Raw genomic sequence first — 144,179 nt, 5'->3', positions numbered from 1 at the left:
GGGGTGATGACTCCCCATCCCCGTGGACCCCTCCCCGAAAGGGGTAAAGAATTATGAGTTTATGAGGTCATCTGGGAAACCAGATGGGATGAGCTCCCAAGTGGGCGGGCACCCAGGGACTGGGAGTGAGATTTTAAAGGCCCCTGGCGGCTTTTACTGGGCAGAGGATTCCTTGGCGGGTAGGAGGCGAAAGGCAGAGGGTCTCAGCCAGTGGAATGTTGTCTAAGCAAAGGGAATATCCTTGTGAAGTGGTTCAAGGGCAGTTGCCAGGGGAGGGGATGTTGATTCAATGAATTGTTTACACCTAACAATCAGTACTTCATTGCTTTTTTTAGTTCATTGTATGGATATTCTATATTTTGTTTACCTATATATAACTTTTATTTTACTGCAATTTGGGAAGAAATAGTTTCAGCCACATCTAACAAGGACTTTACAATGAGATTTTAAAAAAATCTCTAGGTAAATTAGCTTTTAGGACACGGGGCATATATAATATAGCAGTAATAATGATAATTAATGTTAATGTAAATGATATAACAATATTTGACATAATTGAAATTATGTGACATCCAGAGCCACAAATACCATATATGGGTGTTTTTTGTTTTTATTTTTATTTTATCATTATCTTTGGGAAAGTAGAGAAATATACTGATATATATTGCATTTTTTCAAATCATATCTGTATCTACTTTAGAATATGTTAAAGTAGACATATATATATATATATATATATATATATATATATATATTTTTTTTTTTTTTTTTTTTTTATTTATTTTTTTTTTTTAACTTTTATTTTTATTTTTTATTTTTTCCTAGAGCGGTTGGAATCTGGCAGTTGGTAAAGAAGGAATTAAGCAATTCTTTCACTCATAATGCTTTGGGTCTGTAGTAAATTAATTATAATACTTTCTGTCTACAATACACTTGGGGAATTTATGTATATTTACTCTCAGAGCTGACTTCTCCAGAGAATACAAGTCAATTATGGTTGGAACTCTTCCTGTCTCATTAGCTATTTGAATAATAATATATTTGAGTGATGGCCCAGGAGACTAGAATTAGGAAATGCTTGTCTCAGTCCCAAATGATTTTCTTAGTCAGACAATCCTAAGCAGCCATTATTAATTCAAGCCATGCCATACGACTGACTCAGGGATATTCTACTCACCTCCAGAAAAACTGATGGGTATTTAGCTTTCTTTGTTTTTTAATATATAAAGATCCAGTTGTACTAGACATCTGTAGCATAGCAAATTACTTTAACCAAAATGATTTCTAAATCAAGAGATCTAACTGTTGTATCACAATTCAGCAAGCTGGACAAGATGCCTTAATGAGTCAGTTAGGAGTCATCTTTATGGTGCACAGGTTCAGAGCAGATTACTTCTGTCAAATTCTGAACACCCAAAGGAGGAAGCATTCTCCTTTTATATCTTTTTAGGTCCTTGTGTAAGTTATTTTTACAGACAATTTGTAACCTTGAGTACATATCATATCTAACAAACACCTATAACCTTAAGTACATATCATATATATTTATATAGATACCTGGCATGGGAGTATTATCAGTATCAGCCCTTTTTGTTAGATGGCTAGCTTGCAAGGTCAGACAGTTAAGTTTATATTTTCTATTACTTAAGCTAAAAAAAACCCCACAAAGTTATTTTTTAGAATGAGAGACTATATAAAAATAACAGAGTTGACCTACAGAATAAGAGACTATCAAAAAATAACAGAGTGATTCAAACAGCAGTTTCAAACAGCAGTTTTCCAAATGAGGGATTACTATGATTTATAACAAGTATGTCAATTTTGCTTATTTTCCACTTATGAAAAAGCAAAGTATTGAATTCTTAAAGTGGTGAGTTTTTTTAAATGTTTTTAAAATATGTTTTTATTGATTTCTTTTGAATGATAGATAGAAACATCAATGAGAGAGAAACATGAAAGATTGGCTGCCTCCTGCATGCCCCCTATTGGAGATTGAACCTGCAACTGAGGCATGTGCATTGGCTGGTAATGAAACTGGTAATCTTTTGGTTCATGGGTCAATGTTCAACCACTGAGCCATGCTGGCCAGGCTAAAGTGTTGAGTTTCTTAAGATTTTTTAAAATGGCTGTTTCTATGTAACCAAAAATAATACTCAGTGCAAAATTTTGTTGTATTACTCCGGTGGCCAGCATTCTTTTGCTGTAGAGAGTAGAAGATTAAGACCAATCTATGAAAGTCCATAAATGATTATATCTTTGGTCATTAAATAAGTCATTTATGATAAATTATTGTTATTATTATTATTTAAATATATTTTATTGATTTTTAACAGAGAAGAAGGGAGAGAGATAGAGAGCTAGAAACGTCGATGAGAGAGAAACATCGGCCAGCTGCCTCTTGCACAACCCCTACCAGGGATGTGCCCGCAACCAACGTAATGCCCTTGACCGGAATCGAACCTGGGACCTTTCAGTCCACAGACCGACGCTCTACCACTGAGCCAAACTGGCTTCAGCTAAATTATTATTTTGTAAACTGTTTTCCAAATGCTAAAAAAACAAAGAGCAAATTCTAATAAACACTATGTGATTAAAGTAAGAACATGTGAAGGAAAAAAAATAAACAGTTAGCATTTGAACTAATTTTTATAGCACTCTAGAGAAGATCAGATAAAAGGTCAGCACCAGCCCTAGCCGGTTTGGCTCAGTTGATAGAACATCAGCCTGCGGACTGAAGGGTCCCAGTTTCAATTCTGGCCACTTTGTGGGCTTGATCACCAATGGGGGGTGTGCAGGAGGCAGCTGATCAATGATTCTCTCTCATCATTGATGTTTCTATCTCTCTATCCCTCTCCCTTCCTTTCTGAAATCAATAAAGAAAAAAGAAGCACCATTTTTCAATCCTGAAGTATTTCAGAGGACCAGAGAAGAACCAAGCAATGCTTAGAGAGATGGAGTTACACTTTATTATTATTACTACGCACGGGCTGAGAGAAAAAAAAAATGTATTTCAAATTCTGGGCCCCAACATGGAGGAAGTTTCCCTATTTATACATTTTTACCTTCTTTGTCTCCCAAATATGGGTTTTTCTGGTCCCCTTTGCAAGTTCTTAAAGAGTCCTATGTGCTGGGCCTTTGAGACTTCAACCAAAGGCCTGGCCTGGCGCCAGCACTGATAACTTTATCTGGGGAAGGTTTATGGCCTGTCTGGAATGGGAGTAGTCTTATTTTCCTTATTATTTAAGCAAACAAGCATTTATAGAAGCAAAAATAGGAGGGTTAAAATTTCAAACTACAGTTTCTATATAAGATAGATGCTTCAGAAGGAGAAGGTATTTCTTATGTAATTAATGTTTCATTTGGATAATAAATTTAGTTGATATCAAGTTGTTATTACTTATTGTATGACAGCTCATTTCTTATCCTATGAAATGCTGATTCTCACCATATGGAACATTAACCTTTCTCCTTATAAACCTCAGAATTTAAAGATAACATGAATATAATATTTTTAATTCTACCTAACTCCTCTTTTATTAGTAAGTCCTTCCTATCATGTGTCAATGCAAAAATCTTCTCTTATATAGAGAATAATACTGGAAAGGTCTGTACTTTTTACAACGATATTTCTCTCTACCTTTCGTCCACAGAATTCATGCATGCTTGTTGTTATGCACATTTTCTTACATAGTATCTAATATTGACCGTATATTGAATTTTATGACTTGATAGATTGTTGTATGCATGTGAAATGTCATTATAAGTGAGTCAACTACATTGGTGTTTTTGTTGTTAGATAAGGATTACCACAACAGCAGTTACCTGTGGTGACTAATATTGACCAAGAACAACAACAACAACAACAACAAAATAATTTAGCATGCCTTTTGCAAATTTGGTGATCAAGTGAAACCTAGCTTCAATGAACACATCTTATTTTAAGCATAAATGCCCCAAATAAAATGCATGTCAAATGACTTTTTATAACAGATTAGCATCATCCTTCTCAGATGAAATATATTTAACTCACCTTCCTGGTTGCTTATCTTTGAATAATGTTTGTAAACAAATTGGACTTTTTGTAGTTATTAAAGAATGAAGAAATTTTCCTTAAGAAATGTGTTAAGTAGATCCCTATAATAATCATTCCAACATAACAGATAATTCCCTACTCCAATCTGTTCCTTCTCATAATTTGAAAGTAAAGACCTTGGGCAATGTGAATGAATGTTTTCTCATGCTAATAATATCAATATAAGGTTATAACTATTCTCATTAAGGAAAAAAACATGCCATATGTATTATTCCTAAATTTCTGCTCACTTGAGTACTCTGAAAGCCTGCTGCCCATTTTTCAAATTCAATGCCAATTCTCTCTAATTGGACTGTGCAGTTTCTATGGATTGACTATGGCCTTGCAAAATTTGTATGTTGAAATCCTAATCCCTACAGTGACAGTAACTGGAGATAGGGTCTTTAGGAAATCCTAGACATTAAATGAGGTCATAGGATTAGGGCCTTATAAGAAGAGGAAAAAACTGTCTGTGTCTCTCAGTCATGTGAAGACACAAGGACATTGAAAGAACATATCTGCAAGCCAAGAAGAGAGCCTTCACCAGAAACTGAACCCTGCCCGAGCTGACTAATCCTGCACTTTATAATTAGTGTTTTGATAGCAGGTCTGCTGGCACATTGAACAAGCTGATAGTTAGGAATTTTAATTAACTGGACAGTAGCCACAGATAAAAATCAGAACCTTTTCTTACAAGTAGAGGATGGAAAATATATTTTTTTGTAATATCACTGCTGTATTTAACCAAGGCTCTAGAACCCTATGCTTATTGTATGTGAGTCTACTGTGTGTTTATAAGAATCTTGTAACATTTGTAATGGTAGTTACAGGTTCCTGTTTGATAATATATAATTATACTAAAGATATCTCATTATTATTGAGCACTAGGAGACATATGACATTTTATTATTTAGACCTCACAGTGTAAGTTAGATACTGTTACTTTTCCTGTTTTATATATGGTGAAATTGACCATAGGCATGCAAATAATAAGAACCCAGGGATTTTTATTTTTTTTGGATAATCTTAATGCTTCATTAAACCAGGGTACCCGGTACTACACTTTCACCATAGATATACACCTGCCACTTAGAACAAGTGTCTATGGGCCTAGGAACCCTGGGAAATGCTGCAGACATCATGCCAATTTTCTATAGATGATTTTTCAGGCCATTTTCCTCTCATGAACACAGTTTATACTTCAGGCAGAGAAAAATAATTTACTAAGAAGAGAGCTTCCTCAATTACACTTTCCAGTCTTGTATCCTCGATCAGGATTAGGTTGGTTGAATTCTCTGAGAATAACCATAATTTCAGTTTTGAAAATGGCTTTCTCTTATCTCTACTTATAGAAAAAGACTTTTGGAGAAAAAGGAAAGAGAGAGAGAGAGAGAGAGAGAGAGAGAGAGAGAGAGAGAGAGAGAGAGAGTCGTCTGTCTCCTACACCCCAGAAAATATTCAGAATGGAACAAACGTATCTCCTCTTTTTTAACATCTGTATTTCTCACTGGGTCCAGACCCACTGAAAATTTCTGAAAATGTATAAGAACCACTGAATAAATACACCAATGATCCCTGAAAGCCTTCAGGATAACCTCCTGTCTATCTAGCCTCTCCCAGAGCAGCAAATGGAATGGGGGCAAGCAGGGGTGATTCAACTCATGCACCAAGCAAAAAAGGGGAAGAAGGCCAAATGGCTACTCCATACATTAGCATAAAGCAAATATTAAAATGGTAGCAGTTTCCTATGCTTCCTACTATGAATGTTTACTGGGAGGATTCATACCACCTGGTCTCTTATTATTTAGACATCAGTTTCTTACCTGAAGGGAACTATTATCACATTTTCTCCAAGCCTAATGTTTATGTATATCACAGAGCAGGCATTAAACAAACAAATACTAATAAACAAGCTAATCTTGTAAAGAACTAGATGGATGGCATCTAGTAATTTTTTAAGAATAGCATCTGTAGCCGAAACTGGTTTGGCTCAGTGGGTGGAGTGTCATTGGCCTGCAGATTGAAAGGTCCCGGGTTCGGTTCCGGCCAAGGGCATGTACTTTGGTTGCGGGCACATCCCAGTAGGGGATGTGCAGGAGGCAGCTGATGGATGTTTCTCTCCCATCGATGTTTCTGACTCTCTATCCCTCTCTCTTCCTCTCTGTAAAAAAATCAATACAATATATATTTTTTTAAAAGAATAGTATCTGTATCAAGGGAATCATTTTCCTTAGGAAAAATAACCTTTCATTTCTGGGGGTACAGTATAAATAATAAGGACTGTGGAAAGCACTTCTAGAAAGGCTAGGTGATCCATTGTTAGAGCAGTAGATCAAGGAGAGCTGGATGAGGCTTCACCGCTCCCTCACTTGTGGTGTTGACTTTAGCTACATACCTAACACAAAACCATAATTACTGTGACTACCATTAAACATTTCATTAAAATATTAAAATAGGAGAAAATTATGGAAAATAAACTAAATTAACAAATGGAAAGCAAACTTTTAAGGGATCAAAACTGAGGAAAAAAATAAGTACCAATACGGAAGAGTATTTAAAGAATATTGTGATTTCAAAAATGAAAGAATTATAAGTCAGAAAGATAATTTAATTCTATTATAGAGAGATAAAGCCCAGCCTACGTGGCTCAGTGATTGAACATGGACCCATGAACCAAGAGGACACAATTCAATCCCAGGTCAAGGTACAAGCTTGGGTTTTGGGTACAATCCCCAGTAAGGAATGTATAAGTGTATAAGAAGCAGTCAATTAATGATTCTCATCACTGATGTTTTTCTCTTTTTCCCTCTCCCTCTCTGAAAATCAATAAAAAAATTTTTTTAAAAAGAAATAAAGATAAATTTAGATACAATATAAAAGAGAAAATGCTAAATAATTAAAAGAAAATGCTAAAAAATTATAAGATGGAAAAATCTACTTAAAACATCTCATAAAATATTATAAACATATAAATAGGTAAGACTGTAGAGTATAAGAATTAAAAAATAAAATTATTGGGTTTAGATTATAATACAAAAAGCATGACCATAAGCATATTCAAGAAAAAACTAAAATTAAAAAGTTAATAATTAGAAAACTACATGAAAATATCAAAATACAATAAAAGCATTTGAAATGTCATAAATCATGACAATAAAAGAACTAAAAACATATCAGTATATTTATCTGGATTCTATCAAGAAGTGCCAGGCCCTGATGATCTTCTGGTATAGATCCAAGACCATAGTGTGAGTTTAGTATGACAATAAAAAAATTCTTCATAGCAGAAATTAATAATTCTGTGTAAGGAAAAACAGGTCTATACCCATGTGAATCTACTTATCTGTGTTTGAAAGATTGGCAAGCATGAAGTGTTTCTGCTAGGTGGAAGGAAAAACATGTTCCATTTTATTGTAAGCTGAAAGTGCATATAAATGATTATCATGTCAAGATAAACTATCTCAGTTTGGGCTTATTTCTTTTTGAATCTGTTTTGGAACCCAAGAATAATCTGCAAGAACCAGGATAATAAACTGTGAATTAGATAGCTGAACACTTTTATTAAGATCTGGCCTTTTAAAGTCTGCTTGGTTTTGATACTGGTTGATGTCCTTTTTTGGAGAAAGAAAAAATAGACCTGCTCAGTAATTTTTGAATTCCATATTTAGCCTCTTGTTTGGAGTTTAGTAGTGAAGAAGTATGTGGCAAACAGCCTTGAGATGGTAGGGCAATGAGTCCATGTGAGCTGTTAATACTTACATTAGTCTGTCCATAGTTAAGAGAGTAGAAACCAGAGCGACCCCAAGAGGATCAGTGGGGTGACTCACAGGGAAAGAGCTCTGGGCTATAGTGAAGGGCACAGAATAAGAGGTTTGAAACTTGAGATGCATAGATCTGTGAACTAGTAATTTGTAAACTAGTAGATTACAATGCCTGATTTATACTTTCTTTGTCCCCTTAAGGAGGACCAATCCCTGGAGAAACATTAGTGAGGACAGAGTCTGGCTTTGTCACTAGCCCAGGCAGCTTAGGATATTGTTCTCTTTCTGGGTCTTGGGCTCAGGGTCTTCTTACTCTCCAAAGCCTCCTGACATACCAAGAACCCATACATGACCATCTTCTCTGCTCCTTTTAAAGCACTAGGTGGTAAGCCTTTCTCTCCACTCAGACTGGCCTTCCTACCCTGAATCAGAAGTCAGATCTAAAAGGAAAGCAATTGAATTATACTGATAACAGAAGAATGAATAGCTGACAATCCACACCCTCTTCCCAGTTATTTGAGAAAAATTTATATTTTTATAATACAACATTTTAACCTTAATAAGTATTCAATTGATGAAAATTCAGTCACCATAAGAAAGTGAAAAAAGGCAAGAAAATATCAGAGATTGTGAGCAAGTTTGGTGGGAAGAGGGTATATTTAATGATTTGTAAGGCACACAATGTAATTTATCTACTTTATCTCCAAATCCTATTCTTGAAATGTTGGTATTTGCTAATTAATGCATATTAATTACATATTTCCTGTGATTTTATCAACTTTTGCCTATATTAATTAATCTAATGTTTTAGGTCCAAAATTTCCTTGATGAAACTTTTGGTGTCTGTGAGCAATACAAATTATGAATATAATGCTTGTCATGCTCCAGTTTTTCTCCAGGCCATTTCTACTCAGTAGAATGAGGCTTTGTTTGTTTGTTTTGTTTTGTTTTTTGGAGAACAAGTTTTATTTTGTTAGGAGGATAGCTATATAGAAGTGAAATGACCTCTGTAGATAAAACAAAAATAAACAGAAATATCAGCATAGTCTGAGAGAGGTATTTTCATATCTCTTCAATAGACCACAGATTATGATGTATAAATATTTAATACACATATTTATCCCTAGTCTTTTTTTTATTATTTTGGACATCTCTCATGAAATTATGGAGGAATGATAAAAATGCAGTAAAACTGGACTATTTGCTTTGCATGATTTCTGCTGGCATTTCTTATTCTCCAAGTTTCTCTTGTTTTGCTGGATGTAAAGGCACAGTCTAGACTCTCAGGTCCAAATGGACACGACGTTGGGAAGTTGCCACATCTGAATTAAAGTGCATCTGGAGGAAAATGCCACAAAGAGAAAATGTGTGACTGCACTAGCAGGTGCAGAAGTGGTCTGAAGAGGATCCTGAAAGCAAAAGAGCTCTTGGTTCAAAGCAAACAGTTCACATGTTCCATATGGTGCCTGCATCAGAGCTAATAAAGAATAGGAACCACCATTTCCTATAGATGTGGGCTTGCATCCTAATTCTGGTCCTTATTTAAATGTGAATTTAGATTAGTAAATTCTAGCTCTCAATGGCTTGATTTCCGAATGTGTAAAAATAGGGTTAAATGTGTTTACTCTGTTTATTTTACACTAGAGGCCTGGTGCATGAAAATTCATGCACTGGATGGGAGGTCCCTCAGCCCAGCCTGCCCCCTCTCACAGTCTGGGAGCCCTCAGGGGCAGGAGGCAACCCAGCGATCAGGGGAAGGTGATGCCCCATAACACCTCTGCTGCTGCCACTGGCAGCAGCGCATGCCTGAGCCGGCTCTGGGTGGCTGGGCAGCCACCATCTGAGGCTTTCTTTGTACCTCAGGCTGGCCCTGGGCAGCTTGGGAGTTGAGGGGACTAAGGTACTCCAGAGGCAGGCACATGGTTGCTGCCCTGGTGGGGCTGACTAGACTGGGTGCCACTATCTTGTGGCTGTGGGCAATGCTATCTTTGAGGGCAGGGCAATCAATTAGCATATTCCCTTCTTATTGGCTGTGGGCACCACCATTTTTACAACGGCGTGAGGGTCAATTAGCATATTCCCTCTTTATAGATAGGATAGTGTTTGGAAAAATCTAATAGGATAAAAGATAAGAAACTTCTCTATGCTATTAATTTTTTTAGCCCAAGGTTGTTTTTCTCAAAAAAACAAGTATCAATAGTAATACTATTATATTTAAATTGATAAGCATTTATGCTTGCAACTTCAGTTACATAACTGCTCATCAAGCATGCAATCCTATATAATAAAAGGCTAATATGCTAAGTGTCTGGTCTGCTGTTCAACCAGTCAAAGCTTAATATGCTAATGATATGCTAAAGTGCTCAACTGCTCGCTATGATGTGCACTAACCACTGTGGGGAAGACGCTCTGACAGTAGGTTAGCTTGCTTCTGGGTTCTGGATGATCAGGACTGAGCAAGACAGGCCAGACAGGCTTTGGAGCCTTCCTGCACCCCTTCTGGGCCCCGATCGTGTATTGGTGGGGTCCCTTGGCCTGCTCTGCACCCTCTGACATTCCGGGATCCCTTAGGGGATGTCAGAGAGCTGTTTTGTCCCAATCCTGCAGGCCAGGCCAAGGAATCCCTCTGGTACACTAATTCATGCACTGGGCCTCTAGTCTATAATAATAAAATATGTAATTAGACTGGACATTCTTCTGAATGACCTTTAGGATGAAGCCAGAACTGCGAGGAAAGCCTGGGTCTTGGCTATCAGAGGGAAGATGGTGCCAGCAGCGAGGGGAAGGAAGGCATACTCTTGCATAAATTTCATGCATCAGGCCTTTAGTAATACATATAAAAATATTTATTTTTGTATTACTGCAATAGATAAATTATATTTTGTTGCATTGGTGTGCTGGATTCCTATATAACCATTCAATTAATGAGCAACTTCACTGTGTATTCAACAGATCACACACTCTGAAAAAAAGTAGTTTCAGTTTCCTGTCATTCATTGTAGGAGTAAAAAACTGGTGAAACAAAGGTCATATGTGGCATTAGTATAAAAATAAAAAATAAAACTGACATTGCTTCCTTTGAGGACATGCTTCCTATGGAATAACTGACATCAACAACTAAAAATAAATCTGTCCTTGGTATCATCTTTTCTTAAACGAATTGATATATAACCTTGTTAGAAGACGTATGAAGACTCTGTTATATGCACATAGCCACAGTCATCCAAAATGGAAAATTTGTAGATAAGGAAACTCTAGGTTATAGGCTTTGATTGTCACTGCAGATTTTAAAAAGATGTATGTACTGTTTTTACATTAAATATATTTAAAAAATCTGGTATTCTGTTAGTTTCTTTAGTATGTGTTTTTTTTTGTTTGTTTGTTATTTTTTTTAGAAAAAAGTAAATTAGGGTAGAATTCTCTAAGTTTTCCAGGTCCAAAGACTGTCTGGTTAACTAGCTAAGATATATATATTTATATAAAATACAGGAAAAAGTAAACCAGGAGGTCAAAGTTCAATTCCCAGTCAGAGCACATGCTTGGGTTGCTTGATCCTCAGTTGGAGGCATGCAGAAGACAGCTGACCAATGATTCTCTCTCATCATTGATGTTTCTTTCTCTTCCTCTTCCTTCCTCTCTGAAGTCAATAAAAAATATATTAAAAAACAAACAAGAAGAAGTGTTCATATGCAGCTATGTTTTATCTAATCATTTCAGTGCTATAAATTCAAAAATACAAATGAAGTCAGTTCAAACATCTTGAAAAGATGGAGTGTAAGTAATGCTCTCCATTAGCTTCCTTAATCCCAAGCTCTAAGGACCTTTTCTTAAAAGATTTTTTAAAAGATTAAAAAAACAAGTAAGTAAAGTGTACAATTAAAAAAACAAGTAAATAAACTGTACAATTCCATATTTTTAGTGTACTCACATGATTGTATAACCATTACCACAATCTAATGAGCGCATTTCTTTCTCTCTCTCTCTCTTTTGTTAATCCTCACCCAGAGATATTTTTCCATTGATCTTTTTTTTTTTTAAGGAAACATATGTACTACTATTTGTAATACTTTAAACAATAAAAAAAAATTTAAAAGATTAGAGGGAGGGAGGGAGAGAGAGAGAGAGAGAAAGAGAGAGAGAGAGAGAGAGAGAGAGAGGGAGAGAGAAACATCAATGTGAGAATTGGTTGCCTCCTGCACTTGCGCTTGACCAGAATAAAACTTTGACCAAAACCTGGGACTCTTTGGTCCTCAAGTTGACACTCTATTCAGTGAGTCAAACTGGCTAGGACATATTACCCTTTCTTTAAAGAAAATATGTGCTTATTAGTAGTCAATAAGCATTTGCACCCTCTCCTACCTTCCAACTCTGGTCAACTCTTAATCAAACATTCTATCTCTATATATTTGCCTAGTCTAAATATTTCATATATAAGGAATCATATAACATGTGGCCAATTTTGATTGGCTTCTTTTTTTTTTCAAGATCCATTTAAAAAAATATATTTTATTGATTTTTTACAGAGAGGAAGAGAGAAGGATAGAGAGTTAGAAACATCGATGAGAGAGAATCATTGATCAACTGCCTCTTGCACACCCCTCACTGGGATGTGCCCACAACCAAGGTACATGCTCTTGACTGAAATTGAACCTGGGACCCTTCAGTCCGCAGGCCCATGCTCTATCCACTGAGCCAAACTGGTTTTGGCTGATTGGCTTCTTTTAATTGCCATAATATTTTTAAGGTTTATCTAATTTGCTTCATGTATCAGTACTTCATTTTTTTTTTTAATGAAAAAGGACTGCATGGTATGGGTATACTACATTTTATTTTTGCATTCCTCAGATGGGCATTTAGATTGATTCCACTTTTTAATTACCATTAGTAATACTACTATGAACATTTATGTCCTGGTTTTGTGTGGATGTGTGTATTCTTCTATCTTGGATATATATAAATAGTGGAATCACTACGCTATAAGGTATGTGTGATGAACTATTGCTGGAATTGGTGACTCTGAGACATATTCACAGAAGGATGGTGAGTGATAATATGATATGAAAATAAAGATAAGATCATTAGCAGTACAGAGAAAATAGGAGAGAGGCAAAATGCTGATTCAAAGGTATGTCCAAGTTTAATCATTTGATGGGAAGTTGAAATTAAAGAAGGAAAGGAGACAGAGCTGTGTTCTGAAACTGAAGAGGAAAACTGTCTCTGCTACAAATAGTTCACGAAGAGCAGTAATAGAGACATGGGTACTAAATACAGCAAAAAGACATCAGACATCATTGACCTTAGAGAGAATAGTTGAAATGAAATCAACTTCACATATTTAAAGTGTGCAACTTGGTTAGTTTTGGAATTTGTATTGTATATACCTGCAACACCATTATACTAATGCAAATAACAAATACTTCCAGATTAAAAAAAAAAAAAAAAGTTTCCTTCTGCCTAAACTGGTTTGGCTCAGTGGATAGAGCGTCGGCCTGCGGACTGAAAGGTCCCAGGTTCGATTCTGGTCAAGGGCATGTACCTTGGTTGCGAGCACATTTCCAGTAGGGGGTGTGCAAGAGGCAGCTGATTGATGTTTTTCTCTCATCGATGTTTCTAGCTCTCTCTATCTCTCTCCCTTCCTCTCTGTAAAAACTCAATAAAATATATAAAAATAAATAAATAAAATAAAAAAGGTTTCCTTTTGCTCCTTTGTGATATTGTGATTTATTATAAGAAATAAACATTTGACCTCTATCCTTATTTCTGACACAAAGCTCCTGAAACATTGGAATTTCCTTAGTTAGGAGAACAATAGAGTTGTCTTTAGTTCTTTCAACCACTCTAGTTTATGTCAGTGAGGCGACTTTTGTAAAGCCCCTAGAAAACCACAGTTTGAGGTTTGATTGCCAAGGAAACTAAAATGGAATTAGAGGGGTGAAATTTTCAGCTCTATCCCTGAACTTCCAGAGGGACTGGTGGTTGAATTAATCACCAACAGTCAATAGTTTAATCAATCATGCCTATGTAATGAATGCCTAAGATCCCAAAAGATGGTGCACATGTGAAGCACTGGAAGAATGACATACTTGGAGAGGGGAACATGAACTCTGTACCCCTTCCCCACTTACCTTGTCCTATGCCTCTCTTCCATATTGCTGTTGCTGAGTAGTATTCTTTTAAAGTAAGCTGGTAATTACTGAGTTCTGTAAACTATTCTAGCAAGTGATAGAATTGGAGGAGAGGGTATTAGGAACTTCTGATTTATAGAAGGTTGGTCAGAAGCACAGGAGCTGGACTTTTGATTGGCTTTGAAAGTAGGGGGAGTCTTGTGGGATTGAGCTTTTAGCATACGGAATCCCATGCTATCTTCAAATAGATACACTCAGAATTGAGTTAAATGACAGGACGCTCTGTGGTCTTCACAGGATCAGATAATTGCTTGGTTTGGCAAACATACAAACCAACAAACAAATACTCGACACTTCTAGTGTCAGAAGTGAAATACTGAGAATAGTGATAGAATAGTGAGCAGACAGAAGAGAGAAGAGTTTTTCTTTATACTCTTGCAATCCATTGGTTATTCCATTTCTGTTCTCAGGCAGGCACTCGACCTGATAATTATAGATTTGTTAATAAAATCTTGAATTCATATCAATAAAATGATGTAACATGTAGATAGTATATGAATGGTCAATAAACACATCTAAAGATGGTCAACATTTTAGTCATTAGAAAAATAAAAACTATAATGAAATATGGGTGCATACTTATTTGATTGGCTCAAATTAAAAAGATTGGCCCTAGCTGGTTTGGCTCAGTGGATAGAACCAGGGTCAATTTTATTTGGGTAAAATTACTTCAGATTTGATCCATTTTGAAGAAGTACATCACAAGTTAAAGCAAAATATGAACTATTTAAGGGATAAACAAAATCACTCTTTTCCTTTTAATACCTTTGCTCTCTTATAGTCTTTCATAATTTGTCAGCCTTTCATAAAGTTCTATTAATTTGGTAACTTTTTACTCTATATTCAGCCATAAGCTCTCTTTGTATTAGTCATACTAAATCAAATGATTGCTCTTCTTGTTATTATGGACAATTCTTGGTTATGGATTTTGGTATGGTCTGTTTGCCTAGATGCTTAACATTGGCTCATGAGTACTATGACTTTTATTTGTTCTTCTTATAAGCAATCCCCCACTCCTCTCTTGTCAATTAGAGCCATAAAAAAAAAAATGAACATAAGCTTCTCTTTAATCTTTCACTTTTCCCTGTATAATGTACCTTGCTTTGTTCCAATAAACAAATTGTATGCTTATTTCTCTTGCTGATAGTATAGTACATATTCAGTGAACCCCACATCTCCCTATACATGACCCAGGCCATGATCACTTACCCCATTTGCATGCATTCTGCATGTTCAGTTTTCACACTTGTTTTCTCCAGATGTTTTATAATTGCTCCCGTTCTCTCACTTACAAAAGAAGATTCTGTAATCTATCGATATAATAGAGGAATATGCAAATTAGCTGGGATGCTGTAACATCACAACTGAACAGCAGGGACCTGATGCTACATGGCACCTGGCCCAGGTGAGGGACCTCATGCTGTGCCCCTTGCCCCAGTCTTGGGCCATGGAACCTTAGGCCGCACCCACTGCCTGATGAGGCTTGACAGGGAACCTCAGGCCATGCAACCTGCCCTGGCCTTGGGCCATAGACCTCATGCCATTTCCCCCGCCCCAGCACTGGGCTGGGGGATCTCAGCCCATGTCCCCCACCTGGCGGGGCTTGACAGGGGACCTGAGAGTGTGCCCTTCACCTAGTGCCAGGCCAGGCGTTCTGAGGCTGAACCCCCTTTTTGGTACCAGGCTGGAGGATCTGAGGCTGCACCCTTCCCCCAGAGGGGCTTAATGGGGGTGGGGCTGGCTGGGTCTGGTTCTCCTGCATTTTTGAAGCACATATGAGTGGTGGGCGGGGCCTTAACTCTAGGTCTTGTGGTGCGCCCCAGACTCTGATAGGAGGGAGATTTTCATATACATCTTACTAATTTTCTTTCATCTCAGACACTTCTATATAAAGGGCAAATAATAATATTAAAATAGTTCCTCTAATTAATTCCCTTTTAATGTGCATAAATTTTGTGCATCAGATCACTACTACTAATTAAAAGCAATCTTCTACTTGGATCAGCTAGACCAACTTATAATAGGCAAAGCCTCCTAGACAAATCATAGGACCAGAATCTTCATCTAAACAGAGAGGGCAGATGATTTGGAAAGGCTCAATGAGAATGCATTTGTTACAAATTACAAAGCATGTTAGTAATTGTGAACATTTTACTAAGAATATAGAGAATTTAAACAGACAGCTCCAAACCCTTTACAACTAGTAGGAAGAGAATTACATTTTGCTTTCTTTTCAATATGGTAAACATTTCAATCTGCTTTAGGCTATTTACTTCTGCTCAAACTTACTATCACAGATTATAGTTTACTGTTCAAAAATATAAATTTTAAGTTTCTAAATATCTATAATCAAGTGTACTGAAAATTAAGAAATTTAAATGTTTCATGTACATTTTATTTCTACCCGAGTTTTCCAGAGAGCAGACTCTGAGAGAAAGGATTCCTTATAGGTGATTTATTTGGAAAGGAATAGAGGTGTTTTTTTTTATAATTTATTTTTTAAAGAAATAACATACTATGTATCTATTTTAGTGCAACGTGATGATGAAATGATAATTCTAAAGTTTAGAGAAATATATCTTACTGATTCAAGCTAATCTGAATTGCTATTTATATGTTAATTTTCTCACCAGAATCTTGTATCATTCTTACTCATTTTTACACATAGTTACTGAATAGAAATTGTGTTTAAAAAATCAACTAAGTAAAATTTACAGATATTATTGGATTTAGTCATTGATTCATGAGTTTAGCAACATCCAACCTAGCAGATAGAATGTACCTCCAAGGAGTAATACAAAATGAAAGACTTTTATAGGTAGATGGGAGCAGAAACAAGGAAATTATACTAAGCAAAAGCAGGCTTATTATTGCAAGGTTACTTTCTTTCAAAGGATGGTGGAGGTTTTTCAGGAGACTCCTGATGGACTAGTTTAAGAAGCTGAAGCCTTAATTGTCTCAGTTTAATAACATAGGGCTTAACATAAGTCACTCTATTTGGAGCCTTTATTTATTTATTTATTTATTTATTTATTTATTTATTTATTTATAATCCTCACCCAAGGACATGCTTTTATTAATTTGAGAGAGAGAGAGAGAGAGAGAGAGAGAGAGAGAGAGAGAGAGGGAAACATCGATGTGAGAGAGAAACATAGAAACACCAATCCGCTGCCTCCTGTGCGTGGCTAGACAGGATCAAACATGCAACGTAGGTATGGTCTCCGACTGGGAATTTAAGCTGAATCACCTGGCCAGTGTTTGTCTCGTTAATATGTCATAAAAGACATCATGCATAAATTTAACTGATCGTTATTGACATCTATACTGATCAGGAAATGTGATAATTTACTTCATATTCACTGTTTCTTTCACGTTTCATGAAAATTCATAACTCTTTCCTTTTAGGTGAGCAAACTATGTTTAAGAAACAATTATTTGCTGAAGTTGTTAACTAAATGGTAGAATTATGGTGGATCTTCTGGAGAATGTGTTCATTTGGGAGAGGGGAAGGTGAGTTAAGAGTATTAGAGACCATTCAACCTGTTGCAAGGAGGGATGGGACCACTGAAAGCTTGGTAGAGGGGTTATGTTAGAGCAAGATTACTAGCTTCGGTGATAGAGAGGCACGTGGTGTATTTAATAGGAAAGAAATGTGAAAGGAGGGTAGAAGGATGAGAAACAAAGTAAAGATCATGGTTTTTATTGGGAAATCTTGTATTTGAGATGTTGATTTACATTTGACATCAGCACTGCCATGCCTGATCTCTCATCTTTATCATCAGTCTTCTAAAAGAAAAAAAAAGGTTTTTTTTTTTTTTTATTATTTTAGAAATCTGTCACCATTAGCCCCTCATCCCTTAATCCATGACTACCTGATTTCCAGCCATATCATTTTGACAAAATGTCATCAGTGACATCACTGTCTCTAAATCCAGTGGATATTTTTCAGATCTCATCTTCATTGACCTTTTTTCATATGTAAAACTATTGATTGCTCTTTTCCAGTTTTTAATAATTCTTCCGTGTTGTGTTATCCTGTACACTCACTGCTCTGAATCACACTCTTTTTCAGTCTCTGCAATCTCCTCTTTACCAACTGTATCACAAGGTCTTTTATTTTATTTTTTTAATTTTACTTCTTTATATCCTTAGAAGACAATCTCATTTGTACCAGAGTTTCTATTACTATTTATTTCTTCATGATTCACAATTATCTATTTCCATTCCAGATTTCTCTGACCTTTGGATCAGAATTTCTACTCACCCACTCAGCTCTATTGGGATATCTCCAAGGCACCTCAAATTTATCATGTTCAAAACTATTCTCCTGTACTTCCTCTTTATCCTTCTAACCTGGTCCTCTGCTACCACTCTCTGTCTCAGTCAGTCACCACCATCCCAGAAATGTCCTCCTCCTACACAGCTGATGATGACTAATTAATCATCCAGGTCTGTTGCTTTGGCTTCCGAACACATTGTCTGTCTGTTTTATTCTCCATTTCGATTTTCCTAGTTCGGGTTATTTTTCTCTCCTTTTGGAACATCTTGAAGTTTCCCACTCATCTATACAAATCTAGACTTCCTTGCTTTAGTCATTTTTTCACACCATAGCCAACATAATCTTTTCAAAATGCAAATCTTAAAAAGCCATCCCATTTTTGAACACTTTAAAAAAAATAAATACAGAAATGAATAACTTGTCTTTTGAGACCCTTCCAAGAAGGTCTGATGTACCTTAAGAGAGTAATCTGATCTTTTCAACCTCACCTCACTCTATTCATCTCCTTCCTCTTAAAGCACCATGGTCTTTTATGTGCACCATGATTTCCCAGGAACTTTGCACATGCACTTCCTGTGCCTTGGAATAATTCCCTTCCTTTCTTCATATTATTACTGTTTCCTTATCCTCAGCTCAAGCTTATTTTTTCAGAAAAAAATCTCTCAGCACCTTTGACTAAAAACTGTTAGTGTGGTACATACTAATATAATAGAATCATTCATTGCTTTCATAAAGTGTACCACATATTATGTAATAAATTTGTACAATGGCTTTCCCCTTTCTAGACTAGAAGTTCCAAAAAGGTAGAATTTGTGCTTATTCTTGCTCACCATTGTAGCCCCCTAATTTGACATAATGCCTATTCTGTAATTAGTGAATATATATTTACTAAGTGAATGATTTAATAAATGCAAGATTGAAAATATTATCTTTCTTATATAATTATTCTTGAGATACTTAGCTTATCTCCTTAACTAGAATAGTCTATTTGGAAAGTAGGTACTGACTTATAAATTCACATTTCCCTCAAATGTGTAAGTTGGCATATAGTAAGTCCTTTGTTAACATTTAAACTGGAAAAAAAAATGTGAAAATTAAGCAATTTAAATCTGTGTTTTGTTTTTGATGTCTTAAGAAATGTTTCCCCTACTGCCTATCATAAGAATCACAAATTCTTGGGTGAGTTTCGAAGCAATAGAATCATAAAAGAAACCTATTAATTTACATGTTTAAATAATCACCCTTGGTGTTAGCAAGGCAAGTTTGAGAAACATCAATGTAATATAATTCATATATTTATATTTATAATAGACATGGTGATAAGGAAAAACTAATGACATAATTCACACATGTCTTAAAAAATATACTCATCTTTCTATTCTTCCTACCTTCCTACCTTCCTCCCTTTCTTCCATCTATCTCTCTTTATAAAAACCTAAATGACCAAAAGACTGGGGACAGATGCTCGATGTACAGGATCCAGCTCCTTCCTGTCTGGATTGGGCCTGTGGGAATCAGGCTGAAACTGGCTACCTGACATCCTCCATCAGGTCCTGGATTGCAAGAGGGTGCAGGCCAGGCCGAAGGACCTCCCCACTGGTGCATGAATTCATGCACAGGGACTCTAGTATGTTTATATTGATCTAGTTCAAAATAAAAATCAAGTTTATTTTCAATAGACTTACAAATCTTGCCTTCTTTTTACAAAATAGGCTTTGAATTTTATCTAACCAATTTTTTGCTAAGGGTAGAAATATGTTTGTCTTCCTAAGTGATAAAGAAATTGTTACTGACCCTGACCACCATGGCTGGAGCATAGTTCTGATGCACCAGGGTCCTGGGTTGGCTCCCTGGTCTTGGCACAAACAGGAATCAACCAATGAGTGCATGGATAGGTGGAACAACAAAGACTCTCTCTCTCTCTCTCTCTCTCTCTCTCTCTCTCTCTCTCTCAAAGCAATAAATAAAAACGTAAAAACACGGAAGTTGTTGCTTATGTCTCAAAGTCAGAAGTACACTGGTTAAAGATTGTATACTGATAGTGTGGCTGTATCTAGTAATGTGTTGGCATCCTAATCCACAATGGTGCAATTACATCTCATACATTTAACTGAGTACTCTTTTGGGAAATCTCAACCTAAATGCTAACATTTTTCTACGTTCCGCTGTGTGGGTTAAATTGTCTGGAGAATAGCTAGGCTGAGAAAGCCTGTTGTGATTATTACAACAGTACTTCAGTGAAAAGTTAGGGTGTCAAGGAAGAGTTGTACCCAGATGAATGACCTCATAAGGATTTTACACAAAGGAGCAAGTGGTTCATAGGGAAAGAGAGAGAGGATCTTGTCTTTGGTTAAGCGTTTTAAAGTGACAATAAATCAGATTAGTGACATTCTAATGGTTCCTCTTTTGGAATAATTAAGATTTCTGCTTGAGTAGAATTTGGGTTTAAGTATTATAATTTAATAACTTAAACGCAGCTGTTCAATTCACTTCAGAGAGTCAGGATAAAAGTCAAGTCCCTGGAGTCTTGACCTTTATCAAGGGCCCCTCCTTATCCAGGGACTTAAAAAAAATTATTAGCCAGGACCGGTTTGACTCAGTGGATAGAGCATCGGCTTGGGGACTGAAGGGCCCCGGGTTCGATTCTGGTCAAGGGCATGTACCTTGGTTGTGGGCATATTTCCAGTGGGGGGTGTGTAAGAGGCAGCTGATCGATGACTCTCTCTCATTGATGTTTCTGACTATCTCTCTTCCTTCCTCTCTGTACAAAAATCAATAAAAATATATTTTAAAAATTAATAATTTTCTTATTAAAGAAAATTGCTGCACAATCAGTATCTAAATTTCATAAAAAAAAGCAGTACTAACTCCTGGCACAAAATCATTAGCCACAAGATAACCTCCTTAGGCCCAGGACATTGCTTCCTCTCCAGAGACCTGAACTCTGTCAATCACCAAAGCAGCCCTTTATTGTGCTAAAGTGTGTAACCCATGTGTGTGGTCGAAAGGACAAATAGTCCCTATTTCATTGAACTTTGTTTTTGGCCTCATCACCTAATACTGAACTGAAAACCAGGAAGCAAGTAGAAAAGGCATTTGCCAAATAATAATAATAATAAATAAAATAAAAGAAAGAAAAAAAATCACAAAGTCTATGCAATAATGATATTGTTGTTAACGTATTATCTAAGATCTCCCAAGCCATATTCCCCAAATCACTAGCAGCAAAAATAAGGGTTTCTAAAAAGAAATTCTTATACTGTCTCCCCTTCTCAAGAAATATAACATTAAAGAAACATTTAGCTTTATATAACCTGTGTAAAAAAATTAACAAAACTGATCTCATAATTCTTAGCTTTGCTCAGTCAGTCTAAGGTGGAAATTGTTCTATTAATCTGAAAGTATCTTGGTGACAGAGCCTCATATTAAACTTTGATTCCACAGTAACTTTCAAAGAGCCTATTTATAGTACTAGATCTTTGTTGAGCAATTGAGTGAATAAATGAATGGGTTGGTGGCTAGATAAACATATATGAAAGGATTAACAAATAAATGAATAAAAATGATTTTTAGCCCTCACACAATGAATATAATTATTAATCATATGTATAGTAAAGGCGAAATAAGGGTTGCTAAAATCAAATACTACCAATAGACATAATCCTCTAAAATCAACTTTTTTAATCCACGTTTTTACCTTTTAGAGGACGTCTTTTAAATCTCTTCTTTTACCTCCACCTTTCTTAAATCCCTTCTTCCTACCCAGTTGTCTTCTGTTATAAAGGAACCCTTTTTTTTATTTCTATATACAACATTGCAATTGCAAATTAATTTTCTGCGCCCTCCATTAATAAGCAATAATCTCTAATATGTACCAGGCACTCTTTTAAGCATTCCATACACATTATCTAATTTATCCCTCGGCTCTGCCCTGTAGCTGGTATTATTGTCCTTATTTTATGTATGTGGAAACTGAGTGAAGGACCTTGTTCAACGCTAGACAGCTAATCAATGAGAGCTGAGAAAGCTCAGATGTTCAATTGAACAATCCTTACTTGACACTGCTCTCTCCTACTTATATTTTTTTCTACTCTAGAGAGGTTTTTATCTTGCTTGTTTTTCTTGAAAGGCATGAGCTCTTTCTCCTGATAACATATTAGCTCCTCACATGTGTGAGTCCCTCTGGCAATGAATAAAATAAAACCCACACTCCTAAATTAAAACTCAGGTAATCGTTGCATTACAACAGAGAACTATTATTCATCATAATGATTATGGCCTATCAAGGAAAGGATAACATGTTGACTATATCCCAGCTCTGATAGATAGGGCCTATAAAAAAGTGGAAGTATTCTTTATGGTTTAAGATACTAGGGCTTAAAAGGAGTAAATCCTCTACTATCTTGAAAACACCCTATTTAATAAGAAATCCCCCATATAGATAGATGAAAAAAATAACTAATGCCCTTTGAATTCTGGATGACAGTTTTATTATATTCAGCTTATATAACTTAAGTATCAGCTATATGTATATATCATTGATGCTTCTTGCCACTCCTGTTGGAATAGCAATAAAATATAGCACTAACATGAGTTACTTGATGAAGTGATTTAAAACTGCAACGTGTTTCCAATACAGCTCTAACATCCTGAGTCAGCTGATGGCTGAAGATTAATGTAAAAATTAGTATGTGGATGTCTGATATGCCAGCCTCCTGGGTTTGGAGCACTTGTAAATTGCTACAGGCTCACATGGCTTTTTGTTGTCATAGCTCATAAAGATTACATAAACAGACATCTGCTAAGCCTCTGCTGGGATGAGGTTTGGAAATTGGCATTTCATGGAGTAAGACTTTATTTAGATTAAAAATGGTAATAGAATTTCTAATTGAAAATATTTTTATCAGCAGGTAAAGATCACAACACATTTTGTAGACTGTTATATGATCATCAGCCAGTCAAATTGTACACATTACCTTTCACCGAGGGAGTTTCATAGATTGCAACCTGGTTGTAATTTGGTCTAGTCATTATTATTCATGAGGAAAATTTAGTCTCTTGAAATCTCTTTAAAAATTGAGACTGATGCTAGTTATATTTTTAGAATTGAAACAAATACCCTGAGAGATAGCACACAGACAGTAGAAATTTATTGAATCTTTCTTAAAAGTTTTTATTCAACTTTTTATTGATGAGGTCCTATGAATTATATGAAAATTATTTACAGATCTCAAGTGATTGGGCTTACATTTGTGAGTTCAGGAAAGGCTAAGTAACTGGAAGGTTTCATTAGTTTTTGAAGCACTTTTTAAACTACATTTAACAAAGGTGTTTTAGATCTTCCTGAAGCATAAGAAGGTGTAGAAGATTGTATTTAGCACCTTGACTCTATGCTTTACAGCAAGAAGAGAAAACTGAGCATGTAGAATCACTAGAACTTGTTGAGCAATTTGAGATGGGCAACATAACAAAAGAACAGTAAAACCCACCATCTGGATTAGAGAAATCATGGGAGACGGCATAGATGTGGTGTATTTAATTTTAATTAAACTCATTAAATCATGAGTTTATTTTTGAAAATGATGAGTTTATTTGTCTATATTTCAAGAGGCAGTTAAGATTTTATATATATATGTATATGTATATATACATACACTATATATGTATACACACACACACACACACACACACACACACATATATATATATATATAATTTGAGATTAGAAGAATGATCTTGCCTAGGAAAAAAAGAAACCATGAAAATACTTAAATTTCTGATAGAGAATAGGTAGAGTTATAAGAAGATGATCTATAGAAGTATTTTTAGTAAAACTAATATTTACAAAATGACCAGAGGAGTTTGGTGAGAAGGAGCCAAAAAGAAAAAAAATCAGGAAAATAATGCATTATGGAAGCCAAGAAAAAAGACACGTTCTAGAAGGAATCGGTAAGTGATCATTGGTTCATTTGTTCATTAATTCACAAATGTTCATTAATTCACAAATGTTCATTAATTTCCTATTTGGCATTTAAGCACAACTGTGGAAAGCCCATATATTAACTCTGCACTAAGGGAGCTTTCAGTAAAGTGAAAAAAAAAAAATCAAACAATAACACATAAATATTTTATTGTAAATTTTAAGTTGGAAAGAGTAGAATTGTTGTAATGAGCTGTAACAGTAGGAAGCAGGTGAACTTCTGTTCTGTGAATTCTGGAACCTCTGTCTCAAGAGGTGATTCAGACGCAAGGTTTGAAGAATAAGGAACTCTTGAGGCAAGCGTTTCAGAGGCAGTTCTGGCAATGAAACACCACCACCGAGGACCTGCTATCTGAGGGATTGGGCCACGTGCCCTGAACACTAGGAATCATCCTAAACTTTATTTTAGCAGGAGAATGATCTCAGCTTCCAGAAGATTTTTAAAAAGTAAAACTAAATAATTACTTTTAAGCTGCCAACCACTGTGCAGAGACAGTGGTCCTAGAGAGAGAGGTAACCTGGAACATTTGCTTCAGGCTGATAATAATTATGATGTCTATGCACTGTTTACTAATTTACTAATCATTTATTAATCATTTTACATATGTGAGATACAAGGGAGAGTGAGTGCCAGATTATTCTTTTAAAAATTATCTTTAGCATTTTTATAATGATGATATAAAAGGTAATTTATACATTCACTTATTTTAAATATATATTTTAAATGTTTTGTAAGTTTACCAAAGTTGTCACCAATTTTATTATTCTTTGGTAAAATTTTTAATACATTAACCAATGAATTACCCCTTGTTGGACGGCAAGGGATGATCTATGTTCCAGGGTGAACAATGAATTGTTGTCCTTGCAAAGCCTGTAGGAGGGGCAGTATTAGATTCTAGGTGCTTCTTCTTAGGAACAAATTACACTTGGTAACCCTCAGACTCAAACTGAAAAGAAAAGGAAATCACAATTTTTAAACAACTCACATATTAATGAAAAATCATTTCCATGTAATTTCTCTTCCTGTGTTGTTTTTCTTTTAGAAACTCCATTAGGGTTCACTTACTTTGGTATCAGTTTTCAAAAGAAACTGCTCGCTCAGAAGCTCAGTCTGCATGGGTCTGGGTCTGTGGTGATTGTTTAGTCCGTATGTAAGAAAAATAGACACTGGGGGGAAAAATGAATTGCTCAATGTCCCATGGTGAACCTGTTGATGAGACAAACTTAAGTTCACAGGCACAGCCCAAGATTCTCTACAGTGACCGCCTGTTCTGGGAACATAGTTCAAAAAAACATTTTGCCAGAGATTCACAAAGAATTACCTGATGAGTAACGTGCTATTGGAATCTGTGAGTTTAATGAAGTGTTCTCAGCATGGTGGGTTGAAACCCAAGTGTCCAGATAGTTACAGTGATGTCTTATAGCAAAACTGTGTGACTATTACTTGTTTTTTGATATTTACAAAAGAACAGAATTATCTAAAAGAAAGGAATAAGCATATCTTTGTGGTTTATATGTTTTTATAATAAAATTATCTACTCTTTTTTAAAAAAATAAGAGATAATTATGCTGCCCTGCTATGGGTATTGTTGGGAAGCACACTATATATGTGAATAAAAATGTGAAGTGATTGTTTCTTAAATATAATTGAAACCGAGTAAACATTTGTGGACTCACAATAATGAATAATCTAACTCCAAGGGAAATAAAAAGTTTCTTTTCTGATAAATTATATAACTGTGCTATTGTAAGTATAAACTTATATATCAATATTTTTTGTGTTAAAATAGTCAAATTATCATTGGATAATAGCAGCATGCAACAGTTTTTTCTTTGGCATTTTGCATGGGGTCCTTATTATTCTAAATTTCCTTATGCTAACTTAAAGTACAATCATTTTCTCCAATGTAAGGTTTTTATTGTTAAAATGGAAACAACATTATAATGGCATTTAATTGACCATTTTTCATTTTCAGAAAAGAAGACTCACAACAATGTACATTGAAAAAACAATTTCCAATCACATTCAGAATGTGCTAAGTTTTGTTTAAATTTGACCAATTTAGAAAATAGAATGTCTTTTAAATAAAATAATCTCTTTGTTTTGCTTGTGTTTCATATATTAGTTTTCATCTGAAAGGTGTAGCAATAAGAGGGCCATCACTGTCCTTGTGAAGTAAATGGACATTTTTTATTTTCCTTTTCCGGTCATGTGACTCCATTTCATAACTAGTGTGACCAGTGTGATTTAAAATAAAAATCATCCTATTACTAATGAAAAGTGAGTTGGCAGCTCTGTGCTGGTAATAGTCAAATGTCACAGAGCACTCATTTTCCTCTTGATTCTATAATTGTGAAAAAGTTTTAATAAAGAAAATAATGGAACAGCAGAGTAAAATTTTACTTTGATTTACTGAAAAGGTACACAATAATAAGCAGCCAATTCATTACTATTCACAAAACATAGCAGTTAGGCATCAAATAATTTTTCTTCTACCTCTGGAAGCTAATCAAGATTTCAGGCACAATACAGGTGATTGAAAAAAAAAACAAAAAACACACCCACATTTAACAAAATTAATGATAAATTTGATTTAAGCAACAGCTTGAAAATGTAAAAAAAAAAAAAGAGTTTGAGAATAGACTAGATATTGTCATAACATTAAACAAACTTGAAGATGTTTCAATAGCTTTGTCAATCACAAGTTTGACTAAAATAGTGTATATTATGATTATCAGAAGATTATCATTTACTACTGAACTAGAAGCACAACATAAACTATGGTTCTTAATAGGATTTTAATTATATGTTTCATTAAAGTTATTGGTAATCCAAGTTTATTACATTTGCACCATTTGAGTAGAAAAACACATGATGTAAGTGTGCCCCCCTGTGGCTGCACACTAGTTTGTAAGACTGTCAGAAAGGACCTACGTGGATGGAACGAGAGCCTCAACTGGCCTTTTCTCTAGTGAGCACTTACTCCATCCCACGCAGACGGCTGACGCTCCTATTTTTAAAGTTAATCAAAGGTAAAAGATTCATTGTTTTTCTTATAGTTCTTACCAATATTTTATTTTTAGTAGCCATATATTTTAATCAACATATCCAGCTCTGATCCTGAGGTGGTGTAACATTTAGTAAAAACACATAAATCAGCACAAAACACCTTTCCTCACATACATACCGTTAGCTTAGAAGTCAAGCCTACATGATTCTCAGTGAGTACCTTAAAATACATTTTGTGACTAAATAGGATAATGGGTCAAGTAACATAATTGTAGTAGGCATGTTCATGACCTGAAAAAGGAGTTTACCCCTTTGTGTCATGTATGTAAAAATTGGTATATTTTATAAATGTTGTCAATCAACAAAATATTGCATATCTGTAACATGTATTATAGATTCCACAGATTTTTAAAGCCCTTTTCCATAAAGCATGCTGTAGAGTTGCCAATAATTTTGTTTTGACACCAAAATATTACTTACTTAATACTCTTTTTTTTTTTTTTTTCCCCATGTCTCTCTCTAGTCACTAGTCCCATGTTGCAAAGACTTTATTGACCTTTTCATGGTCCTGGAAAGCCTCTGCCAGGGCTAGTTGTGAATGACCCCGCTAGTTACAGGCCTGCACCAGATCCCTGAGGAAGTGCATGTGACTACCCCTGGGCAAACCTTAGACACACATGAGCTGGGAGTGTTATAAATCTAAGCAGGATTCAGGAACAGTGTGAGTCAGGCAGAGAAACCTCAACTAGCACAAAAGGGAAATGTCAGTATAATCAGATTTGAAGTTTAAAATGAAAACAACTAAGACTGCTTCTTTGAGACACTATAAATGCAAAAATAAATAAATAATAAAAATTAAATAAATCCACACCTAACTGTACAGTTAAACATTGAATTTTTCAATTGAAATAGGTGTTTCAGTTCTAAGCAACTTGAACATTTCTAGTCTCAGTTTGAGTTTCTTCCAGCTAAAACATAGCTTCCTTTATTTTCTTTTTTTTTTTAAATTTGGCCCCAAATGCTACACCAACCATTTTTAATTAAAATGTTAATGTAAAATAAAAAAAAATAGACTCAAATTTAAGGTTTCAATCATTAAAGAAATAATATAAAATATAACATCTATTTTATATTTCCTCTATCAAACATTTCTCTGTTTAATTAAAATTATTTCTTAGCATAGTAAATGTTTTTGATTTGGGAGAATTTATTTTAGTTGGGATTGGAATAAATTTATGTTGTTTATATTTGTTTTAATAACCCAAACTTATCTCTAATTATAGATTGGTCATTTAGCATATTTTTTAAAGTTCTCAGATTACAATATTTCATAGTAAATATTGATGCCTGCCAGTTTTTTGCACAGATTGAAATTAGTTTTGCATTTTTAAAAGACTAATTGAACCATTTTATACCCATCCCTTTCTACCTGTATTACCTAACAAAGGAATCCTAATGGTAAGCCGATGTCAAAAATCTAAACAGCAATAATAGTAACATTTCAAAAAGTATATTAATCTTTTCTGGAAAATTCTTCTCACCCTCATGGAAACAGTTTAAAGTAGACTAGAAGGAAAAAAGACAAAGGACCATGGAAGAAATGGTAGCATTTGTAATCTTAATTTATAATCTTGTAGCATTGAATATCTCCTAGCAAAGAGTTGGGCTGTTGTCATATAGATGTTTTTCAGTGAGACAATTTTATTGAGTGCCTGAATTAAATATATTTTCATGCTTTTGTTGTTGTTCTTGGTATCTTTTTTTAAAATATATTTTATTGATATTTTACAGAGAGGAAGAGAGAGGGATAGAGAGTTAGAAACATCGATGAGAGAGAATCATCGATCAGCTGCCCCCTGCACACCCCCTACTGGGGATGTGCCTGCAACCAAGGTCCATGCTCTTGACTGGAATCGAACCCGGGACCTTTCAGTGCACAGGCCATCACTCTATCCATTGAGCCAAACCGGCCTCGGCTGTTCTTGGTATCTTAAGCTCTTTGAAAATGTATATTCTGCAAAGAAATTTAAAAATAGTTTTTCTTAAACAAATTTATTTATACTTGCTTTTGTGGTTTTGAAGATAAACCCAGGAACACTTTAGTAAAGGTTTCTTACTGAATAGTGATCATCCTTATGATTTTGGAAAAGAAATATATTACAGAACAATGAAGCAGCAGCTACAGCAAACAGAGCTACAGGTTGGCATATTGCTTGATTTATGTTTTCTTTATCTCATCTACACTTGTAAACACCTAATTAGCTATTTTTTCAGAGTACTAAATCATGCATTGACCTACTATTCTGATCTATATCCGCTTCTTTTACAAGTTTTGAGAGTAAACAATATTGAGACATGCTTGGAAAAGTATACTACAATAGTATGTTGTAAATGATACACACATTAAAAAAGAAAAGGCATTTTTTTTTTGTCTGTAAATAATATGATTTAGATTACAGGGCATCAAATTAACTTTTAAAAAGGAGGTTTTGACTACTAGTATACCATGTGATATTTAGCATGAATCAAATGGTACTAAGAGAGAAGCTCAGTGTTTCTCTTCTAAAAAAAAAAAAAATCTCCTAATTACTTGCTCTTTCTTTCTACTTATTTAAAAAATAACATATTCTAATTATAAGACACTGAATTAGTTTTCTCTCTTGCAGTCTAAGAATTAGCCCCAAACCATTAATTATAATAATGTTCCTTGCTGTTCTGGAATAAAATGGGGAAAATAAGTGTTCCATTGAGAACTCTTGTTAACAGCCTTATTCTGTGTACTTAACCATACATTGCCCCCTGTTTTCAATCAGCAGAGATAAATTATTGAAATCTTCAATTCTACAGGTAAATTAAGCATTAATACTATTTCCTAAGAAAAAAAAAGGAAACAGGTAAAATTGCGTGCTTTTTTTTCTTCTTTTTTTTCTGAATAGGAGTAATGGACCAGTAAAATACCACATGTATCACCTTTGAATAGTCTCTAAAGTACAGGCACATTTACATTATCAACCAAAATGAATGCCTCCCAAAATGTGGCCAATGGAAATAATATGGATTACCTTGCATTTTTAATTGTTCTCTGATCAAAAATAAGCCAAAATGCAGAACTTAACTTCTAAGCAAACTCAATGTCAGTGATATGGAATTTCCGTTATGTACCAGTTTTCAAACCTGAAGACATCAAATACGCCTCATCCTCAATGTCCCACAGAAGTAAAAAATGACCCAGAAACAGGTGACAATAAATTCAAACTTAGCATGAAAACCTTTTGCTTTATAATGCTACTTACATTTCTGGAGATGTTAATATCTATTAAAACAACACATCACACAGCACCTTTCCTTTTACATCTTGAAAAACATACATAAGCAAGAATGGAATGGGGTGGGGGGAAGTTTGATTAGAAAAGTCCACAATCTTTCAGATTCTCTTTGATTATTATATCTGTAACTGCATCGAACACGAACTTGACATTTTGGGTATCTGTAGCACAGGTCATGTGGGAATAAATTTCCTTGTCTTCTTTTCTTAAATTCAGGTCTAGAAACTGGTTCTTGATGTAGTTCCCTGCATCTTCAAATGTATTTGGCCCTTGTTAAAAAAGAAATTAAAGTAAACATTAATTGCATAAGAAATAAAATTATAAATAATATTAGTAAGTTTTAAGATTTTACTTTGTGTGCTTCTATTTGATGTACTCTGTACTAAAAAGTCAATATTGGCAACAGTCAGTTATCTGGGATTTATGTAATGCCTACTTTGTGCTGGGAATTATACTTGACCACGGAGGGCTTCAAGTGGCTAATATTTAACCTTTATCTCAATAGAGAAGAAATACGAATATATTTACACAATCAAGTAAGTGAGTAATGAAATATATATATATATATATATATATATATATATATATATATATATATGCCAAAGTCTGTGTGTGTATGTGCATTTGGTTTCATATGAACAAAATGAAGAAAAGAATAAAAGTTATAAAGAAATCTGCTGAGTGATGTGGTAGTTGAACTGGACCTTAAGGAATAGCTAAAAGAGAACAGAAAAATTATATGAGCGAGAACCAAGAGTGAGAGTGAGAATGGCCTGTATCACTAGACTTCAGGGTTGGGTTGAGAAGTGAATGTGCATTTTGGAGGATCTGGTTTGATAAAAATGAAAGATTTTTGTAGAGGGATTGTAGCATGTCAAGTAGTTTAGGTGGTATGGGCCAGATAATGAACTATGTTGCAACTAAGCAGGGTAGCTAAAAAGAGAAATGTAAGATAGAAAACTATTCTTAACTGATTTTTAAAAAAATATATTTTATTAATTTTTACAGAGAGTAAGACAGAGGGATAGAGAGTTAGAAACATCGATGAGAGAGAATCATTGATCAGCTGCCTCTTGCACACCCCCCACTGGGGATGTGCCCGCAACCAAGGTACATGCCCCTGCCCAGAATTGAACCTGGGACCTTTCAGTCCGCAGGCCAACGTTCTATCCACTGAGCCAAATCGGTCCCGGCTTGACTGATGTTTTAGTAAAGTTAAATAAAGAGCCAATGAAGGCTGTGCTTAAGGAAGTTAGACTAGTAGCAGGATACACAATAGATCAATTGGGGAAGGCAGAAATAAAATAAGAAGGCTAACAAATACAGGACACCTAAAAATGATCAACTGATGGCTTTAGCAGACTGTGCTGAGTGGGGACATAACACAGGATAGAATAATAGCATAAAGATTCTCCAAGAAGGTAAGATTTTATTATTACCAGGAGAAAAATTCCACAAGGGACGATCCTTAAAACAACGTAACAGCTAAGATTCCAAAACACCAACAACACCAAATGCTGGCAAAGATGTGGAGCCACAGGAACTCTTATTTATGGCTGATGGGGACGCAGAAATGGTCCAGCCACTTGTGAAGGCAATTTGTTAATTTCTCACAAAGTTAAAGGTAGTCTTAGCATACAATCCAGAAATTGTGCTCCGAGGTATTTGCACAATAACTCATGTACACACAAAAACCAGCACATGGGTGTTTTATAGCAGCTTTATCCATAATGCCCCAAACTGGAAGTAACCAAGATATCCTTCAATAGGTGAAAGGATACAGAGAGAGGTTTGTTTATAGAATGAAATATTATTCCACAATAAAAACAAGTGGGCTATCAATCCATGAAAAGATATGGAGGACATTGAAGTGCATATTGCATTTAATATTGAAAAGCGAAAGGCATTAGAAAATGCCACATACTGTTTAATTCCAGCTATATGACATTCTGGAAAGGTCAAGACTATAGGAAGTGAAAATAACAGTGGTTTCCAAGGGTTGGAGAGTGGGGAGAAGTATGAACGTGGAGCACAGAGATTTGTAAGGCGGTGAAAGTATTCTGTAAAATACAATCATGGTGGACACATGAGAGGCATTTGGTAAAACCCATAGACCTGTACACAAATACTTACACAATGCAAACTGCTGACTTTATTTGTTTGTTTGTTTGTTTATTATTTTTATATTTTATTGATTTTTTTAAAGAGTTAGGGAGAGAACTAGAGAATTATAAACATCCATGAGAGAGAAACATCAATCAGCTGCCTCCTGAACACCCCCTACTGGGGATGTGCCCGCAACCAACGTGCATGCTCTTGACCAGAATCGAACCTGGGACCCTTCAGTCCACAGGCAGGCCCTCTATCCACTGAGCCAAACCAGTTAGACCGAAACTGCTGATTTTAGTTAATAATGTACCAATATCTGTTCATCAACTGTAACAAGACTGCAGCAATGTAAGAGGTTAATAATAGGGAAAACTGTGGGAGCTGACCAGAGAGTATATGGGAACTCTGTATTTTCTCTTCTAAACTAAAAACTGGTCTAAGAAGTACACTCTAGTACTTAAAAGAAAGCATTGTTGTAAGTCTATTATTTAATTTGTAATATTTAAATCCTAGACTGTTTTGCTTAGTGGATAGAGCATTGACCTGCAGATTGAAGGGTCCCTTGTTAGATCCTGGTCAAGGGCACATGCCCAGGTTGCAAGCTTGATCCCCAGTGTGGGGCATGCAGAAGGCAGCTGATCAATGATTCTCTCTCATCATTGATGTTTCTATCTCTCCCTCTCCTTTCCTCTCTGAAGTCAATTAAAATTTAAAAATATATAATATTCAATATAGAATCATGATATTTAATCATATGATAAATGTGTGAACATATAATTAATATTTATAAATTCAGAAGAAAGATACAAGCACTAATTATAAACTAATACATATAGTCATTTTGACAAAAGGCCGTAGTCCTAGTAACATCTGGGTGACTCATGTATCAAATAGTGAAATTGCTTGTATTTGTGTATAAATCATAAATATTTTTATCTTACCCAATTTCACTGACAACAGAGCATATAACAGCAAAAAAAAAAGTTTCCAAAGGGAAAATAACCCTTCTAGAGAACCTGACATTTATAAATACTGGTTAATAGGACCAGCACTAAACCTCTTAAGTTCTAGGACAATTAGAAAAAGAAAGGGTGCCACTATTCTCAAATTCATTCATGCTATCCTTTGGGAAATTTAATTCATACTTTGAGAAGGTACTGACATCTAATACAGCATCCCAAGGTTTCATTAGGAAATATATGAAAAATTCCAATCTGAAATAAGATTTACATTCCTATTACAATGTTTAATGTTTGCAACATCACTTGATACATTATTATGGAGTACCAACACCAGTCTATTGAACCATCTCCTATTTATTTACTAGAGCTTTGCTTTAATGCAAAGTAGGGACATTTTCTCTTATAAAATTCTTTCCAGTTTGGATCACACACACGACTCAAAATGTACTACAAGCCTCAACCTCATAAATATTGCATGTCAAGATCCAGATAAGGAAATACGTATCTACATAAATTTTTACTACTCTGTAATTATATGGAAATTATCTTACCAGTGTACTCTGGAAAGCAGATACTAAGATGCACTTTGGTGACTTTTTCTTGAAAGAGATCTTTTTTATTGAGAAACAGGACAATGGAGGTGGTGGCAAAGTACTTGTGATTACAGATGCTGTTGAACAGGTGAAGGCTTTCGTGCATTCTGTTCTGTTTGGTTTAAAAGATGAGAATGTGTAGAATCATTATTTGCAAAATGTTAATCTTGGATCTAGAAATAACACCTTTGGAGGGCCTTGACTGTGTTGGAAAATGTGGTGGTAATATTGCAAACTGAAAATGATTGTTTTTCACCCTGGCCTTATATTCCTTTTAGACTTACCACTTCTTCATCTTCCACTAGGACCATGTCATAGGCACTGAGTGCTGCACAGAATATAATGCATGTAACTCCTTCGAAGCAGTGAATCCACTTCTTCCTCTCAGATCTCTGTCCACCAACATCGAACATTCTTAAAAAAAATAATAATAGAATAACAAAACTTGCAAATAGCCTCCAAAATTCTCAATATCTTTTATAATTTTAAAAGGATACTTTCATATCTCTAGAAGGTAGTCTTTTGATTTTTATTCATTATAAAATACATCTTATTTGGCCAATTTTCAGCTCAAGGAGCAAAGAAGAGATTCCATCATTTTCTTTTTTTACTTCATGCAAACTATAGTAAAATAAATTACACGATGACTTTGAGCATGTGGGAAATTTAAGGTAGCTTAGAGTTTTATTAAGAAATTGATTAGCCTTAGGAGATTTTGATCAAAGTTTATACATATATTCTTAAATTAATATAATTCACAAGAAGATTGGAAACTAACATAGTTCTGGTAATATAATTCCTGGACTGTTTTCTTAGCTCTTTCTACATTCATTTATTCAAATGATTATTGAACCTGATCATGACTGGAATAATTACTATTGTTAAAATGCCCATGCTATAGAGTTAATGCAATCCATATTAAAATCTCATTGGTATTTTTCAAAGAAATAGAACAAACAATCCTAACATCTGTATAGAACCACAAAAGATCTGAATAGCCAAAGCAATTTAGAGGAAGAAGAACCAAGTTGGAGGCATCAAATTCCTTGAGTTCAAACTATATTGCAAAGCTATCTTAATTAAAACAATATGATATTGGCATAGAAAGGCGCATAGACACAATGAAACAGAATAGAGAGCCCTGAAATAAATCCATGCACTAGACATTGTGCTAAGACCTACTGTTGCAAAAATGAAAAAATATCCTCACTATCTTCAAAGCGGAAAACAAATACATTGTTACACTGTTTTAAAATAAAATTCTAATCTACAAGGTAAAGTGTGAGCCTAGAGGGAGATTTATTTCAGCCTGAAGGGTCAATAAACTTACTCAGAGGAGGTATAGTTGAATATTTGGTTCTCCTTCTGTTTTTGTATTTTGTTACAAGGCAACAATGTGGACATGGCAATTCAATACAGAAACTATATTTTTAATGCCCCACATCCCCTTACCATCCATTTAGAACACTTAAAAAATGCAGATTCTAATTCAACCACTTCTCTCCTACTCATTTCCTCTTGGATAAACCACCAACATTTCTGACCAGGGCCAGAGGTCTATTTTTCCGTGGCATCTTTTCCCCTTTAGCATCAAACACAAACTAGCTTAATGAGCACTAAGATCACAGTTATTTTGGTTCTTGCTTGCCTATCCAAGCTTAGTTCCTCTTTTTAATGCAGTTCAATCACAAGGTTATTCTTTCAGTTCCGTTAATATAAACCTAAATTTTGCTATTTCAGGATTTCTGTTGTCTCTTTCCATGTGTCATGATTCCCCTTTTCCTTGTGTAACCCTTCTTTCTCAGCAGGTCTCATTGTTAATGTCTCCTCCATCCCTCACTGACTTTCTATCACACCACTCTCTTAGTTTCCTTTATAGTAATTGTCACAATCAGTCGTTAACTGGTTCGCTTATTTATATGTTTTGCATATTTAGTATATGTTATCTGCCCTAATAGAATAGTGGCTGCTTGAGGGTAGGGACCTTATCTATCGTAGTGATGGCTATATCCCCAGTGCAAGGCACTATCCCTCATACACAATAGACATGCAATAAAAATTTGCTAAATAAATGAGTATATTTCATGTTACTGGCACGAAGGGGTTATATTAATGTAAAGTGCATGTGTAAGGAATGAGAGAACATGGGGTGTTGTGAACATCATTAAGTTTAGATCGACTTTCTTTGACTAGAGGTCCCAGAGTAGGACATATTATCTGGGTAAGTCTCAAACCCTCATCAAGTGAAACTGCCATTACCTTTACTGTGAAGTCTGACATTCCTCCTCTGGTCAGACGGTTCTCTGTGGTGCCAAACAGTTCCCTGGGCATATTCTCCACCTTTCAGGTGTTTTGTTTCATTTTACTAATGGAGATAGACAGTCTGGGTTCCAGGTGTTTCACATATTCTCCATTTAACCATATGTAAATACTAGAGGCCCATTGCATGATATTCGTGCAAAAATAGGCCTTTCTTCCTCTGGCTTCACTCCCAGCCACCCGGGAGCCAGCAAGTCCCAGCTCCCTGGCCGCACAAGAGCCAGCATGTCCTCTCTTCTGTGCAGAGCTCGGCTCCGGTAGTTCCCTCCGCCCCCCCCCCCCTTCCCCTTATAGCAAGCATCATGCCCCTCCCAGCCCACCCTGCACCTGCATATGCAATTTAACCTCCATCTTTGCTGGGTTAATTTGCATGCTCACTCTGATTGCCTGTGGGCATAGCAGAGTGATGGTTAATTTGCATGTTTCTCTTTTATTAGGTAAGATATGGTGGATCATTTGTTGGCAAAGAAATATGATTTGTCGTTGGACAAAAATGCATTAACTTGTAAAGTTGAGGATGGACTGACTGTACATCACTAGGTTTAAACTTATGATGGGCTTTGTCAAAGTAAAACCACTCCTTGTAGTCCCACCCACTCAATTTTAACATGGAAGAACCTCCATAATTCTTGTTTCTTTTTTTTGCTCTAATCCTCTCTCAGGGTTTGCTTCCAGGGTGGGTATCTATAAGGAAAAACTAATGAATCACAGAGCCAGGACAAAAGTCACTGGATGAATGGGATATTTGTACTGAGTGCCAAATATTCAAATTTCACAGTAAGAATGATGGTGCCATAGGAGCCAATTTCCAAAATAGATTGATTAAGTTTTCCCTATTAAACAGGGCTGGGGTTAGTCCTATTAGCATTTGTTTTGGACCTCTTTTATCTTCTTTTATGGACAATGACCCCATCTCCATCTATTTTGATTGGTTCTTTATTTAATCACATTTATAATTTTGATCAGATATATTCAAATTTTACAAATCTGAGAATATTCTTAATGTAACTTTATATAACTGCTCAGATTCCTTGCATGCTTACCAAATATTTTACCTCTGAGAGGATAATCTTGTTTCTCTCATGTTGATAGATTTTTAAATTAAAAATAATTTACAGAGAGTCCCTAGTAATGAAAACATTATAGAACTGAAATGTTCATTAGGAAATCATACCAATAGCTGGAGTTTTGCTTTCATATAGATTCTTCAGGATGTAATGTTAGCTCTAAGAAAGCTTACATTATACTTTTCTGCTGTTGTCATAATTTATTTTTCATACATCCCTTTTCACTTTAGGGGTTTCTCTAAATTTTAATTTGAGGCTTATTTTAGAGCTATAAAGCATAACATCCTATTAATACAATATGGAGATTCCCAAAGTAGAGCATTTGTTTATTATACATTTCACTGAAGAAGTAATTTTATACATGTGTGTGTTTATATTCCATCATGACCATGCTGTGAAAAACAAAAATAAACACAAAGAACACATATACTTGCTGATGAATATTTGGTTTGGGCTAATCTATCTGGGCAATTAATCTGATGAATGGACATGTGATACAGCTTGAATACCCTTTATTTCCTAAGCAGTTAGGGTAACCAGAGTGCCATAATAACAGTGATTGGAACTTGCAGTTCTCATTTTGGATTAAGGATTTTGCTCTTATTTTTGGTTATACGTATTTTCTTATTAAGTAAGGTACTTAAGTTAGAATTTTTAAAAAACTTTTTAAATGCCTAAAATGTATGTAAATTGACTGGTCAGGCTTTTAACTCATAGCTGAACATCAATAATTTGTTAAATTGCCCATAGCATTAATATAAGCCAAGTCACCAGAGTTTTATAGCTTAATATTAAGCAGTTGACTAAACAGTTGAGTTTATAGTCTATTATAAATTTTTGAGTTTTATGGGTTTATGGTAAACAATTGGTTAAATATTTACCACACAAGATTATTCATACTTCCTATCAGAATAGATTATTATTAATCTGCCCTTTGCAGTGCTTGCAAAACCATTATACAACATAGGATAGCTAAAAATAAATAATGCTACCGCAGCTAATTTATTTGTTAAATTTTTTTTACTCATCTTATAAGTAAAATGAGAAAAATTATAATTATTGACATCTATTTATTTGATCTCAGAAAAATAAGATCTAATCTGAGTATGACTTTATTTAAATATGTACTTGAATTATTATTTTAAATTATTAAATTATGAGGTTTATTCAGTATACTTGGTTTTAACACAATTGACATAACCTCTTAAGATGGCCACATGACAGGTGGATCCGTCTCATCACTACGGAGCCACGGGAAAATGGCCTAATCCAGCCTTTGTCCTGTGCCATGTTCTAAAACTCAGAACATAATTACAGACATAAAGTAGATGCACAGAGATCATTCTAAAATCCTTAATTGTTTGGGGTTAAAAAAACAAAATCAAAAGGACTTACAACCATGAGGGACCCAGGGTCTCTAAACTCCCAAATTGTTAGTACCGCTATATACATACTTTTTGCCAAGTCTATGTGCATATTTGAAACTTAAAATGCCCACTATATAATTCTCTAATTTTTGAATGATATAATTTATACATTCATTAAAATAAATTCTATCACCATAATAAATCACACATTAATAACTTATTATTCTGTAACTTATTATTTTGGTAATATTAACTATAAACATAACTTAATCAAATAGATAGTATACATGAGTTATTGCTCTATGAGACCTAGTAGAGAATAACAAAGCTAAGTTGAAATACAGCTGCTGGGTAGGCACCAGACTCACTCCTGAGATTAGATGAGTCTAACTTCCCAGAAATTAACATAGTGCGCATGACTCCAAATTCAGGAAAATTATAATTTATTTTATATGAGATCCATTTGAATGTTGAAAATAATTATATTGAATTTAGAAAATCTCAAGCTTTATGTTGTAATATTTTCTGACCTCTTTTCATTGACTTCTGCATGATTTTGTGTTCGGTCAATTGTTTCTTAATCATGAAAAGTGGCTTCTCTTTAATTGTGAATAAATTCTGATAAATCAGTAAATTCTTTGTCCTGAGGAATTATTTTACAAAGATAGAAGGTCTTGTATTTGCATTGCATTTTTCATTTACATAGTACTTTAACATCTGTACAGGTAATTAATTTTATCAGTTTGACAATTGGCATTCTGATTTGATAAGAATTCTAGGTAATTTCCACTAAATTAGGTGATACATGAAAATGATATAGTACATTGGCAGAGGTAATTTTCCATTTTGAAGTTCCTAGTTAAAATTCCTGAATAATTTAATATGTAAATTAAGTATTTGGTTTTTAAATAGTGATATGATGATTTATACTATGTGAATACAAATCAATGCTAATGCACTATATTTTAATACCTGGGTGCTTTCTGAAATAAATTGGAATGTACATTGTTTTTATATTTCCTATTTTGAAATACTACAAAATTTTACACTACAAATGCCTGTGTGCTTTTAGATAATTTTATTCAGCACTACAGAAAAAGAAAAAAAGATGACTTAATTGTGAGAATTTATTAAGGGATTAATATTGCTGTGACTCAACTTATATTTAATTGATTTTAAAGAATTCCCTAAATTCCAGCTGGTGTGGCTCAGTGGCTGAGCATCGACCTAAGAACCAGGAGATCACAGTTTGATTCCTGGTCAAGACACACGCCCAGGTTTCAGGCTTGATCCCCAGTGGGGGTTGTGCAGGAGACAGCCAATTCTCTCTCATCATGGCTGTTCCTACCTTTCTCTCCCTCCCTCTCTGAAATCAATAAAAAATATATTTTAAAAAAGAGTTCTATAAAAAGCATAACTCTGTTCTTTAATATTTTATAGTAAAATTTAAATATTTAAAAATTTTGTAGAGAATTTTTTTTGCATTTTCTTCCTCATATAAGATGCTTTTAATAACTTGCCCTCTTAAGTCAATGAGAAAGAAAAAAAACCATTAAGAGCTGAAAAGTGGTTTTAGTGGATGGCAAAGAGGTAGTAGTTGCATAGTGTAGAAATTGCTGTCCTATATAATAAAAGCCTAATATGCAAATTTCCCCCTCAGACGGTTGTTCAATTATGAGTTTGACCAGGAGTTCGACTGCTCACTATGAAGTGTGATGACCATCAGGGGGTGGTGTGGAACATGGTGGGTGTTGGTGACATGGTGCTGGCAGCAGCTCAAACCTTAATGGGCCTGACAAGAGCAAGACTACAGCAGATGGTGGAGCAGGTGAGTGGGCGCAAGGCCAGGGCAGGTGTGAGTGAGGGCCTTATTGCTCTGCCATTCACCCCACAGATGGTGACCTGTGGCAGCAGCAGGGTGCAGGGCTGCCACCTGACTCCCGGGCACTGAGGGCAAGGGCCCTGTCCCTGGTTTGATTGCCCCACAGGCAAGATGGTAGAGCCGGTGAGGGGGTAGAGCCAGGCCAAGATAGGGTGCCATTCAGGACTGCAGGCTGGGGGCACAAGCTGGGGTCTGATCTCTGCAGGCCACCCTGAGGAGCCCCACTCATGCACAAATTCGTGCACCCAGTCTCTAGTGTCAAAATAAGTGCGAACAGGGCTTCATAATTCAATTCATAACAGCTTACGTTTTGGCATTGATATTGTAATAAAGAATTAGCAAAATGTTTCTCATTCCTCCACTAGGGCCAGCAGTGTACGAAAGTAGAAAAGGAGGACCCATACCTATAGGAGTTAATATGATGTGTACAAAATTAACTTCTGAACTACAACAGGGCAAAAAAACAAGCATGTACTAATGAAGGTCTAGAGGTCTAAACGGAAGGAAAAAAATATATTTAAAACACTGTTATTTTTAAAATGCAAATGCATTCTACTCAGAATATTTGCTTTATACATTTATGAATATTTATATTTAGATCTGAGTAAAATAGATGTTCCGGGAAATGAACATGACTTCTGAGGTTTCAGGAGTTCATTGGCAATCATCATGTGCCCTGGTTTTAGAAGCACAGGCTCGAGGAGTCCCATAGGGGCCTGCCAGCTCAAAGATATCTCCCCAACAGGCTGCTGATTTTATTCTCCTTCCCCTCTTCTCTCTGAAGGGACTCATGAATGACCAACAATACTAGCAGAAGCACATACATTATAGAAAAAGAATAGTTTTCATATCAATTTACCCATAGCCCATCACTGATATGTAGTGTAAAAGTGCAGTCTTTGAAATGAGAAATTTGTGCGTGCTAATCACATTTCTAGTACTTCTATAAATGATCTTGGGGAAATCTTTCACCTAGTTCTAGCTTTCATTTTATATATATATTCTTTATTAGACTCAATTATTCATATATATATTTATGGATTTCAGAGAGGAAGGGGGAGGGAGAGAGATATATATAAACATCAATGATGAGAGAGAATCATTGATCGGCTGCCTCCTGCTTGCCCCTTACTGGGGTATCGAGCCTATAACCGGAAATCAAACTGTGACCTACTGGTTCTCAGGTCAATGCTCAACCCCTTAGCCATGTTGGGCTTAGCTTCCATTCCTTGGTTCTTGATTCTATGTAAGGATTGCAATGCCCAGCTGGTTATATGACAGTGAGGGTGTAAAGATAATGTACATAGAAGGTTTGAACTATCGTAGTACATGTATTCATCTAGCAGGAATTGACTGTGTGCCCGCTTTTTGCTAGCCACACTGATAATTACAGAAGATAGAGCTGTAAACAGACATGGCCCTTGGCCTCCTGGAGCTCAGAGTGTATGAGGCAGAAACAGAAACAGAAAGAGCAAACTGAATAAGAAACAGTTTCATATATTGGTTTTTCGAAAGAGAAAAATGTAGTTTAATATATCAATGATATGATACCGGCTTACATTGGTGTAGCTAGTAAGTACTGTTTCTTTGCAATTCTTCCCAACTCTACATGAGTGACAACATGTTGGTCGGTTGAAACTGGACATTGTCGGTTATTTACACCAAGGAAATAATCAAGAGTCACAAATAAGCCTTAACCCTCTCCCTGCCCACAAGAACTTGTTCTTATATATTTACCAGCACACTGCTGAGTATAGTAGTGACAGGGATATGCAAGGATGATTAATAGATAGGATAGTCAAGGCTCCCTGAGGAGATAGCACTTGATTTGAGGACTTAAGAAGGACCTGGCCCTTACAGACATCCAAAGCCAGAACATTTTAGGCAAAGAGAACAGCAAGTACAGAGGCTCTTTGCCTTGAATATTTAAGGAAGGAACACTATTTATAAAAAAAAAAAAAAAAAAAAAAAAAAAAAAAAAAAGATTATTTATGTGGTGCCTACCTATTTCTGAGAATATACTAAAGACCAGCATTTCTGAGAATGGCCAGGACTGTGAACTTCAAGGTGTTTGATATCTGACATTCATTTTTCAAAACTAACCTAAGAACCAGACAATCTAGGATCTGTGAAATGCGATCAGCTTATATAAGACATGCTAACATCACGTGGTAACTTTCCACTGGGACTTTACAGTGAACTCATTAGACAAGTAAAGAAAACGGGCCTTCGTTCCTCAACAACCGCTGTTCTTTCATGGAGAACCTGGGGATGGAAGGACTAGATCCAAAGCTTACACCTCCCTCTGTGTTTCAGTGAGACTTTTGGAGGGGAGAAAGGAGAGTAAGACAGAAAAGGTAATGTGCCAGGAATGCTTTGAGAGACTTGGGGCAGGCAGAGGGGACAGAGCAATTGGAGTTGAGCTCCCAAAGGAAAACCCCAGAAACTAGACCAAAGATCAGAAGCCTGGACAAAGAGGCTGCCAAAGAGGAGATGCTCCGCAGTGCTGACAGGACTGCCGATAAGCTCTGCTTACCACCTGACCAACAGGGGCTGTGTCCCAGCCTTTGCAGTCCTTTCCCCTGGTTCGCTCTGCCACTCACCTTTCAGAAAACTAACGACTTGTGGGCCTGAGATTTAGGGATACATTTTGAAGAGCTTTCTTCTACACTGACTTGTAAATTATCCTGTAATAACTATTGTAATTAGATAGTCTGTATTACCAATTTTAATACTTAAAATGCCTTAAAACATTTCCCCACTAAAATGGATTTCCCCCCACAATTTGATACAAATAATTAATGGCACTTTTTTTCTTTCTACTTTTCAAAAATACTTTCATTACTGCATGCATGAATGACTTTATTGATTATACTTTACTGACTTTTTTTCATTACTAAAGGATACATGCAGAACCTGGTTTTAATGTTTAGTATTCCACCTTACCCACGATTGGTAGGGAGAGGTGCTCAAGTGTCAAGGGACACTTTCTACCACTACACTATGGATTTTTATTTCTTCCTATAATAGAAGGGTTTTCCTCCGGGAGCTCAAGTCCAATCGCAATAGAATTTCTAAGGTGGTCTTGATAATGCGACGACAACGAAACTAATGGGATCATTTTCATAACCAAACCGTACTTATAAAGTAGGCCTTGCTATTCCAGTCAACAGCATCATATTCAAATAATTCTCTTCTCAATTATTTGCATTTTAAATTAAGGAAGTAAATTAAGGAAATAAGAGCATTTCAAGCAAATGGGATGCTTGGAAGGCAAAGGAAATAGGACCCATAGCACCTGTTGCTTAAATGGTATTTAAATATGTTTTCTTTTTTTCTTTTCTTTTTGTAAGTGGGATATCAGTTTCAAAGATGAGGAAGAAAGTCTAGCTCCCACCTGTTAGTGGAAGAATGGATGGAGCTCAGGATGAGGGTCCCCGTGCGAGGCTATGGGCAGGCAGGCAAGAACAGCGGTAAAGAAATAAAAGAGGCCTCGTGAGCATTCCCAAGGAGTCACTGCACTTGAACATGAACTAGAGCTTTTTCTCTGCACAGAAATATTGAGGATGACATATTTTTTTATGAATAGTGAAAAAATATATTTGCTTATACCTGAAATGCAGGTCTTTAAAGGAGAACTGAGTTTCAATGATTCCCGTTGTTTTCACGCGAGAATGTAGAACATCTTGTTCATTTGGAACGTATCCAGGAGCCGTTATTCTGTCCAAATCATTAAGGTAGCTGACAAAAACAAACAAACAAAATAGCTAGTATATGTCTTTAATTTTGTAAAGGATTTTTGTTGTTGTTATTATTGTTGTTCAGAGTCCATTGAAATTATAAAAATCCAGATTGGTGATTTTCAAACTCTGCTCCTCAGAATGATAAGAGCTTGGTGGCAGGGAGGTTGCGTTACCCTGAGTGTGGTATACAGCTGACCTGCAGGGGTAGGGACACTTTTAAAACCAGATAGATAAATGTCGCCTTTGCTTGTATTTTATAAGGTGTATGTGATATGCTTGCCGGTGTGTAGATAGACATTTAAGGGGTAAGTTTTCTTTATTAGACTTACCTCCTGCAAAAATGTTACCTTGTAATTATGATCACTGGACTAGTCTCAAGATGTGGTTGTTTGCATTTAGGCACTGAGTTTTAAGAGGGATTGGTTTTAATATCATGATTTGAAAGTTGTTGTGTTGTTTTCCGTGGAATTTTCTAGCTTAGGATTCTGAACAAATTTCATTAAGTTCCATGACTATATCCACTTAGTCCAATGACAGGAGAAATGTTTGACTTTCTTGCTTGTTCACAGTGGAACTCATTCATGAAATTGCCAAGCCACCCATGAGCCTGAAGCACTCCTGGGGACAAGAAACTGAACCTACACACTGTACCCACTTCTACTTCCTCTACTCTTCCATCCCTGCATCAGTGAGCCACACTCTCTGGAGGCTACATTTGGAAGCTCTGCTATTACCAGGATGATTCTATTCTCTTTCTGCTCACAGTATCTAGGAGTGAAGGGAAGAAGTCTGACCAAGCTCAGAGCTCTGTAAAACGAGTCTGCTGGATTAGATGAAAGAAACTACTCTTAGCTTCATCCTTGAAACCAGATCCTAAACCAAAGTGTTTTATTGCTTTAAACACAGTTGAAAAATCACTGTTCTAGATTTTTGATACAAAGGTTTCAGTAGCTTAACAATATGGCTTTTTCTGAAAAAAAAAAAAAATGTTAGAGGTAGCAATAGACAAGTAAGGTTTTTATGACTAAATTGTACAGTATAATGAACCAATGTAGCTTAATAGAAAGATCATGATAGATTTTCATTCATTCAGTTAAAATTTGAGAGGTAGGATGCACTTGAATATTAGTCATTTTAAAGTTGAAATTTCCTAAGTTGAAGAACTATTTATGTCTTAGCACTAGCACAAGGCCTTAAAAAAGCAAAGCTATTTGTCATTGGTTAAAAAAATAAATCCAAATGGTAAGAATTCCTTCATTTTTATAGCAGTGTAGTGCCATTTGCAGCAGCATGGGAGTGTTAGGCAGGGGAAGAAACAATTAACCAAAGGACTTGTATGCATGCATACAAGCACATCCAGTGGACACAAGACACTGGGGGGTGGGGTTGGTTGGTTGAGGGCATGCGACAGGGGGTAGGAGAGGCTGGGGGAAGGTCAATAGGGGGGAAAGGAGTTATATGTACTACTATGTGTAATACTTTAAACAATAAAAAAGTAATTGTCAAAAAATAATAATAAAAAATAAATTCAACAGCAATATAGATCATATATTCTTGAAGGATCTTTCTCCTTTTAAGCTGAAATAAACTTAGAATAGGCAAAAATTTTGGCCAAGGACAAATAGACAATCACAATCCAGGAACGTATATGTGTTATAATGTGAAAATATATCACTCCATTTTATTCTAACAGAGTTTATCTTTTAAAAAAATGAGAAAAAATTAAGATATAAGTATGTCAGAAGAGCCGGGACCGGTTTGGCTCAGTGGATAGAGCGTCGGCCTGCGGACTGAAAGGTCCCGGGTTCGATTCCGGGCAAGGGCATGTACCTTGGTTGTGGGCACATCCCCAGTGGGGAGTGTGCAAGAGGCAGCTGATCGATGATTCTCTCTCATCAATGTTTCTAATTCTCTATCCCTCTCTCTTTCTCTCTGTAAAAAATCAATAAAATATATTTAAAAAAATAAATATGTCAGAAGAAAGTATTGGAATATTTTCCTAGCTTACCTATTTTTTATTCTGTGAATCAAGTTTTTTTGTGCATTTTTTATGGGCAAAGTCTGCATTGGTGGTAGGTATATTATTAGTCAATTGGTTGATGCAGAAGCAAAAACAAAAACATACCTGCCATGATAGATATTTATTTTAATAATAGGCAAATGAATGTTTTGGTAAAGTCACATTTTAATGTACTTTTATTTGTATATATAAATAATTTCAAGCAAAGTAGAAACATTAACAGGGTGACAGATTTGCATTTAAAATGTTTGTTTCTATAAACAAATATAGGATTTGGGTGCTTCAAGCCTGTAGACTAAAACTTAAACCAAACCACAGGCCTAAATATATATCTAAGTTTTTAAAAAATATCTAATTTTTTTTTTATCATGTAAAAATACCATTTTTTTTTTCTGGTCAAGACTATGTTAAATCTTAAAATGTATGCGATTTCAATAACACAATAGACAGTCTTGGTGAGTAAATAATAAGATATTAATGAAAATATTTCCCTTGTTTGCCCAGGTCATGATGCTTTTCCTTCAGTGTTCTGGTAGTGATGGTGGGGAAGTGCTATGTTGCCAACAAACAGTATTCTTTCCCTTACACTGCTAGCACTTGTCTCTGTTAGCTTCATCTTGAAGGGTATCTTTGTTTGAGAGGATAACAAACATTTCTCTTTCACACACAAAAAAAGACAGAAAGAGTAAGGAAAGAAAGGAAGGAAAGAAAGGAGGGTGGATAGGGGAAGAAAAAGATGGAGGGGAGGACGAAGAAAAGAGAGGAGGAAAGGAAATAAAAGAGAAGAAAGAAGAGGAAGAGAGAGGAAGAGAAAGAGACCATTGCTTTATATAATGCATCTGAAATAGACATGAATATGGTCCTGATTTGATATTATATTAACGAGTTTTGAAAAATGGAATGTCATTCAGTATTTTAGGAAAATCTGTTAATTTTTGGAAGAAAACCATAGCCATTCAGCTATTTTTTTTTTTTAGCAAGTTTTTACTTAATCATTCTTTAAAGCAATGTTTCCCAAACTTTTGACATATGTGTACCCTTTCTATAATTTTCGTAATGCTGAGTACCCCTCGTACTCATGAGAACGTAGAATTAGGTGCAGCTAAGCACAGTGCAGTGCATATCCCCACAAAACTCCGGTGCAACGCGTACCCCCACCAAACTCTTCCCGTATCCCTGGGGATAAGCGTACCACACTTTGGGATACACTGCTTTAAAAGATCCCAAAGAAGAAAAATGTTAATATTTCATTTGTCTTGATTTTATCTAAAATTATTTTTAGACATGGGGTGTATTATGTAGGTGGAATCATCTTTCCTGCTGTTATTCTACTGCAATTAGATATTATGTACATGTGTTTAACTTGAATAGATACATTGCTCTTAATATGAATCCATATTGTGATAGTCTCAGTATAAACCACATTTTATGTGTCAAAATAAAGAAAACAATTAGAAAATACAATAAAATGTAATTTTGTCTGCCCATTTTGTCTATAATATGTACATTCCTTTTGCTATTCAAGAGCAAAGAACTTGGTAAACATATGATAATATAATTGTAAATACATTTTAAGGGAAATTATGTTAAACAGTAATATGTATCTAAAACTAATAACAGATTTCAATCATTTATTTATTTAACTAACTTTTTCTTCCTCCCTTTTTTGAACTTTGCTAGCCAATTTTAACGAAAATATTCCATATTTCAGTTTCTTATTAATTTTGACTGCTTTTTATCAATGATTCATATAGAAAAGCCAAATATTTTTCTATACTACTGACAACCCTCTTAGTATTAAAATGTGGTTATGTACTGAGACACTTATAAAAGCAGTTATTTAAGCTTATATAATCATAGGATGATGTTCATTCTCTACTTCATCGGTGAGACAAGAGTTGGTAAAGGTCAATGTATCCATTGGGTTTGGGATTTAAAATTAATATAAATGAATAATCACAGGAGACTGTTATCTTTTCCTAGAATTTATATTTCTCTCTCCATAATCCTTCTGCCCAACATGATTAAAAATCTGTAGATCATGCAAGTTTTATTGTCCTGTACTCAAATAATCTTTCATTTGTTTCTCTTTCACATTACTGTTGTTGTTTTTCCTTACTCTTGGCATGTTGTGTTTGGGGGTCACCAAAAAGACTCTATTTATATCTTTTATACATTAATATGCATGGACAGAAATATAAAATATGTAATGAAACTATATTTACATACATGCACACACATACCTATAGCCATGTGACCTTGGGATAAGATAAAAACCAGTTACTAAAATGGAAACCTAAAGTCATTTTCATAATCCTATATAATAAAAGCCTAATAGGCTAAGTATCTGATCAACCAGGTGACCAACCAATCAAAGTGTAATATGCTAATGATATGCTAAGGCCTCTCAACCTCTCACTATGACATGCACTGACCACCAGTGGGCAGACACTCCAACCAGTAGGTTAGCTTGCTGCTGGGGTTTGGCTGATCAGGACTGAGTGAGATGGGCTGGAGGTGCCCTGGAGCCCTCCCACAGTCCCTTCCCATTGACCAACCTCCTGGTTCCTTCCCTGGCCCTGATTGTGCACTGGTGGGGTCCGTTGGCCTGGCCTGCACCCGCTCACAATCTGTGGCCCCTTTGTGAATGTCAGAGAGCTGGTTTCAGTCCAATCCCGAAAACCAGGCCAAGGGAGCCCACTGGTGCATGAATTCGTGCATCGGGCTTCTAGTGTCACAACTTCCTTTCTTAGAGCTGATAATTGCAAACTGGGTGATAGCTGTGAAAATTATATGTAGTCTTTCTTGAGACTCAAAATAGAATTCCATAATGTATAAGTGTTGTGAATATCAATACACTAGTTTTTCTAGAACTCTTTGAACCAGAGCATGTGTCACTAATCAGATTACTTCAGACCATGACTTCAATAACATGAATAGAGAAAAAATGAATAGCCCAAACTTTAGTGTGCATGTCACCATGCTGTGTTTATGTTAATTATGATGCAAAATAATTAATTCTTTTTACTTTGAATAAAAAAAAGTTTATCTACTATCTATTTATTTATTAATAAATTAGTAGCCATTTATCTTTTTTAAATATGCATATACATTTATATATTTATTGATTTCAGAGAGAAAGGGAGAAGGATAGAAAGATAGAAACATAAATGATTAGAGAGAACCATCGATGGGCTGCATGTGCCCCTTATTGGAATTGAACCAGGGACTTTTCAGTCCAAAGGCCAATGCTCTATTCACTGAGCCAAACCAGCTTGGGCACAAGGATTTTATTTTTATTTTTAACCTTACATAACAGCAGTAGTCCAGTTATAGAGTAGTTCTAGGGTAGGTCAGAGATTAAATGCTTTCTTAAGGAATTGAGCTTTCCCCCCCCTAAACTTCTGCTTGCTATTATCAGCTAATAATCTTGGTAGCTGCAAATGCTACAAGAATAATAAGGCATGTGACTTGACCTGGAATCCAACAGTGACCTCCTGGTTCATAGCTCAACATTCAACCACTGAGCCACACCAGCTGGTCTGGAGAACATAGTTAAAACACAAAGATCTTCTCAGGAAAATAATTTCAAAATTAGTTATTTAAAAGTAGAGGCCTGGTTCAAGACATTTGTGCACTGAAGGGGGCGTGCAAGAAGGGGACTCAGCCTGGCTTGTGCCTGCTCGCAGTCCGGGACCCCTTAGGAGATGTCCTATTTGCTATCAATCATTAAGTTTTGATTATGATGTGAAAAGGGATAACAATTGCTTGGTATAAGTCCATTGACTTGGTATAAGGGCCCAGGGTCAGGCCTAAGCCAGAGGTCAGACATCCCTCTAGCAGTCCAGGATCCCTCACTCCTAACTGCCCGCCTGCTCACTGTTCCTTACCGCTCGGTTTGCTGTCCCTTAGCTCTGCGCTCGTCAGCTGTGAGTCTGGCTTCTGGCTGAGCAAGTGCACTGACCACCAGGGGGCAACTACTGCATTGAGCATCTGTCCCCTGGTGGTCAGTGTGAGTCATAGCGACCTGTCATTCTGCTTTTCATTTGATTTGCATATTAGGGTTTTATTATATAGGATGCTTCCCTGGTTATATTTTTTTTACATTTCATTTATATTATTTTGATCTTTTTTATTTATCTTGAATTACTTTTTATTTTAGTATAATAAAATGAAAAACCATTTATTTTTCTTATTTGTGAGTATGAGTAAGGAGTATACAGTTATAATTCTTAATTGTAAATATTTCCACTACAATTCCTGTCAAAATGTATTCACTTACTAAGCTGCTGAATCGTTGAGCTGATACTCAGCTGACCTTTCAAAGCAGGCCTGAATCCCTGGATCTCTCCACAGCCGCTTTATTACCTCCGCCAGGTCCTGCGTCATTCCCCCATCTTCCAGGGTATTGGCCATCGCATAGAGTTGTTTTTGGTCTTCCTATGGCAATGTTTTTATGAAAAGAATAAAAATTTGTCATTATTTAAAATCACATATTCTTTTTTTTAAATAGAACATTTAAACTGGATGATTTTATATGATTTCCTTAGGTAATAATTCCATTGAACATGTAAACAATATATCTAAAGTACCTTATGATCACTGGATAATACCCAAAAGAGTTCTCTATTGCAAAAATTAATAGATTTAAATATTATCATTAAAAAGACAGGCTATTTTGATATATATTTTGCTATAAATCATTAAGTTTTGATTATGATGTAAAAAGGGATAACAATTGCTTGGTATAAGTTCATTGAGCTCTCAGATGGTCAAATGCTCATAAAAGGGTAATGGATTGAATCTAAATTGGCACATAGTGTTCATTTGATAATGGCCACATTTCCCCCTAGGAAATAAAATATCAAATAAGAATTAGAGAAATTGAAAATAAAACTTAATATTCTAAAATCATACTTAAAAATTGATATACAATATTATTTGCCACCATGTGCCTCTTTGTAATAATATTACTAATGGTAAACAATTTAATATACTCAATATTTTGAACATCCAATGTAGTGTTGTTAATTGTATGCCTTTGGGGGCAAATTAATAGGGCAAAGTTAAGACAATAAAAAAAAGGAAAAGAGAAAGAAAAATAGAAAAGCAACTAAGTAACTGTTCTAAACTTAAGAAACCAGTAACCAAAAAACTCACATAAATTTTTGGTTAAGACTCTTTTTCTCTTTGAATGGCAATTTGTGTGATAATGTGCAAAGGCTATGTAAGAATATATAACTTGGCATAAATAAAGAAACAAACAAAAAGAAAAGATAAAGCCATGGGAAATCAGAACCCTGAGTTGTATACATAAGTAAAGTGCTTAGCAATTAATCTGTTGAGTACACAGTTTAAGTCAGGTGTGGAAAATGCATTAATCCTAAAATCAAATACGAATGATTGTGATTGAAAAGGCTATCATTTATGCTAGTTTAAATAAAAATCTGAGTGTGCAGTGCCTGACGATGGTGATGCTTGATACTTGAGAACATAGGTCCTCCTGAGAAGTTGTGCCAGTTGCTTAGTGCTGCTTAAATTAATCTATTTTTCTTCCCATTCAATGCACATTTTGAATAAATTGCATTTCTTTTAAATTTTAGTAAGCATAATGGCAGCATTGTACAGAATCTATTATCTTCATTCATCATGAGTGTCAGATCATTAAGACTTTTAACCAAAAGATTTCAGGTGCTGGCATCACCTTTTTGCAAACACTGAGCCATAGTAAGCACACAATATCTCTCTACAAGAAACCCTAATAGGCAAACAGACCAAATGGGGAAACAACCGAACCACTGGTCCCTATGTTGTGTGCTTACCACCAGGGGGAGTGCACAGAACATGACAAGCATTGGCCGTGGCAAGATGGTGGAGCAGGTGAATGGAGGCACCAGACCAAGGTGGAGTGCCAGTCGCTGTCATCAGGGCGAGCCTCTGGTGGTTACTGAAAATTCTTTGTTTACGAAGGCCATGGTCCCACCCAACACTTGCACTTGCTGCCAGTGCTGGGTGCTGGCTCCAATAGCTCAGTGCCGTCAGTGGGTGCGAGTGGCAGCTGCCGGCCCCAATTGTCCCTGAGGGCTTCTCCACCTCCTCCTGCTCCTGAAGGGTCATCGGGGCTACAGCTGCCACTTGCACCTGCTGCTGGCGCCGGCCCCATTCACTTCATGCAGTCAGCGGGTGAGATAGGTGCCACCATCAGCACGTGGGGGCAGAGGCAGTGGGACTGGGGCTGCCAGCAGACAGGGGACTGGGGGCCATGGCAGGAGGGGCTGGATGAGGGTGTGGGGGATGGGCAAAGACCCGCCCCTGTGCCCACCACAGCCTCACGCGACCCATAGTTCCTTTCAAAGCGTAAGAATTCATGCACTGGGCCACTAGTATTTAAATAAGTAGCAATAGGCAAGGTTGTGATTTCCAACTTCAGTGATGCTAACATAAGAAATATTACACATGAAAATTAAAACAGTGAATTATTCTCAAATGAATACAGAAAGAACACCTATTTCAGGAATTATTACAGCTTAGAAGAAGGAAAGTAATCATTACAAGTGTTTCTACAAAATACCTTGCATAGGAAGAAATACCCTAATCGAATCCAGGGGAAGTGGGTTTTGTTCTAAGCTCCAGCAATTGAAGGGAAGCCAACCCTTTGTGAAACTTCTTTTTTTTTTTTTTTTTTTTACATCTTTAAGTAAGAGGGTTAGTTCAGGTTGTCTTTTAAGGGCAGTTCAACATCCTAGGCTTGTAGGAAAAAGACAGTGAGAGTGAAAACTCAACTTCCCTTGAAAAACAGTGTGGTCACTACATCTCAGGATGATAAAAAGAGGAAGGATATTTGAAGTTCAGTTCTTGCAAGTTTCCCTTTTACATGAAGGAGAAAAACTGTAACCTAGAGAAGTAGGGGACTTACTGGAGGTGGGTTGTGGGGTAAGCTGAAAAGGAAGGAGCGCCTCCAGACAGAACTCCTGACACTGCTTTACAAAGTATTTCCCCCAAGGACATTTCCATGCTAACTGTCAGGAAGAGGCAGAGCTATATTTTTTAAAATTAGTAGTATGAGGTTCCTCAGAAAACAAAAAAATAGAACTACCATGTGATTCAGGAGGCTCTCTACTGGGTAGCTATCAAGAAGAAAACAAAAACACTAATTCAAAAAGACATATGCATCCTTACGTTCACTGCAGCATTATTCACAATAGTCAAGATATGGAAATGACACGAGTGTCCAGAAATAGAAAAATGAATAAAACAGTTGTTTTTTTTTTATGCACACACACACATATATATATAAACACATACATCTGCACACATATGTACAATGGAATATTACTCAGTCATAAAAAATGAAACCTTACCATTTGCAACAATATGGATGAACTTAGAGTAAAATAAGCCAGAGAAAGATAAATTGGTTATGATTTCACTCTATTTGGGGAGAAGTACTAGGGTGAGAGGGAATAAGAAGTACAAACTTCTAGCTACAATCACCAGGATGCAATGTACAGCACAGGGAATATCATCTATATTATCAAATTAACTTTGTACAGTGACAGATAGTTACTGGATAAATTGCAGTGATCACGTACGTCATAAGATACATAAATGTTGAAAAAATTATGCCGTACACCTGAAACACGTGTAATAGTGTATGTCAGTTATGCCTTAAGAAAAATAGGAAAAAAAGATAATAGCATTAAATATTTTTATTTTCATCCCAATGGCTTCCAATGGTTATTTACACGATCTAAAAGTACTGGTCAAATGGGGAAAAGCATAAATGTCACTTTTTTCCTTTGTACTTACTATACTGTTCTTCTCTGTTTTTATTATCACATATCAAGGTATCTAAGAATTACTTTGGGAACAATTCAATTGACATCGGATGCAACCAGCTGCTCCCCCGGAGGGGATAGGGAAATGGGTGAGTTCTTCCTAAGAATTGTACACAGTTACTCCCTCTTTTGGGTGTGGCTGACTATTGTTCTTTAGATACTACGTGCTTAGTTTGTCAACTAAAATGGCTTTATATGCTTACGCACAACCTGTTTTAAAACAAGTTGATTTTAAATGTACTTTAACAGTAAATAATTACATTACAAAATAGAAAATAAAAGAATGAAACTACTTAGTTGCTATCTTTAATAACAAATCTGACTCCTTGAGTATATTTAATATAGAAACATTTTAACCACATAATTTTGAATTCTTTTTAAAAATAACGTTATTAAATAATCGGTTCCATGCGTCTTTGTAATGATCATTGAACAATAATAATTGCAGTGTTTTTATTACAAATAAAGTCTCCATGAAATGACTCCCAATGAAACTAAGAAAATAAATACAGATATCTTACAGTTTGATTTTGTGGAATAAACTCTTTTGTGTTTAGCAAATAAAAACAGTATTTTTCTCTAATATAGTTTATTATTGGATATTAGGTTTTACTTTTAGGTATATCTAATGTTGAATAAAATTATAAAAGAAAAATTGCATTTAAAAGAAAATAGAAAATCTTACATTAAACAGAATTAATGTTTTCAAAATTCACATTTCATATTCTTAAACTTTTGGTATAATTATGATAGTATTATAAGTTTATTAAGTCCTACTGTTTTATTGCTCATGCTCCATTGTAGGATATGAAACTGTGAGTATTATCATACTTACTGCACTTCTGGCATTTTCATAATCAATCCCGAGAGTGGTCATGGCTTTCACGATAGCTAGGATAGATTGCAATGTATTACTGTAAACTACTGCTTTGAACTCCATGCATTCTTGCTCACTGTAACCGTTCTTATGGATGATCCTATAATTTAAGCATGAAAAGCTTTTGTGAGTCAAACAATTGATTTTTTTAAATACTAAAACACAATAATAATTTGATTAAATAAGATTAAAGTATATATTTATTGAAAAAGGAAGAATTTTGTCCATACATATTTTTAAAAAAATTTTTAAATTTTTAACAATTTTTTAAAATTTTTATTATCATTTGGGTTTAATATAATATTTTCTTTCTGAATTGCTAATGCTAAGCATAAAGACAACTTAGGATTTGCTCTAGATAAAGCACTACTAAAAATGGGAAAATCATGAACATTTTATTTAGAAAGCTTATTTTTTTTCAAAAGAAAAAACTTCCAGATCCTCAGGACAAAGTTGCATAAGTAGTGTTGACACATGATATCAAGAGGAAAAGAAATAATTTAGTATAAAATTTATGTCTTTTCCTCTCACTTAAGACATGCTAAAAAATAGGAGTACGTGCTTTCTATTTATAGCAATAACAAAGGCATCTATTTTTTTAATGTAGGTAATTCCTGGCTTTTAAATTCCTGCAGCATTACATGTGTATGCGTGCCACTGAGTACTCAAAGCTGCAATGCCCAGACATTTAATTTGGCTGAACTCTTCTTTTCCTTCCACTAATTCAATCAGAACTCAAAAATATTACAATAGTTTTAGAAATAGATTAAAATAGATTTACCTATTAAAAGCTAACATTTTTGCATATGCTAATTTCTTTATTGCATCTTTATTATATAAAATGTTCTTGTTTCTTTCAGCTGTTTGTGTTGTTTTTTTTTTCTTCCTTATTATTTGGAAAATGCTTTGTGCTCATTAGGCATTATTTTGGATGTCATGATATTAAAGATTTGTGCTGTGTCCTTTTACCTAGAGATTTTAGCATAGGGGGAAAAAGAACACAATCTTTCACAAGATATTAAAATCTTCAAATGGGTTCTGCAGTAAAAGGAGTAGAGACAGTTCCTACATCTATTTCTACTTTTAATATCTTATTGCCAATAATTGCTGTATTTGTAATGTAAATATGGCCATGTTTATCTTGACATATTAAACAATTAAAGCAAATCGAGTAGTCAATTAAAGGCTATAGAAAATGTGGTAAAATATTTTTATGGATATTTTAGGAATAAGTTTACTAAAGAAATTCCAGTTCTTAGTCAAAAATTATTTTAATTATTAAATCAGAATGCCAAATACAAATAGGGGTCATTTAGATTTTCTTCCTGGCACAAGTACTGATCCCTTTCCTTTCTCCATTGAAAAAAGGAAACATCTCTCACAAAGCAAATGACAAAAACAGACCTTAAAAAACCCAGTTGCAGTGGGACTGGAAGTAATTTTTAGGAGCTGCACAAATGTGTTTCTGTGAAGCAGAGCTCTCTTCCTGCAAGTTAATTCCTAGCTCTGGCATTTTCTGTAGCATATTACATTATGCACTGAAGAAAATGAATAAATTAAACAAGTCCCTCTTCTCTCCCTCCCCCCCCAAAAATAGACTAGTCACTACACACATTAATTCAAATTTAACTATATTAAAAATTAACTCCTTAACCACCCTAGCTCCAATGAAGTACTTAATACCTCCAGGTGGCTAGGAGCTACCGTGGTGAAGAGTACAGCTATATAACATCTCTAATACCCTGGAACATTCTAAAATTCTGCAGCACACCAAACAAAAGTTATATTTATATATTTTTGCCAATCTTACAAAAATAGATATAATTTTGATATATTTACAAAGAAGTAATAATAGTAGTAATTACCTACCCTTTTTGCTCCAAAGTGACTTTTTAAAAAAATTAGGTGCTGGCCTGGCCACTGCGGCTCCGTGGTCGGCCATTGGCCTGCACACCAAAGGGTTAAAGGTTTGATTCCTGGTCAAGGGCACATATCAGGATTGCAGGTTCATTTCCCCCTTGGAGCGCCTATGGGAGGCAACCAATCGATGTTTCACATCGATGTCTAAATATCCTTGGGTGAGGATTAACAAGAATAAAAAATAAAATAAAATATAAAAGCAGGCGCCTATTCTTGTACATAAGGATTTCTGGTACCAAGAATTTACCAATCAGATGCTATGTTATTATGTGATATAACAAATATGATGCAGCTCTATGTTTATGGTTCATACAGGGCATTCACACTGGATAACTATTATATTGGCTGTTGTTATTTATTTTTTATTTGACAATCTAAGAGAAAAGAGGTCAGAGCCCCTGACTAAATAGTCAGGTGTTGCATGTTTTAAAAATGCTTGTTACACACCAGTGTGCCATGGCACATCTGTTGAAAATCGCAGATTTAGATTATCAATCACATTTCCCAGAGGTATTTATTTTTAAAATGGTCAAATAGATGGACAGATATTAAATAGTAAACATTTAAAATAATACATACTCACTTCATTTGTTTAACAATAGTGCTTTTTCCAGATTCTCCTGCTCCTGAAAAGAAAGATGAGAGTGTTATCAACTGATATATATACATCAAATTCATATACAGATTAAAACCTGAGACATCACTATCCCACCAGCAAATCCTTAACAGACAGCTCTCCTATGTGAAAAGCAGGATAATTTTTCTTTTAAGTCTTGAAAGGTATTAGGTGTCTACTTTACAGGATAGCAGAGGAAAATGAAACCCACTTACATTGATAGATTCAGATATAGTTTGGTTTCAAGGTAGAATCTATTCTAAAGCAAGAATTACATGTCATTAGGGGGGGAATCCCATTATTATATTTGAACATACTTTAGAAAGATTATATCTCTTGGCTTAAAGAAATGGTCCAATATTTATAGTTTCTAGTTCACTCTCATTCTCCCAGAATATCTCTGCATTTATCCTATTGGATTGAATAATAGCAACAAAAACTACATACAAAAAACTTAGAAATAACTTTTTATTTCCAGAATTATTCAAAGACTATTGTGATTGAAGAAATGGCTCTTGTCTTCATATCATATTTATGTTGCTACACAAGCACTTTTTCTTCTGTTTAAACAAAGGAAACAGAAGAGAAACAGTAAACGAATTAAAAGGCCTACAGAGGAGTTGTATTTTAAACAGTAGAATAAATACAAGGGGACTCAAGAGGACTCCTATAAGGATGTTTAAAATTATCTTATGTAATAAAAGGCCAACGACCATAATGGGATATCGACCAGAACGACCTATCGACCAGTCGCTATGAGGTGCATTGACCTCCTCGAGGTCCCTCCCCCTGCCCACAGGCTCTGATTGCTGGATGGCCAATGGGGAATCATGGAGAACCAGGATGAGTGGCAGCAGGGCGGGACTGGGGATGGGCAAGCAGGCAGAAGGCAGACAATATAAGGATGTCTGACTCATGAAAAGAGACCAAAACTAAATATTACTCGAGAGTGAAAATGATAAGAGAATTTTAAAAATATTATTATAATATAGGGTATAAATAGAATATAACCCAAACTTTTTAGTTTTTATTTTTCTATGAGTCCTAAACATGTGAGGGATAGGGTAGGAAGAGAGGGGCAAATTCAGGAAACTTCTTGAAGTTTAAAAGTTCTAGGTTTTTTTTTTTTTCAAATAATTTATTCCAAGCTACAAAAGCAAACCTGACCTCAATTTAGTTGTTCATTCACCGCAGACTTTGCCTTTTTATGTACCACAATATCCATCAACAAGAGCTGGTAAAATCTGATAGTACAGATTTGCTTACAAAATTTTAGATAGAATCACCAATAAATCTCTGAAATATTGAGGAATACTCATTATTTTATAATGATATGAAATGATATATGTTAGAATGTGCCCTTGGGTTATGACTAACATTTATCAATGGAAATATGATATTAAATATATTGACTCACTGCCTGATCTAAAGAACCAATGAGTAAATTTTTAGTCTTCTTATACTAATTTATCTATCATTTAGAGAGTCAAAATTTGATATATTACTGACAGTTCCAGAAATTGGGCCCAAGGATATTTTTATAGTCTCAATTTGCCTGTTAATTTTGGACAGATTTCAAAATAGCAAACTAAGGCAATTTAAAAATATCCCAGGAAAAATCCAAAAATTAGAAAAACTAATATACATAGAAATATGTTTTTGTTATCATGGCAGTCAACTGCCTTATTTTACCAAGTCTGTTATGATTTTTAAAAAAAGATATTTTGATTGATCTTTAGAGAGAAAGGAAGGAAGAAAGAGAGAGAGAAACATTGGTATGAGAGCTAGACATAGATTGGCTGCCTCTTGCATGCCCCCCACCAGGGATGGAAATTGAACAAAAAAAAATGGATGTTAGAGTCATTCTTCAACAAGTAATAGTTATGCCCTGTTATGAGGCCTCCAAGAAAGAGTACAAACTGAAAAATACTAAGGTCCAAAGACAAACCTTGGTCTTAAATGAAAATGAAATACTACTACTATCTTAAAACTGGTAGGAGTAGATGATACATCAGTACCATGTACCTGGGTAACCATCTAGGCTAGGGGTGTCGAACTCAATCAGAGAAGGGGCCAAAATCTAAAATCCAGCCTAAATCGCGGGCCGAATGGTTTACTGAACAGTCATAAACTGTCATTGTGATGGAAACGCAGCGGAGTGCAGTGATGACAGCACGGTGCGGGCCACATTGCAAGGCCTGGAGGGACGGATTTGGCCCGCGGGCCTTGTGTTTGACACATGTGATCTAGGCTGAGGTGGGGGGGAGGAAGTTCTGGATGACAGTAAAGCTGGGAATGTAGACACAGCTGCCTGATGGAGTAATTTAGTAGAAAAGTAGGAACAAGTAAAATGATTTATTGGCCCACATAAAGTTGAAAACAGCAACTTGTCAGCCAAGAAACTGAAAATGACCTGTCATTTTATACTACAACACTTGGAAATGGAGGGAATTAGGACTTTAGCTGAGAGGGGTGATAGATCAGCCGGTAGGGCTGAAAAGTTATTAAATAGCATCACTGTGGAGAAAATTATTGGAAATAGTGTCATAGAACAATGGTAAATGGAGAGCCTTAGAGGGGGCATGCAGGGTTGAAGTTATGTTGTCAATTAAGGTAAAAGATTAAGGGGACAGAGTATTTCAGAATTTTAGGAAGAACATCGCTAATAAAGGTGACTTTGATTGTAGGATAACATAATACAATCAAAGAACTAATTCACAAAATGTGGAAAAGTATGAGAGAGAATCAATATATATAAAAGCCAAATGACCAGAATGATGGACCAACTGGAATGATCAGAACTACTGGTCACTATTACTTACACTGTGGCAGCCTCTACTCCTGGCGGGCCTGGCACTCAATCAGCCCCCCCCACACACACACCCGATTGGGGGCGGGGCCAGCTGGCCAACCACCTGCAGCCCTCCTCCACTGGGCCATTCCCATCCCCAAACAGCCCCCCCCATTAGGGGTGGGGCTGGCCAACCTCCCACATCCCCTTTTCCCACAGGCCCAACATGATGGGTCCTATTGGGGTGTGCTGGCCGGACCCCACCTGTGCATGAATTTGTTCACCAGACCTCCAGTAGAATATAAAATAATGGTCAGAGAGTGACATGTCCAGATATATTAAAGGGGGGACAATTCTAAATAGCAAATTTATTCTATTTGAATATAAAACATTGAGGCTGGAATTAAATCCATGACTTCTACTTTGTTAGCATTGGGATCTAATAAATAAAATGAATATCATTATACTTTGATGAGTCTCACCCTCAGTTTTATCTTGAATCCTATTTCTCTGGGTTCAAAATCTTTTTGATGTATTTATGAGTCAGTATTTGGAGGAAGCTTAAATAGGAGATGGGTTCTGAATTTAAGTCTAAAATCTTAAATGGAAGCATATTTTATTTTATGTAGAACATGGGGTCTCTACACAAGTAAAGGTTTCACTGCCCTCCTTTTCTCCTAACAGTTTGGAAGGGTATAAAACTTTTGGTTAACTGTTCATATTGTCAAATGATTTAAAAAGTACATATTCTTCAATCAATACTTCGGGGTTTGAATGAAAAAGTAAATATAAAAATGTTCTATAATATTACTATATGAAAAGGTTCTATTAAATTGTAGTTAACATGAGTCATTCCTACAGAGACAGTATTTTTAATCTCATTAGCAAATATCATCATTTGGCTAAAATATGGAATATCTTAATAAATGGTTTACATATTTTATGTGAGAAACTTGTGAGTCAATGTTTAAGCTGTCCTGATTATTAGAGATAAATTAATCTAAAACAAGCAACCAAATACATGCAAAACATTTGCCTAAGTGCTTTTTGCCTATTGGGAAAAAGGGACATTATAGTAAGCTATTAGATGCTGCCATCTGCCATTCTTTCTTTTTTTAAAAAATATTTTTATTGATTTTCAGAGAAGAAGGGAAGGAGGGGGGAGAAATATCAATCATGAGAGAGAAGCATTTACTGGCTGCCTCCCACAAAACCTCCTCCACCCTGGGGATAGAGTTCTCAACCTGAGCATGTGCCCTGACCAGGAATCGAACCGTAATCTCCTGATTCATAGTTCCATGCTCAACCACTGAGCCACACTGACCGAGTCAAAATATACATTTTTTTAGTAAGTGCAACCTTCTGGAAATTTTGAAAATATTGATTAACTTAGCTAATGTAAGCTCATTTAAAGTAGATTCTTAAAAACCTTTAGACTCCATATAGGTTTATGTTTCTAAGAGCCAGAAAGTTGGAAAGATATTTTAAAATAATAAAACTCAGATGCCAGCATTGAAAAAATACAGTGTGGTATTGACAATATAAACACATAAAAAAATAAAGAGGCAAAGGTGTTAGACCTGAAAGGGGGCGGGGGGGAAATCACACTAACAATGTTTGTAGGAATGCTTGGCTTTCCCTCTCACCTTTTCTTTACTTTTTCTCTGTCCATATTACTTTCACTCTTGACCAAAGCCTCTTAGAATACTTTGGAGTTTTGGGGAAAGTATGTTTGCTGGTTTCATTAGAGCTGGCCCCAACATCCTTTAAGTGACCAGCCTGTAGGTGGTTACTTGCCAATGACGTGGACTGGTGTGCAGCCACTGCACCTGTGCGTGAAGGAGAGACTATGTCCTTTCCTTTGAGGAACAAACGCTGGGAGTCCCACAGCTGGCTTCTGAGACACTTGCCACTGGGAGCAAAAGGTCACTTTATAAAAGAGAGACTATTATGCTAAGCAACATGTATCATTCAGTAAAAGCTAAACGCTATGTCATGTCACTCACATGTGGAATATAAAACTGGAACTCATAGTTAGGCAACAGTGTGGTGGTCTCCAGAGGAAGGGGCTGGGAGGGTGGTAAAGGATATAGGGGGCCACATATATGGTTATGGCAGCTGATTTGACTTTGAGTGTGGGCACCCAATGCAGTATACAATTCAAGTATCATCGGAATGTCTACTTGAAACCTATTAACCAATGCCACTCCAATAAGTTCAATAAAGTATGAGGACCTTTGGTGTGGAATTTCACAATTCTGAAATAAAATCCTTTTTTGTGTAACTAGAAGCAGGAGGAACATACAACTATAATTAAATTAAAGCTCTTGTTTTCGTATCCTTTTATAGTTCTTTATTTTTAGTTCAGAAACGTATTTCTCTTCCAGTGATCAGGTGAGTCTTTTAATGTTTAGAAAAATGTGTGGCATGTAGGTTATTTTTTTATCTTTCAATTCATCAAAAAAATGATTGAATTTATAGCTGTGGTAAAATATTGTGCTGAGTTTTAAGGGAATGAAAAGACAGAAGAGACCTAATTCCTTACCTGAATGAATATATAAATATCCTGAAAGGATTTAAATGGAGCATATTTTAGACAATATCACAGTGTGTGTTCAGAAGCCTGAATAATGTTATTAATATAATGTTAAGTACCTTCTCATTACTCTTTAAATAACTTCAGACTAATTGGTTTTAGCAGCACAATTAAATAACATTAACTTGAATATCAAACAATGTATTTCTGTTCAAACAAAATAACATAAACCTTTATAACTTGCAATTAAAGGATTGTTTTCAGTATTAAAAAGCAGGCATTGAGCTATGATAGGAAGCAATAAAATAATAAATGTATATGAGTTTTCTCTTAATTATAATAAATTGTATTATTGACAGAGAAATTGAGTAATCTACTATTTCCTCTCTACTTAATAAAAACGTAATAAAATAGTAAATAAAAATGAGTAAATATATACAAAGTGCACATAAAGTTTATTTGTTTCCACATTTTCATAATAAATATCCCATAAGGTAATACACTTAAAATTAAACTTCAGGAAAGTAAATGCAACACAATTGAAGAAAACATCAGGGGTCCGAAAGCAAAAGGATTTAAAAGATTACCTAATAACAACAACTTTACAGTTCTTGCATCTCGCTCAGCATCTTCCTGAAGCTTTTTCTCCAGTTCTTTTGACCTTTTGGCTGACTCCTTACTCTCTGAACTAATTCCGCTTCCCATCACGTCGGATTATTTGCTCAAACTTTTCCAGATGTAGAGCACAGCTCTGGTTTGAGTGTAGGATGCAAAGGAGTTCTCTGCTAAAGTACCCAACAGACCATTCTCTCAACGCTCAAAGATTCTACTTTGACTAAAGAGATGCTTTCTGAGCTGTCACCTGACCTAAGGGCGTCACCTGATCAAATTAAATGGCTATTTCTGGTTCATCTTTAAAAATCTGTTAATCTTCCTTAGACAATGGCATATGATAATGTAGAAAGTTGTCAAAATCTCTATACTTAAAGATAATATGCAATGAGCATCTCAAACAAAATGTTTTACCCTAATAGGCAATATTTATTACTGTAATTTTAATCTCTGATAACTAAACAACAAGCTTGCATCTTATCTTCAGATATTTGAGTCTCCAAATTCTTCATAATTAATTTAATATTACAATCAGGCTATTTATATTCATTCATCCAAATTTATAGTCTCATTGTGACTAGATGATGACACAACATTATTGAAAATCTCAGCATCTGTTGATTAACTAGAAAACAACTTTAAGAGATGGAAAAGATGTAGTTCTTATAGTTACACATATGATTGTATTGTTACATAGAATTCAACACACAGTGCTCTTAAATTATTGATTTCAGTCTCACAGGATGCATCTCCATAAATTGAGCTTTTACTGCTCCCGAGAAAGTCAATCCATCAACTTTAATTGAGGACCCACTTGGTGTAGACACGGAACTGTGTTCAATTTCGGTAGTGCATTGACTCCTTGGGGCCATTAAGCGACAGCTGTTGTTCTGGAAGGACTTTTATTGATTTGGTATAAAGGGAATAAAAAGCAACGTTCTTTGAAACAGTAGGTAATTTGGTTCTTTCTGGGGGAAAAAAAAAAAGAGTAAATACATCTAAATATGTTCCATGCCTTTCAACCACCACCATCGGTACCAAGTACTTCTTGAAGCTCTGCAAGCTTGGGCACAGAGATTATGTTGTGTAATTTTTTTTTGTTGTTGTTTATTTGAAACATAAAGTTCTTGTTAGATAGTGAATCAATATTTTCCTTAGAAATAGACATGGCTACTTGTGACAGCAAATTATTCAATTTGGGATTTGTGAACGTGCCTAACCAGAAAATGCTAGAATATAGTTAGTCCATTACCATGTCAGTGCTGTTCTTCTTGAGGATCACGTACAAAGTTTGAACAGGTGGGGTTTTGCATATTCATACAAGAAGGAAATAGGCTGCCAAATTAAATACATACCCCTGCTTTGTTTGCTTCTCATAAAAAATATTAAGTTGCAGATACAAAAGCATAATCAAAACTTTATGAATTTTATCCCTACAAGGTCATGTCATGATAATACAGTGCTGTGGAAAGGTAGGTATGCAAGGATTTGTGCAAATGATGTAGCATTGCTTTTACAATGCAAAGGGCCTGCTCCTGAGGAACCAAATTTCCACTGACTAGTTTATTTATACTCACCCATGAATAGCGTTTATTCTGATAGCAACACAAAAGAACACAAACATTGGAATAAATCTCTTTGTTGCCTATTGTTCTTATATCAAGATTAAATACACTTTAGTATCTTGAGTGCACAGATTCTTGGATGTTCCAGAGCAATTATGAATTGTCTAGATAGTTTCTATAATTTTATTTCAAATAAATATACCCCATAGCTTTTTGGTGGGGACATACCCTGGATTTGAAAGGGTATGGGTTTTACTAAGGCTCCTAAGAGAGTGACTGGCTAAAACTGACCAAGTTTTTTTTTAGGAGTAGAAGTGTGTGCTTTTTTTTCCCATCATATAAAATTATGAATTTCCACTTTTTGGTGTATCCTAGAATCATTCATCATTAACATTATGAGATTATGATGTGATTTTTTTCATCAATGACTAAACATTCTTTGCAAAAATATTATATCAAGATGCATTGATATTTAGGGGAGGGGGTTTGGGTGAACCAGAGAGGAAAGGAAGGTTCCCTTCTCAGCCCTTTCCCCTGGGTGCCTGGGACACAGCTTCACTAATACGCTGGAGTTTTTAGTCCATGATGCTTCACTTAGGATTACAGCTTTTTAGACTTAATCAAATGATAAAAGTAAAATAATAAATTTCACTAGAGTGGTGACAATATTCTTATTAACTTGGACGTCCTCCAGATTATTTTGCACAATGTTAAAAAAATGATTTCTTGCTAATGAATTGATAGAGACTTAGGGTCTCCTCTTCTTGTTGTTTTATGCTGAGGTGACAATATGGTTAGGCATTCTTCCCAAGGTTCAATGTCATAATTGGTCTCTTGCAATAACCTAGAAATTTTAGATTGATTAAAAAAATTCAGTGAAGTCCAATGTTAGTCTGAAATAATGTCAATAAATACAATTACAACTGTTAGCTCAACATTCACACTTTTTTATCAGCCTTAAAAATGACACCAGCACATTCCCTTTCTATCTTTAAATCTTGTTGTATACTGAGGAAAAATGGACAGAAGATGACAATAGGAAATAAGATGCTTTTTATTTTATTTATTTATTTTTTAAATATATTTTATTTATTTATTTATTTTTTTTACAGAAAGGAAGAGAGAGGGATAGAGAGCTAGAAACATCGATGAGAGAGAGAGACATCTATCAGCTGCCTCTTGCACACACTACTGGGGATGTGCCCACAACCAAGGTACATGCCCTTGACCGGAATCAAACCTGAGACCTTTCAGTCCGCAGGCCAATGCTCTATCCACTGAGGCAAACCGGTTTTGGCATGAGATGTTTTTTATTCAGGGAAACATATGGCCATAAATTTTATTTTAGAAGATAAGCAACTATCACAGACACTGTCATGTTAGAGTTCCATATATTAACCAGCTAAAACAGATACATTGCTCTGTGTGTTTGCACACTCACACTTGGAAGCACAACCCACACACACCCACAGAAAGCAGGAGACATTATATTGGAACATTGTGATTTTTTTTTTTTAAGAATAATTATTGAAAATGACTTCTAAGAACCTTGTTGGATTTTCTTTTTAAAATCTCAGCATCGCCTGATTTGGAATATCTTCTTTTGGGACCAGGCTGTGCAAGAAAGAAAAATGGATTTAAAGTAAAATACAGAGGAAGAGCCCTCAGCTCTAAAGGTCACTGAAAACCCACAAGCCTGGTGGCATGAGTAATTTTTCCTCTTGCTATTTTGGGTCAAGGTCTCTGCGGAACTTTCAGAAGACATTCGCTTTTGAAAACTTTGAATAATCACTATTTCAAATTTATTACTCAATACCTCGCTTGCAGTGACATGCAGTTATTTCCCATCTGCTTTTACTATGGAGATTTTAACCCATGCTTTTGCAGATGTCTCTTTTGTCAGAATAACTTGGGCTTCTGCAGTTATCAAACTGGATTTCCCCTGAGCAAGTGACGTGTGGCTGACTACAAGGAGTGTCTCCAAAGGCTCAATTTTCTTCTGGAAATTATCAATACAGGCTGCTATCTGTATTCGTCTTTATTTTGTTTTCATATCTTATAGGAATTGTTTACTCCAAGCCTTGGGTCCCTGGGTAGTTTGAATCCTAGCTGCCTTAGCAATGACTTTTATCCTTGCATATTCCCATGGAAGTTGCGGCAAACCTTCTCTCTTTTGCTAATGGTGCTCACATGTGCACTTCTGGGAGCTCTGTGCATGGTTTTTCCTCCAGATAGTTCATGTCTTTGGGGACTTCTGAGAGAAGTCTTTTAATCTTGAGGGAATAGGACCAACAAAACTTGCCATTTCAAACGAGCACATTCAGATAGTGCAATAAGTTTACAAGGCCAATACTAAGCAGCTCTTATATCTTAAGAGGTGACACGAATGTGTATATTTATTCATTGGAGTTGAATATTTCCGCTTTACTTATGCCACATACTCTTCTTTATGAATAAGCATATAATTATGTATAATGATTTTTGGAAATAAAAATATGTTATAAGCCTAACTGACAAAGACGATGAGAGTCAGAATTATTTCCCAAGAGGCCTCTTCTTGGCCCAAACTCTGTTTCTTTCAAGATTTTTTATATGTCCCTTTAATACAGCATTTCCACTACATGTTCCCTTAATCTTATTTCTCAGTAATTTAAGTCCTAATTATTGCAACCACTTCCTACTTTGTTTTCCTGATTCTGGTCTCTGCCCTATCCCAGTCTAACCTGTATTGCCAGGTTAAATTCTATAAATTCTCTAAAATCCAAATTTTATTATTATAATTTTCTTAATGAAAGTGCACGCGCGCGCGCACACACACACACACACCCACACACACACACACACACACACACACACACAGAGAGAGAGAGAGAGAGAGAGAGAGAGAGAGAGAGACAGACAGAGAGAGAGAGAGAGAGAGAGAGAGAGAGAGAGAGAGAGAGAGAGAGAGAGAAAGATAGAGAGAGAAAGAGAGAAAACTCCTTATTCTTTACTGAGATCTGTCTTAGTACTGCTGCCATACTCTCATTAATCTAGTTAGCAGAACCCAACAACGCAGATATATTTCCCGTTACTTCTCCTAACACATTCTCTAATTTAGCTCCACTATTATTTTTTTCCTAATTAGGTTGTCCCAATTATCTTTCACTTTGTGTTTTTATTTTCTTCACTAAGAATATCTTCTTCTTCCATGGCTGACTTTTCCCATAGTGCCCCTTCTTTAAGAAAGAACCTAATATATTGTATATGTTCTCCATTGTGCTCCACATCTACAGCCACCCATTGGGTGATTCCTTACTTTCCCAATTCCTAAGAGGAATGTTCTTCCAGTGGATTTGTCCTTCCTCATTCAATGGTCAGGATACTGTTCGGTAATTGTGCTCTCTGGTTCTTCTCTACTGTGTGCTGACTCTTCCCTGAGAAAGAGAAGAAAATAATGTTTATTTAAATAATTTACACAGAAGAAAATAGTGTTTATTGAAATAATTAGTGAATAGTGAGTGATCAATAAATATATGTTTGACAGCATTTTGCTCCACCTTGAAAATACATAACTCTGCTTCCCAAATGATTGCAAGTATGAAATATTACCTCTAGAATTGCATTAATTCACTTATTCATCATTTGATATATTCAACAATTGTTATGAACCAAAAATTAAAGATTCAACAATGAATAAAATAGTCAGATATCATCTCTCAAATATTTAAATTCTATAGTGCATGAATATGTACAGGATTCACACAGACAATAAACATAATAAATATTTAAAATTCATAGAATTTAAATGGTGATGTTAAGAAAAAAAAACAAAAACAGAATGGTCATAAAGAGTATGGTGTGGTGGAGAGCATAAGAGATTACAATTTTATATAACACTAGAGGCCTAGTGCATGAAGTTCTTTCACAGATAGGATCTCTAGTCCTGGCTGGCAATCAGGGTCAATCGGGACCTTCCTTCCCCCAGATGCCAGCTGCCAGCCAGGGCCTTCCTTCATTTCATACCGGCCCCTGCTGGTCAGCTCATGCTATAGCAAGTGGTTGAAATCCTGGTTGGTCAAACTCTTGAAGAAGCAATTTGCTTGTTAGCATTTCATTATATAGCACTAGTAGCCCATCGTGCAACATCACATGCAGTAGGCTGCTCGCTGCTTCCATGGGGGCTGTGTGGCTTCCGGGGGAGCCAGGAAGGATTCATGCTGCTTCTGTGGGAAGTGGGCCCGCTGTCTCCTTCCTGGGCCTTCTTGGCTGCAGAGGATGCAGGCTGGCTCCCATGTCCCTGTCCCTGTCTGCTCTGCCTTGGAAATATATAATGCTGAGCCAGGCACAGCAATGAAGCAAGATTTCACCAGGCTGCTCATGCTGCCCACTCTCAGTTGCCACCGCCCAGGGACTAGGGGCCTCTGGCAGGGCGGAGAAGACTGTGTGCCACCATCTTGTGACTGTGAGTGCCACTATCTTTGTGATGGAGTGATGGTTAATTTGCATATTACCATTTTATTAGATAGGATGTTCAGGGAAAAAAGAAATAAGAAGGTCATAATTTTAAATTGAGTTCCATGAAATTGAGTTTAAGATAAAAAAAAGTGTCCTTTGGAACAACCCATATAAATGACTGAAGGAAGAAATACTGGCAGAAGGAGAAATTGGGAAATTGGATTGTAATGTAGTTGCAACAGAAAATTAGGCAATCCTATGAGAGATCCCAAGCTGAGATGTTCATATATATATAGGCTGAAATGAACAACTGGACCCATATATCCCCTTGAAGGATCATAATAGCTGGGGAATATCAGAAGATTCCACTTGATATGATTCACTATCATAACTCACTGTATAAGTAAAAAGAGTGATTGTGGGGATTCTGCCCAAATGCCATGTATTTTCATTCCAATTATACACTCAGGGACTTGAGAAATGACTACTCTCTGGGTCTGTGAATCCACTGGCCCCACTGTAACCTTGATATAGTCCAGGGCACCATTTATTATCTGGCAATCATATGCCTCTACCGTAATATGAGGGCCATGATGTTACTGCTGGTTCCCAAGTATCAAGGTCCACTCAGTTCTCATAAAATACCTTTAGTAAATCTTCACTGTATGTATTTGTCTTAGTTGCAAATTTCTCCTTTGTGAGCAACTTTCAGTAATTGGGTTATGGCTTGAGAAATAGCTTAGGTCTGAAAGTAGGACAAGGGATCATGATATTTTTTGACATTCCCTTCCTAATTATTACACTTGAATTTTCTGGTTAAGTTGAGCAATACTCATATTGCCTACTCATTTATTTTGGCTTTAGAAACACTTTATTTTATTAACTATTAGGGGCCTGGTGCACAAAATTTATGATGGGGTTGGAGGATGGTCCCTCAGCCCAACCTGCACCCTCTCCAATCTGGAATCCCTCAGGGGATGTCCTACAGATGGCTTAGGCCATCTCCCCATGATTCTGTGCTCTCTGTGGACCTGCCTGCTTGACACCACCATAGGCCCTGGTATTGCTCTCTGTGAGGGCCCTGCTGGGGGGGCCCTCACAGAGAGCAATACCAGGGCCTATGGTATTGCTGTTTGCCCCTCACTACTGCAGGGCAGGAACATCTGCCACATTGCCATGGTGACATGGTGGATGTACCTGCCTCACCCTCGGCTGCTCCATAACTGCAAGGCAGGAAGTTGCTCCAGGACCCCGGCTGCTTTGGGCCTACAGGCTCAGAGTGGCCTTGGTCCCAAGGATTCCTGTCCTCAAGATGCAAGCCACTTGGCACCAGTATATGCACAAGCAGCCACTTCACCCCTAGCCGCTCCGCGCCTGTGTATACAAATTAACCCATCATCTTTGTTGGATTAATTTGCATACTCACTCCTGATTGGCTGGTGGGTGTCATGGAGGCATGGTTCATTTACATGTTTCTCTTTTATTCATGTAGATTTCCATAGGTCTCTGCACATCAGGTTTTCTTAGCTATCACTTTTACTGTGACTATCATTACAATGTTATACCTACTTTGGTTCTCATAATTAGATGCTGGCACTTGATCTCTATTATTTTGCATTATTATTTCCATTGCTTTGAGGAAACCTAGGTCTCTAACTGCATTTTCCATCGTTAACCCCTGCCTATAAAACTGTCTTAATAATACTGAAATCCTCCCTCACTAGTACATTTCTTATCATTTTGATACATGGAAAGCTATGTGGTCATTTTCAAAAGTCTGATTGGTTTCTCAATCTAGGATGCCAACTTATCTCAGCCTTTTGTTACCTTTGTCTACCATTTGTCATGGAACAATTCTATAGCCAGGTTTTCAAGAGCTATCCTAGAAAACATGTTAACACAATTTCCCAGGGAATTGGCACCCTGTAATACAGGAAGGGACTATCCTATAATACCTCTACTTTATTCATCTTTATGTTCCACCTTTCTTTGTTCGAGCACTATCCTATATAATAAAGAGGTACTATGCAAATTAACCATCACTTCAACACACAAGATGGCCACCTCCATGTGGACACAATATGGCCACCATGAGATGGCTGGCATGGGAGGATAGTTAGGGGGGACTTAGTTCTGCAGAAGAGTGCAGTTGGGAGAGCAGTTAGAGGTGACCAGGCTGGCAGGAAGGGCAGTTAAGGGTGACAAGGTTATCAGGGGAGGGTTAGGCATCGATTGGCTGGCAGGGGAGCAGTGAAGGGGCTATCAGGCTGGCAGGCAGAAGCAGTTAAGGACATTGAAGCAGGCAGGCAAGCAAGTGGTTGGGAGCCAGCAGTCCTAGATTGTGAGAGGGGTGTCTAACTGCCCATTTAGGCCCAAACAGGGATCAGACCTAAACGGGCAGTCAGACATCCACTGAGAGGTCCCATATTGAAGAGGGTACAGACCGGTCTGAAGGACCTTCTCTCCCCCAGCTCCCTCCCACCATGCACGAATTTCATTCACTGGGTCACTAGTTAGAATATAATCATAAATGCATACACACTCTTCCAGCTCCTATATGTTGGTTAGTTTCTGCTGTTTTTATGTTCTGCAGTCTCTTCCTTCCGATAACAGGTCCAGAACTTCCTAGCCAGATTATGTCATAAGTAGATTATTGTTACTGGCCAGATGTCTAGGAGCAACGGTCATAGATTCTCACTAGGTTGAATGTCATCTGACAATGGCCTTTGCATTGTCTTCAGGCAAGGGGGCGTGCTAGCCTTTAAATGAGAAGATAGTAGCACTTTTGCCAGCCCAGAGGGTCCCAGTGAAATCTAAGGATTCAACATTTTTTTGATGTAGCAACCCAGGCATCACTTCTCTGACTCTGCCACCACCACCACCACCCCCCCCCTCCCCCATTTTATTTTTTTATTTATTTTATTTTATTTTATTTTTTTAAATAAGGACCTTGAGTTTGGTATAGCAATCTTGCCAAATTGAAAATTCAATTTTCTATGGAACTTTCTTAACCTTATAATTAAGTCCTGTGTCTGATTTCGCTTGTTCTACCTCCATCTTCCCTGTAGGAAATGAGAGTACATTTTATGCAGCTCAGATAATCCTCTGGGTTTTGCACTTGGTTGGTAATTAATCACCTTTGGACTTATCGATACATTGTCTTCCATGATTTTTTTGACTCTCAGCAACAGGCATCAATACTGTAGTCATATTTTCTACTTCCCAACTTTACTGTATATACCAATTTTTTTTTTTTTTATGAGCCATGCTACCTGGCTATTTTTCTCTTTCGACACACCACCTGAAACTCATGGAAGTCTGAAATCAATCACAAAGCCTTACTCTCCTGACACACTAACTTATGTTCCAGTATTTTCATATTTTTGTCATAGTTTCTATTTCCTATTCATCTAGAAGTCAGAGGCATTACTGCTTGCTGAGTGACAGCAGGAAGAGAAATTAATGGGTTTTAATAACTGTGCATCTTTCCTCCTTTTTAATAATTTATCTCTCTTAATAATTTCATGTCTCCATTGAATTATTTTTCCCTAGAAAAATCCTTAAATAATACCTTTGCCTATTCAACACTATTTACAGCTCTACTAAAATTCTGAACCATGGTTATACTAAAGGATGACACACCTGATGACTACAAAATATAGTTAAGTCAAAATACAAGTGCAAATGAAAAAAAAAAAACAATTACGGGTGAAAGGGATTAGGGTCAATGTCAAATTAATTGTTTCGCACACGTGCAAACACAAACAAGATTTAATGAATTCAAAAGAGAAAGTTAGGCTTTCAGCTAGACTTGGGGTTACAGTGGAAAATTCAAGTAGATAAAAGAAAAGGCATCCAGAGCTCAGTACAGAATATTAAAAGGTCACGGGATGTGCAGGCAGCCATACCATTCTTTTAATAGTTGTGTCATCTTGTACCAATTTCTTAATATTGAAAGACTTATTTTCCTTGTGCCATAGAGACTTAGGAAGTTCTTTTGAAGATTAGAAATCACGTCTGTAAAAAAAAAAAAAAAAAAAAAAGCCTGGTGCCTGGAGGATCATGGGCATTCACTACAGGGTAGCATTTACTATTTTTCCAGATGAAGGAAACCGCCTGTGTGAGAACCAGAGGCGGGAATTTCCACAGACACCGGTGAGTTCAGTGTGTGACTTACCATGAATAGATCACAGTTTGACTTGAGGACTGGGTGTATTCGGGAGCAGTGAGACACATTTAGGAAAACAGATTGAAACAGATTGTGAAGGGCATTGTTTTCCAAGGTAAGGAGTGTATTGTAAAGGTTGGAAGAAGCCAAGAAAAAAATTTTTTTTTTTTTTTTGAGTAAGGAAGTAGCCAAGTAGAAGCAATGTTTTGAGAATAGAAAAACTAACAGTGATTTGTGAGCTGAGCTGGCTTGGAAGAAAGGGGAAAAGAAGTAGAAAACCAAATCAGGATTCCAGCACAGTAATTGAAACATTAGCAAATAAGGATGAGTATTAGGATACAAAATGTGGGAAAGTAATTTCAAAATAATGCATAAACACAAGACTCAATACTAGAATTAAGGAATTCAAGACTCCAAATTTAATGGAGATTTTTTAATGGAGCTTCGGAAAATAGCCATATTCTGGAGACTGAATGAGAGAAGTGAGAATACTCTGTCAGGTAAGGAAACCTATTAGCATGGTTAAAATTTCACCATGACTTGATCTCAGGAATGGAGTGTTTTATATTCATAAACTTCACAAATTTGTGCCAGGGTATTGAGCCTGAAATGCTTGCATATGCCCTGAATGGGAATCAAACCTATAACCCTTCAGTGCACTAAATGATTCCCAAGTAGCTGAGCCACAGCAGCCAGGGCAGGTAATAGTTTCTTGTTGAAAAGAGGAACGTGGAGCATGTACCTGGTGCCATGAAAGTACATTTGTGGCGACAGAGAGCCTAGGGCTCAAATCCTCCCTTCATGTTGTTCTGTAAATTTAATCATATATTCAATCTTTCTGGACCTCACTAAGCTCATTTGTAAAATAAAAGTGTTATCAGTGAATGTACTGTGATGATAATATAATAAAATAGTAAATATATTTTTTAATTGAGAGAATCATATAAATGGACAGGAGTTGGGAAGAAGGAAACATGCTTGAAATAGAAATAAGACTAACACTTTGTAAGTTGATATAACAGCATGATTTTCTTGAGCTAACATATAGTAGACATTTGAAAATACATAATTAGTACTCAAGAGAGAGAGACCATTATTTATTTTTAAAATGGAAGATACTTTGGAATTTTGAGGAAGAAATCTAGGATGGGGTGGCACAAATTTGTGAAGTTTATGAATATAAAACACTCCATTCCTGAGATCAAGTCATGGTGAAATTTTAACCATGCTAATAGGTTTCCTTACCTGACAGAGTACTCTCACTTCTCTCATTCAGTCTCCAGAATATGGCTATTTTCCGACGCTCCATTAAAAAATCTCCATTAAATTTGGAGTCTTGAATTCCTTAATTCTTTCCCATATGGCTCCAACATACCTCATTGCACTTTTATAAGTTCTATGCTTTTGAAGGCAAAATATCCCATGGTTTTTCAATGCTCCTCAAAACAAACTCTTTGCTTTATCTCTCTGTGCCCTGAAGTTATTTCTATGTGAATCATTTTCATGAATCCTATATATTCTCAGGAAATCAGGGCTATACTCATTTTAAACTTGAAAATATGTGCTATGTAAATTGAAAAACTTCTTTTAAGTAACTGGAGTCAGGGTATTGGATTTATATTGTGTTATGTGTTGACTCAATGTGGGTCAGATACAAAATAAGATTCAGGTTGTTTCTCCTTTTTATTAACTTTAAAACAATAATTTTTATTGTTTTAAAGTTAATAAAACATTTCTCATTATGAGTAGTAATAGACAATTGGTAGACTGTAGAAAAGGCTTGCCTTAGCCTGTTTGGATAAGTGGATAGAGTGTTGGCCTGTACACTGAAGAGTCCCAGGTTCGATTCGATTCTGGTCAAGGACATATATATTGGCCTTGGTCAGGATTTGTGTGGGAGGCAAACAATCGATATAACACATCCATATCTCTCTCTCCCTCCCTCCCTCTCTATCTTTCTCTCTCTCTCTCTCTCTCTCTCTCTCTCTCTCTCTCTCTCTCTCTATATATATATATATATATATATATATATATATATATATCCCTGTCTCTTCCACTCTCTCTAAAAATCAATGAATATCCTCAAGTGAGAATTAACAAACAAACAAAACAAAAAACAAAAAAGAAAAAGAAAAGGTTTTATTATTTACAATGGAATTTGCCTAGAAAGTACAGCCGACATTACTGAATAATCACTGGCTTAATTTTATTTGGCTTGATAATTTTTTTACATGAAAAAGTGAATGAAATGGTTATTTTCACTCATCCAACCCTCCTTGGAGAGTTTATCTATTCTGTTACCTCCTAACACATTCTTTCTTAAAAGCTCAGCGGCCTCCCAGAACTTCCCATTTTTCAAATGGCACTCTTTCCCCAAACCTTCCCACTAGGCAGAGCCTTATATTTCAGAACTATTCTAACCTCAAAAGATCAATCTATCAAAGCTTTTTTTAAAAATATATTTCATTGATTTTTTTACAGAGAGGAAGAGAGAGGGATAGAGAGTTAGAAACATCAATGAGAGAGAATCATCTATCAGCTGTCTCTTGCATACCCCCACTGGGGATGTGCCCACAACCAAGGTACATGCCCTTGACTGGAATCGAACCTGGGACCTTTTAGTCCGCAGGCCGACCCTCTATCCACTAAGCCAAACCGGTTTCGGCTATCAAATCTTTTTAGTGCAAAATATAGGAGAATGTAAAGTCAGGTAGATCTCTTGAAGCTTAAGTCTTCCCTAAAAATTAAGATGTTAAAATGTTCCTATTGTCACAAATTAATGAACTAACACACAAGAGGATGTTAGAACAGTGCCTTGATTATGGCAGTTTAAAAAAAAAAATGATGTTCTTCCTGATCCTGTTCCAAAAAAGAGACGTTCTAACAGCACTCACCTAGGTAAGCAGTGATAATTACATTTCCAGCACAGCTCTTTATCCTGTGGGTGGAATAATAGCTATGTTTACTAGAATTTCCAAAGATATCCTATTGTAAATGCTGTGCCTGGTCACCCACACCCTCCCTACTTGCTAGAATGTCCTTCCTGATAGCTATGAGCTGTCAGTTCTCCCTAGAAATTTCCCTCAGCCGCACATGTCTACCTCATCCAAGGTTACACATCTGTCTGCCTTCGATGACCGGTATCTCAAGTCAGGACAAATCGGAGGGCCATCCCAGCTCCAGAGCTCCCAGGGATATTGGCTGAGGTATTTTTACTGAACCAAAGTCCAACTTCATCGGCCTAATTCTGCTGCTTTTACTTCCCCCACCGATGTTGATTCTAGGGACACTCCTTGATAAGCTTCCTTTCCAATAATCTGTTTCAGAGTTGGCTCCCCAGTGAACCACACCATGCCTCAAGCCAAAACAGATCACAACTATCAACAACACCAGTGCCACCACCCCAACCTCCAGCAAACTTGCGACTCTCACTGCATTTTCTTTGTGTGCTACACAGCACCATCTTGACTCAGGCATGGAAGGCATCTTCCTTACTCACTCTCACTTCATTCCCACATCTGTGCAAACACTCAGTCTATTCGCTTTTTTCAAAGTAGACATTCGTTTATTAGCTCAGTTTTAGGATTACTGCAAAACAGAGAAGAAGCTACAGAGGTTTCTCATATACTCTCTTCCCTACACATGCATAGCCTCCACACCAGAATGATACCTCTGCGAAAATTGATGAGCCTATGTTGACATACCATCATCACCCAAAATTCATAGTTTACATTAGATTGCCTCTTGGTGATGTATATTTTATGGGTTTGAGAAAACATAGGTAGCCTTTTCAGAATGGGTTCTTTCACTTAGCAATATGTATTTAAATTTCCTCCGTGGCCGAAACCGGTTTGGCTCAGTGGATAGAGCGTTGGCCTGCGGACTGAAAGATCCCGGGTTCAATTCCAGTCAAGGGCATGTACCTTGGTTGCGGGCACATCCCCAGCGGAGGTGTGCAGGAAGTGGCTGATGGATGATTCTCTCTCAACATTGATGTTTCTAGCTCTCTATCCCTCTCTCTCTTCCTCTCTGTAAAGAAAAAAAAAAATTTCCTCTGTGTCTTCTGATGGCTTGAGAGTTTGTTTATTTTTATCACTGAATAATAAACATTCCATTGTCTAGATTTATATTTCAATCACACACTGAAGGCTATCTTGGTTGCACCCTCATTTTGGCAATTAAAACTAAAGCTGCTATAAACATCTGTTTTTACTGTGGACATAAGTTTTGAACTTTGGTTAAGATCAGTGAGCGAAATTGCTGAATTATATCAAAAGAGTTCGTTTAGTTTTGTAAGAAAATACTAAATGTCTTCCATATTGGCTGTGTTATTTTGCATTCCCACCAGCAATGAACGAGAGTACTTGTTGCTCCTCATGCTCGTCAGCAGTTGGTGTTGTCAGTGTTTTGAATTTTGCCCATTCTCACAGCTGTGTAGGAATAGATCTTTGTTTGAATTTTTATTTCCCCGATGACATATGATGTGGGTCATCTTTTTATATTCTTGTCATGTGTATATCTTCCTTTGTATCTTGCAAAAATTTGTCTAGGTTATCAAATTCACTTTAATTATCAGATTTGTGGGCATAAAACTACTGTTTATTTCAATTTCTATAGGTCCTGGATGACATCTTCTCTTTCATTCCTAATTTTAGTAATTCCTGTCACCTCTCTTTTTTTTAATATGAATGACCTATTCAAGAGGCATTTTTCCTTTATGTTAGTTTATTTATTTATTTATTTATTTATTTATTTATTTATTTTTATCTCTAGCACTTATTTTTGTGGGGCTTTTTGTTTGTTAGATTTAGAATTCCTATATCTGCTTACATTGCCCATCTGTTCTTGCATGAGTTCAACTTTATTTGCTAGATGCCCTGGCTCCTTAGTCACAGTTGTTTTAAATTTCCAGTGTAGTAATTCCCTGCCACTCTCTGAGTCTGGTTCTGGTGCTTGCTTTGTCTCTTCACACTGTATATGTGTGTTTTTCTCTTGTTTTTTGTTTTGCCTTTTAGAATGCCTGGTTAATTGTACCAGGTAAAAGAGACTGCTGTAAATTGGCCTTTAGTCATGTAGCGGTACTGCATGGTGGTGGACGAAAAGCAATTTTTAGTCCTGCGATTAGGTTTCAGTTCAGTAAGCCTGTGCCTCTGGACCGTAAACTTCCCATGTGCTTCTCAGGCCTCCCTCACTCTCCCTTAGGTGGGATGGGTGTCTGCAGAGGACTAGGGTTGTGCATTTTCCTCCCCCTGGTTTTCTTAGGTTCTGGTAATTCCCCAATAGGTTAGGCTCTTGTTCAATGGCTTCTGCTGAGGACAGACCTTGCTAAGAAGAACGAAGTGCTCTGCCATGTTTCAAAATGGTTTCTTTTCCCCTCCCCTTGCTGGAAGTATGAGGGAATTCTTCTAATCTTCACTGTGAGGACCTGGTCAGGCTCCAAGAGGTAAAACTCATCAAAGTCAGGGCCCCTCCTATGACTGGCTGCCACTGGAGTGTTTATCTCTGAGATGTGTCCACATTAGTCTGCAGCAATTGGTCAGCTCTAGTTTATGTTTTCTTAACCTGGCTGTGGTTCCTGCAGAGGTTTCCGCCTGCTAGGTTTGATTCTCTGCATTTGCCTTTATGTCTCTCCAATCTGTGGTGACAGTCTCCCCTCTGACATTCTCTTAGGGATCTAAAAAGAGTTGCAGGTTGTCCAGTTTGTTCAACTTTTTACTTGTTACGATGTAATGGTGACTTTCACGTTCTAATATGTGAACCATGACTCCTTTTCATAAATATTGCCATTACTTTTGTTCATTTATTTCTTCTATGACTTGTAATAGCAGACTAACTGGCACCATATTTTCTTGTGGTTCTTCCACATATTTAAAAATATGTTTGTGTAGATTCTTGTATAGGAATTTTAACACATATGGACACACTTGTGATTTTTAATGATTTTGACAGAATATTCTTAGACTGTTCAGAGGGTCATCAATCCCTCCACAAAAGTGAAGCTATCCAGTAATATAAACTTTTAAGTAACTTTAGAGGGATTTTCAAAGGAAGGTTGTATCACCATAAACTGAAGTTATTTTAAGTTGTTAATATTCTTTCTTCTTTGCATAGAATAAGCTGAAGATTTAATTAAACCAGCTCTTGCTAGGAATTAGGGTAGAAGACGATGAGGATTTAGTAGCACCAGAAGGGTATGGAAAGGGTGAAATTGGGTAGAATAAATAAACTGGAGGCATGGAGAAGAACAGTCATTATGTTTACCAAGGAGTGGCCTTCCCTTAGCTTATTTGCTCCTGAACATAAAGGACCTTATTAATCTTTGTACTCTTCTCATTGTCTTCCTTCATACATCAGACTCAGGGTTCTTTGAGAACAATACATACATAGTTTGGCCTAGGGTAACAATTATTACAAGAAAATCACAGGTGAGAAATAAATTAACTACACGTGTTCAACATATATTACTTCTGGGAAAAAACACACGAACACATACACACACACACACACACACACACACACACACACACACACACTCATCAAGCCCTTACTTTCTCATCCACTCAGACTGCCAGATAGAAAGCTTGCTTGACTTGGTTACTCACTTCCACAAGCAGCAGGTCGCCTCACTGCAGTGCACAGGGATCTCTACGATCCAGCTCTCTGTTAGCTCCCTATTCACTGTTCTTGTCGTCACACCACACCGCACCCCACTCCATCAGACTGAGGATCTTTGCCCCACATACATGACATTGTTTCTCTGGATTCCAGAGATTTTGCACAAGCTGTTCTGACATGAATTACTTTTAACTTTTCATATGAAAGTGAGGGTTTTGTATTTTGAATTATTTGACTATTTTCTCTCAAAGTGATTAGTTTTTTGTGGTTTTTTTTTAATTTCAATAATATTCCAGAATAAAATCGTGTAGATTCATGTAAAGAAATTTTAAAACTCAGTGATTTCCCTAGACCGTATCTGGGCACACTTGTGATTTGCAATGATTTTGAGGATAAGAAAGGGTATTCTCTTTTTAGATGTATGAATTAGCAAAACTGAAAAACTTTCTTGCAGAAGACTTTAATGACAGTTTGTGTATTATTTACACATTACTGTATTCTTCCAAGTTTTCTTGGACATATTTGGTTATTGGCAGCAATTTCTCTTCTCTGGAGTATTGTTTTCCTAACTGATACGCTAGCATTTCTGGAGTATATCCCCCACAATGTATGTTATACTAGTTATGATAATATAAGTAGTTTTGCAAGTTGGGCAAATAAATCTAGGTTGTTCATTCATATCTTTTAAAATATCCTATAAGATAAACTTTCTTGCATTTCACTCTTTAGAGGCAATTAGGATCCGAGGAGGACACTGAGGTGTTATTGAACTGATAAGAATCTCTAAGAGATTTTTTTCCCTTGACTGTATAGGCAATTTGCCTAAAGCCTGTTTTTTTTTTTTTTTTAAATATATTTTATTGATTTTGTACAGAGAGGAAGGGAGAGAGATAGAGTTAGAAATATCGATGAGAGAGAGTCATCGATCAGCTGCCTCTTGCACACCCCCTACTGGGGATATGCCCTCAACCAAGGTACATGCCCTTGACCAGAATCGAACCCGGGACCCGTCAGTCCCCAAGCCGACGCTCTATCCATTGAGCCAAACCGGTCTCAGCTAAAGCCTGATTTCTTAAAGGCTTTTTACCTATTGACTCATTCATCTTGATAACAACCAAAAGGAATTTGAAAGGCAAATTCGATTTTTTCTGTACTTCTGGAAAAGCATTTTCCACACAATGTTATCTATTTATCTATCTATTGATTATAGTTGATTAAGATATTACATTTGTGTCCTTATCTCCCCATTGCCCCCACCCCCTTAATCATGCCCTCACTCCCCTGGGGTCTGTGTCCATTCATTAGGCTTATATGCATGCATACAAATCCTTTGGTTGATCTCTCCCCTTTACTTTCACCCTCCCCTACCTTCCCTCTGAGGTTTGCGCACCTGATTGGAAGGAACTCCTATCATTTGCAACAACACAATGTTATCTTGATTTCTTTCAGTTTAATGTCCCATCTAGAAAATATTCAGGGATAAAAATTGGGAGGATAGGGTGGGGTTTTGCAGGGTTTTGTTTTTGTGGCCCTGAGGCCCTAATCCTTATTAAAACCTCCTTGCCCTAGCTGGTTTGGCTCAGTGGATAGAGCATCACCTGTGGACTAACGGGTTTCAGGTTAGATTCCAGCCAAGGGCACATATTTGGTTGCAGGTTCCCTGATCCTAATCTGAGTACATGCTGGAAGCTACCACATCGAAGTCTCTATCTCTCCCTCTGCCTTCCACTCTCTCTAAAAATCAAAATCAATGGGAAAGTGTTCTTGGGTGAGGATTAACACCAACAGAAAATGAACCTCCCTACCCCCACATTCTCCTCCCTCCCACCAGACCCTAATAGCTTCCTTTCAATTTCCTGTAGAACAGACTGTGAAAGTGAGGAACTTAACTGGCAGGTCCTTCTGAACAGGGAACATGTTTTATTTCTATTTTTAATTTTTTATCTTCTCTACTGTTCCTGAGGCCTAGAAAGCACTTAAAACATATTTACTGATGGGCACTTGGACTACTTCCAATCTTGGCTATTATAAATAAGACTGTGATGTGTACATATGCTTTCAAATGAGTGTTTCGGGTTTCTTTTGGATATATTCCCAGAAGTGGAATTTCTAGGTCATAAGGCAATTCCATTTTTAATTTTTTTAGGAAATGCCATACTACTTCCCACAGTAGGTACAAGAGTGCAGTAGAGTTCACTTTTCTCCACATCCTTGCCAACACTTGTTTGTTGATTGATTGATGGTAGCCTTTCTTTTTAAAAAAAAAAAAATATATATATTTTTTTATTGATTTTGTACAGAGAGGAAGGGAGAGAGATAGAGAGCTAGAAACATCAATGAGAGAGAGTCATCGATCAGCTGCCTCTTGCACACCCCCTACCGGGGATATGCCCGCAACCAAGGTACATGCCCTTGACCGGAATCGAACCCGGGACCTCTCAGTCCCCAAGCCGACGCTCTATCCATTGAGCCAAACCGGTTTCGGCTGATGGTAGCCTTTCTGATAGGTGTGAGGTGACGACTCATTGTGCATTTCTCTAATGATTAGTGACGCTGAGCATCTTTTCATATGTGTATGAGCTATGTTTATGTTCTCTTTGTAGAACTGTTCATTCAGGTCCTTTGTCCATTTCTTAAGTGGATAGTTTGTTTTGGTGTTGGGTTTTACAAGTTCCATATAAATTTTGGATAGTAAGCCCTTATCAGATGTATCAGTTAATATGTCCTCCCATTCAGTGGGTTGTCTTTTCACTTTATCGATGGCTTCCTTTGCTGTGCAAAACCTTTTTAGTTTGATTGGGGGCGGGGTGGTGGTGGTGGTTATTTATTTCTTTTTTGTTTCCCTTGCTCAAAGTAATAGATCAGAAAGAAGTTTCCATGAGAAATGCTAAGATTTTACTTCCTATGCTTTCCTCTAGAGTTTTTATGGTTCTGAGGCTAACATTTAAGTTAGACTCAGCTCTAAGAAAAGATGAAATATCGCCATTTGACTTTGAGAATACTATATGAAGCAAAATAAGTCAGTCAGAAAAAGCCAAAAAACACTTATATGGGATATAAAACTGAAACTCATACCCTGTTTCCCCGAAAATAAGACAGTGTCTTATATGAATTTTTTCTCCCAAAGTTGCGCTAGGTCTTATTTTCAGGGGATGTCTTATCTTTCCATGCGCTAGGTCTAATTTTCGGAGGGTGTCTTATTTTCAGGGAAACACAATAGACGCAGAGAACAGTATGGTAGTTACCAGAGGGAAGGGGGTATTCATGCAAGAAGACATTCAAACCTGTAAAGAATCTTATGAGTTTGATTGAGCCAAATTGTCGACAGTTGCCAGGAAGCAGAATCTCAATGTATTAGGATAATGCTCTGGAAAATGGTGGTTTTTCACCTATTTTTATAAATTACCATCAAAAGTGGAGAACTAAGGAGGCTACATGAAATATATTGGTGATATATTAGGGAGCAGAAGAAACCAAAGGGAGGAAGGGACCTCTGGGATTGGATAAAAGTAAAGTGGTAGACACATGCTTCTTTTACATAGGTGGGAACAATCAACAATTAACATGATAACAATAACAATGAAGGAATTTGTGATCCCTGTCCTGGTGTCAGGGTGCCCTGGTTGTGCCCTGCATGGGGGAAGCGGGGAGGGGACAGAAAAAGGGAAGTTACAAGTTAGCTTGGCATGCCACAGATCTGTTATCTTAGATGCAAAGATATAATAGGCTCAGTAAAGATGGAAGTTGATCTTTGTTAGGGAAGATGCTGGCTTAGGACGTGACTATCCACTATAAAATGCTTTTTAACTAAAGGTTTTAATTTCAGACCATTCTTTGTGGTTCGTTGAGGTCTCTTGAATTTGCAAGGCTGCCATTCAGGCCTTCCCCGGGTAAACCAGGTTAGCATCTAGCCCCTTTTTGTCCACAGTGGGTAGGATTATGCTAAGTGAAAGGATAAAAGAGGCCAAAAATATGGTGACAGAGATGATCTGACTTTGGGTGGTGAGCACACAGAGTAATATACTGATCATGTACCACAGAAATGCACACTTGAACCTATATGATTCTATTAACCAATGTGACCAATAAAATTTAAAAAATCTATAAATACGTAAAATGGAATAAAGTAAGTAAATGTCTCAAATTTAAGAGAAATAATTTTATAAAACTAGTTTGCCCTTATAAATATTTTGTGTGTTGTTTTGTTTGTTTTGTCTTTCCTTTGTATTTTGGAAAAATTGGGTCCTAAGTAAGCACAGTTTGCTCAGGTCATGCTATGTTTCTTAGAGGGAATATAGGCTGCTTTCTGGTGGTCCTTTACCTTTTTTCTATAAGGTTTTCAAGAGGAAAAATCCAGAATCTGCTGTCCTTTAGGTCAATACTTTGTCCTGTCTCTAACTAGTTCTATGACTCTATGAATAATAAGAAATTAAAGAAGGGAAATACACATGTCAGAAGTACAAATGAAATGATAGTTAAAATGAAGCAATAAACAAAACAGAACTCCTACTCTAAAGAAATTGAGCAAAATTCAAATTAAATGTATTCTAAAGTCAGATATTAACAAATGATTGACATACCTAAGAAAAGCATAAAAATTTATAATATCTGGGAATAACAGAAGCTTGAAGTCTTATGGCTAGGTGATATGTAGAGATTATATAAAAAACATTTTTTTGATGTCTAATTAAAAAAACTTCAGTAGAGGGAACAAAAGGAGACATGGGAGGAGAGATCTGTAATACTGTCAACAATATAATAATTTTTTATGTCATGGGTAGAGACCTTTTTTTTTCTCTTCAAAATAATTCAGTTAGTGTAGGACCAAGATAAAATTAGAATCCAGTTTTCCTACTTCAAGCCTAGTTCTAAGGTAACTTTAAAAGGCTTGTTCGAATTATTAATATAACCTCTAAGTCTTAGAGTCTCAGAGAACAAAAATTTTCCTTTCTTCACTGTGGTGTCTCTAGCCTGGCATATTAGACTCTCAATTGGTATTTGCGGGACACAAGTCTTATATGCAGTAAGACTTGTTTTTGACATGCTTATGACAGAGTTTTTATGTTTAATAATAAGATTTAAGATATACAATATAAGTGATTTATAATAAGATTTAAGATATATAAGTGATTTGGTTTATTTTACTGAGCAGGATGATTTCTTTCCTGGGTCCTTGTCCAGATGGATTTGTAGAATGAAGCCACGGACAAAAGGTGGTAGGTGAAAAGGTGAAAAAGAACAGCAACTTTATTGCAAGCAAATACTACTTCTAAAACCTTAATCCTAAATTCTAAGCCTAAAACTCTGCTCCCCTTGGCACAGGGGGACAGAGGGGTCACCTAAGGAATGTGTCCTCTAAGTTCCTAATTCCAAAACTCTTCCCTCCTGCAGGGACAGAGGCGGTCCCCTAAGAAGGGTGACCACAGCTTTCTTTGTCTTAAGGCATTAAATAGGCTGGAGATCTTAGCCCTGAAATCAGCTCCCTTGACCCCCACATCTGCACTTCTCCTCTGTTTGGTCATCTTATCTGTTTAGGCTGGAGTCACTTTCGATTTTATCTTGTAGCTTTCTCTCAATTGTGCTGGCCTGGGGATGTTTATCTTACCACTCTCCCAGCTGCTCAGGTCAGGCTACTTTTGATCTAACTTATGGTCATTTTAATTGCTCAGGCCAGAGGTATCTCTGTCCTTGATTTAAGGCTGTTTGAATTGCTCAGGGCAGAAATGTTTCCATCTGCCTGGACCCCTCCCTCCTAAGGCATTTCTCCATCCTCTGTACAAGTAAGATAAGCACCCTGGCGTCTTCAAGTCCCCATCTATGCATTCCTCTCCCATGGAACTTTTTTATTTCCTAAACCTTCCTAATTCAGCTAATTCATAAACAACCTGAAATGTTTTACATTTTCCTTTGGATATTCGTGAATTTTTAGTAGATAACTGGAATTATAGGTAAATCCTGATAATTACACATTATTTACCTATAAAAATGGCATTTTTGTGTTTCAATTGAAAAACCACTGACATACTTAATGGGAACATAATGATGCCAACATTAAACATTTTTAATAAAGGAAAGAGAAAAAGGGACTAGGCAATGGCATAGGGAAGGAAGCAGGAGAGGAGGGCTTGGCTCCAGAGTCAGAAGGAACGTGGGGCCATCCACAGCCTTGCCATCAAGGATCAAGGTTCAGGCAAATCTGGGTCTGAGAGGTGTCCAGGTGGGGATCCGCTCTCCGGTCCCTGGACCGAGCTGCACAGCGCCAGCAGCAATAGTACTCTCGGGAGGTTACTTTGACACCCAGCATGTTCAGGTGTGGATCATGGTGACACATTGAAAGGCGGTGATTTACTGCTTTGTGTGATTAAGGGATGTAAGTGCAAGACTCTAAGATTTACTTCCTTCCTGTCCCAGTGGGGATCTCTGAGTAGAGTGCCAGCATCTGGTGTCACTATTCCATGTTTGTATGTTATGGAGACCTAGATCTTGATTTGGAAGTTCATGACAAAATGTTCAGCATCTGACTTGACATGGATCGACATTACCAGCAAAGCTCCAGAAATCACGAATCTACTTTCTGTCTCTACAAATTTGCTTTTTCTGGACATCTACAATAATAAAAGTATGATATGCTAATTAGACCTGACATTAGCATATCACCGGACAACCTTCTGGATGAAGCCAGGGCTGTGAGGGCTGAGCCCCTTGTATGAATTTCATGCATCAGGCCTCTAGTTTCATATAAATGGAATCATACAATTTGTGGATTTTTGTGTCTGGCTTCTTTTCGTTAATAGAGTTTTTAAGGTTCATTCATGTTCTTCTTTTCTTTTAGTGTGTATCAATGCTTCTTTCCTTTTTTATGACTGAATAATACTCCATTTTGGAATGTAGTACATTTTGTTTATCCATTCATTAGTTGATGGACATTCATCAATTAATGGTTGTTTCCACTTTTTGGCTATTTTGAATAATAGCACTTTGAATATTAGTGTGGATGTATGTTTTCAGTTCTCTTGGGTATATATCTTGGAGTGAAACAACCGGATCAAAGGATAATTCTATACTTAACATTTTGAGGGAACTGTCGAATTGATTTTCAAAGTGGCAGAACCATTTTACATTCCCACTAGCAATGTATGTGGATTCCAATTTTCCACATCCTCCCCAATATTTGTTATTGTCAGTCTTTTTTTTATTAAAGCAATCTTAGCCAATGCAAAGCAAAAAAAACAAAAAAAAAAAAAAAAAAAACAAAAAATAAGAAAAGGGAAAAAAAGAAAAGTCACTGTTATAAATTTAATAATGCATAATTCTAAGAATATGAAAAAATAATAATGCTATATTATATTGGAAAAATATATCAGCCATGCTCATGATCTCTGATAATAGCCAAAAGTTTATTTTTTTCTGATTGGACTAGAAAATTTAGTGTGAGATATCCTAAAATCTTGTTAAAATTTAAATTTCTGAGACCCTATTAATTGAGATTCTGACTAGATAATCAAGTCTGAATTCCTTGGCCTGGCATACAAGGCCCTTTAAATCAGCTCATCACTTCAGTGTGATACCTATCACCATCTCTTCACTCCATTTAACTCCCATTACTTTCAATCACACATTACATATTCTTTATTTTAATCTTATTTTATTAAAATTTTATGTTAGTGTCTGTTTTTGTCATCTCTATCTGAAGTTCCGAATGAAGTTTGTCAAATTAATAACTTTTCTAAGCCATTTCTGCACAGATTTATTTGTTAATGTATTATCCCTCTCCCCTTGTAGCTAATAAAATTGTCAGTGGCAGGACCATTCACTGGCATTTCCTAAAATTCTGGTAAATTTAAAGATTTTATTGAATTGCTGGCAAGTCAGGGTTGAGTTTATGATTGAAGGCAAGGGGTCCCCTCTATATGTAAAGACTGGTTTAGATTCTTAGTGTTTTATGTTTTAAATATATTGTTTTATATATATTAGTGGCCTGGTGCATGAAATTCATGCATGGGGGGTGGGAGTGTTCCTCAGTCAAGCCTGCACCGTATCCAATCTGGGACCCTACAATCAGACTGGCAATTAGACATCCATCTTGCTATCTGAGACTGCTGTCTCCTAACCGCTAACCTGATTCCTCCCCTGCCAGCCTGAACACCCCTAACCACCTCTGCCTCGATCAGATTACCATGGTTTTGTCTGGAAGGATGTCTGGAAGGTCTGCCAGTGTAATTAGAATATTACCTTTTTATTATCATATATATATATATATTTTAGAGAGAGAGGAAGGGGAAAAAATATATATATATATTTGAGAGAGAGAGAAAGAGAAACATTGATATGGGAGAAACATCAATTGGCTTCTTCCTGCACAATCTCTGGAATGAGCCTGCAACTTGACCAGGAATTGAATCAGTAAACTTTTGGTGTACAGGAAAATGCCCAACAAACTAAGTCACATGGCCAGGGCTAGATTTTTAGTTTAATCCTAGTTCCCCCCTCTCTCTCTCCTGCCTCTTTCACTCTCTCTTATCTCATTCTCTATCTTCTATCTCTCACTATCATTCTTTTTCTCTCTCAAAATGACACAGTATCCTATATAATAAAGAGGTAATATGTAAATAGACCATCACTCCAACACACAAGATGCCGCCTCCATGTGGTCAAAGATGTGGACATAAGATGGTTACCACAAGATGGCTGGCAAAGGAGGGCAGTTGGGAGGGGCCAGGCCTGCAAGGGAGGGCAGTTGGGGGCAATCGAGCCTGCAAAGGAGGATAGTTAGGGATGACTGGGCTGGCAGAGAAGGGGAGTTAAGGGCAATTAGGCCTGCAGGGGAAACAGTGGTGGTGGTGGGGGCATGCCTGCAGGAGAGGGCAGTTGGCAGGGGGCGAGGCATTCACAGAAGGGCAGTTGGGGGTGACCAGGCCTGCCGAGGAGGACAGTTGGGATGGGATTCATGCCTGCAGGAGAGGACAGTTAGGGATAACCAGGCTGTCAAGGAAAGGCAGTTAGGGATAACCAGCCTGCAGGGGAGGGCAGTTGGGGGCAACCAGGCAGGCAGGGGAGAGCAGTTAGGTGTCCATCAGGCTGGCAGGGAAGTGGTTAGGGGGTAATCAGGCAGGCAGGAAGGCTAGCAGTTGGAAGCCAGCAGTCCTGGATTGTGAGAGGGATGTCCAGCTGCCCATTTAGGCCCAATCCTAAACAGGCAATCAAACATCCCTTGAGGGGTCCCAGATTGGATAGGGTGCAGGCTGTGCTGAGAGACACACACACATATCCCTATGCACAAATTTTGTGCACCGGGCCTCTGGTAAATGGACATTTTTCATTAATTTCTCAAGTGTTGTTTGTTTTTATCTCCCCCTTACATAGTTCTACAGCTCAACTTTGTCTTGATAGTTGTGACTTTTGTTTGTTTAATATAAGGAATTTCTCATTACATTGTGAGTGTTTTTCTTGGTATTTGTGCTCAGTGTAAGAGGGAATTGACGTTTGGAAGCATGTCAAAACATTTGACCTATGATTTACAACATTTACTTAATAACCCAAAAGATAACAAACAAAAAAACATGTTTTAGAGTCCCCTGAGATTTCCCCCATTAACATCTAATTTTAGATTGTTTCAGTTCCTATTAGCAGTCTTAGGAGCTGTCGGTTCACACAGTGCTTTCAAATTTACATGGGTAGGCAATGAGAACATATGGGACAAAAGTTCTGCTTTCATAGTCTCCATTTTAACCTTTCCCTTTAAAATTTAATCAGCAGGAGAGGAAATAAACACTTTTTATCTCCATTGTACAATGGAAGTGATCTCCTTCCTTTCCCCAGTGGTAGTCAAGTTCCAGATGGCTGCCTTGAACTGCAAATTTTAAATTAGGTTGACTCCTAAGAAAACTTGGCAGGTAAATTTATTTTCTTAAGTTTGTTTTCTATTGTCCCCTATTTTCCCCTAGACCCGGTCCCACCCCAGGCCTTTACCACACTAATGTCTGTGTCCATGGACTATGCATATTTGGATGTAAGCTCTTTGTTTAATTTCTTCCTGCCTCCTCCACCCCCGCCCCCCCCCCACACACACACACTCAGAGATCTATCAATCTGTTCCATGCTTGTGGATATATTTTGTTCAGCAGTCTGTTATGTTTATGAGGTTCCACAAGTTAGTGAGATCATATGATATTTATCTTTCACTGACTGGTTTATTTCACTTAACTCCAGTTCCATACATTTTGTTGCAAAGAGTAAAATATCTTTCTTTTAAACAGTAACCTAGTATTTTATTCTGAAAATAAATGCACCACAGATTTTTTTATCTACTGTACTCACCTACTGTTGGGTACTTGGGTTATTTCTAGATCTTAGCTACTGTAAATAATGCCGCTGTGACCATGGGGGTGTGTATATTCTTTCTGACTGGTGTTTCAAGATATATTTCAAGAAATGGGATTGCTAGGTCAAAAGTCAGTTTCATTTTTTAATTTTAGGGAACTCTGTATTGTTTTTCACAGTGGCAACACCATTATGCATTCCCACTGAAAGTGCATTAGGATTCCTTTTTCTCTACATCTGCACCAGCACTTGCTGTTTGTTGATTTATTGATGATAGCCATTTTGTCGGGTATGAAAGGAGGCAACAGTATGCAATAAAGACAGTATCTTTAATAAATAGTGTTGGGAATACTGGATAGATAAGTTTTTAAAAAATGAAACTAGTGTACCAATTTACACCATACCCAAAAATAAATTCAAAATGGATAAAATACTTAAATGTAAGTCACTAAACCATAAAAACCTAGAAGAAAACACAGGCAGAAAAATCTCAAAACTTCTCCTAGGGCCAGGGTCGGCAAACTGTGGCTCGTGAGCCACATGTGGCTCTTTGGCCCCTTCAGTGTGGCTCTTCCACAAAATACCATGGCCTGGGTGAGCTTATTTTAAAGAAGATGTGTTAAAAGAAGTTTAAGTTTAAACAATTTGGCTCTCAAAAAAAAAAATCAATTGTTGTATTGTTGATATTTGGCTCTGTTGACTAATGAGTTTGCCGACCACTATCCTAGGGCAAGAGAAACAAAGGAAAAACGAAACAAATGGAACTACATCAAACTAAAAAGCATCTGCACAGCAAAAGAATCAACTTCTGAAATGAAAAGCGAGCCCACTTTATAGGAAAACATATTTGCCAATGATGCATCTGATAAGGAGTGAATTTCCAAAATATATAAAGAACTTAATACCACTCAACAAAAGTAAGACAATCAATCAATTAAAAAATGGGTAAATGACCCAAATAAACACTTCTCTAAAGAGGACAGACAGATGGCCAATAGATATATGAAAAATACTCAATATCACTCATCATCAGAGAGAGACAGGTATTTTTTTTTTACCAAGTAAAGTACAAGTGTTTTTACCTTGGAGCTTCCAACTACCCCCACCCCCACCCCCGCCAGCCTGGTCGTCACATGCAGCCTGCTGTTCAGTTCTCAGTCCCGTTATTGCAGTCATTACGGCCCCTGACTTTTATATATTAGGGTGATACATAATATATTCATATTACTATCTTATTTAATAGGATTGTCCTATGAAACTATTATTTAAATGTTGAGAAGATTGAAACTTAGGAGTTTAAACTAGCTTGCCTAGTTTCACAAAGAAGCCAGAATTTCCAACTCTGATGCCCAAGTGTGTAAGCTGATGCTCTTGTTTCTCCAATATTCCCTCTCCACATACCATCTCCCAGTATATATACAACCTAAGTATGAGGGAGGACTGGGCCTCAGTAATAAACATGCGCTCAGTTATGAAAAGTCTATCTTGCTTACTGGAAAAGCACTCAACTCAACAGTGCTCTTTAAGTAGGGTTTTTCACTCTATTTTGTACTTACTGGGTTCTAGTCCTCTTTTCTGTGTCTGTTTTATATTTGTTTGCTTTTCTGGTTCTCCTGCCCATTCTCCCTCCACCTATTCCATCCTTTATCTTCAAACCATCCAATCTGCCATGGTGAAAACCAGAAAGCTTCCCCCAACCCCCCTTGAGTTCTCAGTGCTATGACACAATGCTAAGTTTATTTAGTCCCAAAATTTGAATTTGAAAATTTGTTGTTGTTAACCATTACCTGAGGGTATTTTTTCATTGATTTTTTTAGAGAGAGTGGAAAAGAGGGAGAGACAGAGAGAGAGAAACTTTGATGACTCACACCAATTAGTTATCTCCTACACACTCCCTGACTGGGGCCAGGACTTGAGCCTGCAACCAAAGTATGAAGTACGTAATACGTGCCCTTGATTGGAATTGAACCCGGACACTCTTCAGTCCTCGAGCCAATGTTCTCTCCACTGAGCCAAACCAAACAAGTTTCTAATTTTTATAGGTGGTTAGGAATACCTCACTTAAGAGATTACAATAGGCTCTTCTTAAGAAATTGTGTAAATTTGCATTGAAGAAATCCAACACTAATTATGATTTTATGTGTGTATAAGGTGCTCAGGATCAAACATTATATGGTTGCCATGAGAAAGAATGCTTATCTCTCCTCAAAACAGTTGACAGAAAAATATTGTACTTAACTTCTTTGTGCATCACATAATCTTTGTAAAAGTGAAACCAGATGGAAAAAGTAAATGTTTGAGGCAAGAATGTATAAATTGGAAATTTTTTTTGGAAAAAGTACTTTGAGTACTAATTTCCATCTTTTATAGTACAGTTATAGGGTCTCTAAGTTAAGCAGTTCTATAATGAAAGAACTGCTGCGCTATAAAGACACGCTTATGGCGCAGGTCTTTTTCAGTGGGGCTTTGATGCTCACTGAGTCTGCTTCCTGAATGTGTCACTTATGGATGTAAGGAGTTGAAATCGGATGTCTCACACTGACCACTAGGTACACTGACTTCTGGATCTCCAATGGGGTACAGTTCAGCTACTGTCTGAGGCCATCCTGCAGGAGCTACAGTGAGAACCACAGTCTTCTCCTGCCTGCTTGGAACTTGGAGGCTTTGGAGCTGTCTGCACCAGGTTGCAAGTTTGCTAGGTTAAACAACAATAGAGAAGCCGCTACTTGGATGTGTTTGTAGATTGTGCAGGGCAGAGTCTCAGAACATCCCTAGGCTAGGACGTCAGCCATCTCTGCCTCTTTGACAGTCCCCGCATCTCATGCCCCAGCACAGCAAACAATTATTCTTGCGTGCAGCTCTGTAAGCAAGCCACCCTCACTTTCTGACCCAATGGCAGACACTACAGCTTCTCCCCAGAAACTGGATTTTGGAGAGATTGGGAGCTTTTCGGGATGACGAAAGCAACACCTTCCGCTAGCCAGGATTTGCTGCCAGCCCGTATAGCATGTGTGCCTCTGTATCTCAATTTCCCAGCACTTGTGAAATGCTCCTTTCTCTTTCAGTCTAGTTGTAGAGCTTCTACTCAGCCAGTGTTCCCGTGGTTCTGGGTGATAGATGTTTTGTCTTTTAGTTGTAGTTTTGGAATTATTGTGCATGGCAGCAGTTAAGGTATGTTTACCTACGCAACCATCTTGGATCTGTTCTCCTTCAGTTCTTTAATTAACAACTGGTCAACATGTAATCACTGGAATAAAAATCAAGAGGAAAAGTCATCTTGCTATTTCCTGCCTTTCAATTAGGAATATAAGCAAACCTTTGGTAACTCTTCCTGTTCTCATAGCATTAGCCTTCATCCTAATGACCTAGAGATAACTTTTCCTGATGTTTTTCTGCAAGAGTAAGTCAATGATAATTTCTCCTGTAGAGACTGGATTGCTATGGAAATTGGGGCTGTTTATTTCTCAAGATTCTATTCTAAAACGATTACTTTGAATGCTTTACATGTGCTAAGTAATCTATCAGGAGATGAAGCACTTATTATTTATAAGAATACAATTAACATTACTCTATAATATACTAACGTATCTGTTTTTCTTGCTTTTACCATCTCTGGGCAACAAATCCTGAATGAGTTGATCACATAACATTTCTAATGGAAATAATTAAAGGGCTCAACATTATTTGTTGCAGATGAATAAACATTTAGTGTGAAGTAAGATATTTATAAAACTAAGTTAGAAAGACTTTCCATATTGTAAAACTATGTGGTAAGTTCTAATGTAACTTCTAGATACTCATTTCTCAATGACTATTCATTTATGAGACCAAATTCATTCTTATATATTTAGTAATTTATTCCTTTTTTACCTATATTTCTTCATCTGGCCAACTTCCTCATCTGTAATGATATTTTTGTTTTGTTCAATTTACTTAATCTTATGACCACTAATTCTCTCATGACTCAGAGTCCCATGATATGCACATGTTTGTAATGTGATATGTGTGCTTATGGAATTTGGGGATAAGCGACTGTCGATTTCCCTTATCTAAAAATTCAGAAACAATGTATTTTTTTAAAAAAATTAATTATACTTTATATTTAATATTATTTTTATTAGTTTTAGGTATATAGTATAGTGGTTAGGTATTCATATACTTTACAATCAGATTAAAATATTAATAGATACTTTTTGGGTGTAAAAATGATCTGATAGGGAATGATGCTATCAACAGAATATCTTCATTTACCTATAAAAATGTCAATAGTTTATGGAAATTTTTAATTTTCTTTTTTACAGCTTTAGAGCAAGTAAGGGAGAGACAAAAAGAAACATATCAATGTGAGAGAGGAACATCAATTGGTTGCCTTCCATATGCTCCCCAACTGGGGATCAAACCCACTAGTCAGGCATATACCCTGAGCAGGAATCAAACTGGCAATATTTCTGTGCACTGGATGACATACTTAACCAACTGAGCCATTCTGGCCTGGTTGAACATTTTTTTTTTTCTTCTGAAAAATTTTCACTAGTTTCTAAAGTTAAGACTATTTCCTTTTAGTGTTTATTTTTATTTTTGTATATTTATGTTATTTTTTTCACTAATTCCTTATAAAATCAATTTAACTCATGGGCAACATGTGCTAGATAGATATCTCTGTTTTCAAATAATTATGCAAGATATTAGGTATTATGGACTGAATATGTCTTCCAAATGTTTATATGTTAAAGCCTTAATCCCCAGTGTAACGATATTTGGAGATGGGGTCTTGGTGAGGTCCCTAGGTTTAGATGAGATCTGAGGGCAGAGCCCCAGCATGGAATTAACGCCCTTATAAGATGACGAGACCTGAGCTCTTTCTCCCCAAGAAGGTTTATTTCAGGACCTCACCAAGAACCTAACCATCCTGACACCTAATCTCAGACTTCCAGGCTCTAGACTGTGAGAAGTAAACTGTTAATTCAGCAACCCAGTCTCTGGTAAAATGTTATAGTAGCTTTACCTAACTAAAATATTAGGGCTTAGTCTCTGAGTGAGTGTCTTTTTTTTTTTTTTTTGGAGTTGTTTATATTATATACATATATGAGTGAGGCATGCATTAAGCTCACATGGAGCTTATAATCTAGTAAGCAAAAACCAACCTATATACACCAATTTACTACAATTGACTCAAACCAAAATTGAGCTAGTATGAGAGCCACATCCCATCCACCATGAGAAGAAAAAGAAAAAAAAATAAGAAAGAAGAAGAAGAAGAAGAAGAAGAAGAAGAAGAAGAAGAAGAAGAAGAAGAAGAAGAGGAAGAACCTTCTATCCTTTAATTAACAAGGAAGGAGAAAGAGAAAGAGAAAGAGAAAGAGGAGAAGGAGAAGGAGAAGGAGAAGGAGAAGGAGAAGGAGAAGAAGGAGCAGGAGAAGGAGGAGAAATTTGGGGGTGACAACTGGCTCCAGTGTATGAGGTGCTCCAGTTTGTCAGGTTCCAGCTCACGTTTGCTGGTTAGACTTATGATCATTCCTGTGAGGCTTCACTGAGTTTCTTTCTCATTCCTCATGCGTAATCCTTCAACTTTCTTTCTCATTCCTCATGCGTAATCCTTCAACATGGACATGCTACTTTGGCTAAGATATGGCTACTTTGGCTAAGATAGTAGTGAGACATGTGCTGATTAGAAGACTCACTTGTGTAGTATGGAGCATAAGACAGTGTTATTGAACACTGAGGTTTGGGAGTGACCTGAAGAATTAACATGAAGCTGTGTTAAAATTGCAAGACTTGGAATTATGGTTATGGGAACATTAAAGAAATGTATGGCCCTGAGGATAAAAAGTGATTTAAAAAATGCATCTACTTTATAGAACCTTTGTAATCAAGTTGATAAGGTAAGTACTAGCCAAAAAATTATGTCAGTAATGTATTTAATGTCTTGACTTATGATTCAGTGGATGTAACAATTTGGTAGAAAAACGTAGACACATACAGAGGGCCTTAATTCTAGACCTTTACACATTCTCTCGCATGATTATCAAAGATAAGCAGCAGGTGAAGAAATATTATATATGTTTCATCTGCAGATAGAGGTAGAGATGATCAAATACAGAAGCAGATAAATTAAAATCTAGCTAGCTATAGACAATTAATAAAAGAAATTAATTCTGCCAAAGAGAAATATAAAGAAGCGTTAGCTAAAGGGAAAGAAACTGAAAAGGCCAAGAAATATTACTACAAACCACAACGAAACTTCATGCATTGCCTAGTTAAGTAGGTATTGGCATTGAAAGTGGCACAATTTCATCAGAATCAGTATCATGACACCATACTTTCTCTACTTATGGACACCTTACACAAGATGCAAGCATAAATTATAAAAGCACTAACTGTCATGTTTTATTAATACAGCCAGATAACTTGTCTTGTTACAGAGGAAATAGTGCATGTTCATACAGAGATTCAAATGTTGGTCTGAGTAGGTAGACCATACCACAGGATACAATAACTACAAAACATCAGCTGCTCAAGAGCAAAAAATTGAGTTTAATACTGCCATACTAGAAAAATCTTTAGGCAAATAAAATTATGTGGAATAATTTAACAGCACAAAGTTTGCAAGTAATACTGAGAATTTCAGCAAAGGAACTTATGCAGAACAGCAGATACATTAAACGAGGAAGGAGGCTGTCCTGGAGCTAGAGAAAAGAATTAAGCCCTATGAAAAGAAGTGTGATATTGTGCTTCTTTATTTTTTTTAATCCTCCTCCAAGGATAGATATGCTTATTGATTTTAGAGGGAGGGGAAGAGAGAAGGAGAGAGAGGGAGAGAGAGGGAGAGAGAGCTACACCTTCCGGAGAGGCCCGCATATAGGTGTGTGCCCTGATAGGGAATGAAACCTGCAATCTTGGGGTGTACAGGATGATGCTCCACCCAACTAAGTAACATGGCCAGGACTGATACTGTGCTTCTGATGAGCCATAAAGAGACACTTAAAAAGCTGAAATAGTCATTGTAGCAGCTGAGGTGCAGAGGCCAAATTTACAGCACAGAGTAAATAGTTCAATAAAATGATGGAAAAGAGCCACCTCTGGTAATAAATTATGAACAAGATGCATGATCAGGTACATTTATTGAAAGGAAGGAGATGCTATCCAAATTTGAGTCTATTTGTCATTCAATTTCTTTTTTTTCTTTTAAATATATTTTATTGATTTTTTACAGAGAGGAAGAGAGAGGGATAGAGAGTTAGAAACATCGATGAGAGAGAATCATCGGATAAGCTGCCTCTTGCACACCCCTTACTGGGGATGTGCCCGCGACCAAGGTACATGCCCTTTGAGCGGAATCGAACCTGGGACCTTTCAGTCCACAGGCCGAAGCTCTATCCATTGAGCCAAACCGGTTTTGGCTATTTGTCTTTCAATTTCTGGAATAATTAAGTCTCCAAAATCTGCATTGGGCTTTTCAACATTCTGTATTTCAATCCCTGTAAGTGAAAAGCCCGGGCAGAACAGGAGTGGCGCCGTGGTGCAACTCCAAGAATAGAAGCACAGATCTGTTAAAACAAGGCGACTTCTTGGTACATGAGAGCCATGGGAAACTTGGTGAATATGTCCTTTCTGTATATTCTGATGGACAAAGGAGACATTTTACCATAATATGTTGATAATTTGTATGACATTTTAAAACACTGGTTTTTCAAACATCCCTATACTTACAGATTATCACTATACAACAAAACTAGCCATCACTAAGAAATCAGGTGTAGTTCTGCTAAATCCTATTTCTAAGGATATGAAATGGATTCTCAAGCATGAAAGTGTCGCATTGGGAGAATTACCGGGCAAGGGAAATTTTTGTGAAATATTTAGAGCAAATTAAAGTGCAAAACTGCTGTTGCTATTAAAACATGTAAAGATCTTCCTAAGAAACTAAAAATACATTTTTTTTTATTACAAGAAGCCAATGTTTTCAAGCAATATGATCAACCCAATATTGTGAAACTTACAGGAGTTTACACACAAAGATAGCCTATCTATGTCATTATTGAACCAATTCCGGGATACCAGAACAGTGTCACATCACTTTTTATAAAGTACTACTGTGTGTAGTACTTTTTATGTCTTCATCCAAATTCTTAATAAAAACATTGAAAAAAAAGAGGATCAAGCATGCAATTATAAGCCATACCTTAGATAACTTTCTGACAGAACTCCATCAAACCTTAAATCAAGATTCTAGTATGTTAGGTTGAATGGCTTTCACAGAAGAGAACATAAAGGCAGGAAGGTCAGTTTACATGGCTAGGTATGCTAGCTACAGGAGTACTGATGAAATATTGTTGAGCACAGGGTATAGAAAAGAACAAGAAGTTGTGGGTATTTTCTAAAATAACTTGTTAGAATGTGGCAACTGACTTAATATGGATCACAAGAGGAAAGGGAGAGGTAAACTAAAGAAGGGAATCATGCCGAAACGGGTTTGCTCAATGGTTAGAGCGTTGGCCTGCAGACTGAAAGGTCCCAGGTTCGATTCCGGTCAAGGGCATGTACCTTGGTTGCGGGCACATCCCCAGTAGGGAGTGTACAGGAGGCAGCTGGTCAATGATTCTTTTTCATCGATGTTTCTGGCTCTCTATCCTTCTCTCTTCCTCTCTGTAAAAAATCAATAAATTATATTTTAAAAAAAGAAAGGAATCATAATAAACTCATTTTTACTGAATACTTACCCTACATTAAACACAATGCTAAATATTTTACTCCAATTATTTCATTAAAGTGTTAATCTCAAAGTCAAATACCATGACTTTTTTCCTATTTTTTTAAAAAAGAGGAAAATGTGGAAAAAGGTACTTAGAAAATATTAATAATAAGAACTTGCAAGTAGAAGACTATGCTGCAAGGCCAAACTTGTGTGATTCTATAATCTCTCATTGTTCTGTAAGGTCTCTCTAGGAGATATTTAAAAGAAGATTTTGAGTCTGAGTGAAGAGCAAAAAGATGAGGTTACTAATCATGACAAGAGGAAAACCTAGACATGAAGAATGATAATGGGTTTGGTTTGGAAAGTAAAAAAGTCTGGTTGTCCTACAGTACTCATTCTCCTCTTCCATAGTAAATTACCATCCAATTTTTAACTGAAATTGCGCTGTCAAGAGTAAAGTAAATGTTTTCCAACTTTTCTTACAAACAGGTGTTGACCTGCAACAAAATCCTGGCCAGTAGGAAGTAGGGCAAATGCTAAATTCAGTGTCTAGGGAATGCCATGAAGGGACAAAGTTATGTTTTTCTTCCACACCTTCTCCTGATAGATGGAAGGCAGAGGTCATGGCTGAGGCCTCGGCAGGAATTCTAAAAGATTGCTCTTTCGTACCATGAGACCAGAAGCCACAACCAAATAAGATAAAAGTGGTCTGGCTCTCTGCCACTATGAAAGGAGAGAATCAACTTTTTTAAAAATATGACTTCAGTGGAATTTCTACCAAGGGATGTATAATCTCTTCCTACCAGATTTCAATGCAATGAATTTTCTTATTTTCTTTTTCTTTCTCAAACCTTTTTTTTTTCAATTGTGTAAAAGTAAAATATCATCAACATATAAATGCCTATTTTTATATTATTCTTATTCATAATCTTAGATATATTGATTATTTTTAGTCCCATGGATCATATATGAGTATATATTATATGGTACCAATTTACATACCACATGGCTTGTCTGTCATCCAGGTGCTCCTGAATTCTCAGTTCAGTTACCATCATGCCATTGAAGAGTGTGTGGTTCTTATTTATAATGCTATAAAAACTGCCCAAGGGTCTCTCTCACTGAAGGCACACACAGACTGACTCGCAAACTGAGGAAGTTTGTAAAGTGAAGGATTTTTCTCCTAAAGCATTAAAAACGGGAAGAACCCACTTTGAGCGTATGTTTGAAGTGCTGATCCTAATTAAAAATTTACATCTGATCAACAGACTAATGTAGGAGCTTGAGAAGTCAGCTGCAGCAAGTTACTGTAAATTGCTCAGTCTTACTAGCAGCAATCATTTGGGAAAGAAACTACAGTTACTGATGGCCAGAGTGGATAAAATGAGCCAAGATATAGTTAAATATCACATGTGCATGAGGAATATGAGTGAACAGCAGCAGCAGAAATGCCAGTAACAGCGACATTGCCAGCAGAAGCATATGCAGTTGCCAGATTTGAGGAGAACCTCCACTTCCTGAGGAGGATCTGTCCAAACTTCAAACCATCCACCCCCTAGCTAGGAAGGATTCTCAGTTCTTTGCCAGCCAGGTTAATACTTACTGCCGGAACATAAAGGAAGTCATTGTGTAAAACTTAGGCAAACTTTTCATGTCCTAGGCTCTTCAAGTATGCCACTAAAAGGAATTTCCTGAAAAGAGCTTAATATTGACTCTTGCAGGCACATTAGGGCAACTCTTGGAAAGAAATACATTTACATAATGAAAAGTCTTACTGGCAAGTAATATAAAATTTTAAAATATTGTAGAAAGGCTGAGTATCTATTTTTTTTTCTCCTAAAGTTGAATGCCTAAAATTTAGAGTTGATATAAATTTTTATGAGTAAAAACACTTCATAGAGAGGTAAGCTACTGGATGAAGAAAAACTTAAATTTGCATGTAATCCCTCAAAATTTACAGTACTTAGTACAAACATAACAGAGATATTTCATTTTATAATGTATTATTCTTAATTTTAATTCTTATTTGCACTTCAGTGAACTCATAAATATATAATACTACATCATATTTAAAAGACAGTAGATATTTTGAGCTAAAGCTGCTAATATTAACATTGTTTAGATAATTTATTATAATAAATATTACTACTAATAAATTCATTAATATGATAATAGCAAACATTCAATGAAATTCAAGTATTTCTGGAATCAGTGATGAGGCTTATATGGAGCATCTTTGGTTAACAAATGACTGTGTTTGATTTCCAAGAAAATGGTGGAAGCTTTAGATACTTAGGTGCCTCTTCACTATTACCTATTCAACATCTTTCCTGTTCTTGTGAGGCGTTGGCTTATCCCAAACTAGTTATCTATATAACTAATCTATAATAATAAAAGGGGAATATACTAATTAGACCAGAGGAAGCCAGGTGGAGTGCAGCCCAGGTCCCAGGTGCCTGCTGATGTGGCAGCCAGGGGAAGAAAGGCCTACTCTTGCACAAATTTTCCTGCATTGGGCCTTTAATAAATGTGTAATATACAATAAATAATTGAAAAAGATGGGTCTATGTAGTTAGGATGTTGGGAGAATTTTTGTGTGGAAAAAGGAAGAGTTAAAAAGTAAAAGCAAAAGGGAAAATGAGTTATTAAGGAATGACACCTCACTGCCAGGAACTATAACCTGGCTCTGTTTTGATATTTTGAGAGACACAGTTAAATATATGCCTTGATTTTAATTATTTTGAATGACAGAGTGTGGCACTGGGCCATACTTTGTGCCATGAGCTCCTGGTGGACGAGGGAGCACCTGGCATTTGGGTCAGGTTGCATGATTGTTGTAACATGGAAAGGAATAGAATAAGGCTTGGGTTCTGATGATATGTAAAGAGATGAAAGGGATTTTGAGGCTGGTGAATTCTTTGCTTCAGATATCTGAACGTGTGTAAAACAATCATTCAAGATAGCATACATTGTTGGTGTAGTATATTAGATGGAGGAGCTCTGAGGCTAAGCAGAACATGATTGAATTTTTGGCAACATCTCTAACTTCTGCTTCTATATTTTGTATTCACTTCTAATATTCTTTGGGAGAGTAAAAGCACTTATATTAAGAGTAGAAAATATGATGATGTGGATTGGTATCATTCTTCCTTGCTTGGAAATGAAATGTAGGCTCATTTAGGTTCGGAACATGCTTTGTCCATTCCTCATTTCAGGACAGAACTTAGCATATAGAATAAACTCAGCAATTATTTATTAAATGAATAAAAATATAATTGATAAATATAAATGATCATCCCATATTATGCTGAAAAATATTTCATTTCCAGTTATATATACATGTGTATATATATGTATATGAACATACATATATCTATATATTGACTATGAGCAAGAGTTCATATATATGTGTATGTATTCACATGTATGTAATATATAAATATAAAATCATATACATATGAGTGAACTATCACATAAGTTGTGGTAGTGTAAAATTTGAAGACATGTATATTTGACTTCAGAGACCACACTCTTAAGCAATGTATACAGGTTTATAAAGATGTCTAAAGAACAAATTAACAATTATGTTTTTACTGCCTTTTAGTAAACTAGGAATAATTCACTTTTAACAAAATGTTTAAAATTTTTTTCATTTCTTTATGCTGTCATATACATGCAGAGAATAAAGAAAATGATGTGTCTTTCTATTCAATTTACAATACATTTTTAAATTTTAGAATATTAGTCTAAAGATGACAGAGTACACCAGTGAATCTGGCTAACTATGAATATGTTCAGGGTAAGTTATATTCTTACTTTCTCTCTCTCTCTCTTTTTTTTTTTTTTTTTTTAATAAAGCAGGAATCCAATCTCTAGTGTTATTCCTAGTGTTATTCCATTATCTACTCTATATAAGCAAAAACAAACTTTTATATAGAACATATATGTATCATTATACAAAATATAAAATCATAATGATTTTTTTTCACTTCTTTTATTGGTTTGGAGCCATATATCTGAACTCTGGATAACTCTTCATTCTGTGAAACTCTTAGCAGGTTTCTCAGTGCTTAGTCTGGACATCCTCCAGAGTTCTGTCTTCTTCTGGATGCTACTCAACCTGGCAGCCTTCTAAGTCACCTGATAAATTACTTGGAGCAGTATTCTCAAATGTCATATTTGCTGCTTCCAAAATTCAAACAGACTCACCAAATTGTGTATCTTTTTCTTTGAGGTAGGAAGGTACAACCTGTCCTTTATCTTAAAAGGAATATCTAAAAAATAAACATTCTACTGGATTCCTAAGACTCTCTTTGATGATCTGGCTCATGAATCTTTACAGGTTCATTTTCCATCCTCTAGCTCAAAGGTTTCCAATGGGCCATCATCCAGAGTACTTGTGCTGTATGCTCACCAGTTTCAATCATCATGTCATATTCTTTTTTTCCTCTATAGAATGACAGTGAAATTCTGCAGAATCTGAGGATGAGCAAGAATCCTATGTACTTTATGATAGACTATGATATTATGATAGACTGAGAGCAAGTGATTGAACATAGCATTGGGCCATGCCTGTGGGTATTTGCTTCCCCTCCTACGTAAAGGTGGGTTGAGTTTTAAAATGACCTTTACTGATGGGAATTGAACAAAATATATTTGCCAGGTCAATAGATACATACTAAATAGATACATACATGTTGTGTTGGTGTGTTCAGGTAAAATTAATACACTCACATTGCAGCTGCAATCAGAGATATTTAGTTAGCCTACGGTATTCTATTTTCATTCATATATAGTTTTTATAAGAGCCATTCTGATTGCAAGAGAATTAAATGGGAATATCTTGGGAACCATCACACAGATATCCTTGAGTCATTGAGGATGGCACTGATCTCTACAATTCCAGCCAGAAAACGGTGTTGCTCTTTAAATTTCAGGGGTGAGATATACCAGGGGCTTTCACTTGGTTCTTATGCTACCATAATGGCTCTTTCTCCACCATCATTTAACCAATACAAGGGCTTTTCCTACCACAAGTAGGCTGTTGGTAATCAAGGAGGAGATCATAGAGGGGTCTTTAGATTTGTTGCCCTAGACTCTTTATTACACTGTTCACATCAACCCAGTCTCGTGGGGAGCCATGTGTGCTTTCAATTCCCTGGTATCCGTCATTTCATCTTGAGGAACTGGAAAGATTAGGATATTCCCTTTTCTTTCTTTTTTTCTTTTTTTGTAAAGTTATTCTGGTAAATGTCTTAAAGTCCTCTTGGGGAAATATTGATGCAGTATTTGATTCTCTATGTTTGCATACTTCTGAGAAACATGTCACTAAGCCCAGCCCCTACACCCAAAGGGAAGGAAGTCAAGATCTCTTGAATGGAGAAGTGTCAAATAATATGTGAAAAGATTTCAATGATAGTGGAAAGAACGTGTTAACCACAGAATTTTATTTTGTTTCTGGAAATATCCCAAAGACACTCTTTAATGCATTTGTCCTATTTGCTGCTTTATTTCTCTTAGACTTGGTGGGAATAACAAAAACAAAGTGAATTCCTTGCTCTGGTTATCCTTAACTTCTTTTGGCTGGATAGTAGACCTTTTCTATTTTGGACAGATTATTTCCAGGCAAATCACTAGGTTATTTCAAATGGAAAATAATCTTTCTTTAGAGAATCAAGAGTGAGATAGAAAGCTAAATGGTAAGTACTTTTATGTAAATAGTGTAGATAACCTGAAAAATTACTTTGAGTTAACTAATATTTCTGATATCTAATTTCCTATTTGTGAAATGAAGTGGTCAAACAAGGTGGCTTCTAAGTTCTGCCAAACTTGAACATTTTATAATTATATTAGTTTTATTTGCCTTACAAATCTCTACCTTCCTTTTCATGGAACTATGCTGGCCTAAGCAGTTTCAACAAAGCATCATCTATAATATAGATTCTATATCCTACTGCTTTTCACTTAGTATCTTCACTATGTTCATGGCTGCACATGAAATTTGGCAGATAATATAGATAATTTTTGCCACTCTTCATTAAAAAGCAACTTCTTTCAAGGTTAGTAATTAAAAAAGGAAAGGATTGTTGTTTTTATCTTAATTGTTGAAGACTTAACTCCGGACTGGCCATTTAAGTTCATGTATTTGGGGACCATTTAGCTATGTCTTTAGGGAGAATATGTATTAGAAGCTTATGTATATTTTGATCTGATAAAGCTGGTAGGATATAACTATATCCAGGAAAGCTTACTTGTTCTCAAAGGCTAAGTCAGATAGATGTTCAAAGGCAACCATCCAGGATTCATCATGATGGTTCATGTTCCTTCATATCTTCTCTCCACATAGCCCTCTCTGATCACTTTCCTTTGCTATTAACACCTGATCTGAGTTGACATATGCTCCCAGTACCTCTTAGCTTGTGTTGAATTGAGCAGCATTATCCTACCTGCAAACATGGCCCTAGCTATGGAATAAAAAAAGCCCATTCTCCAATAAAAAACTAAGCCTTAAAATACTCATCTTCTTAAGACACATGAGGAAGTTTTGCCCACCTGAAGTCTTAACTAAGGGGTGTAAGTGTATGTTTTCAAAAGAGGAGGCCTGACAATGACACAAGGGCTTTTGATCATGGGACAACAGAGAGGACAACTCTAGAAGAGAAGAATTTCACAAGAACGGGAGGCCAGGTGATCTCAATCAAACTTGCAGCTACTTCAGATTTTTGCCTGGGAGGAGCCTTTGGGAGCTTTCCTCTTGCAAGGGTTCCTTGCTGGGTGTCCACAGCTTCACTGAGCTGTGCTGTTGGTGCCAGGCTTTATTACAGGCACGTGACCATGACACAGTAAAAACCAGACTATAAGATTGGAAAGGCAATCACTTTTATTTCTGTTTAACAGATGATAAAACCGAGGCCCAGAGGGCTCACTCACGTGGACGTGGTCATGACAGAAACACACCAAGAATGCGTGTCTTCTCCTTGTTCTTTCCAGACCATGAGTACAATTCAGACTTTAGGCGTATTATTTTCATAAAGCATGTCATGTTTTCTTTCATCCTGCACCTATTTCTTTTTCACCTCCCTTCTTGTAGCACCGTTCTCTCATTTTCCTTGTCCTTCCCTCTATTTTCCAGGCACCTTTTGCATCTTGGCTTTGATGTGGTGTATGTTGCTCCATCATCTTAAATAAACTCAGTCAGAGATTTCCAGGCTAATCTCTGCCTTAAGCATGCAGGCCTAGGGGTCAGGGAGGCAGGAGGCATGCCAGCACATTGCATAAGTGCCTTGGTCCTGTAACCAGATACCGTGACATGGGACAAAGTAGCAAGGGGAGCCAAAGAAGGAAAACAGAGTGAAAGAGAAAAGGAGGAAACCACAAAATTACTAGCACAATCCACTAGAAGCAGAACAGGCTGTTGGGTTTTGCAGTTAGACTGTTTACTGTTTGTAAGCACAGGAAAGACGTTTAAATAAAACCTAGAGTCTGATTAAGTGAACATGTGTCAGGTCATTCGATCCCTGATCAAAGACAAGAAATAGACATTTCCTTTGCAGCTCAGGACGCATGCTCTCCCTGAGCAGAGCTGGGCTACACAAGACTGCCATGGAGGCCTGGTTAGCTCACTAATCTTTGCAGCTCATTTTTCTCTGAAATTTGTGGCAGGTTTTGTTCCAGGGGATTCCAGGACAATCGGGAAATGTCTTAGAATATGCTTTTATGCAATCTTGTTGTAAGCAAGCAATCTTGTTTACATTTTTAAAACAATTGAAAAGGAGAGGGGTTTTACTTCACATAGCATTTTCTCATTCCAGGTGCTATCATTTCTGCTCACCTCAAACAGTTGCTTCATAATATTTTTTAAAATATTTGGTCAAAAAATATATAGGTAATCAGTACATTCTAGTGTTAAATACAGCGAAGGTTAAAAAATGATTGTGGTAAGGGACGCTTGAGGAAAGCACACATGTCTATCTCCTATCCCTTGTAAAAGAACTTCAAGATGATTTTCCCCCCCAAATCATGTTATTTAACCCCAGCTGTTAGAGTCCTTATTGTCCCTGGTTATCTATACCCAAGATTTTAAAAATAGCTTTCATATTACAAAAAGAAACATTCTTGGAGTGGGTGTATGAGACTCATCTAGATGTGGGAGAATTTAGGATATGAGCTCATTCTGTGTATTTACAGCTCAATTCCTCTAAGGAAGAAATTTAATCCCTTTTTCATTTATAGGATCTCCCAGGTAGAAAACAATTGTTCTTAAGTCATTCCATTTTTTTTTTCCCAATCAAAATTCTTTAGCTTGAAACAGATTTTCTTTTAAGTTGTATAGTTGGTAGAATGATTTGGATAAGGTACAAGAGGGAAAATTTGACATGCTATTTCTTGTAATTTCTTAATGAATCTTCAATTGTATGATGAACTCCCCCAAATGCTATTTTTTTATTGCCTAATGGTGACACTTAATGAAGATCAACTATTGTATCAAAAAATTAAGAAATTCAATGTTATTATTTAGAATATGAAAAAAATGATAGAAAAAATAGACTACATTCATTATGATAACAGCCCTTATTCATTTGGCTTTCCCTTTATTGGATTCTTACACTTTTTTTTGAGGGGGGGGGATTAGAGGAGTATTTTTTTGATGTTCTAAATACCTAATATTATAGTACATTTTGACCACTATTCCTAGATATGGCAGCAAATATCTACAGAGCCTAAACACACACACACACACACACACACACACACACAAAACACACACACACACCAAAAAACAAACAAACAAACAAAAAAAACAAAAAAAACACACTAAGAAACAAAGAAATATCTGATTCTGATATCAGGCCTTTTGTTCATTTCAATTTCAATTTTGTAGTGATGAGTCCACTGCCAAGTGCAGAATTTATATCATAATCCACAAGCCACGATTCTGATACTTCTGGTTCATAGTTGAGAAAAGGTAGCCCTTGATTAGAAAACAAACAAACAAACAAACAAACAAACAAAAAACCTACTTGAGGCAGTTGAGTATTGGGAAAGAAATATTCATTGTGATCCGTGGAAAATGAAATTTATTCACTGGCCATGGTGGACTGTAGTTGCAAAGGTAAAAAGAGTAACTGGATACCATGATAAGGAAGATGCTACAATGAAAATAAAACTAAGTGTGAGCACTTGCTGAGGAGCTATTCCAGCAGCAATGGTAAAGAAGAAGGCCTGACTGAACGCAAGGATGCCTTCCTCATCTCCTATATTATCTGCACTACAGTGCTCATTACACGAGGGCCTTAAGGATGGTTAATGTGCTGTCTGACTACTAAACACTTGTAAGGTGGAGTGTAGTAGCAGGGGTAGAAGTACAATAGTAAGAGGTTAGGTATAAACTGTGTACTGAGGGGAAATGAGCCCTAAATTTCTTGGAGACAAACTCAGTGTAGTGTAAAGACCAGGAGTTTGTAATGGAGTGTCCTCTAATAGTTATGGAGCCTTGAGGAATGCATTTAACTTTTCTCATCTGCCACATATCTGACTTGAATTCGCACTATTAATTTGCATTCACTTCAAATAAGTTTCTTTATGTATATGTGTTAGCCAGTGTGGTTTTCATAGTCATAAGCCATCAGAAGAATCTTTAGTTTTTTACAAGTTTTTCATGCTGACTCTTAGTGGTAAGTGGTCTGATTAAAATATTTTCCTCAATATTATTGTGCATTGGTCATGGGTCTTGAGGATTGGGATTCAATAAAAGTATTGATTTATAGTTGATTCTTTCATGGAAGTATTGATAAATATATGTGATAGGCACAGTGATGACTGAAAAACTATTGATATAATAACTTCCTTCCAGGAACTATAATTTAGTAGGTAATGATAATTAATAATATAAGACAGCATTTGTTAATTTTCAAATGAGTGTCACTGACAGTAAATTTCTCCAGGTGTTTTTAAGAATAAACAATCTCTCTGAATAGAACAGCCCATAAATTCTCTGTGCTCCTGACACTATTTGTCCACCTTTCATAAGAAACTAAATGCTCAACTAAATGAGTAGTCTTCTCCAAGATGAATTAGCTGGTGTTTATGTTGACTTTAGTCTTGTTATTGCCATAAGCAACATATCCTTTATTTCTGTCTCGTACATGGCTGGGAGCAGCAGCAAACATAAGTGGAGACACTAGTAGTAGTTTCTGAACATATTTCATTTATGCTTTAAAAACAAAATGTTTTTCAGGCCACAATGCAAAACTATTAGAAGTGTCTGTTATATGACTGTAATTGTGAAAAACTTTCTTAAAAAGGAAGCTCCTAAGATATAAGAAAAACAGAAAATCATTAATCCTACTCATAAAATAAATTAGTGAAGATTAATCTAGGACTCGGGTTCTTGGTAGAGGAAAAAAAGTGGTTGCTTTGATAATATATCTTAATTCAATCTCTTACATTGCAATTGCATAAAAAATTTTAAAATTTTATTAAGCCTTGAATAGTTGACTTACCTACCCTTTCCTGAGGGAAATTGTGATTTTTTTTAAAGCATATGTGGCATGCTATTCATTTAGTGGTTATTCAAAGGCTTGCAAAAGAAATATTGTGAATTTAGCCTTAGCTGATTTGGCTCAGTGAATAGAGCAGTGTTTCCCAACCTTCTCTCATGATGAGAATCACCTGGTGGAGTTGTTAAAACACAGATTCCCGGATCCCAACTAAGAAGTGCTAAACTAGAATTTTTGGGAACATATAGGTAAAATTGTATACTTAACTAGTGCTCTAAGACAGATTTTATATACAGAGCACTAAGTTAGGTATGCAATTTTACCTATATGTTCTCAAAAATTCTAGTTTAGCACTTCTTATTTGGGATCCGGGAATCTGTGGTTTAACAACTCCACCAGGTGATTCTCATCATGAGAGAAGGTTGGGAAACACTGGAATAGAGCATTGAACTGCAGACTGGAAGGTCTGGGTTCCATTCTAGTCAAGGACACATGCTCGGGTTGCAGGCCTGATCCCCAGTAGGGGACGTGCAGGAGACAGCCAATCAATGATATTCTCTCATCATTGATGTTTCTGTTTCTTTCCCTCTCTCTTCCTCTCTGAAAACAATTAAAATATATTTTAAAAAATAAATATTTTGAATTTATAGAATTATCAATGCAAAGTCAGAAGATGGCAACAATTTTCACTAATTCTCTGAAACTATTCAAAGGCATCCACTGAGATACATCACATAATGTAGGAATATAAAAGAAATGTTTTCTGGTTCTTATGTACCCTATCCAAATGCTTTATATGGGTTTTAGAGTGTGTCTAAGTATTGCTCAGAAATTTAAGATCGATAGGACTGTTATGGAGACTATCCTCAAGATATTTAAGCTCTTTACAGGTCAGAATGTTGCACAAGTTACTCATTTTCTATAGTTTCTTCCTGTGAAGATGGAAGTGAAATTCTCATCATTCTCATCTCCCAAAAGCAAAAATAGTAAAGGGATCTGGAAATCCCATCTAGTTATTTAATTTAGAAATATCTTCAAAAATGGAGAAGGGAAACTGGGTGTGGAAAGGTCGGAAAGGAAGATGGAGAGTCACTGGTTATATACATCTTCTGTTGTTAGTGCCTGGTTTGTGCTCATTGGAGTGTGTGAAGATTAGCTGATGTCTTTGGAAAAGCTGGTTTTTTAATTGACCCAAAACTGACTTGGCTCAAACAAGTGAGATTGAGTGGCTTTTGTCTTCAGAGTATTATTAGCCCTTCCTTTGTCACTTGGTTAGTATATCAATCTCTCAATTGTCTATTCTAGTGTCCAGAAGTTTCTTCACATACTTTATTGGAATAATTTGTCCCATTAATTTCCATAGAAAGCCTATACTCAGCAATGATAAATTCACTAAGTTGGGACTGGCAAATAACTGAGACAACCCTCCAAGGGAATTTATATTATAATGTGACAAAGCCCCTATTTGACATGAAGGCAATGCACTAGAAGTATCGTTTGAAGTATCGTTAAGAAAAATAGAAATGACAATTTTAGACTCGGTGATTTATACTATCTCTTCATCCTACAGATTTCTTCATATAACTAGCATGTTACAGTGAGATAAACCTAATCAGTTTCTTCTGCCTTGGTATGCATGCAAAGCAAATATAACATTTTATGACTTTTTTTTCTCTAATGATTTCCACCCTTGATCTTTTCTATTCTAATCTAATCTCTGATTTAGCTTCCAAGATTCAATATTTACACATCCCTCCATATTTCAGGTGGGCTTTATATTTCCTTTCCTAGTCATCAAGGCCTTTTGGACTGAATATCTCAACGTGTCTTGCTGTCCACATGGCCAATTGTTGATAAACATTGAAGCTGGGGAATGTTCATACATATCTTTATTTTCAGTTTTAAAAAGTCCAAAATACAAAGTTAAAAGATAAAAAACCATAATAAAAGTCATATTCAGATATTGTGTCTGTGAACAAGATGAGGTCAAAGTTGACTTTTTATAGGAGAGAGAAGTTTATAGGAAGATATACAGATCTAATTGCTTCCTCTGCCCATTAAAAAACACACAAATATACCCACTAAAAAGCATTAAGTATTTTCTGCTTTATGCATTTTGTATGCAATGAAAGTCCTTGTATAAAAGACTGTCAGGCTCCTACGGTTTCTAAGTTTCCTTGATGGAGTGATGTCATGTAAATCCTGAACAAGGGTTAGGCCTTAAAATTGTAACTGCTGGACTCACCCACTTCTATGTTGTGGTCATTGTTGTTAACTTAATTTTCAAATTCCATAGGTCTGTTTCTTTTTTAACATATCACTAAGATTAGGGAGCAGATGTTTCCTTTAGATCCGGCTAGAGCTTCTTAGCTGCTTCCCCTTTTGCTTTTACAATGCATATCAATTAATATATCTGTACAGTTGTTTGAGGAACATTATAATCTAGAGTCCTTGAACTGGAAGCTTGGCATAATGTCTCAGGGACAAGGAAGGAAACTACGTGAAAAATGGAAAAAACAAAAAGCTAACATAGTGTAAGCTAACATAGTGTATAGATATACCAGATGAAGCTAAGAAAAAAAATAATAACATTCTCCAACTTCTTTAACTGTAGTCTTAATGTAGACAGAAAAAAAAATGTATTGTAGAAAAATGTTTCAATTTGCATTGTTGGTTTACTTCAATATTCAGGTAAACTTTTAATAATTGTCTTTTAGGTATGACTATCTCAATGGCTTAATATTATCATTGTAACATTAAATATTCTATTATATACCATTTAATGGGGGGAACACTGCTAACAATGTTATTCATTATGTTTCTTTTTATATAACATTTGCTTCATATGACCAAATAGAAAATATGGACCATCAAAAGGCATCCAAGATTGTACTGGCTACTGTAAAATCAAGTTAGTCAGGCCATTTATTATATTTTTGCTGCATTTAAAAAATAATATAATTAAAGTTTAGGGAGGTTAAGTGGCCATGCATCTAAGGAGGAGAATCAGCACTCCCACTTACAAGCACTCCCTGATCTCCTGACTCATAATTAAGTGTTAAGCGCTACCTAATTGAAAAGCACATTATTTTCTTTGACAATAGAAAAAAAAATCATTAAAAATATATTCTGGCTTTTCTTTCAGCTTTTCTGAAGTCTTCTCTACAAGATTGAAATGACTCTCAACCAGGCTGTCATTTAATTTTTCAAACATATTGAATTATTGAATTCTGTATTTTATGTAAGTCTTATTGCTAATAATTGCAAACTGTTTTTGCCTGGAAAATTATACTATTTCTCAAGATATCATTAGATTTAAAATCAAGGTATTTCAGAGAAATTCTTGTGTCATATTCTCCTAAAATGATATTTAGGACCAATGGACACAGACACTGGGGCCGTGGAGGCTTGCCCGGGGTGGGGGTTGGAGAGTGGTTATTAGGGGAAAAGGAGACATATGTAAAACTTTGGATAATAAAAAAATAAAGCTATATAGGTCTGGCAAGAAACTATAGAGATCCCAGTTCATTGTGTTTCCCCACTATTTTCCATAAACCTGACTGAATGCTGTTATGAAAAGAGAAAATGTGCTGGGATTACTTTTAGATATTTATTGAGTAATAAAATATATCTATATTAACAATGGAATTTTAGGATCATTAATTTTGGTTCCATTAGCATAAGAATGTATGCCTTAACAAGGAACATTGCATGATTCCTGCTTTAGAAATCCTTGGTATAAGAATTAATCTGTTTTCAATATAATGAATACCTCTAAAATAAATTAGTTTGTTGGATTAGTAACATATTAATTTTCAATATCCATGTCTAGCAGTATGTATATTATTATTTTTAAATTCACATCAAATAATTAGTTTAAGGTGGAAAAACAAGCACAATGATTTTTAATAGATGATAGATATTGAAATTTAAATAACACGAGTTTCCTAGACTAGGAAGCTGCAATCGCTATGCCAATTTCATGGGTATAAGCAGCCATTTATCTCTCAGGTCTTCAGAATGTGAATAGTGAAAACACAATTTGACTTGATTTGGAATAGTAGCATATGAGGTGTGGCAGACAGAATGCCTTGATGGTCCACTGTCCTGTTCCTAATACACACACCTGATAAATGTTCTGCTCTTGAGTATAATTAGGACTGTGAATATGGTAATTGCCACTCCAACAATCAGGCTATGTTATATTGCAAAATTGAAGGAAGTCAATTAGCTGGGAAGCTTAAAAAGTGGATAGAGATTTCAAGAATGAGAAATGGGTTTGCTTGTTTTTGAGAAGTAAGCTGCTATGTTGTGAGAGTCAAGTACTAGTATAACTAGGACCTGAGGGTAACCTCTAAGACCTCAGACAGTCTCTAGCAAACAGCAAGCCAGGAAGCAGGAAACTTAGCTCTAGAACCACAAAAATCTTACTCTGTCCAACAATAGGTGAGGTTAGGAGACTCCATACCTCAAACAAGAATGTAGCCCAGTAGAAACTTTGCTTTCTTTATTTTTCTTTATTGATTAAGGTATTACATATGTTCCTTATCCCCCTATTGCCCCCCCCCTCATGCCCTCCCCCCCTGTTGTCTGTGTCCATTGGTTAGGCTTATATGCATGCATACAAGTGATTTGATTGATTTCTCCCTCTTACCCCTACCTTCCCTTACTTTCCCTCTGAGGTTTGATAATCTGATCAATGTTTCTCTGTCTCTGTTTTTGTTGATCAGTTTATGTGGTTCATTATTCTAATATATAAAAAGCCAGGGACCGTTATGACTGAAACAACTGGACGAACAACCAGACAGCAGGCCGTGTGGGGTAACAAGGCTGGAAGGGGGGGTTAGTGAGGGACGACCAAGTGACTGAACAGCAGGCTGCGTGGGGTGACCAGGTTGGCAGGGAGGGACAGTTGGGGGCAACCAGGTCAGCGGGGGGGAGGATGGGAGCAATTAGGGGAAAGCATGGGGGCAGTTAGGGGCCATCAGGTCGACAGGCAGAGGGGAAAGCAGGCTGGCAGTGGGGGCCATTAGGTGTGATCAGGCAGACAGGCAGGTGAGCAGTCAGGAGCCAGCAGTAACAGATTATGAGATGGTGCAGGCTGGGCTGAGGGCCCCCCTGTGCATGAATTTTGTGCACCTGGCATTTAGTAGTCCATAAATAAGTGAGATAATGTGATATTTATCTTTCTCTAACTGGCTTATTTCGCTTAGCATAATGCTCTCCAGTTCCATCCATGTTGTTGCAAATGGTAAGAATTTCTTCTTTTTTTACCACAACATCGTAGTCCATTGTGTAGATGTACTACATTTTTTTAATCCACTCATATGCTGATGGGCACTTAGGCTGTTTCCAAATCTTAGCTACGATAAATTGTGCCTCTATGAACATAGGGGTGCATATATCCTTTCTGATTGGTGTTTCTAGTTTCTTGGGATATATTCCTAGAAGTAGGATCACTGGGTCAAGTGAAAGTTCCATTTTTAGTTTTTTGAGGAAACTCCATACTGTTCTCCACAGTGGCTGTCCCAGTCTGCATTTCCACCAGCAGTGCATAAGGGTTCCTTTTTCTCTGCACCCTCGCCAGCATTTGTTGTTTGTCGATTTGTTGATGACAGCCATTCTGACAGGTGTGAGATGGTACTGCATTATTTTGATTTGTATCTCTCTGATTAGTGACTTTAAGCATGTTTTCATATGTCTCTTGACCTTCCTTATGTTTTCTTTTGAAAAGTATCTATTTAGGTCCATTGCCCATTTTTTGATTGGGTTGTTTATCTTCCTTTTGCTAAGTTGTATGAGTTCCCTGTAAATGTTGGAGATCAAACCCTTATCAATGATAACATTGACAAACATGTTCTCCCATGCAGTGGGCTTTCTTATTTTTTTGTTGTTGATGCTTTTTTTTTTGCTGTACAAAAGCTTTTTATTTTGATGTAGTCCCATTTGTATATTTTCTCCTTAGTTTCCATTGCTGGTTCTGCTCCCTCTGTTTATTGAGCTTCTCTGCTCAAATGTTCTCTTTCTAGGGGCCACTATATTGAAAAATAATAATATCTCCCCATACTCCGTATTCTAACTTCACTTTACTTCTGTATTATGCTACCTGACTTTATCACATACAGGGTTTGGAAAAAGTATGTTTATAATTGTTTGTGTGAAAAAATAATAAATAGTAATACAAATTAATAAATAAGTCATAATACAAGAATAAACTCTGTTTTGCATACTCACAACTGTAAACCTACTTTTGTCAACCCCTGTATTAGTTTGGTATTTTTAAAATTTTTAATATCTTTCTTCCATATGAAAATGTAATTTCCTAGAGGCCAGGGGATTTTCACTGTCTTGTTCACATCCATATTCCACATTAAGAAGAGTACACAGCACATGGAAAGCATATCAGAAACATCTGTTCCCTATTTAAAAATAAGCTATGTTTCATATATTTATTCCTTTAACCCACAACTAATTTGCTTAAAATTTAATGCTGAACCTTAATTCCATGAAATAATTTATATGGGAAATGGAATGCCTATAGCCCCTAAAATAGCTTTCCTATTATTTACCTTTATGCAGGAAATTATAAAAATAGCAAAAACAAAAAGCCATAATTAATGTACTAGTTTCCTATTACTTCATAACACATCACTATAAACTTAGAAACTTAATGCAAAATTTATTTATCATCTTGCACTTCTGTCTGCCACAAGTCTGGGAATAAACTTAACTAAGGAGGTAAAAGACCTATACTGGGAAAATACAGGACATTGAAAAAAAGAGCTAGAGGAAAACATAAACAGATGGAAGAACATTTCGTGTTCATTGATTGGTAGAATCAACATCATTAAAATGTCCATTCTATCCAAAGCAATCTGTAGATTCAATGTATTTCCCATTAAAATGCCAATGGTATATTTCACAGACCTAGAATGAACTCTCCAAAAATTCATCTGGAATTAAAAAAGACCCTGAATAGCTGCAGCAATCCTGAGAAAGAAGAACAAAGTCGGTGGGATATCAAGTTGTATTACAAAGCCACTGTTTTCAAAACTGCCTAGTACTGGCACAAGAACAGACATATAGATCAATGGAATAGAACGGAGAACCCAGAAATTGACCCAAACCACTATGCTCAATTAATATTTGACAAAGGAGGCAAGAACATACAATGAAGTGAAGACAGTCTCTTCAATAAATGGTGCTGGGAAAATTGGACAGATACATGGAGAGAGAGAGAGAGAGAGAGAGAGAGAGAGAGAGAGAGAGAGAGAGAGAGAGAGAGAGAGAGAGAGAAACTTTGCTTTCAAGCTTCTGAGGCCCTGAGAAGAGAATTTAGCCACTTCAAGCCCAGACTTTTGATTTTCCTATTGACTTTTCATTGACCCATTGACAACTTAGTAGAGTGCTGTTTAACCTTCACATTTTTCTGTATGTTTTAAAAACATATTTTTTCCATCCCTTTATTTTGAGACTGTTTGTGTCTTTTGGTCTGAAGTGACTTTCATATAGGGAACATATGCATAGGTCTTGTTTTTTATTCATTTAGCCACCCTAAGTACTTTGATTGGAGTATTTAGTCCATTTTAATTTAAAGTAATTATGTATAGATACCTACATATTGGCATTTTATTAATTTTTATTTATTTTATTTTATTATTATTATTTTTTTGGTGGCCAGTTGAATGTAAGCTGGAGTATGAGCCGAAGGGAGTCCTGGGGGCATGTATAATAGCACCAGAGCCACTTTGGCAGGCCAGTTGAAGCTGGGATTGAAGTAGATGGGTCTGTGGGAAGGCCCAAGAAGAAGAAGTACCATGGCCCTGAGCTAAAGCTTGAATAGATACAAGCCATGCAGTGTCTCAAGGGCAGACATTATAGGGTCCACATTAGTGGGCAGCTGGGGCTGTATTGGGAGTGGCTCAGGCCACAGTATGTCCCAGGGTCAATGTCATTAGAGCCACCTTGACAGGCTAGCTAGAACTGGAGTTGGAGCAGGCTTGGACTGCAGGGAGTCCTGGGGACAAGCTATACTGAGGGCCAGAGTTATAGCTAGAGTGGGCAAGGGCCATGGGCAGTTCAAAGGTTGGGGGGTGGGGTTTGCAAGCTGCATTGCAACCACCTTGACAGGACGATTGGACCTGTAGCTGAAGTGGGTGCAGTTTGTTGGAAGTCCAAGAGATAAGTTACATGGGGCGTTGGGTCCTAGAGATGAAGCTGGAGTGGGTGTGAGCCTTGAGAAGTCCTAGGGTAAGCCATGCCAGGGCCTAGAGCTATAGATGACGTGGAAATAGATGGTGGGGAGTCCCAGGGTCAAGTTGCCAAGTTGGTGTGGTCCTTGTGTACACTCTGTCAGCTTTGGCTGGGAAGCTAGAGTGCCTGGATTGTGCTCCTGCCTGGGTGATCAAGAGGTGGTGGGAGAGCAACAAATGGCAGTCTTTAGTGCCAGAGACTGATTTTGCAGTCCGCTCCCATTTGGCAGATGATTTGAGGTGTCAATAGATTTCCTTTCATATCATCTAGCTGCCCTTTAAACAACTGTTTTTTCTCTGTACTCCAGGGTGGGCAAGTCAGCTCCCTGGCCCTTTAGTGATTGCTTTTTACTTCTCTACTTCCCTATACTTTATAGGTATAGGTAAGATGTGTTTACGGAAGAGGTGAGTTCAGGGTCTTCTTAGGCCACCATCTTGGACAGAAGCCCTAAAAATTTTAGGTGGAAGAAATATTTGAAGCAGTGGGAAATGCAAGGTGAGAATACAGGGATCATTTCATTGAACAATAGACATTATGCAGGAATAGAAACGATAGTTGAGAGGGCCTTTAATAATGGTATGAGAAACTTAAAAATCATTTTTTAGGCAATGGGTATTATTAATGTTAATTTTACATAAATAAAGCAAAACATCCAACTTGCATTTTTAAAAATTAGTCTGAAAGCCTTGGGAGGACAAGTGAGAGAGAAGCAGTTCTGCATGCAGGAAAATCAATTAGGAGACTATGCCAATAGTCAAGGTAGCTGGTAATAAAAAAAAAAAAAAACCGACTTAGGCAGACAGTGAAAATGAAGCACAAGAGACAAATGAAGAGTGTATGGTGAAGTAGAGTTGTTAGGAATTGGAAGATAATTGGGTATATAGAGAACAGTTTTAGGCTGGGTGATAGAAAGTATGATGACATCATTTTACAGACTGAGAACACAGACGTAAAGGTAGAGAATGGGGAAATGTGTGTTTAAGACATCTGGGAAGAGATGTCCACAGAACGTTTACATGCAGTTGTAGCACAGGGAAGTCAATCACAACACTAAGAACTCAAGACTTAGGGCCAGGAAGAGCTGGGCCCAAACCTGGCCCTTTGGAGCATTGTAACAGTGAAGTTACTTAACTTTACTAAATTTACATTCAAACCTGTAAAACTGTAAATATTGGTTATACCTATAGAGTTTTACAAAATTAAATGAGATAATACAGGCATGGCTATAGTTTAGCTAGCATATGGAATTCTCAAAAATGCTAACTAAATTTACTATTAGGATAGAATTTAGGGGTAAAAATGGTTTTGGGGATTAGCTGTGCGAAAGTGCTAAATTAAGTCCACAGAAACTCAAATATTGCTCTGGAAGAAAAGATAAAGGAAGAAAAGAGCAAGAATAGGCATAAGCCTTAGTAGATTCTTACTATCATGCAAACAGAGCAAGGAGAACCCATAACTGAACAGGGAAATGATAGCCAAGAAAATTAGTGTCTGATCTTTACATGAAGGAGGAAAAAAGCAGAAACTTTTAAAATATTAAAAGAGGAATCATATGTGATGGACAATCTAAGGGCTGGAGGTCTTCATTCTAGAGCTTTCTAAGAATCTTTGGATTTACCAGAGATTTGTCCTACTCAGTCTTCCCATTTCTTTTGAAGAAAAGAGCACAGAGCTACTATGTACTAGACACTGCTTTGTACAATTGTTCATCAAGAAAATACATAAGAATTGTTTGATTATTAGCTGATTATTATGTGATAAGATTGAAACAAAATTTCATAAACAGAAATTGCCTCAGCAGGGAAGTAATAAATATAACCAAGGCTCTGTATGATTTAAAAACCAGTGGGACATCTGCTTGGTTGCTACCATAATTGGCTACTGGCCTGTTGTTTTGTTGTGCTAGAGAAGGACTTTATGTTCTGTGGATATTATTTTTCTAGGTCCAGAGGGACCCAAGTTTCCATTGGATTACAAACTCTATACACATAGCCAGATTTTGCAAGATGCTTGCACAATTTCTCTAAATCACTGTAAATTTTCTTCTTTCAGGATTGGATTCATTCAGTTTCCTGTGGTCCTTCCTCTGTAGAATTAACTATCTCACTGGATTTTTTTTGTGTGTGTCTAAGGCATCACTTGGTTCATTGTGACTCTCCCTGCCAAAGCCCTGTGAAAACTTCCTGATAACCCAAACAAAACTGGTATATTGATGATACAATATAACTGCTGACTCCTGTTCACACTGTACTCAATTCTATTCATTCACTCATTTCATTCAAAAAATGTTTCATCACCAGCTATGTGCTAATCAATTGGCTAGATCCATTTTCATATATTATCTGAAGAATAAATGTTTGTTAGGGTATAGAATGATTTCTAGAACAGCTTTGAATTAAAGACTACCTCAATTATTATTCTCCTTTTTTCATCTACCACCCGAATTTGTTATTACCTTCTAAATATTTATTAAGTCTGTTGTTTTTTCCCACATCCATTTTAGAAGAAGCTACAATTAAAGTCAATAATAGTTGCCATAGTTGCTTAATCGGTTTCTTCACATCCATTCACCCCCCTCCCTCCCCCCAGAAAGGAAGGGAGAGAGAGATATAAACATCAATGATGAGAGAGAAACTTGATCAGCTGCCTCCTGCATGCCCCATACTGGAGATTGAGCCTACAATCTGAGCATGTGTCCTTGACTGGATTCAAACCTAAGACTCTTCAGTCTGCAGGCTCTCTCCCTATCACTGAGCCAAACCAGTTAGGCCCTAATTCAGTGGTCAGCAAACTGTGGCTCATGAGCCACATGAGGCTCTTTGGCCCCTTGAGTTTTGCTCTTCCACAAAATACCACGGCCTAGGCTAGTTTATTTTGAAGAAGTGGCATTAGAAGAAGTTTAAGTTTAAAAATTTTGGCTCTCAAAAGAAACGTCAATTGTTGTACTGTTGATATTTGGCTCTGTGGACTAATGAGTTTGCTGACTGTTGAGCTAGGGCATCCTCACATCCATTCCTACCTCTCTTCAATCTACCAGTCATGTCCTGTTAGAGAATTTGCTTTTTCAATGTAATTCAGATCTAGTAATGTATCACTCTTGATTAAAATTCTTCAATGTCTTCCTATTGTTCTTAAAATAAATCCCTACAATACCCTATGCTATCTGGCTCTTCCCTAACATTTGTCTAACATCTCATACTACTGTGCCCTCCATCCAGTCACATTGATTGTCTGTGCGGTTTTCAGTTACTTGAGTCTACTATGTGTCTTTCTGTCTATGGTAGGCTTCATGTAGATGCTGGTATGAATACTTTCCTAATTCTTTGTCATTTAATACCTACGCATTTTTTATATATTTATATGTGTATGTGATATAGATACATATATTTGGCAAATAAGTAAGTAGCCAAAGTAAGTGTTATCAAGTATCTTATTGCTTCATGAAGGGAGATAGGTATAATATTATTTAAGAAATGATAAGTTATTTTTATAAACTGAGATAAACTGGGATACATTGTGAAGGAATGGTACACTGTGATGAGGTAAGCTGAGAGGTAAGAGAGACTTTCCTAATATATAGGGTTCTCTACCATATATAATATACATGCATATATCCGTATATACACCTATATAACATACCCATGTGTACACTAATATACATATGTAAACAAATTCATACTATGTATGCACAATCATATACATATATGCACACATACACGTATATATTATATACAGTGTGTGTATATATATATATATATATTGGGGGTATATATATATATATATATATATGTATTTTGGGGAAACCTCTCTGACTCTTTAGCTCAACTTATTAGAATGAAACTTTATTTCATTATTCTTCCCAGTGTATTATGATAACATATTAGATTTGATAAACAGTACAGTCTTTATTTAAAAGATACTCAAGAGCTAAATGTTGCCTCTTGATTTAGCATTTTGTTCTCAAAGGAGTAGAACAATGTCATACACACAAATAGAATCTCAGTATATCTTGCTGTTGAATTAATAAATGATCAAATGATTGCCCATCCACCTTAAAAGAAAATAATGTTGCTTTGGGGTTATATTATTTTATGCACATTCTTGATAAGGCTTTTATAACCAGTGAAGAAATATTGGGAGGAAGCTAAAAATAAGGATATAAAATTTAGCAATAACTTTATAGTCCCTACTCCATTAGATGTTTGTCAATAGTAAAGATTTCCCATCAGCCCTCATTATTATAGAATAAGAAACATATAGCCAGCACTCTCCCCTAAAGTCAGTTTGGAGAGTAAATGACAGTAAAAGCTTTACCTTAAGCTGCTGTTTAGAATAAAGACATTTCACATGTATAGATATCAGTAGAGTAAGTTAAGCAGAGAAAATACAAGTTAAGCTTTTGTCACAGCAATCCAGAAGGAAAATGCTTCCTATGAAGAAGGTGTTATGTGAAATTATTTATTCCATGCTAACATGGTACCTTGAACAGACACACTGATAAGAACAGTGTGCTAATCAATCAGTTATAAACTAGCTCCAAAACATTGTTTAGATCCTGAATATATCCTTTATGCAAACTGATAATAACCCAGGGGCATTTTCCAAATGTGTCTTTCCTAAAAACAAGTTATCAGGTTAACACTTTAAAAAGTCTTGGTGAATATTCTCATTGTTTTCAAGTGTGTACAGGGGCTTATGCCAAATTTTCCTGACAAGGCCACAGACTATTCTTCCTTTGTTATGTTGTGCCACAGAGCCAGGGATTCAAGGACAATTTACTGTTAACTCTTACACAATGGCCAGGAATATAAAATAAAGGGCAAATCTTTGGTTTAAACTTTGAATGTCTCTAAAGGGAAATTTTTTGAAAGCCTCTTATTAAAAGTTCTAAACACTGTCACCGCGACATACTGACAGATAAAGCCAATGCTGTTGATATTTTATGAAGTACACTGGGTAACGCTGGCTGAGTGGAGAAGAACGCTATCTGAGAGAAGGAGAGTACCCTGAAAACATCAGAGGAACAGGGCTTGGGGAAGTGTCGGGAAAGAGAGAACATAAGAGTACTATTACTGCCACTGTATCAATGATGCTTTTCATACAAGTAGGTACATTTAACTGCTTGTTCTAGAAAACACTTTCACACAGAAATAGGAAATCACAATGATATCTTGAGAGGAACATTCTATTAACAGTTGCTCTCAGCAGCAGGATTGTCGGTCAACTTTAATGCCTTAAAGTTATGTCACTCATTGTGAAACACAAACCAGACAAGGTTTTGACTTTGCCTGCTGCACTCTTGTAGGTTCATAAACACTTGAAAGGCTACCAATGTTTTGGGAGGGTATTCCTAGATTTATTTGACATTCTCTGATGAAGTGTTTATTTTTGAAGTTAAATTCAGAAGAAAACTTCTGATTATTCTCGGGATGAAGAAGGTTAGGGTCTTGTCCTATTTATTTAGCCCAGAGTCACAGTCCTTTCTTTTTTCTTTTTTTTTTTTTTTTTTTTTTTTTTTTTTTTTTTTTTTTTTTTTTAGCTCAATCCATCACTCTTCTTCCCTTTACCTCACCACCTACCCCTTACGAATTGGTGCCTAGCAGGAAGTGAACACTTAAATGATAATGAATAGTATATAATTCATGGAAAGGAAATTCAGGATGTCCTATTTCTATTTATAGAACATAATTTATATTTGAAGATGATGGTGCTTACAATGTTGGAGACATGATATGGTATTTATTGAGTCACAGAATACGTGTGATCCTGCACTCACTGAATTTTTAATTTGTCTTCTCACTTCTTTGATAAAACATTTTGTTTAGCAAGTTTCCAGTTCAAGTAATAGAGAGCTTTTTACACACCCCAACAACACTTTTTTTCTATTAAAAATAAGGGGGGGAGGATCACATTCTACTGTAGCTGAGAAGGTGGCCCTCTTTTTGCAAAGATCTTCCCGGTATTGGCCACTTGCCCTCATCTGACTCCCTGTCATGTAGCTGTTCCTTTCACAGGTGGCGTATTGAGCCTCTGACTGCCCATTGTGGTGTTAGGGCTGATAGGCGCCATCGGAGGGTGAAACTCCACTTGTACAAACTGACAAGGACAAAACGAAAAATGTAAAGGTATGAGAAATACCCCTGGCTAGAGTTGTATTTTACAGATCTTCTATTTTTTCCCTTGTTTTATGGACATAATCCTTCTGGGTATTTCCTAGTGTCCTAGCAATACTCCATAGGGACCATTTCTATGCTTTCATAGCTTTAAAAAAAAAATCAAGAAGTTTTGACATTACTCATAGAATGGCTAATTTTTTTTTTTATTTTTTTTTTACGGATAAAGCATGAGTGGAATTCATTTTAAACCTATTACTACATTGTAGGATGTGAATGAAACATGCTTTTAGTAAAAATTGCGAGGGTTAGATTCTCATATGAACCACTTATTTGCCATTATCCATTAGTCCATTTTCAATATTTAACGTTCACGTTTCAGTTTTACTTTTCATAAAATGGCTCCTGGAAATATTAACTTACTTTGGAAGGCTATTTTGGAATTATGAAAAGAGAATGACATTATATGATATCTACCTAGCAAAGTTCCAAGCATGCAGACAGTTAATACATGGGACTTATGGTTAAAATATGAAAATAATAATTTTGGTAATTTGAAAAAAATAGTCATTCTTTTTTCTGAAATATTAGGTGCTACTGGTTACATATCAGTTTCATTTAGAAAACAGTAACTCCAAAATTGATTAGCATGTAAAATATAACATTAACTGAATACCATTCTGTAAAATTTAATACTAACTAAAACCATTTAATACCTCAAAATCTCAGGAGAATAGAATAACTTTGATAGTCCCCCTGTTCAGCTTGTTTTAATATGAAATTAAATTCTTAATAAGTGAGTCCCAGAAAGTGAGATATTGTTAAAAAGGTTGTCATTGTATTTTTAAAGTAGTAACTTTAACCATAGGATCTATTCAGACTGAGGGTAGAGCCTCAGTCATACATTTACCATTAGTGCTAAGCAAAATTCAATCTAAATCAACTACAACATAGAACTATACCAAAAAATTAACTGAAATCAAAATTATATCTAATTAAGAAAAGAAAATGTGAACCTTTCTCAACACTATCACAACAAATGCTAATCAAGGAGCAAAAGTTAATTGATTATTAGTGATTGATTATTTGAATTACCATGTTTCATAAGCACAACAGCTATCTGGTAAGGACTATACCAGGTTTTAACAGGAAAAGGATTAAGGGTTTTATTTTCCTCCACTGAGACACAAAATGTGTGAGATTTTTCAACTTAACTTTAATTTCATCCGGCTCAGGTGTCAGGAATCTATATTTATCTGGTGTTAGGCATGCGTCCGAAGTACTGGGAGTTTCAGGCTGTCAATTGCTTTTAGAGGTCAGAGTAATCTTCAAGATCAATAAATGGTCAAGACCCCGTGCCTCCGTCTGAGTTCTCAGCCTCTGTACTGTAGAAATCATGTGTTTATTTTCTGCGTCTCCTCCTTCAACAGTCTCTCTGATGCCACTCTTAAAATCCTACATCTGGGCAAGCAGGATCCTGTAGAATTTGGTGAGCAGATTTTTGTTTGTTTGTTTGTTTGTTTGTTTTTTTAGGGATGAAGCTATAAATAGTTACTGAACAATTATCTAGTAAATAATGTTATGATTTTTAACTTTGATAAGGTAAATATTATCTGGTGTAATACTTGTCTTTTAAAAGATTTATAAGCGTTCAACTAAATGGATGAAGAAATAAACATTTAACACATACATTTTCCATTTTCACTAGTCTCTAAATTCATCCTGAGATTTAAATTTTTATATTCTCATGCCTTTTATTTAAAAGTATCAGAAAATATAAATTTCTAATTATTTTTAAAAATATAATTTTATTGGAAATGTTTATTCCTACAGGTTCTCTAAATTCATCTGGTATGTACTTAATCTAGACTGATTTCCGATTTTTAAAAATTGTTTACTTTCGTTTAGGCTTTTAAACTACTTTTCTTTAGAAAGTAATTCTCTATAAAAATATGACTACATTTTTATCTTCCAAATTGGATAGCCACCTGTTTAGTGAGACCAGAAGTTGAATAACCTTTGTTCACAAGACTTTGAGAATGCTTTCTGCAGTGTTATCAAGACTGGCAAGTATATCTAAGAAATAAGCTGAAAAACCCATTCCTCTTTACAAATTGACTCCTAGAAAGAAAGAAAGAAAAAAATAATCTTTTCATACATAAACTTGCTGATCAGTAGTGATCATAGAAGTTGTATTGAATGGGGGTACTGGGTCTTTTCTTTGAGGGGGAGGGGATCTTGTGGCATAGCAGAATTTTTGTAACTTGGTGTGTTTCATAATATGGCTATGGAAGAGAAGGAAGCACCTCAAAGAACAATAGTGACTTACACAGACTGGAAAGTTAAGGCTTTATCTGTTTAGATACCAAAGTTAAATGCTGATACACACACACACACACACACACACACACACACACACACACACACAAAGCAGTTCCTTCTGACTCGTTAGCTATTCTACAAAGCCTGGGAATGAATTGGATAGGCTTCTGTACCTTTAAAGAAGCTTGCTTCCTTTTATTCTTTGGAGAATGGTTACTTGGAGCTGTGCTAAATTCTGGGGAAAGCATTCTGGACTGATACTTACACATGGGCTAACGTCTATGTTTTTCTTTTTTTTTTTCTTCCTGTGAGAAAACACAGCACTCAGGTGGGTTTAGGATCAGGTGAAGAGAAATAGGCAAGCTGTTCTCAGGTGTACCTGACTAAATAATAAAAGTGGACTTTGTTGGGTAATATATGAGACTCATGTAATCCTGACAAGGGAAAAGGAGAAATATTTTCAAATGATGCACAGCACAAACAGTAATTATTTGGAATCAGATCCTTCTGTGAAGGACAATGACAACTTTGCAGTGAACTGTTCTGAATGTTTAAGGAAGAAAGAGAGCACCTGAGGATAATCAAACTATTTCTACCTGGGGATAAAAAATAAAAAAAAATAATCTCCTGCACTCACAAGAATCATTGTGGGAGAGGGGGAGGGGGAGAAAAAACATTAAAGTGCTAAAAATCAGTGGCAAAGACCATATAAGACTACAGAGTGTGCTAACTAAATGGAGGAATGTATTTTTCTGAGAGTGAAGAAATACTTAACAATATATCGCTGTGGATGTGATTATAGCCAATTTTATTTTAGGTACAAGTGGTTAATTAAGATTACTACAATAATTAAGGAATTTAACCTAATTGTCTTAGTATTTATAAATTAAGCTTCACAGTTAAATTCATTACACAGAAATGCTTTAAAATGAATGAAAAGGGAACAAGTTTTGTGTTGGTCACTTGTCTATGTGTTTTTTTTATTGCTTTTTGGATAAAAATTGTGAAGTGTGTCACCACTTTATGACAACCTAAAAGGAGTGATTTGGAATGAGAAGCTGTAGATACTGGAGGAGGAGAAGTGACTTTGTATTTCCCTATCAGATTACTGGAATCCTAAAAAAAAGGTCCCATCCAAAGCAATCCTCTTAACTCGCAATGAATTAATTGTCCATCCGGAAAAGGAAATAGTCTAAAACTAGCCTAAGTGCATAGAGAATATAAAAATATTCTTAGTAACTAATTAGTTTTACTGTTTAGTGTGTTGTTTGGCAAAGCACAGGCATTGGTGAAGCCGCTGGAAACTGTTTTCTTTTACAAAGTGCAATTAGTGCATCATTACTCCTACAAGGAGCTTTCTGGCCATTTCTTTCTGGAGAAGGCTAGCATGAATTCTGTTTTGTGTCCCCTGAAAAAATGTAGCCCTGTGGAGAACAAATACCACTTTTAAATAGGCACTGTTTAAGAGCCTAAGCTGTTTTGAAATATGCCCAGAGAACTTTGTCACACAAACCCTATCTTCTAAAGGAGGAAATGACAGAAAGTTGGCAAGCGTACGGAGGAGACACAGCAGACAGCTTGGCTACATTCACCAAGGACCCAGAGTGCGCACAAATAGAAAAGCATTGTTTGTCTTTCTGTGCTTGCGAAGTTTAAAAGAGGAATAAGCACAGTTGTTGTTTTTTAAAAAAATATTATTGATAGTTTCATCTCTTTAAATCTTCCAAGCATAAAGCTTATATTTCTCTCATTTTAATTTTAGGAAATCAGAAAGGCTATTCATTGTCCTGCCGTGGCTTTAAAACATTAAGAACACAGACTAACAGAAACTTATCTGGAGGCCCCTTTCCTTCTATTCTGGAGCTTCATCAATACTCTATTAGAAATGCAGCAGATGCCACTAGAAGGTGTCCTTCTTGCTCTCATTCTAGGAAATTGAAAAAAATGATAAAAGTTAGTTTAGTCAGTCTGCCTAGTCCTATAGCATGGGCCCTAAGCATAGTATCTGTTTATTCTGTTTATTTTTTTAAATATATTTTATTGATTTTTTACAGAGAGGAAGAGAGAGGGATAGAGAGTTAGGAACATCGATGAGAGAGAATCATCGATCAGCTACCTCTTGCACATACCTCTACGGGGGAAGTGCCCACAACCAAGATATTTGCCCTTGTCTGGAATCGAACCTGGGACCCTTCAGTCAACAGGCCGAAGCTCTATCCACTGAGCCAAACTGGTTTCAGCCATAATATATGTTTATAGCAGCCATATAATTTTATTTTTATTTTTTTTTTAAATATATTTTATTGATTTTGTACAGAGAGGAAGGGAGAGAGATAGAGAGTTAGAAACATCGATGAGAGAGAGTCATCGATCAGCCGCCTCCTGCACACCCCCCACTGGGGATATGCCCGCATCCAAGGTACATGCCCCTGACCGGAATCGAACCCGGGACCCTTCAGTCCCCAAGCCGACGCTCTATCCATTGAGCCAAACCGGTCCCGGCACAGCCATATAATTTTAGTAAGTAAGCAGAATACCTTTAACAAGTATTCTTAAAGACTGAACCCTAAAATGACAAGTAAACACCACTGTTGTTGTTTTTTTTAATTGACTATATGATGGAGTCACTATATTCAGATTCATTTTTCATTGACACCTTTGTTAAAAAATATTTATGAGCCCTTACCACCTGTCAGACCTTGTTCTGTTATTAGAAACAATAGTGTGCTGTGCTTTCTTATAAGGACCCAGGAACTTTTTACAGGGGATTGTTCCAAATTTTAGTTAATGTAAGATGAAAGCTTTTGAAAGTAAAAAAGAAGAACTTTTAACTTTGTAAATGATGAAAACATGGGTTGAATTTTGTGGACACTTTCCCCACCACAGCACACAAACAGAACTGTTAATGAGCCATCAGTCTCCTGAAGAAAGTAGGCCAAACAAGGACTATTTTATTTACAGAAGGAGTAGAAGGAAGAGACTGAACAGAGTTGCTTCCTTTGCGCACTCTTAGCTTCTTGTCATTGTCTTTCTAAATGCATTATTTACTGTTCAAATGCTAAGTAGCATACAGCACCGGGAAAGCCCTCCACAATAACATAAGTTGAAGTGGTGTGCATTGTAAGCTTCAGATTTGATAGCTTCCTAAATGTATTTCGTGTTGAACTGTGTAGTCTGCAATGGGGAACAAACACTAATCTAAATTTTGGCTTGGGAAAGACCTCTGGTTCCTCTGGAAACCTTTAGTTTCTACAAGCCTCTTCCTTTTAAGAGCTGCTTGGTCAAAAGTTACATCTCAGCAGACACGTAGATGGGCAATTACAATGCAGGAGGACACAAGCTGTGATAAGGGCCATATACATTGATAAGGGCACTGCATGCAGACCTTTGCTATTACTTAACAGTGGCAGCTCCCACTGGGCTGATAACTCCAGGAAGACTGGGGTCATTTATAACTTAATATTGGCAATGCCCAGTGACTGACATATAATAAGCACTCAATAGTTGTACAGTGGTGCCTCGCATAAAGAACGCCTCGCACAGCGAACGCTGCACACAACGAACTTCCTTTCATGATTCATACAACGAACTTCGTTTCACACAACGAAGTCGCCCGAGCTTCTACGACCACTTTGCCCGAGCTTCCACGACTGCTTCGCCAGAGCTTCCATGATCGCTTCCGATGTATTGCATCCTTCTGCGCAGGCACTGCAGGCAGTCGTTAGTCACTGCGCTTAACTTAAGCAGGTATCGCGGCAATCGTTCTTCATTACGAATTAAATCACGCACATATCACGGCAGTCGTCCTTTTAAGTTAAGCTCAATATTTTTTTTATATCATGGCTTCTAAAAAAAGCAAGAAGGTGATTTCTGTTGAAATGAAACAGGACAATGCTCAAAGGGAAGCGTCATGTGATAACGAGGAGCAACAATCAAACAATCAACCAATCCCAACTGCTGACATCAAGAACATCCTGGTCAAATGGAAAGCAGTTCAGGAGTTTACTAATGCCCACTATCCGGATTCAGCTGAAGCAAACAGGATCAACGATCTTTACTCCGATACTCTTGTCCGTTATTTCCAGCAGATGTTGGAGAAAAGAGAAAAACAAACGACTTTGGACAGGTTTTTCATGAAACCATCGGCCAAAAAGCAGAAAATGGATGAAGATGTGCAAGATTCGGTAGACTCTACTTAGTCTGTCTTAAAATTAAAAAAATGTGTTTTTTTTTTTTAAATTATGTTTTTAGATGTATCTAAATAAAAATAACAAAAAAATTATCTTTTTTTATGTCATCTTAGCATATTTTATGCTACAGAACAAATTATTTTTTTTAACATGTATTGTTATGGGAAAACGCGTTTCACATAACAAACTTTTCGCATAACAAACGTGCTCCTGGAACGAATTAAGTTCGTTGTGTGAGGCACCACTGTATTTGATTCATCTCTACAAAATATTGTATCTAAATCTTCTCTAGGACTAAAATTTTAAACATTTTTGATCATTTCAATAATTTCAAAATCTATTTCTTGAATCTCTTATGCTTAGCACTTTTTTGGTAATAATCAAATTGACATCTCTCTACCATAAAATAATATAGTGACCCTTGAACAGCATCAAGGTTGGGGTACCCAATCCCTGTGCACTTGATATTATATACAAATTTTCTTTTTAAAAAATATATTTTATTGATTTTTACAGAGAGGAAGGAAGAGAGAAAGTTAGAAACATCAATCAGCTGCCTCCTGCACAATCCCTATTGGGGATTGATCCTGCAACCAAGGTACATGCCCTTGATCAGAATCAAACCCAGGACCCTTTAGTCTGCAGGCTGACACTATCCACTGAGCCAAACCGGTTAGGGCAATATATACAAATTTTCAACTGTCCCAAAACTTAAGTTTTAATTAGTTCCAGCACCCAAAATTCGTGAATGCTCGAGTTTCCTATATAGAATGGCATAGATCAATGCATATATTTGGCTCTCTGCATTTGTGGACTCCCAAATGCAGATTGAAACAGTACAGGTATTTATTGGGGGGGGGGGGAAATCCATATACAAGTGGACCCACACAGTTCAAACCCATGTTGTTCAATGGTCAACTGTACATAGATCTGTGAGTTTTTTGGTATGAGAAAACTCAGTCTAGAGTGAGTTTCTTTCTGGGCTAACAGTTCTTTTGAGTCCCAATTTCAATGTCAAATAGTTCCTTATGTGTACGTGTCAGCAATGATATTTCAATTCTGGATGGTGGACAAATGGTGGTAATGCAGGTCCGACCCTCACAAGGGTTATATATTAATAAAACATTTACCAGTGTTAATGAGGAATAAAAGCATATGTAAATAAAAACAAAGTTAGTAATTAACGCTATGATTTTTAAAAAGGAGCTTCAAAAGTAATCTGGGGATTTCAAGAAAGAGAAAAAAATTCACTGGGGAAATGACCCAGTATATGAAGCGGTAAAAAACAATGACATAAGACGGTGTTTGCATATCTTCTGGGTGGTGATCCGTTGGTGACAGGAGCCAAATTTGAAGTTGGGTCAGGTTGCTGCCATGACTGCTCAGCAGGTGCTCGCTAAATAGGCAAAAGGTTGAGGGCAAAATAAGATTAGGGCAAGATATGTACTATGATAGATGATCCAAACTCAGTCTAATCTAGTTGTTTTTTTCCCCCCTCCCAATATATTTTAATTGATTTTTTAGAGAAAGAGGAAAAGAGAGGGAGACATAGGAACATCAGTGAGAAACATCTGCATCCTGAATGGGAATCAAGCATGCAACCCAGGCATGTGCCCTGACTGGGAATTGAACTTGCGACCTCTTGGTTCCTGGGTCAGCCACTGAGCTACATCCACCAGGCTCTTATCTAGTTTAAATTCTTCTTTCTTCTTTCTTTTGGAAAACAAGGACTTCCAAGTGAATACTGGAAACTGGAGAATGAAAAGTTTTTTCTAATACCACTTAGCTCAGTTTTGAGAGCTGTTTAAATTGGACTAGATTTAACAGTAATTCTTTAAAAAAATTTGATGTGCATGAAGAAAATGAAAAATGTGTGGCATCTATGGCTTAGACAATGTTAAAAATTTGTCCCTTTTCAGACAGGATCTAGTTTTTGTCTGATTCATCATGACCATGGGGCTTTATCTAGAGCTGATGTTCTGTGAAATTGTTTATACTCAGCAAGGGGATACCCTGTACCAGGCCACAGCCTGACTGTCACGGGTTATTCTCTCTTTCTCATGAAACATTTATTTTGTTATTTCAGTAATTAAGCCTAATTTCATGAAATCTACTTTCTACTACTCTGGTAGTAAAATTCTAATAGAATTTCCTTAAAATTTTCTCCCTAAACACTATGGAATGCTCAACAATTTGAGTATTTTAACACAAAAGTTTATTCCTCTTATGCTAGCATTTTGATAAGCAACAAGAACCACAAGAGAGACACCAAGATGGCGGCATAGGGTAGACACCCGAATGCAGCCTACCACAGCAAATTTGAATTTAGAACTGAAAAACAGAGGAGGCATTGCCCTGAAGCACCGATGGCTTGCTGAGAGGAGGCTCTGCCATCTGGGAAGGAGAGAGAAGGCACGCTGAACCTCAGGAACTGTGAAGGTACTGAGAACTGTGTGCGCCAAAAGGCGCTGGCTTACTCCTGGCGCACAGAGAGGAAGGGCTGGACAGAGATTGCTGCTGGCGGACTCCCGGAGCACGGAGAGGGCGGGCCGGGCTGAGTTCGCTACTGGCTTACTCCCGGTGCGCGGAGAGGGCAGACAGCTAACGCGCAACTGGCTTTCTTGTTCGAGAGGAAAACAGAATCACCCTATTGTTCTGATAGACGGCCCCAGACAGGGAGAGGCCAGACTGTCAGGCAGTGGGCAGAGATCTCTCAGAGGTGTGTGAAGCCAGAGGCCATTATTGCGGGACTTGGGGAGGAGCCCAAGGGAAAACAGTTTGTCTGCACCAACCTGAGACTCCACCCAATCTCTGGCTGAGCACAGAAGCTCTCCCAGAGGCTGGCTTTCTCTAAGGAGGGACTGGCAGGAACCCAAAGCTTGTTTGTGCCTTTACCAAAGAGGTGCGCGCGCCTGCAACCAATCTTCTGAAACTCTCCAAGAACAGGTCTTTTCTAAGGCTAGACTGACAGGGAACCAAAGCTTGTCTGCGCCACCCCGAGACGCCGCCCTATCCAAGCAGAGTACAGAAGCCCTCCTAGCTGAGACTCTGCTGATCCTCACAGCCAATTGGCTTGGAGATCAAAGCTTCCCAGTGATACCAACAATAAGCAAGGCTTAACAACAAGACTGCACACACAGCCCACAAAGGGCTACACCAAGACTGTCCACCGCAGGTAACTGGGAAGGCTGTGCTACTGGGCTCTACCAGAATACCTAGAACATAAAGCTATTCCATCAAATCAGGGAAACAACTAAAATGCAGACAAGAGGAAGGAGACAAAGGAAGGAGATGGAGGAAAAGAAAAGATTGGACATTGAGTTCAAAACTACAGTTATAAGGTTATTCAACAATATCCTAAAAAAGGCCGATAAAATAAATGAGACCTATGAGGATAAGAAAAGGGAGCAACTAGAAATAATAAGGGATCAACAAGAAATGAAGAAAACATTGTCTGAAATAAAAAATATTATACAAAGTCCTAAAAACAGACTGGAAGATCACAAGAATCAAGACAAAGATTTAGAACACGAAGAGCCAGAGGACACTCCTCTGCAGAAGGGAGAAGATAAGAGAATCCAGAAAGTTGAAGATAGTGTAAGAAACCTCTGGGACAATTTCAAGCGAAACAACATCAGAATTATGGGGATTCCAGAAGAAGTGAGAGAGCAAGATACAGAAAGAATACTGAAAGAAATAGTGACAGAAAACTTCCCCCACCTGGGAAAAGAAATAGACTTACAAGTCCAGGAAGCCTGCAGAACCCCAAACAAAAGGAATCCAAGGAGGAACACACCAAGACACATCATAATTAAAATTCCAAGAGCAAAAGACAAAGAGAGAATATTAAAAGCAGCAAGAGAAAAGCAGGTAGTTACCTATAAAGGAACACCCATACGATTGTCAGCTGATTTCTCAACAGAAACCATGCAGGCCAGACGGGAATGGCAAGAAATATTCAAGGTGATGAATAGCAAGAACCTACAGCCAAAAATAATCTACCCAGCAAAGCTATCACTCAGAATCAAAGGACAGTTAAAGAGCTTCACAAATAAAAAAAAGCTAAAAGAGTTCATCACTGCCGAACCAGAATTATATGAATTGCTGAAGGGGGTTATTTAGGAAGGGGAAGAAGATAAAGATAAAAATTATGATCAACAAATACATAACTATCAACAAGTGAATCTAAAAACCAAGGGAATTAAAAAAATCTGATGAACAATATTAACTGGTGAATATAATAGAATCAGAGGTATGGAAGGGGAGTGGACTGACGATTCTCGGGGAAAAGGGGAGTGAGGGTGCGGGAAGAGACAAAAACTGTGCACCTATGGATGAGGACAATGGGGGATGGGGAAAGGACAGAGGGTGGGGTGGGAACCTGGTGGAGGGGAGCAATTGAGGGGGGGAAGAGGATCACATTTGTAATAATCTGAACAATAAAGATTTATTTAAAAAAAAAACACAAAAAAACAAACAAAACAAAATAAGAACCACAAGAGAAAATCTCCTGAGTATAATAACTATAAAGAGCACAAATTGTTTAGGGAATTAATTAACTTTTACACTTATAGCATAAAAAGTAATTTACATAAGTGAAAAATATATATCATTGGCATATATTATTATAATCTGGCCACTCAGTGTATATCCTATATAATAAAAGCCTAATATGCAAATTATCCCCTCAACCAGGAGTTCGACCAGCAGGCAGGGCGGCCAACCACCCATGTCTCCTCCCCCTGGCCAGGCTGGCTGACCTCACCCCTGCATGAATTCATGCACTGGTCCTCTAATATATATATATATATATATATATATATATATATATATATATATAATAGATACTGAGTGGCCAGATTATTATGTGTTCAGAGGTCATAATAATCTGGCCACTCAGTGTATAAAATATAGAGAATAAAATTTTAATTTTACTTAGTAAAAGTTACTTGCAAATTAAGAGTGTTTTCCCTTACTACATAGAGCAAGATCTTAATCAGAGATTATGAAGAATATTTTAATTGGAAATTATTATAAGTAAACATATTTCTGGAAATATACACCTAAATTGAAATTATATAAATTAAGTTAAATATATATATAGCAAACATTTTACTGAGATGTTTTAGATGAATTTAAAATGACTATAAACATTGAAAAATTTCCATTCTTATAATTCACTTTGTAACTTGTTATTATAAGTCTGTAAAGAAGATGCTATAAGGTAGGAAATGGGAGAGAAGGAGATGATATAAGATTATATATTAAGCTTGAGTCCATAAAGCACACACAGAAAAAAAAATGTATTTTTCATAATGTGATATTTAAGACACTTTGAATATTGTTAAATATACCACTTTCTTTGATTTCTATATGATTTCTACACACACACACACACACACACACACACACCACACACACGAGGCCCAGAGAAGGAAATTGGTGCACTGGTGGGGGTGGAGGGTTGTCCCTCAGCCCAGCCTGCACCCTCTTCAATCTGGGACCCCCTCAGGGGATATCTGACAGTTTAGACATCCCTCTCACAATCTGGGACTGCTGGCTCCCAACTCCTCACCTGATCACCACTAACCGTGCCCCTGCCAGCCTGATCAACACCTAATTGCACCCCTACCGGCCTGATTGCCCACAACTGCCCTCCCCTGTCAGTCTTATTGCCCCCAACTGTCCTCCCCTGCCAACCTGGTCAGCTATCTTTGACCATATGGGGACAGCCATCTTGTGCAAGGGGGTAAGGGTCAATTTGCATATTACCTCTTTATTATATAGGATATATATATATCCTTTGTAAACATGAGCTGCATAATAAATTTAAGGTTTCAGTCCCATACATATATAAGATTAAGTTTCTCCATCACTAAATTTCTTCAATTAAGTCTTAAAATATATAAAGGCAATACAAAGGATAGTGTGATTTATTTTTAAATTACTTCATCATATTATCTTATTAATAAATGTAAGTTATTTTGTTTGAACTTTATAGAATTGCCCTTTAGTTACCTTTAAAAATACGATCTAAAAAACATGACCATTTTTCCCCCCACTTTTTTCTGAAGGTTTATGCTTTTGCCTGAATCCATTTTATCTTTTCTGTTTTCAAGGAAAACATGCAGTTCTGTTTTATTGAGCCAGGTATAATAATTTACTGAACAGGAAACTAAAATTTAGAAGTTAAAACTACAGTTAAAGATCTTAACTTTTAATTGAACAACAAGGCTTACTTTATTTTTACAATGAAGGTAAGCATCATGGATCTAGGTGATGTGGTTTCATTTAGGTCTTTACAACCAATGGCAGCAATTTGGACCTTTAAGGTGAATAAGTCAATAGTTAAATTACAGTAGAATACTGATAAATAACTTAATTTCTTGTTAATAATAAAAGGAAAATAATTTCAAAAATATTAAAATATCCATTAGTTACTTGGGAATTAGTATTCTTGGAATCTATTTTTCATTTTATGGGGGGTCAAATTTACATAACATGTATATAATGATATGTATATATTGATATATATATATTTTTAATATATTTTATTTATTTTTTTACAGAGAGGAAGGGAGAGGGATAGAGAGCTAGAAATGTCGATAAGAGAGAAACATCGACCAGCTGCCTCTTGCACAACCCCCAGTAGGGATGTGCCGGCAACCAAGGTACATGCCCTTGACCAGAATCGAACCTGGGACCTTTCAGTCCGCAGACCGACACTCTACCACTGAGCCAAACCGGTTTCGGCGATATGTATATTTTTTAATATTACTATGTAGAACTTTGTTACAGATGAACGTTTGTTACTGCTTTTTGTGATGGTAAAAAGGAGAATTTTGTGTGCCCATTTTAGCATCAGGCACCTATGTGAAATGCAAATAAAAAAGGATTAGGGTTAATTAGTTTTATTACCTGAAATATTTCCTGACTTGATGTGTTTCTGAGAAGTTTATACACATCAAATATATTTTAAAATAGTTGTATGTTCATTAGATTTCACATGTGAGATCATATGATATTTTTGTATTCCTTTGACTTATTTCATCTAGCATAATGTTCTCCAGATCCATCCATGCTGTTGCAAAGGGTAAGAGATCCATATTTTTTTATAGAACATAATATCTCATTGTGTAAATATACCACAGATTTTTTAACCATTCATCTACTGATGGGCATTTGAGCAGTTTTCATATTTAGCTATTGTAAATAAACTCTGCTATGAACATAGGGGTGCATATATTCTATCTGATTGGTGTGTTTTAAAAAAAAAATATATATATATATATATATTTTTTTTTATAGATCTCTGAGAGGAGGGAAATGGGAGAGATAGAAACATCAATGATGAGATAGAATCATTGTTTGGCTGCCTTTTGCACACCCCCTATTGGGTATTAAGCCCACAATCCAGGCATGTACCCTGACCTGGAATGGAACTGTGATTTCCTGGTTCATAAATCAAGGCTCAAACAGTGAGCCACACTGACAGGGTTTGGTTGGTATTCTTAAGATATAAATTTCAGAAATGGGTTCGCTGGGTCAAACAGTAGTTCTATCTTAATTTTTTTGAGGAAACGCCATACTGTTACCACAGTGGCTGTACCAGTCTGCATTTGCACAAGCAGAGTATAGTATAGCCCATGGGCACGGACAATAGTGTGCAGAAGGCCTGAGGTGGGGCAGGAGCTAGGTGGGGGAGTTGTAAAGGGGGAAATGGTGACATCTCTAATACTGTCAACAATAAAAAAATATATTTGTTGTATAACTATGCCAGAATAAAATAGCAGCTTTCTCTGTTTTGTTTACATCCAATCCATGTTTCTCCAGAGCATTTAAGCCATAAAGGCCAAGAGTGGCCACTTCTCATTGGCGATTGTTCTTAATTGCCAAGACCACTCAGGTTATTTCTTGAAGAGCCTCCTTGTTTTCTTCAGCTTTAGGCTTAGATTCTCTTTCTCTCTTTGTTCTATACCTCTTTAAACTGTCATAATGCACTTACATTTTTTACACCCACTGGCCGTGCAAGGTAAATTATATGTTCACCAAAAGGCAGGTTCATATAATTATTTTATTCATTGCTCCTTCCAGACAAGGTCCTTCTTTAACTGAGTCCAGTTACTGACATTAAGTAAATCTAATAATCTTTGTCTTTGTTTTTGGGTCCCTTTGCAGTGGAATTCTGTCTTGTTCCCTGTCCTCGTCCCCTTCATCTTTCCTCCAACCCTGTGACCTATTATAGAAGTGCTCCTGTGATTCTGCACTGCCTTGGGGGCCAAATCCCTGCTGGAATGAGAAGTGAGGAAAATGAGAAATTAGAAGATGTAATACTTCCTAATACCAACTGGAGTCTGTGCTTGCCTTTGCTACCTGGTCTGCTATTTGTTAGCTTTTTACTCAAGTTGTTACTTCAACCAGAGCCAATAATAGAAGTGCCAACTTCCCAGTGTCCTTTGGCCTTTTGTGGGTTTTTTTGTTTTGTTTAGTTTTGGTCCCCCCCCCCCCCTGCTGTTACTGGAACTGTTGCTTTAGTTCTTAATTCAATTTTCATTACTTCTCCTTTTACATACCACTGCTGTTATGTCTCAGAGTGCCACCAAAGAGTTTAGCAAAAGTGTTTCTCCTACTTATGATAATGACCCTTAGGGTTTGCTTCTCCATTTCACAGCGTTCTCTGGGCCTTAGCTGCCACCATAAACGGCAAGTACTTCCCCACTAACCAAGCTCTGCCTAGAATAAGCCACCTTCTCTTCATTAGGTAAAATACAACTTTTGGTTATAACCTATGTCTTTCCAGTATTATTTTATTAGACTTCCATGTAGACTCTCATCCCAATTTATTGCTCTTAATATGACCTTTTAAAAATGAAAACTCTTATCTTGACTTTTACTTCTCCTATTCAATTACTACTTAATGATTTTATTATGCTTACAGAATAAATTTAAGTTTCTTATAATATCATGAAAGAGGCTTCAAAATCTGGTCTCTGGCCATTTTTCTTATTCTTTGCTACTTTCCTAAAAACACTTTTTTTTTTTTTTTGGTGTGATTTTTGCAAATGTGTTATTTCTCTGTATTTATTCGTGTGTGTGTGTGTGTGTGTGTGTGTGTTTGTTTTTTGTTTTTTTTTTTTTTTTTTTTTTTTGCTGTACTGACCTTACCTCCTCTTGTTTGATTAGATAGTACCTATCCTTTGTAGCCCTTCCATTATTTTATGGTCTATCTTCTCTCAACAAAACCACAACTATTAAAGACAATATTTTATTAATCTTTGTATCATAGTGCTAAACTCAAAGTCTAGATATAGTCAATGGTTAGTAAGTGTTTAAATGAATGAGTTGCCAAATACCTTTTCTCCCATTTAGCATCCCCCCACAAAAAAAAAAAAAAAAAAAAAAAAACTTAGGGAGGAAACTTCATGAAAACTCTTGGAGTTTTCCCTTATAGCAGTTTCCATGTATAAAAATTATAGGCTATATGGCATTGGATAGATTTGAATTCAAGTACTCCACATTCGTTTTGTGACCCTGAATAAATTATTAACTTCTCTATGTCTCAGTTTTCCCATGTATAAAATGGATGTAAAAATTGTCTATGGTTAATTCGTTAAAAGAGTGTTGACAAAAGAATAACCCTGCCTGAGAAAAAGTCTTATAAGAGTTTATTTGGGCCAAACTGATGATAGTTACGGGGAAGCAAAATCTCAAAGGATTGAGCTATTCCTAAAAAAGAATGGCAGTTTTGCAGCTTGTTTTATACATTAGAATGATTAGAATCAAAGGAGGAGCCATGGTAGAATGGTGATAGATTAGGAAGGTCAGAGAAAGCCAAGTGGGGGGAAATCTCTGAGGTTGGATAAAAAACTAAGCAGTTATTGAGCCAACTCAATACAAATATAATCTAATTTTAAAATGTATTTGAATATCAAATTAATGTTTGTTATTGAAAAATCAAATAATATCTTTATTTTTTTATCATTTAAAGCACATGTGTCAAACACAAGGCCTGCGGGCCAAATCCGTCCCACCAGGCCTTGCAATGTGGCCCGCACCGAGCTGTCATCACTGCACTCCGCTGCGTTTCCATCACAATGACAGTTTATGACTGTTCAGTAGACCATTCAGACCGCGATTTAGGCTGGATTTTAGATTTTGGCCCCTTCTCTGATTGAGTTCGACACCCCTAATTTAAAGTATTACAAATATTATAGTAGTACATGTTTCCTTTTTTTTTTTTTTACCAAATGACCTTCTCCCAGCCTCCTCTACGCCCTGGCACCTGCCCTCACACCCTCCCAGTGTCTTGCATACATTCAAATATCTTAAAGTTTAAAGGACATTAAAAGATAGTTGCTTTATTTTCCCTACCTTTCCAGGAGAAAAATACTCTGAATTATTTCTAGATAACTTACTTATAGTGCTATTCTTTTATATGTAAAATGTGTTTAGTTTGACATATCAAAGAATATGGAAGAAAGTATCCAGCTTTTATAGTTCCACAAGCAATACCACTTCATCCATTCCACTTTCCATCTTCACAAAGATTTTCTTCTCCAAACTCAATCAATGAAATTCCTTTTTAAAAAAAATAATATTGACCACTTACATGATTACTATAAAGTTTCTGAACAGCAGAGCCATTAAGTATATAATGAGTGCTTCTTTTTGGAATAACTTATTTTTCTCTGGTGGTGATAATTGCTTCCTTTATCCTCATCCTCCTGATCCAATAATAAGCGGTTTGTTTCCTAAGTCCATGACATGTTTGTTACCATGAAACTTCCTTTCACCTTCTTCCTGGAAATTCCCTTTTAGTTATCAGATCCTCTATTCCAGTGTTTTTCAACCTTTTTGGGGCAAAGGCACACTTGTTTCATGAAAAAAATCACAAGGCACACCACCATTAGAAAATGTTAAAAAATTTAACTCTGTGCCTATATTGACTATATATAAAGTAATTCTCTTGAATAGGAATCAAATAAACACAAAGAAAGTATTTTATAATTACTTTATTATGAAATATTAAGTAAACAAAATAGTGAAAAATTATAAAATTCTTGTCTTGTCTGCACCTACGGCACACCAGGCAACAAAACGCTGCTCTATTCCTCAGTTCTCTGAGCTATTGTATAATATCTTGGTTTGCTTCCTTGTTTTAATGAAGTTTATATTTTGAGAGCTCCTTGAGATTCCTGAGAGAGGGTAAAATTATGGATTTATATTAACATTAAAATGTCTTTATCCTCATTCTAAATATTTTGTGTGTAAATAGAATAATGATTAAAAATCATTTCCCCTCAGATTTTTTAAGAGATTGCTCATTTGATTTCTAAATTCCCAGTGTTGCTATCAAAATTGTTTATTTGTGGGTTGGTTTTTTCTTTTCTTTTCTTTTCTTTTCTTTTCTTTTCTTTTCTTTTCTTTTCTTTTCTTTTCTTTTCTTTTCTTTTCTATTTGTATGAGACATTACCCACAAGTTCATCAAAGACATTTAAGGTTTTCTGTTCATTCTAAAGACTGGCAGGTAGGCCATGGTCTGTAGATGCGTGGCATCTTGACTCTTCAGTTCATGGGCTGTCCTCTATTCTCTGAGCCAAACCATCTAGGATATGAATTCTATTCTTATTTCCCCATTTTGTTCTGGTTCTTACTTTTTTTTCTATCAAAATCCCATCCCGAGGATGTTGCAACTACCAGACTTGTATTGTTCTAAAAGGCTCCCCTGAGCTGTAATGCTGTTGCTCAGATGGCCCAGCCATTCTCCTGATGATGTTATTTCTACAACCCCTTTTGTTTAAATGTTTTAAATATGTCACCGTTTTCTGTTTTCCTAGTTTTATGATGTAATATCTTCTCTTAGTGGCCTGAAAACATTAGTCATAAACATATTTAGTGTTTTTTTAATCACCTTTTCTTACATTTGTTCTTATTGTTTGCTTTTGTTTTTCATTTTTTTTCTCTTATGTCAGAGGTGTTGCTGAAATATTTGTTAATTGTTCACTTATGTTTAAATTGTGGCCAATGAATACAATCTCATTCTAGAGCTGCATTGTCCAATGTATTAGCCAATGGTCACAGGTGACTATTGAGAATTTGAAATGGAGTAAGTTCAAATTGAGATGTGCAATAAGAGTGAAAAACCAGGCTTCTAAGACTTTGCAACAAAGAAAGTAAAATATCTCACTAGTAATTTTATATTGATTGAAATGATAGTCTTTATGATATTGGGCTACGGAATATGTGATATCAGATGTATTTATTTTTTATTTTGGCTACTGTACATTTCAAATGTCTATATAACATGAGGCTCTTGTTTTATCTCTATTGAACATTACAGCTCTAGAATGACCAGACAAGGTCATGACCATTTCAGTATCCTCCCTCACTACCCTATATCATGAAAAAAGGGAGTATCAACAAGTCTTTTCTCTTGCAATAGTCAGTTCCCCCATAAAGGAATACTGGAATCTTTTGATTGCTAGAGTTTTGGAACTGGCAGTGTAATACTTTAAACAATCAAATAAATCTTTTTTTAAAAAAAGGTACCTGTATGGCCAAAACCGGTTTGGCTCAGTGGTAGAGCGTCCGTCTGTGGACTGAAAGGTCCTGGGTTCGATTCCAGTCAAGGGCATGGACATTGGTTGTGGGCACATCCCCGGTAGGGGGTTTGCAAGTGGCAGCTGGTCGATGTTTCTCTCTCATCGACGTTTCTAGTTCTCTATCTCTCCCTTCCTCTCTGTAAAAAATCAATAAAAATATATTTAAAATAAATAAATAAATAAAAAGGTACCTGTATGTTCATTTTCAGGTAAACGTATTTCAGCACGAACTACCTCATCCCCCGCCCTCTGCCTCCAACATCCTATCTTTTGACAGGTGAGGAAGGGACAAGCAGACTGTGTATAATATAGAGGGAGACAATCTAAGGCTTAGGTCTTCTAAAACTATTCAACCAAGTTAGACCCCATGCTATTAGTTCTTGGCCCTAGCTCAGATAATATAGAAGGTTCATTTTTACTCCTCCTCGTCTTTCTGCTCTAGACTTATACATTTAGAATCTGACACTTTAGTGTCTACTGAGCAGTTATCATAAGCCCATTTGCTTTCTGAAAATTGCCTTGTTTTCTGTCCTCT

The 144,179-nt window shown here is 36.4% G+C and overlaps 1 protein-coding gene and 2 pseudogenes across 1 annotated transcript; 2 read left to right on the top strand and 1 right to left on the bottom strand.

The window, feature by feature from the left end:
- Nucleotides 1-30,258: 30,258 nt before the first annotated feature.
- Nucleotides 30,259-64,081, bottom strand: GNAT3 (G protein subunit alpha transducin 3). Its single transcript, XM_036424384.2, has 8 exons — nt 63,841-64,081; nt 57,894-57,936; nt 55,349-55,490; nt 50,958-51,115; nt 44,525-44,653; nt 34,562-34,691; nt 34,236-34,389; nt 30,259-30,882 (listed from the first exon to the last, which is right to left on the bottom strand). Exons 1-8 carry the CDS (start codon nt 63,956-63,958, stop codon nt 30,692-30,694), a joined length of 1,065 nt encoding a protein of 354 aa, XP_036280277.1. The 5' UTR covers nt 63,959-64,081; the 3' UTR covers nt 30,259-30,691.
- A 9,848-nt stretch (nt 64,082-73,929) lies between these two features.
- On the top strand, nt 73,930-99,073 carry LOC118714592 (annotated as a pseudogene).
- A 1,575-nt stretch (nt 99,074-100,648) lies between these two features.
- Nucleotides 100,649-101,346, top strand: LOC118714591 (annotated as a pseudogene).
- The last annotated feature ends 42,833 nt before the right edge of the window (nt 101,347-144,179 follow it).

The sequence above is a fragment of the Pipistrellus kuhlii genome, unplaced genomic scaffold (assembly GCF_014108245.1).
Source record: "Pipistrellus kuhlii isolate mPipKuh1 unplaced genomic scaffold, mPipKuh1.p scaffold_m20_p_10, whole genome shotgun sequence".
NCBI lineage: Eukaryota > Metazoa > Chordata > Mammalia > Chiroptera > Vespertilionidae > Pipistrellus > Pipistrellus kuhlii.
The sequence above is the reverse complement of the archived record's forward strand: the minus strand, read 5'-3'. Positions and strand labels throughout refer to the sequence as shown.

Coding starts and splice junctions, on each gene's coding strand:
- GNAT3 (XM_036424384.2), bottom strand. CDS start 63,958: ATGGGAAGCGGAATTAGTTCAGAGAGTAAGGAGTCAGCCAAAAGGTCA. Junction 55,491..57,893: donor ACTATTGTTAAACAAATGAA/GTGAGTATGTAT, acceptor CTTAAATTATAG/GATCATCCATAAGAACGGTT. Junction 34,390..34,561: donor TAGTGGAAGATGAAGAAGTG/GTAAGTCTAAAA, acceptor TAAACCAAACAG/AACAGAATGCACGAAAGCCT.